The sequence below is a fragment of the Gigantopelta aegis genome, chromosome 6 (genome assembly GCF_016097555.1).
Source record: "Gigantopelta aegis isolate Gae_Host chromosome 6, Gae_host_genome, whole genome shotgun sequence".
NCBI lineage: Eukaryota > Metazoa > Mollusca > Gastropoda > Neomphalida > Peltospiridae > Gigantopelta > Gigantopelta aegis.
The window spans coordinates 51946153-52090331 of record NC_054704.1 but is presented as its reverse complement, the minus strand read 5'-3'; the positions used below and the strand labels follow the sequence as shown (position 1 = coordinate 52090331).

Here is a 144179-nt window from a genome sequence, read left to right as displayed (position 1 = left end):
TCTTCTTTCACTCGTGTGTAACTTTATCCAAATGAGTTACAGGTTTGTAAATTAACTAAACTTAGTGTCCATTTTTTTACGGTTAAAAACTGGGGTCTGCGCCTTTAAACAATAGCGTTCATCGGTGTATGAAAACAAAATACCCCGAAAAACGTCAACGAAATAGCAGTTAATCTTTAAATAAATAAATAAATACATATATACAATACATACATATATACATAGACTACACACACTGTATGACACACGCATGCACACACACACACCGTATATACATAATCAAATATAAAGTCAGTCAATTTGTATACCATTTCTGTTTCAATTGGAATTCAGCAGGTGATGTTTTTATTCTATTTTATTCGTTCATTCAGCTCAATTGAACTTACAAAATGGTTTTGCATCCACCTCAACCTCACAAAGAACTAGGGCATCACACATGTAGTTTCGCCATCGCCAACCTCTGGCTATTGTAGACGTCTTGCTAATTTTAATATACCGACCAACCACATTCAGTGGACAGACAAACTTCAACGATATTCCATCGACAACGGGCGTGCTGCCGATAGTGGCGCATGATGTTGGTACCGCTCCAGGGTTGCTGGGGTTCTCTGTGTATACATCAATCTTGATGTTCTTTAGGCGACCATCTAAATACAACAATGAATATTTAACAACATTAAAGTACCCCATTGTTCCCCCCCAATTTGTTTTTTTTTAATAATAATAATAATAAAAAAAAAAAAAAAAAAAAAAAAAAAAAAAAAAAAAAAAAATAATAATAATAATAATAATAAATCATTTGCTAATGGAAGAATATGATTAAATTGATGATCAATATACAAAATTAGAAATTAATGATAAATAAATAAAAGTTAAATTAAAACACAATGCAAACGACTGTGCTAAAATATAAATATGACAGGTATGTTTATTTAAAAGTTACAATATAATTATGTATCATAAATATATTTTAAACGGACTGCCCTGAGTTGACTACATTATAAAATGTTTCCAACAAATAAATACCCTGTTGTTTTAAAGGAACTGTCATCAAAAGGAATAGAATAGAATAGATGTTTAACGACACCGTTGGCTATTGGGTGTCAAACTATGGTAAATGCAAAAATAATGTGATAATAACCATCAATATAAAAATTCAACAGTTACATTAAAACACAGTGTAAAGAACTGTGCAAAAACAAAATATCACAGATAAGTAATATTAAAATTTGAAAATAAAAGTCAGTATCACGTAAAATTTGTAATAATACTTGTGGATGAAATCGAAAGGATTCCATCACATTTCTTTGACCAAATATATCTTTTCTAGTTTCTTTGAGTTGATCCTCAAACGGAAGTCCTTTTTTTCTGACAACATTATGTGTTAATCAACTCACCAGTAATACCAAACAGCATACAATTTTAACGTCTGTGTAATAAACGCTGAATATAATAGAAATAAGTCTTAGTTTAAAACCACAAGGTAAACAAAAAAGCCGTAACATATATTAGCGATTACGAATCTGCCATGATTTTCAATACCGTATAAAGAATGAATGAATGATGTTTAACGACACCCCAGCACGAAAAATACATCGGATATTGGGTGTCAAACTATGGTAATGGAAATCTAAAGTGATGATCAACATCAATATAAATATTCAACTGATAGCGTTGTGCGGGTATGCAGCCTTGATTCACTACCAGGTACTTTGTCTACAGAGGAAAGCTAATCTTGACCACTATATTATATATATGGTTCCAAGGTCGTCTGTAGTAGAAATGCCAATTTATATCGCGCCAGTATAGGCCCCAAACACCTTCTGCAGCTCCCGTAAACAGTACAAGGTCTGAATACACCCACAGATGTGCACAGAATAATATTTTTGTCAAGGAGCTGTACGTATTGTACAGAAATATTCCACAAATTATTTACAGGATGAAACCTTCGGGCGTGTCTAGCAGGGAGCGGATTCTAGACTTACCGGCTGAGATCCAGGGCGCGAGTCCCTGAGAAGCCACGTTAAAATGACATTGAAAACTAGGTATGATTATATGAGATTAAAAATATAATAGGACATGTTTTATTTAACGACGCACTCAACACCTTTTATTTACGGTTATATGGCGTTAGACATATGGTTAAGGACCACACAGATATTGAGAGAGGAAACCCGCGTCTCGCCACTTCATGGGCTACTCTTTTCGATTAGCAGCAAGGGATCTTTTATATGCACCATCCCACAGACAGGATAGTACATAGCACGGCCTTTGTTACACCAGTTGTGGAGAAATGGCTGGAACGAGAAATAGCCCAATGGGTCCACCGACGGGGATGGATCCTAGACCGACTGCGCATCAAGCGAACGCTTTAGCACTGGGTTACGTTCCGCCCCAAAACAATATAATAATGCTGATTATTTTTCCAGTGTATAATCCCCTTAATGTCTAGTTCACCAAAGTGAGTCATTATTTTTCCAGTGTATAATCCCCTTAATGTCTAGTTCACCAAAGTGAGTCATAGATTGTGACTTCAAAGCCCAGTTTATGAAGGAAAAAAAAAAACCTTTTTCCTGGGTGTTTTGTTTTGTAGTCTAGTTTTGATTTAAAAACAACCAAAGTTCTATTCAGTTACCTGTGTTTTGACCAAGTAAAATTTGACTTACTTGCTTCATTAGGGCTGTGAATAGTTACTGAGTTGACAGTTTGCTTATCTCCCAGACACAGAGTCCAGGATGGGTTGTGGTCATTGCAGTCAGTGTGTGAACACGTGTCCTTGAAAAAACTCTTGCCCATGTTCCCATCCACGGCTCGGTCTGCTGTGTATATTCCTTTCCACGTTGAACTCTGGGAAGCTCTGGAACATTTGGCGACATTTATTCCTTGAAAGAAAACAAATAATTTCTGAAGCATATACAAGTATTTTGTTTGTTTTAAAGGGACATTCCCGAGTTTGCTGCATTGTAAGATGTTTCCGACTAATAAAATATTTCTACGATTAAACTTACATATTAAATATATTTTCTTGTCTAGAAAATCAGTGTCTGTATATTCAATGTGTTTCTGGTCATCTTAATATTTGTAAGAAGCCCAAACTCGATTTTGTCTTCAAATAATTTCGTACGTACGAAAAAATATTTAGAACGATCAGAAACACGTTTGACATACAGCCACTAATATTTTATGCAGAAAATTACAATCGTTAAAAAGTCTCTGTTAGTCGATAACATTTTAAAAATTGCAGCAAACTCAGGAATGTCCCTTTAAATGTTCAATCTCAAAGTTGCATTTTTATAAACTTTTCCTTGAAAATATAAATTCTACCTTCAGGCTTCACCTAGTACAAATTTACAAGTAGAACCAATATGTTTTATATTTAGCAGGAATTGCGTTTAAATGCAAAGTGTCTGGACATGCAGATATTACTCAACATATTTTAGTCACGAAGCTACCAGAGGGTTTCCATAGGTCAACGTATGGGAAAGATAGTAGACTGCCAATTTCGCTTACACTGTTAGAAACAATATTGAGCATTCTCCCAATCATTTGCATGGACACGTATGGAAGAAAAATGTTCGCAGCAGCATACGCATTGAATTTTGTTCTTTTGGCGTTTTGCTAGTTGGCACAATTACAGTTTGTAGTATGGAAAAAATTGGCCACCCACTGTTCAAGGGAGACGTGGAGTTAGTCACAGAAAACAAAACTATCAAGGTTAATATCCGCCTTTGAAAAACTGATCACTTAGGTTGGAGAACCACCATTATTATACCGAACAACAAGGTTTGACTAACCGTGTTTCAGTATGTTTCAGAGTATTTAGCAGTTCCAACGCTCATTTGGCACATTGCCCTACACAATAACAATCGGGAACCTTATGTAGTCGTGTACTACCTGCTGGACCCATATTCACAAAATATCGTAAGCCTAGTTTTACACGTAAGCGTAAATCTACGACTGAAGAGCTATTCACGAAACCACGAAAACGTAAGTTACGTGTAAAGTTGGACGTAAATATAAGAGTGCCTCAGGTTGCAACTAACGCTGCACGTAAGTTGTGTACATATAATAAATCAAGCACGATCGCCGTTATTTACTATTATTTACGGAAACTAGCAGCATTTCCAATAAATGAAGCAGTTTACTATGGCGAACGCCCACGGATTGAACATATTTTAGTTCGTGATCGAACGGATGTTTTCGACTTGGCCAATTTCTCCTGAGTTATCTTTTCCTTTTTAAGAAATGTCCTCAAGTTCGTACCAAAACGCGGATCCCCACCAATACCAAAATGCCATGGTTCACTGTTCGCAATGTTATTGTTAGCAGACGACAAACAAAATTGCGTTTTGCGCATTTGTTATTTACCCAGTAGCCATCGTTTCTAATGTGTTTTTATTAATTACTCCAGTGAGAATGTTAAATCGTAGATTTACGTCCAACTAAGTTACGTTTACATTTACGACCATCTTTGAGAATAAGGTGCTTCTTGCACGTAAACGTAAATCTACGGCACACGTAAGTGCTAGTCGTAGACGTAAATTTACACTTTTTTGTGAATATGGGTCATTTCCATTTGGACCATTGTGCGGTCTGCAAATAACTTTTTAATTTTTGATTTAATATCAAATAAGTAGGGGATATTCAAATATAACACAATTATTTGTAAGAAGCCCAAACTGGATTTTGTCTTCAAATAATTTCGTACGTACGAACAAATCATTTTTAGGAAATAAAATGAAATTTAACATAATACAAATATTAGAACAATCAGAAACACGTTTAATATACAGCCACAAATATTTTATGAAGAAAAATATATTTGATATCTAATTACAGTCGTCAAAACGTCTCTGTTAGTCGATAACATCTTAAAAATTGCAGCAAACTCAGGAATGTCTCTTCAATATGTACAACATTATGGCTAATGCAAACATTAGAAGAACACAAATGCATTAAAAGGACATTCCTGAGTTTGCTGCAATGTAAATTGTTTCCGACTAATAAAATATTTCTACGATTAAACTTACATATTAAATATATTTTCTTGTTTAGAATATCAGTGTCTGTATATTCAATGCATTTCTGGTCTTCTTAATATTTGTAAGACGCCCAAACTGGATTTTGTCTTCAAATAATTTCGTACGTACGACAAAAATCTTTTTTAGGAAATAAAATGAAATATAACCTAGTACAAATATTAGAACAATCAGAAATACGTTTAATATACAGCCACTAATATTTTATCCAGAAAAATATATTTGATATGTAATTACAGTCGTCAAAAAGTCTGTTAGTTAATAACATCTTAAAATTTGCAGCAAACTCAGGAATGTCCCATTAAATATACAAGTATTTATATTGTAAGCAAGAAAAGGAAAGTATACATTGTATTTTACTTTTAAATTGGAATTGTGTTTTTATTGTTAAGATTATAAAAATAATAGGCAAAGGGTGATATATGAGAGATTGAAAGCGTTACATTTGCTATGAACGCAAAAAAAAATAGTTGACAGTTATTGTGTACTGCATGGTGCAAGATATCACTTACCATATGCATTCCGAGTAACAATGACCAACATTAAGCAGAAAGTGAAAAACATCATCTGAAATGAAAAAAAAAAACACACAAAAAAACACTTTCTTATAAATTGCAAAAACAAACACACTTTGATACCTCAGAACTCATTTCAAAATAAACACCCTTATTAGTATTAGTACTGCGAAAATAAGGTTTCACATTGGTTTCAGCACAGCGCATTTCTAATGTCCGCAGAATAAAATAACAAAACTCCTTTATAGAAATCCACTTTGAGAAATATGCCTAATATGCATAAATCCAACATGACCACCAAATATTAATAACATATTAATTTAATATGTTCCATACATTTTCTCTCATACCACACATTTGGTTTTGCAATTTGCAGGCACTCTCCGCCCGCCCGTCTGTCCGTGTTCTAATGTTTCCGGACCACAACTCGAAAACCGTTCAAGATACCTTCATGAAACTTCATATACAAACATCAATGTAGTTAACTAGTAGCATCAATGAATGAATGAATGAATGAATGTTTAACGAAACTCCAGCACAAAAATACATGGGTGTCACAAGTCGTAAATATATGAACAGATTATTTATATAATTATGTAAAACCACAGGAGCTGTGGGGGAAAGTATAATGCAATGCAATACATAAATCAAGGTAAGTATATGCTAAAACTCTGTATAGAAATTGAAATGTTTTAAAACCTGGGTGGAATTTAAAAGATTCTAAATCATTTAACTAGTAGCAACCGGCCTCGGTGGCGTCGTGGTAGGCCATCGGTCTACAGGCTGGTAGGTACTGGGTTCGGATCCCAGTCGAGGCATGGGATTTTTAATCCAGATACCGACTCCAAACCCTGAGTGAGTGCTCTGCAAGGCTCAATGGGTAGGTGTAAACCACTTGCACCGATCAGTGATCCATAACTGGTTCAACAAAGGCCATGGTTTGTGCTATCCTGCCTGTGGGAAGCGCAAATAAAAGATCCCATGCTGCTAATCGGAAGAGTAGCCCATATAGTGGCGACAGCGGGTTTCCTCTCAAAATCTGTGTGGTCCTTAACCATATGTCTGACGCCATATAACCGTAAATAAAATGTGTTGAGTGCGTTGTTAAATAAAACATTTCTTTCTACATTTCTTTAACTAGTAGCAGGGTTGATATGTAACATAAAATCGATGGTCGCCAGCAGGGCAAGTTGAATTAAAAAAAAGTGATCCTTCTAAAATTCATACAGCCCTCCAATTATCACATTTAAATTTAACCGCACAGCCAAAATCAAAACTGGAATGTTGATTGTTGAATAATAACTATGTGCTAACTGCGGTGTACAGAGAGAATGTCAACGAAGAAAATGTCGGTGATCAAAATGTCAACGGACAAAATCTCAATGAACAAAATGTCTACCATTAATGTGGTATCTGCGTCAAAATGTTAACCTGTGTGTATGTGTATGGACGTGTGGATTATCATCGGTAGTACTTTCCAAGTTGGAAATTGTTACGAGATTGAAAGAATCTCAATAGTAGCATACAACAAGCATTTTTTCAAATAATTTTTTTATGACTTTTTTAATGTAAACTGAAGCAAATGGACCTAATTAAAAGAATAACACTAAAAATGTTATAATATTTCATCACAAATCTTGTTCAGCATAGATGTAAACATGACACGTCAGTTCATATTTTCAGAGGCCAATTTCATAAATTTGAAAAAAAGCGTCCCTTCATCACCAAAGCAAGACATAATAAAAAAAAAAAATTAAATAGCACAATTTTCTTTGTTATCATAACTAGCTATCCTCCAAGTTTTAATGTGTTTGGTTAAACCATGTTTTTTTATCATTAAGCAAACATGTTACCCGTCTGCCGAAACTGTCCACAGCCGGGCACAGAAATACAGAAATGTTGGAAAATATTATAATGTTGCCACATACTGACAATTACTTCACAACTAATATGTCCTATCGACGATATCATTATGTAGTCTGTATTTATTAATGTAAAATACATCAGACCCGTAGGAACACACACACTTCACAAATCGTTCCTACAGGCATGTACAAATGTAGATAATATGTAGAGGCTGAGGTTAGGAGCCAGTTCCTTTTATCTTTAGGATTTTGTAATCATGATTTCAAACCAACTATTTCAGGTAGTTTGCTCCACATACTGACATAAAACACATTTGTTATTATATAATGGAATAAAATAAAATAATGACAATATATGCAGTGTTATTTTTGTTTAATCATTCATGGAGGAAGGAGAAAGTCCTGGTCAAATGATAGTACAGGTAAAACAAAACAAAATAATATATGATGCTTATTCCCAGTGGTAACTATTATAACTTTTCCTATAAATTGCTAGATGCCAAAAGTGATTAATTATATTATTTTATGGTGACAGTTGAAAATTAGATTACAATTTTTTTTCAACCCCTGCCAAAGGTAGGGTACGTAATTAACAACTAAATTAATCAAAAGGTGTCCATATTGGGTGGTTATGGGTTTGAAATGGGGGAGGGGTATTGGACATTGCATTTCATGCACTTTTACAAATTTCAAACAGCATTTCTCTTACTATAATCTATCTAAAACAAAATTAAAAAATATATATATATCCATTCCTGAGTTTGCTGCATTGTAAGATGTTTCCGACCAATAAAATATTTCTACGATTAAACTTACATATTAAATATATTTTCTTGTTTAGAATACCAGTGTCTGTATATTCAGTGTGTTTCTGGTCGTCTTAATATGTGTAAGAAGCCCAAACTGGATTCTGTCTTCAAATACTTTCGTACGTACGAAAAAAATCTTTTTTAGGAAATAAAATGAAATTTAACCTAGTATAAAATTTAGAACCATGAGAAACACGTTGAATATACAGCCACTAATATTTTATGCATAAAAATATATTTGATGTGTAATTACAATCGTTAAAAAGTCTCTGTTAGTCGATAACATCTTTAAAATTGCAGCAAACTCAGGAATGTCCCTTTAACGACACACAAGCACGAAAGATACATCGGCTATTGGGTGTCAAACGATTTCATGATGATGCTGTTCAGAAATCAGTTAATAGGAAGGAAGGAAGGAAGGAAATGTTTTATTTAACGACGCACTCAACACATTTTATTTTCGGTTATATGGCGTCAGACATATGGTTAAAGGGACATTCCTGAGTTTGCTGCATTGTAAGATGTTTCCGACTAATAAAATATTTCTACGATTAAACTTTCATATTAAATATATTTTCTTGTTTAGAATATCAGTGTCTGTATATTCAATGTGTTTCTGGTCTTCTTAATATTTGTAAGAAGCCTAAACTGAATTGTGTCTTCAAATAATTTCGTACGTATGAAAAAATATTTTTTAGGAAATAAACTGAAAATTAACCTAGTACAAATATTAGAACGACCAGAAACACGTTTAATATACAGCCACTAATATTCTAAACAAAAAAAAAATATTTAATATATAAGTTTAATCGTAAAAACATTTTATTAGTCAATAACATCTTTAAAAATTGCAGCAAACTCAGGAATGTCCCTTTAAGGACCACACAGATATTGAGAGAGGAAACCCGCTGTCGCCACTTCATGGACTACTCTTTTCGATTGGCAGCAAGGGATCTTTTATATGCACCATCCCACAGACAGGATAGTACATACCACGGCATTTGTTGCACCAGATGTGGAGCACTGGCTGGAGCGAGATATAGCCTAATGGGTCCACCGACGGGGGTCGATCCTAGACCGACCACGCACCAAGCGAACGCTTCACCACTGGGCTACGTCCCGCCCTCTGTTAAAAGGACATTCCTGAGTTTGCTGCAATTTTTAAGATGTTATAGACTAACAGTGACTTTTTATCTAGTGTGATTACATATCAAATATATTTTTCAATTATATTAGTGGCTGTATATTAAACGTGTTTCTGATCGTTCTAATATTTGTACTAGGTTACATTTCATTTTATTTCATAAAATATTGTTTTTTCGTACGTACGAAATTATTTGAAGACAAAATCCAGTTTGGGCTTCTTACAAATATTAAGACGACCAGAAAAACATTGAATATACAGACGCTGATATTCTAAACAAGAAAATATATTTAATATGTAAGTGTAATCGTAGAAATATTTTATTAGTCAAAAACATATTACAATGCAGCAAACTCAGGAATGTCCCTTTAATAGCTGCACATGTTGCTGCTCAGCATAATTGTTTTATTTTGATGATGGTAAAACTGTTATTAATATTATCTTACGATATATGGACTTAGTTGTTATAATTTATATTTTTAATAATTCGTTTTCAAGATAAGTATCGTATAATTCATATCGACGTAATTGTATTGGTATTGTAAAATAGGTACAAATGCAGGAATGTTATGCATGGAAAAAAGTCCCAGCAAATTATCAGTGTGTTGACCAATTGCGTTAGACCTTATATGAAACTTTTGTCAGTGAAAACCGTTCGTTTCAATGTGACTTACGGAAATTTTATTACTGTGATCTCTCTCGCAGGTGGGTGATCAAATGCGAACATGAGATCAGAAAAATATAATGTGTTGTTTATTTTAACACAAATAGTGGGAATTGTATATACCTGTAATTTATCGTGCTGCAAATGTGCTGCACCGGGAATTGACGTAAACGCTACCATGGGGACCAACCAGTTAAAGGGATATTCCTGAGTTTGCTGCAATTTTTAAGATTTTATTGACTAACAGAGACCTTTTAACGATTGTATTTACATATCAATTATATTTTTCTGCAGAAAATATTAGTGGCTGTATATAAAACGTGTTTTGATCGTTCTAACATTTGTACTGGGTTAAATTTCATTTTATTTCTTAAAATATATGAAATATATATATCGAAATAAATATAAATATATATCGAAATTATTTGAAGACAAAATCCAGTTTGGGCTTCTTACAAATATTACGACGACCAGAAACACATTGAATATACAGACACTGATATTCTAAACAAGAAAATATTGATATTGATCATTTCACCATAGTTGATATAGCCAATGTATTTGCCGTGCTATCTTCTACAGTAGAAATGTGGATTTTTCGAATGTGACTTTTTTTAATCCAATACACACATAACTCACGTTTTCTTTACATATTAAGGACAGTATGCTAGCTGCCAAGGAAGGAATTATCAAAGACACGCAAATAGCAGAACAGTCTTAAGTAAAACTATATATGTTGTGCGACTAAAATACATTTTCCATGGCATCATATCTCGATATCGACGTTTTAAATTAAAGGGACATTCCTGAGTTTGCTGCAATTTTTAAGATGTTATCGACTAGCATAGACTTTATGACGATTGTAATTACATATCAAATATATTTTCCTGCATGACATATTAGTGGCTGTGTATTAAACGTGTTTCTGATCGTTCTAATATTTGTACCAGCGTAAATGTCATTTTATTTCCTAAAATACTGTTTTTCGTACGTACGAAATTATTTGAAGACAAAATCCAGTTTGGGCTTCTTACACTATTAAGACGACCAGAAACACATTGAATATACAGACACTGATATCCTAAGCAAGAAAATATTTAACATGTAAGTTTAATCGTAGAAATATTTTATTAGTTGGAAACATCTTACAATGGAGCAAACTCAGGAATGTCCCTTTAAGCTAAATATTTAAATACAATGTTATACACAGTAACTTAAAAATAATACTCATGATATCAGGTATTTGCTATTCTAATTATAAGGAATTATTTTATTGGATTGTACAGTTGTTCAATGTTAGTAATTATTTGATTGGATCCAACAATTTATATATGACTGTGTTGTTTATATATTTAGCGTATACGCATGTATGCAAAAAAAATATGCATTGTATAAAAAAAATACATTTCAAAAGCGTCTGATTTACCAGCATATGCCCTGATGAATTTTATCACCTGTAAAACATTTTCAGAGGAACTTGTTCGGGAAATTAAGTCAGTCTTACCCCTATCACCAATATTTACTTGCTTCCACCGTTACTGTGATATAGAAACTATTCTTATTAAAGGGACAGACCCTAGTTTTTAAACACTAAGGCATCATGTTAACCTAGACTCTAGTTTTAACCCGTACAAATCCACACTAAGTTTGGTTAGTTTACAAACATGTAACAAATTTGGATACGACAGAGTGAAACAAGAGTCTGTGACGTTGAAATACTCTTAAAATAGACTAAAACGCGATTCCATAACAGTTACCTGACAGACGCACGTGCGTTTTTAAAAATATTTTTAAAAAACATTTTGTGGTATTAGGAAAACGAGGATAACCAGAAACACTTCGGTTGAACGGAAATGGATAATCAAAACAATAAAATATAAGTAATGTTTGATTTCAGTGATCATAAACGGCTCTAATAGTCGGAAATGGATAATCAAAACAATAAAATATAAGTAATGTTTGATTTCAGTGATCATAAACGGCTCTAATAGTGAAAAATATGCCTAGTGTTTAAAAACTAGGGTATGTCCCTTTAACGTTATGAAATATTACCTTTTATAGATCAGCTTCTTTCCGAAGTTTGGATCTCTTCAAAACGATGGTCTGAAATTAGGAATAAAACGTGTAGAATTATATAGTGCGGGGTTGTTTGCCTAAAGTAATATGTAGAAAGTCTATCTGTATCTGAATCTGCATAATTAATAGAATAGCTAAAAGTGAAATTTAGATTAAATCAGTTTAGAACGTTCAACTTGTTTTCGCACTTGAGGCGGTTAGGATTCAAGCACGTTATATGTGACCTAACCACGACAATACGCATGCATCAGAGCAGAGGTGAATGATAACTTTTGAATTTGTATATTGATATTGATCATCATTTCACCATAGTTGATATAGCCAATGTATTTGCCGTGCTATCTTCTACAGTAGAAATGTGGCTTTTTCGAACGTGACTTTTTTAATCCAACACCCACATAACTCACGTTTCCTTTACATGGGATGGGACATTCCTGAGTCTGCTGCATTGTAAGATGTTTCCGAAAAATAAAATATTTCTACGATTAAACTTACATATTAAATATATTTTCTTGTTTAGAATATCAATGTCTGTATATTCAATGTGTTTCTGGTCATCTTAATATTTATAAGAAGCCCAAACTGGATTTTGTCTTCAAATAATTTCGTACGTACGGAAAAATATATTTGAGGAAATAAAATGAAATTTAACCTAGTACAAATAGTAGAACGATCACAAACACGTTTAATACACAGCCACTAATATTTTATGCAGAAAAATATATTTGATATGTAATTACAATCGTTAAAAAGTCTCTGTTAGTCGATAACATCTAAAACATTGCAGCAAACTCAAGAATGTCCCTTTAACACCACATGGGAAACATGTTTTAAAAAATATATTTATTGCAAACATAAATAATTTATTTTCGGCCATTCCGAATCCAAACATTAATTTAATACAGGAATTCCAAAAGAAACTTTAAATTGTGTATGCAATGGGATACCGGATAAGGTTAAACGTGTGGAAATTAATTATAACATCAGAGACAGAGGTATAAATTACTGTAGTATTTTAAGTACAGTCAAACGGTATTGTAAAATACATAAAATAAAACAAATGAAAACAAAACTAAAAAATCCCATTCGTCCTTATAATACTTCTCAACTTAGGCAAACAGCAAAGGCAGTAAACATTAATTTATACTTTGCTTGGGTCGACATTTCTATATATAAAAAGATATATATAATTTAAAATGGGTGTGACGGTACATGCTCTTAAATGTCTTTTCGCCTGTGGCGATATTAATTGTTTTAGAGGGCCGTGTGCAGTCTCAATATGCACTTAAGCCCAGGTGGGCACTTTGTTACGTAATACCTCTGCGCGACGGTCGTCGAGCTCTTCTAATACACACCCAGATCAGTTCGGAGGCCATGTGGCCAGTAGTTACGTAATACCTCCGCTAGTTCGGTACGATCGGGGTATTGCTGGCGAACTAGGCGACGACCAGTCTAGGCATCTAAGGAAAATTCCCGTCTTGGTCGCTGTGGAAATATCACTTGTAGGTATTCGGTACCGCGATGTGCCCCCAGGTGATATTCGGGGTTTATGATAAATAGCTAGGGTTTTAGAGATATGAGGGAGATACATATTGGAAGGCTTCCAGGGAGCGCGTCCGTTTGGACTTGGTAATTATATATTTTCTGCTCTGTGTATAACCTTGATGTGATTGATGTGACTTTAAATATTTTAATACTGTATTATACCAATATTATTTAGACGGTGCTGCCGGTAATCTGACGCAGGAAACTGTAGGCTCACTGTTCTAATATATATAAAGCTTAACCAGTCATCCTAGAGGACCTAGGTAAACTGTAGGTTATTGTCTTTATTGTGATAGGTACCAGTATTAATTCTGTATTACAAGGTTACTGAATGAGTAGTTAAGGGTTAATTAAAAATTAACCAGTTAGGAATAGAGTTGTAATTCCTTTATTAATTAAGTTCCCCTGGCAGCGTTTCTCAATTATCACACGTGTGGGTGTTGTGTCACGGTGAAGTGATTAGCATATTGTGTAAACTAGACACCTAGTGATTAACTAATTAAATGATCAGTTCTGGGTGGTTATTATTTGTTGTTGTTAATTAACTACTGCGGCAGTACATTTGTCAGCGTAGTATTAATACAGATTCCAAAGTGTATTGTGTTTTGTTGTGTTTTCTAGTGAACTAAACGTGCTATATTACATATACTTTATATAAGATCTTATCTCTCATCATACCTAGACGAGCCACGCGGGTATAACTGCCCTTTACAGAGAGATCTGATAGATATACAGTTAGGAGAGATATTTGGATCATCGTGTTTCATTCAGTTACGGGTATTATAGGATCCCCGTGACAGGAGTGAAAATTGGGGCGCCCGTTTTAGATCCGGGACATGCATATTTAAAAAAGTATTGTTTGTAAATGGGGGCTTTATAAATTATTTTTACAAATTACCAGAAGTAGCAACGTTGTTCACTAGAAAATTAATTAATAATAAGTGCGTCATACCTAAACATGGATAAGAATTTGCTGGATAGGCCTACGCTCAGTGTAGTGGAGATTAAGCGAGCACGTAAGGCCGAGTTAGTTGAAATCGCAAGTGAGCGGGAAATTGATTTAACATCAGCTAGAACCTTAGGTGATATAAAGACAATTATTATCCAGGAAGTTTTTGGTGATAGGCCTGTTATGGAAGACAGTGAGATTGTTCCAGAGATAGAGATAAATGAGTTAAGTGTGGAACAACAATTAGCTTTTTAAAAACTTGAGTACGAAAGAGAAGAACGTGCATTAGATAGAGATAGAGAAGAGAAAGAGAAGAACGTGCATTAGATAGAGAAGAGAGAGAGGGAGGGATAGAGAAAAAGAAGAGAGAGAGATAGGGATAGAGAATTCCAGTTAGCAAAATTAAAAGTGGAACATGAGATAAAGTTGAATACTGAAGAAGTTAGACGTGAGGCAGGAAATGGGTTTAACATGTCGGAGGCTTATAGATCAGTGCCTGTATTTGATGACCAGGAGGTAGATATGTTCTTCCAACTTTTTGAACGGGCCGCCAAGCAGCTAAATTGGCCGCAGTCTAAGTGGACATTTTTAGCCGTGTCTAAGTTTAAGGGGCAGGCTAGCGTAGCTTATAATTCAATGAGTGATGAGCGAGAAAGTCAGTACGACCTGAGGATTACCGTTTACGGTAAAGCGAGTTGAGAAAAACGCAGGGTCAGTCTTATAGTGAGTTTGTGGCTAAGAAGGCAGGGATGTTTGATAAATGGGTGGTGTCTCATCAGGTAGAGTCATATACCGAGTTACGGGAGTTACAGGACATTAAAAATGGATTACCAGTTAGCTTACGTATTCATTTAGAGGATCGTGATGTCAAAAAGATAGAGGAGGCAGGCATAGTGGCAGATGATTACGTGTTAATACACAAAGCTCATGCAGTACAGGGTAGCTCTTTACAACAGGGTGATAAGAAGAAATTTCAGCCAGGTTTTTCCCGGGAAAGTAACTATCGGGGAGCGTCATCTAGTTGGCCAGCTAGTCAGGCAAGGAATGCACCTGGTGGGCAAAGTAAGGACAGGCCTGCATTATCAGCCAATGCACGAACTTTTCGTCCACATTGCAGTTACTGTAAAAAGGATAACCATCTTGTAGGGGACTGTTTTAAAAGGAAACGCGATAATGCGCAAGTGGTCGGTTTAGTGAGGTCAGCTCCGTTAGCGAGAGAGTTAATGGTTAGTCCCATGGCAGAGAAAGTAAACCCGTATGTGTCCGCTGGTATGGTTTGTGATGTGAAACAAGAATTGAGTCCTAAGGCAATATCAATCTATCGAGATACCGGGTGTAGTCAGTCACTGATCACGTCGGAGTGTTTAGCTGGTATTGAGAATTCAGATACAGGACGTAGTTTGGCTTTAACCTCAGTTACTGGAGAAAATATGGTTGTCCGGTTACATAAGGTTTTCTTGTGTTCGAAGTTTGTGACGGGACCAGTCATTATGGGTGTTGTGAAGGAGTTTTGTTGGGTAATGATTTGACTAGTAAATGTTGTCAGCCGCTATGTGACCATTTGTTAATTGAAGACAACCCTTTACCCACAGAAGAGTGTGAGGTTGATGAGACTAGATATCCTGCGTGTGTAATGACTAGGGCTATGGCCAGAAGGGTAACACGAGACCCAGAGGATATTTGTGATTTGTCTGATACGTGTGTGAGCCATGAAATTGGAGTGGATGAGGTTATCAGTAAAATGGTAGATAAGTCAACTGAGGAATTAAATGTGGTGGAACCTGTTGATCTCCCGCAGAGGGGAAATGAACCAGTTGTGTTTGATAGAGGGGACTTACCTTGTAATAGACAAGAGTTAATCCTAGAGCAGGGGGCTGATCCAAGTTTGTTGGCAGCTCGCACTACATTGTTAACTGAGGGTGAGATGGAGGATCAGATGTGAGATTATTATATGGACAAGGGAGTATTAATGAATAAGAGTGTGGAGAAGGTTGTGCCTGATAGTGAGGAATATGTGACAAGATGTAGAATTGTGGTGCCCTCTAAGTACCGTCCGTCATTGTTATTGTTAGCACATGAGGACGTGTTTGTTGGCCATTTAGGGCGGAATAAAACTCATAGTAAACTTGCCTCAGTTTTATTGGAAGGGAATGTTTGCAGATGTCAGTAAGCATTCTATGTCATGTCATGTGTGTCAGGTTGTGGGCAAACCAAATCAGCTAATTCCTCCCTATCCCCTGCAGAAGGTTCCCATAGTTGGGGAAGCCTTTTCAAAAGTGTTGATAGATGTCGTGGGGCCATTACCGAAAACGCGTTCAGGCAACCAATTCTTGTTAACAATTATGTGCTTAACTACGCGTTTTCCAGAGGCGATTCCCTTAAGGAAGGTTACTGCGTCTGTTGTAGCTAGTGCGCTGCTTAAGTACTTCACGTATACGGGTTTACCAGGTGAAATTCAAAGCGACCGGGGTACGAACTTTATGAGCAAGTTAATCCAGCAAGTAGATATACGACAGATTCGTTCTGCTGCATTCCACCCTGAGAGCCAGGGCGCAATAGAACGTTTCCACCAGAGCATGAAAAGTATGCTCCGCTGCCATTGTTTCGACAATGGTACTGACTGGGACCAGTCAATTCCTTTCGTGTTGTTCGCAGCACGGGATGCTAAGCAAGAATCCTTAGGATTCACCCCATTTGAGTTGGTCTATGGGCATTCAGCCCGAGGTCCTCTCAAATTGGTAAAAGATAGTTGGTTAGACAAGGATAATGCCGAAAACCTGCTGATTTATGTAGGGAGAGTTAGAGATATGTTGTGGCAGTCGACCGAACTGGCTAGACAGCATCTGAGCTATGCTCAGAGCAAAATAAAATCAGTGTTTGATAGGAAGGCTAAGAGTCGGGAATTTAAACCAGGGGATAAAGTGCTGCTGTACCTTCCCATTAAACGGGGTTCATTACAGAACCGGAATTTCGGTCCCTATATTGTGCACAAACGGGTTAAAGAGACAGGGTATGTGATAAACACTCCTGATAGGGTTAGGAAAAGTAGGTATTGTCACATCAATTTGCTCAAAGGTTATTTTGACAGACTGCCGATAGTTCCATTCTAAAAAATAATTCGTGCTGGGGTGTCGTTAAACATTCATTCATTCATTCATTCATTCATAATGGCAAATACTATTGAGCAATTTGTCACTGCTTGATTACAAATCATGATATATATGCTGATTAGAAGTATATGTAGAATTATACTAATGATGCTTTATACTTCTTTACCTTGCGTAGTAGGATATCTGAAGATCATTTGAATAATAAAATAAAGGTATCTGCTAACAGACGTCTCTTAAAAGGACATTCCTGAGTTTGCTGCATTGTAAGATGTTTTCCACTAATAAAATATTTCTACGATTAAACTTACATATTTAATATATTTTCTGGTTTAGAATAACAGTGTCTGTATATTCAATGTGTTTCTGGTCGTCTTAATATTTGTAAGAAGCCCAAACTGGATTTTGTCTTCAAATAATTTCGTACGTACGAAAAAATCCTTTTTAGGAAATAAAATGAAATTTAACTTTGTACAAATATTAGAAGGATCAGAAACACTTTTAATATACATCCACTAATATTTTATCAAGAAAAATATATTTGATATGTAATTATAATCGTTAAAAAGTCTCTGTTAGTCGATAACATCTTAAAAATTGCAGCAAACTCAGGAATGTTCCTTTAATCCAAGTACATGTTTAATACATGTTTATTTAGGGTGTGAGTTTGTACGGTTTTGTTAATCTAAGCTAAATGGTAATTACTGACAATGCAAAATTATCATTGAAACATATTTTATTGGATATAGTATAAGTTTATTTATACAATGTAAAAATTATTTACAGGTTTTCAGTAGTTCAGTATTATTTTGCACTGGAGTATTAGCATTTAATGCTCAATATCCAAACTGTTACTGAGCACGTCTTGACTGCTACCACATGTTGTTTTTTAATCTCGTGTCTTGTTTTGTTACTTTTTTTAAGTTTAACTTTTAAGATGGCAATTACAAAACATATACATTTTTATACCTATGTCCACAACAAGAAATACTATTTTGCATTGGTAGCAATAGATTTAACAAGTTTATATTGGTAACAGTATGGACATTTATTGACCTCATTTGACATCCATCCTTAATTAAAACCAGTCGTAATTAGGATTAAAATAACATTTTTGTAAATTCATAAAATTTAGTGTTTGTACAAACTACACATTAAATAAAACATTATGAATACCCATAAAATAATTTTTGTTTTTCTGACAAACCTGACATACATACAGTATATAGATAAAGTTTGTTTGGTTTAACGACACCACTAAAGCACATTGATTTATTAATCATCGGCTATTGGATGTCAAACATTTGGTAATTTTGACATATAGTCTTAGAGAGGAACAATATATAGATTTCCATACATACTTGCCAGTGACAGATTTGTGCACATATTTGACCACATGGTTTTTAGGTCCCACGTGTATCATCTGTTTAAAGAATGTATCGGTAGCCGAGTAGTTACCGTGGTGGTCTGAAATCTGCGGGCGATTCAATGTTTATTTAGGCTTTAACAACATTTGCGTTTAATATATATGGATTATTAGCTTGATAGCAAATTGTGAAAAAAAACACCTGATTTTGATAATAAATTAAAGTCAGTCATCTTACCTGTTCATCACACTTAATTGGGACAGTATTATACTAGCCAATTTGGTTTTGTATGTTTTGCAAACACATTAGTGTTGCAAATATAAAGTGTAAGTTTTGCAATCATATAGCTATTTTTTAAGAAAAAAAATAATGTGCAAGTTTGGCAACCATATACGAAAGAAAGAAATCTTTTATTTAACGACGCACTCAACACATTTTATTTACGGTTATATGGCGTCAGATATATGGTTACGGTCCACACAAATTTGGAGAGGAAACCCGCTGTCGCCACATCGGCTATTGGACGTCAAACATATGGTCATTCTGACACTGTTTTAGAGGAAACCCGCTGTCGCCACATAGGCTACTCTTTTGCGACAGGCAGCAAGGGATCTTTTATTTGCGCTTCCCACAGGCAGGATAGCACAAACCATGGCCTTTGTTGAACCAGTTATGGATCACTGGTCGGTGCAAGTGGTTTACACCTACCCATTGAGCCTTGCGGAGAACTCACTCAGGGTTTGGAGTCAGTATCTGAATTAAAAATCCCATGCCTCGACTGGGATCCGAACCCAGTACCTACCAGCCTGTAGACCGATGGCCTGCCACGACGCCACCGAGGCCGGTCGCAATCATATACAGTTATTATTGCAAAGATAATGTGAAAGTCTGGCAACCACATACAGTTATTTTTGCATAGATAAAAGGAAGGAAATGTTTTATTTAACGACGCACTCAACACATTTTAATTACGGTTATATGGCATCGGACATATGGTTAAGGACCACAGAGATATAGAGAGAGGAAACCCGCTGTTGCCACTTCATGGGCTACTCTTTTCGATTAGCAGCAAGGGATCTTTTATATGCACCATCCCACAGACAGGATAACACATACCACGGTCTTTGATATACCAGCCGTGGTGCACTAGCTGGACGAGAAATAGCCCAATGGGCCCACTGACGGGGATCGATCCAAAACTAAAAGCGCATCAAGCGAACGCTTTACCACTGGGCTACGTCCCGCCCCTTTTGCACAGATAATGTACGTGATAGATTGATATGCAATTATTTATAACACGTCAGCACATTTTAAACTGCAGCTGTTTGGTGTGTAGCATGGCTATTTCGACTATTCATATATAACGATTAGATTAACGACATTCCTAGAACAGATTTTGATTACTTAATCACCGACGGCTTTCTTCTGCCACGTATCTCGTCTTCCGACTTCGTAAAGCCAATACAATAAAAAAAAAAATGCTCACGGTAAGGTTTAATTAACAAACTAGAAACATGGTATGATAAAAATTGATATTCTCCATCAGATTTGTATAGATAAATGTGTCTATGTCAGTATGTTATGTTTGATATCCACCCTTTTGTAGTCGGGATGTCTTGAAGCAGAGTAAAAGAATTCGTCAAGTCACGAAAATAAAAGTAATGCCCAAGGCACGATTTAATCAACAAAATAAAAACATGGTGTTATTTAGGGTCGAGTCTAGCAAGACCAGAGTCATTTCATTTCAACTTATTTTCGTATTTATATCCAATTAAGGTTCAAGCACACTGTCCTGGGACACACACTTCAGCTATCTGGGCTGTCTGTCCAGGACAGGGGGTTAGTTGTTAGTGGTTAATGAGAGGAAGGAAGGAAATGTTTTATTTAACGACGCACTAAAAAACATTATTTACGGTTATATGGCGTCGGACATATGGTTCAGGACTACACAGATATAGAGAGAGGAAACCCGCTGTCGCCACTTCATGGTGTTAGACCATCAATCCTCCATCGATTTTCACTGCTCTGGGGATGAGTCAGTGGGAGAAACAATACCAAAAAAAAAAAAAAAAAACACGTAATCTACAGCAACGTTTTTTTTTATCTCCCTTGATTTAAAAAAAAAAAAAAAAAAAAAAAAAAAAACCCACACATTCTGAGTTGTTATAAATTTGGCGCTGCTTATGTAGCAGATTGAGAATGGGTATTTAATTTTAATAAACTAATTAAGAAAATGAGGATGTGATTTACACAACATCCCCGGCCAGTGCAAATAAAATTTCAAATTGAAATTTTATTTAACAATAAACATAGAAACTAAATTGAAAAACAAATCAAAGCAAAACCTAGGTATATGTCTGTAACTACAGGTACAGTAATGAGATAAAAGTATAAGCGTGACAATGGACAGGCATAGTATAGACTACAGTTAACTAAAATAGCTTGTAAGAAGTATTGTATATGGTAAACTTTCATTCCTTTCAATAAATCATGAGATACTTGTACATTTTTTTAAACATCCACACATCCATTGCTTATAGGTCATGAGTCTATTTAGCAACAAAAACAATGACATATGAATATCCACACAAGTCTTGGATTCCAAGGAATTCATTAATAATCAATACAAGATAAACACAAGCCTATCAAACATTTGTCTTATAATGTCATCTGTATGTGCACCGCTCTAGCTTTCAAAAATTCTCAAATTACCTATCAAGTAATAGGATATAACTATAAAAGAGTTTACATACACATGTAAAAAAAAATAAAAAAAAAATAAAAAAACAAGACACTGTATGCAACTATTTAAAAATTACAAATAGTAATTTCAGTTAACTGGAACCAATATATATATATATATATATACAGTTGGGTTACTGAGATGATAGAAATACATTTACTTATACTTAATACATATCAAGTACTTTATGCTACTCTAAAATAGGGGGAGACTTTGTCAACAAAGCATTCTTTGCTTTTTGATTCAATGAATTACTTTTCACCCATATTGCATTTTGAGCAGGCTCACCAACTACCTGTACTTCATCACATCACATCAGTTGGACTAAGCACTTTTCTGATCTTGTGATATCCACTATTTTCAGAGTCGCATGAACTAAACAGAATATCAGGGTCCACATAGTCTGGGTCACGGTATCGTGCTGGTTTCTTACTTATTCTTTTAGGACGACTCACTTCTGGTTTCGGTACTACTCTATTACCTACAATACATTGCTCAACAGTATCGGTTTGGGTTTGAACATCACATTTGACTACTTTCTCAGCCTTTTTGGTAATATCACCACTGGTAGTGGTTACTGTATCCAGAAAATAGGGTAACGGATTCGGTGCTCTCACATAGGCCATCTTCAACCTATCTTTATGTACACTTTGATTCAAAGTTCGTCTTGTGCTAGGATCCAATAAATTAACTAGATGGGAACTTTTAATCTCCTGAACCACATATGGTCCCCCATAACGATTTTGCAGTTTCTTTCCAACACCAGTTGGTTCTTCCAACATATAGACATAATCTCCAACATTTATACATAGAGGGTTTACAGACTCATTGGCTCGGTCTACCATTACTTGTTTTGCTTTTGTCACATTTTCCAGCACATGTTTCCTGATACAGTCTAGATTTCGATAATGACTTTTGATATATCCATGTACATTATTAGGCAAGGTTTCAAACTTCACACTTGAATTTACATCTACGAGAGGAAATTGTGGTCTACAACCATAAACAATCTCAAAAGGTGAATAACCAGTACTCTAGTTCAATGAAGAGTTCATCGAGAAAACTACAGCGCCAACCACAGCATCCCAATTTCGCTTATTGTCATCAATATATGGCGTCAGTCTTTCCGTTAATGTTCTATGAGATCTCTCAACAGCACCCAAACAGTGATGAACATAACTAGGTGTGAATTGCTGTGCCACATGTAACAATCTGCACACTTCTCGAGTGATTTTTGCTACAAATTCAGAACCTTGATCGCTGACGAGAGTTTGACAAACTCCAAACATTGTAAACAGTCAAACAAAGCAACTGACACAGTCGGGGCATCTTTGTTTGCCAAAGGTTTAACATACAGATACTTACTAAACACATCAACAGCTGTAAATATATAAGTATTTCCAAGATTACTAGCTGGTAAGGGTCCATAGAAATCAATTTCCCACACTTGAAAAGGAGCGGATGGGGTCGGATATGCCACAATGTTTGATTTGGTATGTAACTTGGTAACTTTACGCTTCTGGCATTGTTCACATGACTTTATGTAGTCACTCACTTTTTGGGATGAATGTTCAAAGTAATACAAATCTCTAATTCTGTCCAAAGTGTCTCTAATGCCGGCATGACCTCCTATTGGTGAATCATGATATAATTGCAAAAGTTCTTTGATTAAAACTTCTGGAATAGCCAATTGATATTGGGATAAACACTTCGTTCTTTTTCGTATCGGCACAAAACTATGGAAAAGGAGTCCTTCAACAACAATAAAGTCGGACGCCTGCAGAATCAACTTTCTGGAAGCCTTTTGTGAATCAGGAAGCCACTTATTTTCTAAATATTGAATATATTTGCTCAAAGTATAATCTTTTCTTTGGAGTTCACGCATTGTGTTCATATCAAAATCACCATTTTTAAATAAATCAATACTCTGCAATTGTGTCCTCTACACTAAGGTAAGTATCCGATTCCTCGACACTTGTATGTACCAAATCCAAATCGACAGCAACATTTCCACCACAAGATAAGTGTTCAGAGTCTTATGGGGTAGTTGTGAATCCTCACCCATACTAGAACTTACAGGTCTTGCCGAGTTATCCCGCCTTTTACGCTTAGTCTTTTTAACACGCTTAGGCGTTTTCTCTGGCACTTCGTCAGTGTCTCCATCATACTCAGGTTGGTTTTCTCTCAGAGAAGTGCCATCATTAAAGTCTTGTTGACAGTCAATATGACAACAATTTACTTCAAGGTCGGTGACAGGGATAAGTTTCGATGAAAACAAAACTTCACCTTCCTCTGTTACTATTTGACACAGTTTCGATGAAAACAGGGAAAGTATGGATCATCTTCATCCGGGACTATCTTCTGATACATATGGGGGTTGACACCGAGAAAAAGCATCGGGCACAATCATTTCTGTACACGCTTTATATTTAATTACAAAATCAAATTGCTGTAGGATTGCCATCCACCTTTCATAGATCGCACCTTTCATTTTCTTCTGAAATAAAGGACGTAACGCTTGATGATCACATTCTACAGTAAAATGTGTTCCACGAAGATATCCTGCACAATCCAAAATACTGTTAACAACACCAAGCAGTTCCAGTTTTGTAGGTCCATAAGACTGCTGATAGCTAGCTAATGATTTGGAACCAAACCGCATAATTTGGTGCGTAACCGTTCTTTAGTTCCAACTGGAAATTCATATTTAGGATACACTTGATACAACACATACCCAATCCCACGGCTGGAAGTGTCTACTGCTAGAGTGAAAGGCAAGTTATACCTCGGAAAAGCCAAAGCTTCACATTCAGACAAATGTCTTTTTAGAGCTTCAAAAGCCTTATCATGTTCCATATTCCAAATAAAAGGTGTGTTCTTTCTTAACAAGGCATTCAACACAGATGCAAATGAACTAAAATTAGGAATGAATTTCTTGAACCAATTCATTAATCCCATAAAGCGCCTCAATTCACCAACATTTCGAGGTACTGGATATGTTCTCACAGCTTGAACTCTATCAGGAGGCGGTCGAATACCATCTCTGGAGATCTCGTGACCTAGAAAAATAAATTTTTGTTGAGCAAAAGAACACGTTTTAGGACCCAACTTCAAATTTGCACTTTTAAACCGATCAAAAACAGTTTGCAAGTCTATGAGGTGCTGTTCAAATGTTTCAGAAAATATCACAACATCATCAATATAACTCAATACTGATCGAAACGGCAAACCTTTAAACACTTTATCCATTAACAATTGAAATGAACTTGGCGATGTCTTCAAACCCATCGGCAACCTCAAAAATTTATATGTCCCAAAACAAGTATTGACGGCAGTATATTTCGACGAATCGTCAGAAATGGACATTTGGAAGAATCCTGAGCTCATGTCGAGAGAGGAAATGTAATTTGGACATGTTTCATTGAAAGAATCTGTTAATTCTTGCAAATCCGGAATGTGGTATTTAAAATCCTGAGTTTGAGAATTTAAAAACCGGAAATCACAACAAAATCGATATCATGCCAAATTGAATTTCTTTTTGTTACGTTTTTCCACAAGAACAATAGGACTACTTATTGGAATGTCTTCTTTCTCGCTAACAGGAACAATAATACCCTGTCTCATAAGTTCTTCCAGCTGATGTCGTAACACTTCACGCTTATGAGGGGGAAGACGGTACGGACGTTGATGCTTTGACTGTGCATCTGGCTTTAAATGAATATGATATTCTACCAAATTAGTGTGACCTAAATTAGGATTCTCCTTGGTCACAAATAATTGTTTATTGGCATACAAACATTGTTTCATACGAAGATTTTGCTCAGGAGATAAATTACACTCATCTCCAGAAAAGTCAAAATTGTCACAAAACGTTTCAAAATCTTTCTGGTTTACGTTGAAACTTTCACTTACAGATACACCCAATTCCTGCACTTTAGTAACTGTTTTCACCTGAACATGAGCACACACATTGGTTTGGTTTACCGGATAAGCATGAACAACATCATTTTCCCCTAGCTTATTAAACTTGGCCAACATCGTACTTCTAGGAAGAGTAATCGGCTCACCAGTGGGATTACATACTTTAACAGGCACTTTGCTATCATGACCAATAGTAACGAGGCTTTTTGCAATTACAATATTACTAATGTTGTGCAGCCTAGTATTTGGCATACAGACGCCCTGCAATCCTGGGTACAGTTTAGAACTAACATTAGCCCATATCACCATTTCTGTATTGGCTGGTATAGTAACCTTCTTACGAATTCGGACCCCTGACTGGTGAACTCGAAACTTACAATCCCGAAAATCTAATGAGATTCCCTTCTTAACTAAAAAGATAGTACCCAAGATTAAAGGATGACTTGTATCCGTCATCACATAAACAGTTATACCATGTTTCCCATTTGGAGTTTGCAATTTAAGCTGAGCCAATCCAATAACAGGGACCTCAACATTATTTGCAACTGTAATTTTACATGAAGTATCTGGTATATATCTACAACAGTCACTGGGTAATGATCTGTAAAAGTGTTCTGAGACCAAATTAATTGCACTATCAGAATCTAATAAAGCTGCTACTTTAACTGATCCAAATGATACTGGCATGTAAATAAACCTATGATTGACAGGTGTAGTCTCATAATCATATTCTGTGTAACTGTCCTCCAAATGAGAAACATCAGCACTATCATCATTAGAACAAACACATTTATGCATAAAACAAAAACATTGTGGACACTTTAGAATATTGTTAAAATTGCAAGCATCACAATCAATGTCCCCAAAAAACTGTGCTTGACTTTTTAATTCTTCCTGAGGGTCTGTCAGTTTTCCGAGTGATCAGTCAGATTTACCGGTTGCAGTAATTTGCAACTATCAGCTGTGTGCCCTTTTTTGATGGCAAATCTGACATCTAATGTCTGGCCTTGCCCTACCTCTTGGTGAAAGATTACAATTTCGGCGCGTATGTCCCGCTCCCCTACAGCCATAACAATTGAAGTCTGAACCTTCAAAATTAGAATCCTGGCGACTCTGTGACGACGACTGCTTCTTTAAGCACAATGCACTAACAGTCTTTTCTAATGAACGTACTTTATCGCAAAGTTCTTCAACTTCTCTATGATTGGCTGATTCCATGTCTCCAGCTTGGCCTGTCTTGGTCTCCTGAATACAGTGTTTTGTCAAATTCACTCTCGGTGTAGGCACGTGAACTCTATAGCCATAAGCTTCCCCCATTTTCGCTGATACCATGGCATCTAAATGGGATTTAGGCGATCCTGCACGAACAAAGAAGGCAAGTTGCTCCGGCAAGCCCTCAATAAATTTGACTAAGATGTCCATCTGCGACTTTCGCAAACGCGTGGCTTTATCAATTAAACTACTGTGGAACTCTTCAGTATAAGTATAACTTGCCCAACACATACCAACACAATTATCTGTTAGACATTATATACTGGTATTTGATTATAAGGCGTAGTAAAAAAAATTGTTTGGTTCCGGTTACCCGACCGTCCCTAAATTTTTGGTGCCGACCCTAAACTTTTTTTAACCTTTTCCCCACCCTTTTTTTCCCACCTGTTTTATTTAATAATCCATTAATATCAATCCTAATTTTCGTCGACTCTAAAAACAACAACTGCAGAGAGATGCCACGAGATCTGTCAGTCTAAGATCTCGTTACCAGAAGACCCGGAACACTTCGCGCAATTTTACTTCCGAAGAGTTCCAAATGAAAAGCTTCCGAGAGCCATTCGGAACTCCTCGTACATTTCCACGAAATATAAGCGTAGCGGAATGTGACGAGGTGTTCCGATTCCTTGAATGTCGTTTCATTTGAAATTGATTTAAATACATGTGTAATATTATTTGATTTGAATGAGCACATTTTTTACATTCTACTCTGTAAATGGAAGACGCCATTGACACCACATGCTCTCGGACGTGTTCTCGTACTCATTCGGAACTACTCGGAACTTGTGAATCCAATCTTCAAAATGTTACGCTAGTTTACTGTTAAAAAGCAGAACGATACAAATGTCCAGTCTGTTTTGGTAGGGGAATTCCCTAAAACGTAATCGAACTTCTAGAAATACCGAGTTATGATTCAATGTTAAACATAAAGAGTAAACATGAAAATAGCCGATTATGCTGAAAAGATTACTTAAATTAAATATTTAGACATCAACTCTATCAATATTTTGCATTTGTTTGACAAATAACCCCTGTATTTATTATTAAATATGATATCCATGGCATTTGAAATGAACTGGTAGTACCCAAAACCTTAAGAAATGACAACTCTTTTCACATTTAATAGCGTCTGCAGTGCTGTAGTTGTGCGGGGGTGTAACCATGTTGTGGATCAGACCTTTAAAAGCAAAAATACAAATCTGTTTTACCTCTTTGTCAACAGTGCAAAGATACTGTGCAGTGTCCTTATGGACGACCAAAAGGGAAACTGTTTTCCTGAAAATAGTTGTTTTCTTTTGATATCTCTGCTATGAGGATAGTTAGTATGGAGATCTTTTTGTTAACTTATTTTGTTAATTTTTATTGACATCTTCGTTGTGTTCATGATGTACATTTTGTTACTGCAATACTGGCAATGAAATAGGCCGGGAAGATCAGTGTTGTTGCTGTAGTTGTGAGGGGGTGTAACCATGTTGTGGATCAGACCTTTGATATTAAAACTTTTTTCCAATGAACAAATTATAGTGTTATTTTAGTGTTATCGTAGTTTATAACCTTACCGTGTAGTATTAGACTTGGGTGGTGTTTACATTAATACCGATTGTGGTTTGACTAGGTTACGACATGGGTTTTTTTTATAGAAAATAATTAATGATTCTCATTAGAGTATGTATTGTCAGTTGCACTGTAACACAAAGAAAGAGCTTTTAATATATTAATCTGCTATACTATTCAGGAAATATTAGCTCGAAAATGGGTGGGGGGGGGGGGAATAAAAAAATTTCCCTACCTACCTACCCTATTTGTTTTTGGCATGTAACAGGAACCAAACAATTTTTTTTACTTGGCCTAATAATAATAATAATAATAATAATTCAACTATAAAAATGTGATATTTGCGTTATATAAATTATCTTATTATATAATTTTTAAGTTTGTGCCTTTTTGTCAATAATGTTGCAGGCGCGTGTACATAGGGTGTGGGTGGGGTGGCGTGGTCTAAACACCCCTATTCAAAACAAATTTCTACCTGCCAGTCTAGGATAAGCCTGGGATAAATTTCCGTTTGATCGACTGTTTTAACATGGCTGCCGTAACGACCTTGCCCTTAGTAAAGTTTATTTTCCTCCAAAACTTGTACGATCGATTAGCTATTCTCTTAATTAAATGTATCCTAATATCATTGGTACACTACGGCAAATCATTTTATTAATTAAGTGAGATAATAACTGTAAAACTGATTACTGAAATATTAGTGTTTTTAGGGAACTATATCCTTGTACGCTGAGAACCTGTTTACGCATACAGGTTGCTAAGGTCTGATATATCGGTACACAATGTTTGTAAACAACAATATAAATAATGTTTTTTTTACAATATTCCCAAAGGCTTTTTCATTAAAACTAGTTTATATTGAAACTAGACCAAAAAAGCAATTGTGTAGTGATAGTCAAATGTTTATGCACATTAGAATTTGTTTGTATTATTAGTTTGAATTCCCAATGTATTTGCTATGGAGAATTAGCGTGTTTTGTACCTGGTTAATAATGTTGTTTTCATAAATATTCTAAAGGCTTTTTCTGTGAAATTATTTTACGCCAATTTTAGATTGAAAAAGCAATTAAGAAATGTTAGTTTCATGTTTATGCACTTTAGAAATTCCCAGAATTAATTATTTCAAGTTGGTAATGCTTTTGCTATGGGCTAAACTGACGTATTTACAAAAGTTGAAGTTTCTTAGGATTTAGAGTGTGCATTTACAAACTGTAAACTGCAACCGGAAGCTATTTATTGAGCAATTGAGTGCATAACGTAATTATTAAATGAAATGATATTTATTTTGTAAAGGTAGATCTCTTCCTAGCGTAACGTAATTTCTGATTGGCTGTAATGACGTCACGTGGTACCTCTCAAAAACTATAAAAGTCCGACGTCAATGGACGTCAGCATTCTTTCTCGGACATCACAAACTGTAAGTTCATGTCTCCATGTCTAATTTTACAACTTTATTACATTACATAACCTTACATACAATTAAACCGACTCTGGAATATTTTAACTTATATTTCTTAAGTAAATATTATCATATTGCCATCTCTAATTAACCTGTTTTATGGAATGATTACACGTAACCGTAAGCTACAGTGAAGTTTACATTTATTGGAGATACAATTCGCACTTGTTTGATATAACTAGAGCTGAAAAAGAAAGAGATCTATTTATATGTTGGAAACTTACCTGTGAACATTGACTCTATTTCTATTTACTCATCACCTTTAAATAAATTCATAATTCTGAAAACTGGAACACTTCATCTTTGTCATCTGTGGATATTTATTTGTATTCTCTGGACTTTGTTAATATTCTTGGGACGCGGCCACAACAATATATATATATATATTTAAAACAATTTTGGGCTACATATTGTTTTTTAAATATATATTTCTACGTGTTGAACACATGAACATATAGCCTACTTTATATCTGTAGTTACATTGTATACTTTTGAAAATAGCAAGATATTCGTCGTACTTTAATATGCTTACAAAAATGTAAGACGACTACAAAAATCCACTCACGTATCTGATCCACAAGTCTATGACGTAAAAAAATAATTAAGTTGATACTCAAACTTAAAAATAATATTTTGACATAAAGATTTAAACCCACAATAATCTTAAGAGACTCGTACATTTATCCATCACACTACGAGGGAAGGCTGCCAAAACCTTTTTTCTCGTGTCTTTCTGGCAGCTCGTGCAAATTGCAGAGTATAACAAACGGACATCTAATTTGCCGGACTAGTATTCCTGTCACTGTAGAAGGAATGTAAGTCTGGTAGGAATACATGTCCTAAGATAAAAACAACTTAAAAATAAATCAGGTATGAAAGTCCGGGTTCCTAAGCTATGGAGGTCCGATAGGACTACTGTTCCTACGGACCTGCGTTCCTTTTACACCGGTACCGGGCTGCGAACTCTGTGCCAACCAGCCTTATGTCCGATGGCTTATATCTATTTAAGGTTCAAACACGCTGTTTTGGGTACACACCTCAGTTATCTGAGCTGTCAGTTCAGGACAGTGGATAGACCAGAGACAGTTCAGAGGATTCGAGAACAAGGAACAACACTCTCTTTTTTTTTCTTCTCTTTTTTTTCACGTCACTTTGCAATATGCTTGCCGCCGGTTACGTTACAGGACTATGAGAAGGAAAACAAAAGTCGAATGAGTTATACCGGCAGTACCACAAGTACAATGCGAAAACATGAATGAATGAATGAATGAATGAATGTTTAACGACACCCCAGCACGAAATACAATGCGAAAACATCAGCTTTCAAAGTACCTTAGATTGACCATAATATTATGCACAGGACAATGTAAGACATTCATTTCTGCAGTAACTAATTATCGATACACGTTACACAATAAATATTATCATGCGCTAGTTTTAATCTGGCCATCCGTCCGTCCGCCCGTCAGTCCGTCCGTCAGTAACAATACTTAACGTATCAACTGGTTTGAAAATGCACCACAGTGGCTGTAACTATGATAAATAATACATACTTTAGTCCTTAGTCTCATTATCGGGTACTCTTGTTTCGAGTTGAATTTCACCCTGGAGTACCCGCTCCAGTAATACTATTAGTTAAATTCTTTACCGTTCACGAGATTTGCCTAGATACATGTATCTATTTCAAGGTGGGGGCGGAACGTATCCCAGTGGTAAAGCGCTTGCTTGATGCGCTGGCGATCTGGGATCGATCCAAGTCAGTGTGCCCATTTGGCTATTTATCGTTCCAGCCAATACTTTTCACCCACAGCTCCTTACACTGTGGTTTTACATAAATATATATAAATAATATTTTCTTATACTTACCATTTATGACACCCGATAGCCGATGTGTATTTTTGTGCTGGGGTGTCGTTAAACGTTCATTCATTCATTCATTCATTCATTCCAATGCACCACGACTGGTATATCAAAGGCCGTGGTATGTGCTATCCTGTTTTGGGGATGGTGCATATAAACGATCCCTTGCTACTAATGAAATCATGTAGCGAATTTCCTCTCTAAGATTAAATGTCAGAATTATCAAATGTTTACATCCAACAGCCATTAATAGATCAGTGGTGAACAAACCAACTATTTCAAGATATTCTCTTTGATGTACCTTGTTTGTCAGATACCGAAATAAAACATAACTTTGAATATATTTTTCTGCATACAATATTAGTGGCTGTATATTAAACGTGTTTATGATCGTTCTAATATTTGTACCGAGTTAAATTTCATCTTATTTCCTAAAATATAGTTTTTTCGTACGTATGAAATCATTTGAAGACATAATCCAGTTTGGGCTTCTTACAAATATTAAGACGACCAGAAACATATTGAATATACTGCCACTGATATTCTAAACAAGAACATATATTTAATATGTAAGTTTAATCGTAGAAATATTTTATTAGTCGGAAACATCTTACAATGCAGCAAACTCAGGAATGTCTCTTTAATAAAGGCTGAAATAACTGGTACTACCATGCGTAAGGAATGGTTCACAAGTAATTAGGCCTTTAAAAAAAATATTGTGTTTGCGGTAAAATGTTTGGGTTTTTTTTCTCAGGAACTCACTCTCACTCTCTCTCTCTCTCTCTCTCTCTCTCTCTCTCTCTCTCTCTCTCTCTCTCTCTCTCTCTCTCTCTCTCTCTCTCTCAATTTATATGCAGCATCCCACAAACATGATAGTGCATGCCATGGCCTTTGTTATACCAGTTGTGGGGTACTGGTTGGTACGAGAAATTGTCCAATGGTTCCACCCACGGGGTTCGATCCTAGACAGACTGTGCATCAGGAAAACGCTTTACCAGTGGGCTAAGTCCCGCCTGCAATTTTCTCGGCGGTGGGGGAGCTCTTATTCTGCAGTCCCTTTCATTAGATGCTGGTATAAATATATTCACAATTATATAATTGCCGTATGCCACAACATTATTAATCAACTATCAGGATAATTATGACACAAAGATTGCTATTGAAATTTGATACATCCACATTATAAGCTACTCGTTTTAAAGGGACATTCCTGAGTTTGCTGCATTGTAAGATGTTTCCGAAAAATAAAAATTTATCTTCGATTAAACTTACATATTAAATATATTTTCTTGTTTAGCATATCAGTGTACGTATATTCAATGTGTTTCTGGTCATCTTAATATTTATAAGAAGCCCAAACTGGATAATAAATAATTTAATAATTAATTAAATAATTTAACCTAGTACAAATAGTAGAACGATCAGAAACACGTTTAATACACAGCCACTAATATTTTATGCAGAAAACTATATTTGATATGTAATTACAATCGTTAAAAAGTCTGTTAGTCGATAACATATAAAACATTGCAGCAAACTCAGGAATGTCCCTTTAATACACAAAACGTTTTTCCCACAAACAAAACTACATACCTAAATTTCTATAGCAGTCGTGTAGCCCTTGATGGTACGGGAAACTTGTTTTAAATTATTTAAAGGGTTAACACCTCTTGCATATTCTAACGTTTTACACATTTATTACATAATGTGTATTTTTTTAAATTACAAAATGGGTCAAACGTTATTACAGAATGGCCACCTAGTTTTATTACAAAATGGGTCGGTTTTTATTACAAAATAGATACTTATTACAAAATGGGCCTTACTAACCGATCATAACCGTCCAAATGTCCCTCTAGTTTGCGAACGGCAGGGGCCAGGATGTAGTCCAGTGGTAAAGAGCTCGATCGATGCGCGGTTGGTCTGGGATCGATACCCGTCGGTGGGCCCATTGAGCTATTTCTCGTTCCAGCCAGTGCACCGCGACTGGTATATCAAATGCCGTGGTATGTACTACCCTGTCTTTAGGATGGTGCATATAAAAGATTCCTTGCTACTAATCGAAAAGAGTAGCCCATGAAGTGGCGACAGCGGGTTTCCTCTCTCAATATCTGTGTGGTCCTTAACCATATCTGACGCCATATAACCGTAAATAAAATGTGTTGAGTGCGTCGTTAAATAAAACATTTCTTTCTTTCTTTCGAACGGCAGAGTACTCGGGCTACCAGACAGTCGAAACTATAGGTGTATATTAAATGGGATATATAACAAACGGGAGGTTAACCGCTGTAAGTGCATTTGCTATTCAACCTCCGCTGATTCTAAAAGCTCTTCATTAATTCCAAAAGTCCCCTGCGCATGCTGTAACCTCACCGTGGTGCAGGAGTGTAACATTCTCTTTGAGAATGGCCAATACAGCACAAATTAAAATTTTGAGTAAAAGTCAGTATCTACCTGTGATATTTGTATTTTTGCACAGTTCTTTACACTGTTTTTATTTAAATCTTGAATTTTTATATTGATGTTGATCATCACCATATTTGTTTTCATTACCATAGTTTGACACCCAATAGCCGATGTATTTTTCGTGCTGGGGTGTCGTTAAACATTAATTCATTCATTCGTTCATTACACTGTTTTATTTGACTTTTGACTTTTTATATTGATGTTGATCATCACTTCATGTTTTGAATTACCATAGTTTGACACCCAATAGCTGATGTATTTTTCGTGCTGGGGTGTTGTTAAATATTCATTCATTCATTCATTCATTCATTCATTCATTCATTCCAAAAGTATTTTAAAAAAAAGCATGCCACGTTCATTTACAAGACAACTGCCCAATTAGTATACATCGCACTGTTTGAGAATATAATATAAGTTTATTTTGTTTAAACAAACAAACAAAAAAACAGAAAAAAAAAAAAAAAAAAAAGATATCATGCACTTTAACATGGACAAAATATAGCGTGGTGCAAGAGATTTATCAAATAAAGAGCCAAATTGAAATAACACCTTCGTTCGCTTTGAAGTTTATTGTCATAATTTTAACTGGGCAGTTACTCAACAATGTAGATTGCAACTGGTATGGGTAATCAATCGTGTTATCTTCAGGGCTTTCCTTTCGCCAATGTCTTTTCATATAGCCGTAGGATTCGTTAACTATATATGTATACAACGAAGTGTTCCAAAGTGCTGCACTTGTAACTTTGTGTACCAGCTGTAAAGGTAAAGTTTGTAAACCTTTTTAACAGATTAAAGAGACATTCCTGAGTTTGCTGCATTGTAAGATGTTTCCGACTAATAACATATTTCTACGATTAAACTTAAATATTAAATATATTTCCTTGTTTAGAATATCAGTGTCTGTGTATTTAATGTATTTCTGGTCGTCTCAATATTTGTAAGAAGCCCAAACTGGATTTTGTCTTCAAATAATTTCGTACGTACAAAAAAACAATTTAGGAAGTAAAATGAAATTTAACCTCGTAAGATAAGGACGATCAGAAACACGTTTAATATACAAACACTAATATTTTATGCAGAAAATTATATTTAATATGTAATTACAACCATGAAAAGTATCTGTCAGTCAGTAACACCTTAAAAATAGCAGCAAACTCAGGAATGTCCCTTTAATAATAATAGTTATTATTATTATTAGGTTCCTGAGTCTTTTCGGCTGGAGAACCTATTGTTTTTGGTGGGATTTTTTTTTTTTTTTTTTTAAGCTGCCTATTTTTCATTTTTTTCAGAAAAGGTCTAGACCGATTTTATGGAAATTTTGTAGGTAATTAGGTTCCTCGGGGGGATTGGTTGTTTTAAAATATTTTGTGTATAGGTTATATGTATTGGTCTCTATCGCGAATTATGTTATTTATCAAAACAATTCTTCAGACGTTTGTTTTGTCATTTTGTGAAAAACGTTCTAGGTCTGTATAGCTGAAATTTGGTACGTATTTAGGCCTACCAGGGGGATTGATCGTATTTAAAAATTGTGTCTATAGATTATGTGTATTGGCCTCTATCGCATATTTCGTATTGCATGTCAGTGCTATAACATTTACAGGTAAAACCTCTTGAAATTCTGGATTTAATTTCCACTGTCTATCTACATAAATGTGTCAAAATATTGAATTAATCCGCTGCTGGCTATAGGGGGGATTGGGATGTCTAATGTTAAGTCTGCCCCCTTCCAGGCAATTTGTTCATTTTTAAAACGCAAAAATCAGTGTATGTCTAGAAGTTTTGAAGTTATGACAATATTGTTTCCACTGTTGTAAACTACTCTTTAGAGCGTAATAAACTGTTGATTTACTCTCTTTTTTTAATTTTTCAGATGGATTTTGTACATGAAAATTGCACATATTTGCGCAGTTTGTATCTTTAAATCTATTAAAGGGACATTCCTGAGTTTACTGCACTTTTTAAGATGTTATTGACTAACAAAGACTTTTTAATGATTGTAATTACATATCAAATATATTTTTCTGCTTAAAATATTAGTGGTTGTATATTAAACGTGTTTCTGATCGTTCTAATATTTGTACTAGGTTAAATTTCATTTTATTTCCAAAAATATACTTTTTTGAATGAATGAATGAATCAATGAATGAATGAATGTTTAACGACACCCCAGCACGAAAAATACATTGGCTATTGGGACGTACGAAATTATTTGAAGACAAAATCCTGTTTGGGCTTCTTACAAATATTAAGACGACCAGAAACACATTTAATATACAGACACAGATATTGTAAACCAGAAAATATATTTAATATGTAACTTTAATCGTAGAAATATTTTATTAGTCGGAAACATCTTACAATGCAGCAAACTCAGGAATGTTCCTTTAAGGTGACAGAATTAGAATTTATATGTTAGGATTAATCATTTACTGCTTTAATAAAGTATAAAATTAAAACAAGTGCAATGTTATTTGTTACTATGGCAAGACATTTAATGAAATAGCCTAACCAAAATACATTCTGCATGCGTGTCTTCAGTTGTATGGCCTTCAGCGGCTGAACAGTGGGCAGTAATAAGAGGTCAGCCACCAAGAGCTGTCAATTGTCCTTCAAGGGACATTCCTGAGTTTGCTGCAATTTTTAAGATGTTATAGACTGACAGAGACATATTAAATGTAATTTTCTGCATAAAATATTAGTGTTTGTATATTAAACGTTTTTCTGATCGTCTTAATTCTTCATCTCACACCATGTTCCAGCGAGATTACAATAATCTTATTTTAGTTAAATATCAATATACCATGTAGCCTGGCAGAGTCAAATAAATACGTTTTAACAACGTCCAAAATGGTTGTACGGATGTTATTAAATGAAATTATTTCAATATGCGATTTAAAGGACTGATCATACTATATACAAGTTATTTTAAAATGTTATTAAAATAGTGCTAACGATTTAAACATTATATCACATATCTCTGCTTTATTTTAAACACACAAACTCGAGTTCTGTAACTTTTATATTAAAAGACGTACAGTGTGATATCCAGCGGCGGACAGGTTCAAATATATAAAGACGTCTTGCTAAATATAGTATGCTAGCTGACAGTAGCTATTGTTTCAACAGTGTTTCCCATTAGCTATGCATTATATTCGACACTTAATAAGACACATTACGCTAACCTTCCTTTCTTTCGTTTCAGATGCTGCTGTTTTTCATCACGTGTTTAGTCTCGGTTGCTTCTGTCCAATGCGGTAATATGGTTCTAAACGCTAGTATTAACACAAAGTAGTTTTTCTTTGTTTTGTTTAAATGAATAACAGAAGTCACAAGTTGGTTTGTAGGTTGTTATTTTCCTTTCCCACATGAAACATGATTAACAAGTTAATAACATGGTGATACAGATAATATTCAAGTCTCAGCTCTTGGGTCAATGACACCCAGGTCTCCCAATAGAGTTGACCTTGCTTATGTCACAAAACTGTCTCTCGGATCTTCCAGTAGAGTGTGTGTCTTGTTGGAGACCTTCAAGGCATGTGAACAGAATCTGTTCTCCCCGAGTCTATTTTCCAGTAGAGTGTGTGTCTTGTTGGAGACCTTCAAGGCATGTGAACAGAATCTGTTCTCCCCGAGTCTATCTTCCAGCAGAGTGTGTGTCTTGTTGGAGACCTTCAGGGTGTATACTACCAAATCAAATCCCATAGACGACAATAGTAACGTATGTGGCTAAAACTCCTACCGGCAGCGTATCAATCGACATAAACGCCACGGATATAAATACTACCACCCCTCACACTTAAAGTGAATCAGAAAAAATTGGGGGTCAAGCTGCTCGTTTCTGAGATAACGGGTAGCGTCTATGACTACCCTAGTTCCGCACAAAATTCGAGTACTTTTTTTTTACAGGTACCCCATACATGTTTCAAGCACAAGGCTACTTGACACATTGGTACTAGATGAAATAAAATTGCTTGGTTTTTTTTACCCAGATGAAACTATTATTTTTTACAACCAACACACTCACATTTATAACCAATCACAGGACTTGTGGTGTTCACTTCTCTATCAAAAGTTCGGTGCACCTCGAACTTTGACCCAGCCGGAAGTTATTTGGTTTAGTACTACCTTCAAGGCATATGAACAGAATCTGTTCTCTCCGAGTTTATCTTTCATTGGTACAATACCCTTATTTATAACGCACATACTAAACACGTATCCATGTAATATCTAGTTGTCCATGATCTTTTCATTTGCCTTTTTTTCATAATTCAAGAGCCCAGTTGCTACACCCATATTATTATACGCGACCAAGTACTTATAAATGTAGAGAACTAATGGAGAATAAACGAATTAGTACCCTAAAGAAATTAGCATGTTTCATAAATATAATAATTAATGCATTCAGACGCCCTTGACTACAAACACTATCAAAACCAAAAATATTAAATATTTCATACATATAACAATTAATGAATTCAAACGCCCTTGACTACAAACACCATCAAAACCAAAAATATTTAATGAAATAGTACCATTATTCACTGCACCATATACACATTTAACAATATATTCGTTTATAAATACTTGGATACCTGTATATCTGTATTAAATATCTGTATTATTACATAATATATTGATATGTATGTTTGTATGTGTATGTGTTTGTGTATGTATTGTAATTAATGTATTTACTGTCAACCATCTTGTCACGTGTATATAACAAACTGTTTATGTATATATTCCTCCTATGCCGTTGTGTAAAAGAAAGAAATGTTTTATTTAACGACGCACTCAACACATTTTATTTACGGTTATATGGCGTCAGACATATGTTTATGGACCACACAGATTTTGAGAGGAAACCCGCTGTCGTCACTACATGGGCTACTCTTTCCGATTAGCAGCAAGGGATCTTTTATTTGCGCTTCCCACAGGCAGGATAGCACAAACCATGGCCTTTGTTGAACCAGTTATGGATCACTGGTCGGTGCAAGTGGTTTACACCTACCCATTGAGCCTTGCGGAGCACTCACTCAGGGTTTGGAGTCGGTATCTGGATTAAAAATCCCATGCCTCGACTGGGATCCGAACCCAGTACCTACCAGCCTGTAGACCGATGGCCTAACCACGACGCCACCGAGGCCGGTATGCTGTTGTGTAACGGCCTGAGTGTAAATAAAGTATTGCTGTGTCCTGGTGTACCCGTTCAGACGCCTGCAATACCCATGACAATAATTAAACTACATTGTGTGTGATTTCTCGATATTTAATTAACGTTCGACACTCACTGGTTTGATTGGCAGGTCGCTAACGAAGCCCTTACCATGGCAGACGCCAGATTACCAATTAACTCATTCTAATTAATGAAATTGTAAAAATAAATATATAAACTTTATTGTTATAAAGTTGAAGTTTTAGCACTGTGACAGTATCTACAGAAAGGGTTGGGTTGTTTTCAAACACTTTACTAAGCTGTTGATCTGCCACTGACCGCAAGGAAATACGGGATCTTAGAACAAACTTTATACTAATATTTGCATGGCATACCAAGAAAATGATACCACTATTTACATAGTATGTAACGATAAGTAAAAACAAAAATATAATATATAAATGTGTATCAATTAATAGTTGCATCTACAGTGGTAGATTCAGACCAAGCCAAGTGGTAGATTCAGACCAAGCCAATGTTCTCTCGTAAACTATGATATTCACATGAAAACTGTTTGACGGCTTAATGTATGTCTAACATAACCTTTACAGAGAACATCGCTGTTAATTCTATGGCCAGACAAAGTTCCACGTTGAAAAGCTTCACCGCAAGCAAAGCTGTAGATGGAAACACAAATAAGAACTTGTTTGCCGGAGGCTGCAGCCACACCCTTTGTACAGACAAACACCCGACCTGGACCACTTGTCTTGGAGCGTCGCAAACTGTCAACAGTGTTACCATCCACAATCCTTACCAAGCAGGTCAGTAAATGGTATTATTATTATTATTATTATTATTATTATTATTATTATTAAAGCGGCATTCCCTGGAATATTTTTATTATTTAAGCATATAGAACAGAAAATCCAGTTACGTTTGGTGCATATATGACGTCGCGCTCCGCATTGGTTTCACTATGCTGGCTTATCTAGGTCAAAAATAAAGGCAGTATTTCGAAAGTGTGACACTTTTGACGGGCTCGTACCGATCTCGGTTTTCATTGGCTTATCACAAGTATAGAATTCCCCAACAAGAGATCACGTGAGATTTCGCAATTTTTGAACAATTTTAACTGTCTTGATTGAAGGGTCGTCTCATATCTCCAAAACATATTTAAATCCATAGAGCTATGGTACAACGCCTTTCCAGGGGTCGGTGGGTGGGGGATTTGCCTTGAAATTTTGACAGTGGCAAGCTGTTGGCATACGCGTTACATGTAAGGGGGTGTTACTTATTACGTAACGCTCTAAGGGTAGAGGAAGAGTGTACTGTGTTCGATTTACGTAACATTTTTCAAAACTATATGTTATTTTTATTCATTACTTAGACCTAAAAATGTGTTTTTTGGAAATGCGCGGTCAGTCTAGGATCGATCCTCATCGGCGGGTATATAAAAGACCATGGTATGTGATATCCTGTCTGTGGGATGGTACATATAAACGATCTCTTGCTAACAATTTTGTTTAAGCTTGGGCAAGTAAGGGTTTCGACCTCCAATACCCTCCCCCTGCACATGCACCCGATTCCTCTCTAAGATTATATGTCAAAATTACCAAATGTTAGACATCCAACAGCAGATGGAAGGAAGGATAGGATATGTTTTATTTAACGACGCACTCAACACATTTTATTTACGGTTGTATGGGGTCGGATGATTATTAAATCAATATGTTTTATCTTTGATGTCGTTAAACACACACACACACACACACACACACACACACACACTTTACCCTTTCCAAACGAAATAATATTTATTTGAATTTGTCGATTTTAACTCGTAAAATTAAGAAGTGAAAACGTTCATTGTCTACTTTAGTATATTTTATTTTAAAAATATATACATGATTAATGTGTTACTAGTATACAAACTAAACTTTGAAATCGATTCTGAAATAGGAAGGTACGGCTGTCGATAATAGGTTGTCAAGATCAAACCGGTTTTAACAAAAGACTTTAGTACCGTATCCTCAACCGAACGTTCTTCGTACAGCGCAAGATTTCTCTTTTAATTTTTTGAGACGAACCCTACAATTTGAAATCGACAAACGCACGTGTTAACTGAAACTGACAATAGGCTGTCGTTTGTGCTTTGCCGAGCTATGGCGGCACAGGCGACGAATCAAGCGTATACGTTTAACGATATCCGTTCATAGTGAACACACACGACTTTTTAAAAAGTGCATTTGAGCTTGTATTTCACATTTGTACACGATGTTATAATATGGTAACCAGAGAATGTAACTTTAAGATTCAGTAATAGACATGAATAACAATGTGATATCACGTAACATGTACTGTTTTATATTGATGTTCTTTTTTAGAAATATATTACTGTAATTTTTGGCTTATGGTTCCTATATTTACAGTTACAAAGTTGATTTTCTTGTTGTTTCTTTGGGTGGTAGTGGTGAGGGGGATGTTGAAGGGATGATTTGGGGGGGGGGGGTGTTTTTTGTTGTTGTTTTGGGGTTTTTTTTTAGGGGTGTCATGTGGGTGTTCGATGGCTGAGTTTCTTTTATTATTACTAAAAAAGAAAAAAAGAAAATGCTTAAAATTCAATACTTATTAGTCACTGTAAATAGTACTGTAATTTTAATTAGTTATGATTCTAATAGAGTTAACTTGAATATGTCTATAGAGTTATGCATGTGATGCAGATTTAATAATAATAATAATAATAATAATAATAATAATAATAATTGGGGGGGGGGGGGGGGGGGGGGGTAATCAACTCTTAACAGACCAGGGTCGGCCTAGTAGCATTCCCCGTCGGTGGTCCATTGGGTTATTTTTAGTTCCAACCAGTGCACCACAACTGGTATATCAAATGTCGTGGTAACAGCTATCCTGCCTGTGGGATGGTGCATGTAAAAGATCTCTTACTACTAATGGAAACATGTCATAAGACCACATGTCAGTGGTACCAAATGTGTGACATCTAATATCCGATGATTAATAAATCAATGTGCTCTAGTGGTGTCGTTAAACAAAACAAACTAAACAGGATGTCTTATGATTTCAGCCGGCCGACTGAAGAATATCAAAATCGAAGTGTTTGCCACTGACCCTTCAAAGCCTGGTGCAATTGGACAACTCTGCGGTGTTGTAGGTCACTACGCCGTTAGTAATGGTGCATCAAGAAAGTTTAAGTGTGCAGCTAATACTGTTGGTAAATATATAAGAATTTCTAAAATGGGGCAAGTAAAACAGAAGAGAAAATGGCATCCACGATTTTACAAGCCAACCTGTGACGCCTTGGTCTTGTGCGAGGTTGAAGTAGATGTGACGTGTAAGTATTCTTCGTAATATATTTCATCTCATTTATTGGCAGATAAAAACATCTGTTGTTCAAAGCATCATAATATTGACTCTTTAATTCCTGTAAGCAATTACTTGATATTCAAATAAAGTAAGAATATATCACGTTGTGCGTTTTTAATGGAAATGACGTTAAAGTCCAGTGACATTACTTTGATTATCCTTACATAATAATAACTATTGCTTTACGTTTTTTATGTTTTCTGAACGCAGTGTGCTATTGAAATGTGGTTTTTTATGACTATGAATACATAGGTCAATTATGGAGTGTCAGCGTAGTACGTTTGCTTTTTCGATATTGGATTGGATAACATATTAACGTGCCTCTATCCAATTAAGGTTAAAGCACGTCCTCTTTTCGATAAATCAGTTGAAATGAGAAAAGTGAGCTTAAAGTTGAGGTGTTGTATTGAATATTATGCAAATCAAAATTTTAAAGCACCAGTTTGGCTATTTCAGTGTGTTGTTTGTGTTTATAAGTAATCCTACATACAAGTTATCGCTATGAAGATAATATTTTTGTTCAAATTTATACCCCTTGACCTTTAATAACCTCTCGTGACCCCATACACACTTTTCAAAGTTGACTTCCACTGGAATATAATGCAGCACATCATCCATGGAATATCCATAGTGGTCGATTTGACTCTCGGGTAGAATGAAATCCTATAAATGTGGACTCCAGATGTTAGATACCCAGATATGCCGGGAATTAAATATGTAGGCGTATTCTCCAAAAACTTCTTTTTTCAAATCCGATAAAGCTCGACGTGTTGTCGTCTGCTGGTCATTCATATGCAAGGCTTTTCATCACGATTTATAAGCATTGTCATCCATAATGTAGTTTAAGTATGTAAGTATCTTAATAGAACACTTTACAATCCTTTAAAACAATTAATTTTATATTTGATGTCACGTACCGTAACTGCAATATAAAAGGTAATCATTACCCATATCAGGACCGTACCCTCCGGGGTGCAGGGGGGCAGTTGCTCCCCTGAGAATCTAACTATTTTTTATTTATTTTTTACACCAGAAAATAGCATACACATCTCAGGGTTTAATTTGTACAGTGTTTCATTTAGTAAGTGCCCTCCCCCCTAGGATTTTGATCAGGGTACGGCCCTGTATATCGGCAGAGAGAAGTGGGGAAAGAAAAATTATCTTTCCCTAGGGAAAGAAAAAAACCCATATCTTCCCCTAAATAGTTGTGACGTCATAATCAGTGCTTCATTATAGGCTTTGGTGTGACAACTATTAGGCAACAACAAACAACAACCGTAACTATTTTTTAATCCATTCAGTCGTGTTGTCCATGGTAACAGTCATGTTAACAACTAGCTTACGTCACCAATGATACATACGTCACAGATATGGCGCAACGTTGTCTCTTGTTCTCAACTTGCAAACTTGTTTTCAATAACAGTATCGTTTGAAAAATCTTCCATAAAATGATAGAGATTGAGAATGGGTAATACATAGAATACCCAACTCTGTACTCTGCAATACCATTTATCTTGCACGAGTGAATTGATGTTGTCAATATCAGTTCACTTGTGCAAGATAAACGGTATTGCACCGTAGCTCGTTGAGTATTCTCCAAGCAGGGCCGTACCCTCCTGGGGGCAGTTGCCCCCCCCCCCCCCCCCCACGAGAATCTCACTTTTTTAATTCCAGAAAATAGGATACACATCTCAAGGTTTAATATGTATAGTGTTTCATTCATTGTTTATATAAAAAAAAGTAGTGCGCCCCCCCCCCCCCCCCCCCCCCCCCCAGGATTTTGATCAGGGTACGGCCCTGCTGAGGATACGGAGGGTTCATTTAAAACATTTAATTTTAGGTATTATTTTGTTTTCTTGTACTTGCAGTTGAATGTGGTCTTGGATTCAAAGCGTTTCGAAACACATGTTTTTACTTTTCAACTAGACGTGCTCCAAGTTGGTTTGATGCTCAGGTGCGTGATTAGAAATATATGACAAATAGTGATAAGTCGATGATGCAGCTTTCTTGTTCTTTCCGGATCTGTTTGTAACAACAGCTGAGACATTAGTACCAATAGATAAAGAAGTTAAACAGCTGTACCATAAATACACCGATATGTATGTATGTATATATATATATATATATATATATATATATATATATATATATATATATATATGCATGCATGCACGCACGCAAGCACGCACGCACACGCACGCACGCACGCAAGCACACACACACACATACATACATACATGCCAGGTCTGACCACTGTTTCAAGCGGGATCGACCGCGTAGATTGTGGTTGAGTTAAAGAGCATCCTTTTAATGGAAGACTCGATAGCTCAGAGCGCATCGTGGTTAGTCCACCAATCTGCGAGCGATTCGGTGCCATAGGTTCGAGTCCCAGCAAAGACATGGGAAAATTTGTGTGGCCAGAAAGGATTTAATAACCCCTGCGCCAGTGCGTTAAAATCTATGTATGTAACAGTCAACCTCGACATACATACAATATATATAGATATTCATACATCAATACATACTAGCCAGTGCCAGGTCTGCCCACTGTTTCATACACGTAAGCGAGATCGACCGCGTAGATTGTAGGCCCCATGCATATGGTTGAGTTAAAGAGCATCCTTTTTTTGTGGATGATTCGATAGCTCAGAGCGCATCGTGGTTAGTCCACCAATCTGCGGGCGATTCGGTGCCATAGGTTCGAGTCCCAGCAACGACATGGGAAAATGTGTGTGGCCAGAAAGGATTTAATTATCCCCTGCGCCAGTGCGTTAATATCTATGTATGTAACAGTTAACCTCGACATACATACAAAATATATAGATATTCATACATCAATACATACATACATATATGCGATGGTTTGAAAATGAACATGAAATCCATAATATATCTATGTCTGTCTATATATTTAGATAGATAAACAATCTGATTAAAATTAGCTGTACTGGTCTACCAGTAAATCTAATAGCATTGCGTGGACTCCCATGTCCAGGCGACATTTCATTTATAAATAACAATTTAAATATCGACTAATTACACTTCGCCTTTTATAACGTTATTTGGGAGCATACACATTCTAAAAATATCGGGCGAGACTATGCAACAGACGAAGTTGTTGGTCTATTTCAACATTAAAAAACAGCGAGAAAAGTGCAGTAATAAACTCTGGATTGTATACTAGTATAAACAGATTTTATGGCTTTTTGTTTTTCGTCTTGAAACGAATTTTATATTAAAATTAGTTTCCGGCATACTTCGTAATTCACCCGAATCATTTCGTATACCCTGGCATAATTCCGAATGTTTTCAAATTCTATTCAAATCACTGGTATGATTTTGCAAGTAAGGTTTTGATTGGTCGAATGAAAGGTCAACTGGACATAAGCTCCAATTGGGTGCTGTTAGATCCATAGGTATTTAGTTTAGTGTTATTGTAGGGAGATGTCAAGTGACGTCATTGCAATACTGACGTCATTCAAATTCAAAATTAGTTGTATTATTACAATGCTTCGCCACATTAAAATGCTCGCTTTTCATCAATTTCATTTTCCGAGTGGTTGGCAAACCTTTTAGACTGCTCCATTTTAAAGGAAAACGGATCTGTACAGTACAGTAGTGATTTGGTAATAACGTGGTATATATGCCTAAAGTCAAGTATCCATACGCCATGAACCAGTTAGGCTACATTCTGTAACAAAATAATTTAGTTCATTATATTGTTTACATTTTTATTCTTTCGAGGTATGTAAGAAATAGAATACTGCATTCGTGTCCGTTTGATACCATTTATCTTACAACTCGTTGTTTAAAACGTATCCAACGAGCGAAAGCGTAAGCGTAAGATAAATGGTATCAAACGGAAACTCATGTATTATATATATATATATATATATATATATATATATATATATATATATATATATATATATATATATATATATTGTTATACATGTAAGGGAATCTTTCTGAGTTTATGAATACCCGTATTTGATTTTGGCTCAAATTTATAATTTCCTAGTTTATTTTTTTAATATATCTTGATATGTATTTTATGCCAATCCCCACTGTAGATAGATAGATAGATAGATAGATAGATAGATAACTAGTTTAACGTGCTCATATACCACTAGAGTTTCGAACACGCCCATCGGTGGCCTGACTCGGGATGGGGAGGGGGGTAGAGTTGAAAATGGGCAGAATTTTGAAAATAGCAATTAGTAAAAAAATTAGTCAAAAATAAAAATAAATGACTGCTCGGCCGAATATTTATATAATTTGGAGCATTTTAGAAGGACAGTTCAAAAATAAATAAGAGAAAGAAGAGAGGATCGGACTATTTAATAATATTTTTTAAAAAGAAGAAGTAATTTCGACATGCAAATAAATATAAATATGTGTTATCAAAAGTTTTGTTGTGTTATATATCTGGATATATAAAAATATTAATAATTATATATAATTAGTCATTATTAATTAAATGTTTAGTTGTTTTCATCGAGTTAGAAGTAGTAAAGTCATTTCTGATATAGATAGATAGATGTGTGTGTGTGTGTGTGTGTGTATGTGTATATATATATATATAGATTTTAAGTTTCAGCGAGACGGTAGGACGTGTTTTGTCGGAGCTCCGCCAATCTTAATATCTTCAATATCCTGTTTCTTTTGTTTTAATTTTTAATCAGTTATAATATGTAAATTTCTGTATTAATTCATATATATGTACATGTGAAGAATGCGAGAATACCGTTGCAGTGAAACATCGGTGAAAAAGAAGAGAACTGTTGTTAATGACGAGAATACAGGTGGTTCCAACATGGCGGCAAGCCGTTTCTATAGAAGTACACCACAGAAAACGCCAGTCAGTTCTGATTTACATGGAAGTGGACTGCCGACATCTCCAAAACATTGTACTACTGGAAACAATGTTATTATCAGCGAGCTGCTTTGTTTTGTAATAAACAAAATGGATGTATTACCGCATGATACCATTGTAAAATTGTGTTCTGCTGTTTTTTACAGATCACGAAGTTGAGGATGCTAAAACAATCTTATTTGACCTTTGCTATAATACGGAAAGTTGTGGACGTATGATAAACGAAAGGGTGTTGAAAAGAAAAAGAATAACATTCATGATATTTTGAATTTGCTGCATAACACTGAACCAGATGATGTACCATGCTTCGCTGCGAAAGATCTGAATAAACTGCCGCCAATTCTTTACAATCATATGGACATGGCCATTATTTTGAAGGAACTTGAAATAATGAAAGGCAGTATTGCTTCTTTGCAAACAGCCCAGATGGCCACTGCTGAGATATGTCGAAGTACATTCCAGAATAAAAAAGATTGTGCATGTTCAGTGGGGTTGGCTGTCGATGTAAGCCAGGAAAATGATGAAGATACTGATATTGTGAGTTCTTCACCCGTGAACGATTGTGTACACGACAGTGGTTTAGAGGCGGAAACAGTCACACCTAGCGACATTAATATCTTGAAACAAAGCCAAAATGTAATAACTGAAAAGGAAGATGGTGAACTAGATGACAGCATAACACATGCAAAACAGCTGATACGAAATTGCAAAACCCCTAATAGGCAATCGAGCCCAGTACGACCAGATGAGCCTTTATCTCATGTTACTAGGGAGATGTCTCAACACACAGGGACTGCACGCAGTTTTGCTGATATGGCTGCTGGATTGGCATCTAATGGCATGGAGCTGAATAGAGAAAAGAAAACAAGAAAAGCTGTTCCGCACAGAAGTGGTGTTGATTCAGAGGGATTTAAGTTTGTTGGTCCGAAGCGAAAAAAGCCGGTAGTAATAGGAACCGCACAGTCATCGGCACTGCGAGGAGTCAAATCTACACCGGTACCCGTTTTCGTAACCAGATTAGCGCCGGGAACTAAGGAGTCGGACATACTTGATTACGTAAGGTCAGTGCTGGGGATTGATGTCTGGTGTGAAAAACTCAGAACACGATATGACACCTATTCGTCGTTTAAAATCCTTGTTGACTCCAAAAACATCGATAAACTAATGAGTCCTAACGTGTGGCCAGAAGAAGTTTTAGTTCGAAAGTTTTATGTGATACGACATTAGCAAATATCATGAAAGAAGAAATTAAGATATGCTCATACAACTGTCGGTCTCTTAAAACATCGGCGCCAGATATTCATGAATTATGTGATGCTAATGATATATGTTTGTTGTTGCAGGAGCACTGGTTAGCAGACTATGATTTGTCAAAACTCTCTTACATACACGATGATTTTTATGCTCGAGGGGTATCTGCTATGGATACTAGCAGTAATCTACTAGCCGGACGTCCATATGGTGGAGTGGCTATTCTATGGAGGAAGACACTCGGCAGTTTAGTTAATGTGTGTACATATGACGATAGTAGAATAATAGGATTAGAATTAAATTGTGAATCATCGAAAGTACTTATCTTGTGTGTTTACTTACCGACTGATTCGCCTGAAAATTGGGAGGATTACGTCTCGTACCTTGGAAAATTGCATGCCATATCAGAGGAATCCAACACTCCAAATGTGTACATAGTCGGTGATTGGAATGCCAATATTAAGCGGCAGTCAAGGTTTGGTGCTGAATTATATAATATGTGTTCAGAACATGGTTATATATTATCGGATGCTGTTCTTTTAGGTACAGATACGTACACATATATTAGTGAGGCGCATGCGACAACGTCATGGCTAGACCACTGTTTGGCTACTACAGCTGCACACAATGCAATAACTAATATGAATATACTACATGACATTGCGCCATGGGATCATCTGCCATTACAATTCACCATCAGTGTGAACGGTTTGACCAAATGCAATTTAGCCAAAAATCACATACTGCCAAGAACGTCTGTAAACTGGTCAAAAGTTACTGCTAATGATATAAATACGTATAGAGCTGAGTCAGATATTTCCTTGTCTCAAATCGTTTTTCCTAATGATGCAATTTCTTGTAAAACTCCAAACTGCAATATATCTGGTCATCTACATGGTATTGATAGTTTATATAATGAAATTGTTAATGCATTAAAATTGGTATCTCAACATTTGATTAAAGGTAATAGTGACAATCACAAAAATGTGCCTGGGTGGAATAACTACGTAAAAGATCTACATCTCATTGCTCGAGAGGCCTACTTGTTATGGCGAGACAATGGTAAACCTAGAACAGGACTTATATGTGAAAATATGAACAAAACACGTAGGCAGTTTAAATACGCTCTTAGAATGTGTCAAAATGAGAACGATAGAATGAAGGCAGATGCTATAGCACAAAATTTGACCGACATGAACTTTCGTGAATTTTGGAAAAATATTTCTAAAGAAAATAATAAACGAACTCTATTGGCAACAACTGTGGATGGTGTGACCGGGGAAGAGAATATTGCAGGTTTGTTTAAAGAACATTATAAAGAACTTCTAAATTCTGTGACAGGTCAGCATCATCGAGCATATGTTGAAGAGTATATTGCTAATGATTCAAGTTATGTTGCTGAAATGAACGTAAATCCCAATGAGGTAATGGAGTTTGTTTTTAAACTTAGCAGTGGGAAATCAGCAGGGAATGACGGTCTCTCAGCGGAACACCTCCAATATGCGCCCAAGAGATTATTCGTTCTATTAGCAGTTTTGTTTCAGTGCCATGCTTGTACACGGGCATGTATCTAGTAGTATGACAGATGTTATTCTTGTTCCTATTGTGAAAAACAAAACCGGAGACATAACAGATAAAGGCAATTACCGTCCAATTGCATTAGCAACTGTGATATCAAAAGTTATGGAACATGTACTGTTATCACGAATAGACCTGAGTACATCAGATTATCAGTTTGGTTTTAAAAGTGGGACATCCACCGATATGTGTTTATTTGCTTTTAAGGAAGTTATTAACTTTTACATTTCACAAGGTAGTCCTGTGTATGTTTGCTTTTTGGATGCGAAAAAAGCCTTTGACCGAGTAAATCACTGGACATTATATATGACACTTTTGAAAAAAGGCGTGCCTACTTTTGTAGTTCGCTTTCTCAAAGCATGGTATTTAACCCAATTGTTTAGTGTAAAATGGGGTGCATATATTTCCTGTAATTTTATGTAACAAATGGCGTCCGTCAAGGTGGGGTAATGTCACCCTTATTATTTAATATATATATTGATGACCTTAACCTACAGTTGTCAAAATGTGCAGTTGGGTGTAATGTTGGTGGGGTGTTTCTAAATAACTTCAGTTTTGCTGATGATATGTCACTTCTTTGCCCATCTATTTCTGCATTAAGAAAAATGTTAACGATTTGCGAGAAATTTGCAGAAGATTATGATATTATATATAATACAATGAAAACTGTTTGTATGTGTATTGAGCCAGAAACTCTGAAGTTGATCAATGTGCCTTCGATATATTTGTGTGGTGATGTACTGAAATTTGTTGACAACTATAAATATCTAGGTCATATCATATGCAAAAACATGAAAGACGATAAAGACATTAAACGACAGTATAGAGCCCTTTGTGTACGTGCAAACATGTTGTTGCGGCGATTTGCAAAATGTTCAGAATCTGTTAAAACACAATTATTTGTGAGTTATTGTAGTAATTTGTACGCGGGTGCATTATGGGTGAAATTTAAGCAGGATACCATGAAAGATCTTAACATATGTTATAATAATGCATACCGATGGATGATCGGACAACGACGACCATACAGTGCCAGCAAGATGTTTGTCAGTCATCGAGTAAAAAGCTTTGGCGCTTTACTTCGCTCAACAGCATATTCGCTGAAGAGCAGAATCGAAACAACTTCAAACGACCTACTTGCCCACCTGCGGTGTACAACTGTGTACGTCAAATCTGTATGTGTAAATCGCTGGCACAAGCTGCTGTATATTATGTAATCAGTTTTGTATGTGATGTTTATATATGTTCTATGGATCTCTGATCTGAAATAAAAATCTATTATTATTATTATTATTATATATATATATATATGAAGAGTTTAGGCGCAAAACGCGATATATCAAAAAATTTCCATTTTCAGTAAACGTGATTTATTTTAATTGGCGTATGTCGCGTTTTGATCAAAAAAGGGATTTACCCAATTGAATTTTATAAGGATCAATCGCGTTTTGCGGCAAATCAGCGGGCCTACGATTAACCTTACTGACATACAATAATGGAAAGAAAATGGTTATATCGCGTTTTTGCGCCTGAATTCTTCATATGTATACAGTGTTCTCGCTGGGTGAAAATTAAAGAAGGGCGGCCGCGCGGCACCACCCTTCAAAAAAAACTTTGTTGAAAGACATACTCTTTATTTTGCCTACAAAAAAACAGTGAAAAAAAGCTTATACAAAATACAAGCAGGCTCGTCTTTTAATTGAACCGAAGATGTTATCGGTCTGATATCCACGAACAGTTCCGGTTTTGCTGAACCGATTAGAGTTTTAATATTATTATTTTAATAAAGATTTCAAGATATACGCAAAACAATAAAGATGTTTGTAAAGTGATCCCCTAATGTCGCATACATTTTTTGTTATTTCCATCTTCATCGAATGAATCGATCGCTGTGATAAAATATTATCGCCAGCCGATAGAAAGTAGTTTCGTTTTTGTAAAGGTGGTGTATATATTATTTGGCACCCAAGATAAATGATTTTAATGATAATCACTACCACTTCCGTTGTTTTTGTAAGCGGTGATATCCCCCCAAAATGAGAAGTTTACAATATTTTATAAACAACTGCTGAATAAACAGAATGACAGAAATGATAGAAAGTAAAAAGCATCAGTTACAATCAATTATATCTGCAATTGAGGACAAAATATCAGACAATAGTTAGTGAAAACAAAAGACAGAATGACTTCTGATTACGTGACAAATTTGGCGCCAAATAAATGGATTTTTTATCAGCCGGAGATTGCCGAATTCGTAAAAAAATAATAATGTTTTCATTGCTCGAATAAAATATAACTTTTATTGTGTGTATTAAACATACAAATGGATACAGCTATGGGACGAAATAGAGTGTTAAAAATATTGTTAAAATTACGTTACGGTAACTGTCGGTACGTTACGGTAAATGTTTCGTCAATTGCTTTTTCGTACACAACGCGGCTTGTATCCTTTGATGTCCAGTGTGCAGACTGATCGTTGTGTTTTGTTATGTGTGGAAAAAAAGTGTGCATTTGGAAATAGCGGAGATAGGTGCTGTAAAATATAGTAGGGTGCCGGAAAATAAAGAGGGGCGCAGAAAAATAAAGGAGGGCGGAGAACGTGAAAGCAGGGCGGCAAAATGCAATAGCGTGCGGGCCGCTCGCTTAAGTGGAGCAGCGAGAACACTGTGTGTGTGTATATATATGTATATGTATATGTAAATATGCAGCGATGGTTTGAAAATTAACATAAAAACCATGGTCGTCAGTAGGGCCAGTTGAAGAAAAATCTTACTGGCTCTTCTCAAAGTTAACTAGCCCTCCAATTATCACATTATCAAAAGAAGATTGGTTAAGCCATGAAGTCGATTTTCTAGTTCTTAATTGTAGGTCACATTGTATATCCATAACCTGCTCTAATATCTGTCACTGACATTGAAAACCGATTTATCGATCTAAAGACTACGTGTCGACAGTATTTTGTCTAAAATTGACAATATCGTGCAAAACTAAATTTTAGGAAATGTAGGGTCCTCAATAATTTAAAATACTTACCACTTTCTTAAATCTTGGATGAATCACCAAATCTTCCACTTGATGTGTAAAATCATTGTTAATAATAATAATGACGGTACGCGTTGACGTGCGATCTGGGTTGAGCTGTAGATTCACAACATGACGTAGTTACGTCCCTTTGTTGTTGAAAATGATACAAAACCGATCGTTTTATTTTGTTCTCATTATGAGCGCATTCGTGTTCAATCTTTATTTTTACACATTTGTTATGTTATCGTAATAATTGTGTTATCTTTAAAAAATGAAGACTGAACACGACTGCGTTGATATATTTGTAACGCTTTGAAAGTGGCAAAAAATGGCTAAAACACGAATTGAGCCTAAAATCGAACACTTTGATAATACTTTCGACACATAACACACACAAATATCTGTAACACCAAAAAAATTAGAACCTTTATTTATTTTCAATACCTACTTTTAAAGCCAAATTGTGAATTTTGTTTCCTCGATTTACTGGGGGCCGCAAACACATTGTTATCGTACATACTCCTTTAACTGCACAGGCACAGTCAAAACTAAAATGTTTTTTGTTGAATAATAGCCATGTGCTCACCGTACATAGGCCGTTTGCGTCAAAAGAAAAACGATGACTTGGCGTTTAACTTCATAATGAATAAAGTTAAAATTCATATAAAAACATGTTATTCAGTTTTAAGCCATTACCAACTCAAATGAAAAAATTTAAAAAGAAATCCAGTATAAATAAAAATGTTACTTTACAAAGTACCATTAAATTATACACATTAAATATCATTTTTAATACGGGGTGAAGGCAAAATGCTAAACAGGCAAGGTATGCTGCTTGACTAAGTTGACTTGCATTTTCTCTGAAGTAAAATATAATGCCGTACACGGAGACCAAAGGTAGAAATGCGCGTGCTTTACTATTTTGCCAAATGCCCATTCGACTCTGCTTTGTGCAGAGATACGGCCCTGATCATGTATTACGGTTTTGTCATTCAGATTACCTTGGATGTTCCATCAGTTGCCTATAAACCTGTATCAGAAAAAGAGTTATTTTATTTTAATTTACACTGAACTTTTACCCTCAATAAAATGTTATTTGAGATGGTATGGGTTTAACACTTAACAAATTAATGTTTTTATATGAAGGAAATATTTTATTTAACGAAGCAATCAACACATTTTATTTACGGTTATATGGCGTCGGAGTTATCTTGATTAGTTATTTTGGCGCTGTCAAAATATAGAATATGTTCTATATGTCTTCTTCTGCCAGATATGTAGTGTGTTTTGTCACATTCGATTCAGTATCAATGTGACATTATATATATATATATATATATATATATATATACACATGCATACACACACACACACACACACACACACACACACACACACTTTTTTCTTGGCACCTTCCTACGCCACTGATGAAGGTTCCATCTAAAATATGAAAATATATTTAAACCATATTGTTGTGTTCGACTATTTATATTACGTTTACTTTTTAAAACACTAATTTACAATACCTTTATAATAATATGAACATGGAATTGTCCCGACTCAACACCAGTTTGCCATACTAAGAGGTGGGACAGCCCAGTGGTAAGATACTCGTCTGATGCGCTGTCAGTCTAGGATCGATTCCCATCGGTGGGTCCATTGAGCTATTTCTCGTTCAAGCCAGTGCACCACGACTAGTATATCAATAGTAGTGGTATGTGCTATCCTGTCTGTGGGATGGTACATATAAAAGATCCCTTGCTACTAATGGAAACATGTAGTGGATTTCCACTCTTAAAGACCATATATGCTTAACATCCAATGCCGATGGTTAATAAATCAACATGTCCTATTGATGTCATTAAACAAAACAAACTTTCACCTTCCTATTTATCGATATCTTACAGATAGCATGTAACGTTCTGGGAGCGGATCTCGCAATTCTCGACAACATGGCAGAAAATGAATTTGTGAAGACAATGATACCTAATCAAGGTAAATTTATATTTTATGTGTTCAAATGTCATAAAACTAGCGTTTCATATTATTCTAATATTCGTGTTAAATGCTGGCCTGCAAATATAATGCTTGTGAAATCAGTGTTTCATATTATTTTAATGTTCGTGATATATGCTCATCTGGAAATAGAATAATTGTGAAATCAGTGTTTCATATTATTCTAATATTCGTGTTAAATGCTGCCCTGGAAATATAACCATTCTGAAATCAGTGTTTGTTATTTTTGATAGCACATAGTTGTTTACACACGTACGTGTGTTAAAGGGACATTCCTGAGTTTGCTGCATTGTAATATGTTTCCGAGTAATAAAATATTTCTACGATTAAACTTACAAATTACATATATTTTCTAGTTTAGAATATCAGTGTCTGTATATTCAATGTGTTTCTGGTCATCTTAATGTTTGCAAGAAGCCCAAATTGGATTTTGTCTCCTGGTACGTACGTACGAAAAAAAAATATTTTAGAAAATAAAATCAAATTTAAGGTAGTACAAATATTAGAACGATCAGAAACACGTTTAATATACAGCCACTAATATTTTATGCCGAAAAATGTATTTGATATGCAATTACAATCGTTAAAAAGTCTCTGTTAGTCGATAACATCTTTAAAATTGCAGCAAACTCAGGAATGTCCCTTTAATTTCGTATTTATTTTGTTATAGTTCACAACTATATTGGAGCAACTAAGCTTGCTGATCCCACGACACCGACCTGGCAGTGGCTGGATCCGTCTGCTAACCCGATACCACCTGCACCAGGAGCCCCTGGTCCTGGGTTCGAGGATTGGAGAGCAGGCCAACCCGGCGGGCCTGCAGCGCAGTACTGCATGACTATAAATTTCAACAACGGCATATATAAGTGGAACGATTTACGATGCTCAAGGTCGCAAAATTACATATGCGAGAAAAACGCAAAGTGGCCTAAGAACATGTCCACTGAACAGTGTTAAATGCTTGTATCTAAAATGTATACTTAAAGCTGCAGTCACGGGTATATTTTCGTGTTTAAATATTCGGAATAGAGCGAGATGTAGCTTAGTAGTAGAGCGCTCACCGCTGAATTGATCTCCACGACTGGTGCATCATCAGCCGTGTTATGTGCTGCCCTGTCTAAAATATATCTCGCTGCAATATCGGTATAGCCTATATGGCGGCAGTACGGGGTTTTTCTCTTTCGTTATCGACCAAATGTCTAAATAACCATATGTTGGGCAATAAATATCTATAGTTTAGAATGAGCTAAGATTCATTAAAGAAATATTTCTTCCCTCCTTTTAGAATAAATCATTCATATTAATGTCCTTTCGCTGCACCCCGATTCTTCGATGTCCATTGCAGGCACGGGTGCAGAATTTTTAGCTGGGGGGAAGGGGGTCTAGACTGTGGCAAGCTAAATTTACAGTGCTGTCGAAACATGTATTGAAATCAAATATGTTTGAGTGACCCCAAACACACATACGCACGCACGCACGCACACACGTTCAAGTACTTTATTTCCCTTGAGTTTTACAACTCATCACTTCAATACAGATCATAAATAATACAACATAGTTATACAAATTACACACGTGCAATACAATGGTTGGTATGGTTTATATATTATAATCATGGACAAATAAAGTTAGTATTAAAGTTACATTTACAACATTAAAGGGACATTCCCGAGTTTCCTGCAATTTGTAAGATGTTATCAACTAACCGAGACTTGTTAACGATTGTAATTACATGTCAAATATATTTTTCTGCATAAAATATTAGTGGCTGTATATTAAACGTGTTTCTGACCGTTATAATATTTGTACAAAGTTAAATTTCATTTTATTTCCTAAAAACTATTTTTTCGTATGTACGAAATTATTTGAAGACAAAATCCAGTTTGGGCTTCTTACAAATATTGAGATGACCAGAAACACATTGAATATACAGACACTGATATTCTAAACAAGAAAATATATTTAATATGTAAGTTTAATCGTAGAAATATTTTATTAGCCTTACAATGCAGCAAACTCAGGAATGTCCCTTTAAGATGTTATCGACTAATAAAATATTTCTACGATTAAACTTACATATTAAAAATATTTTCTTGTTTAGAATATTAGTGGCTGTATATTAAACGTGTTTCTTATCGTTCTAATATTTATACTAAGTTAATTTTCATTTTATTTCCTAAAAGTTTGGGCTTCTTACAAATATTAAGACGACTAGAAACACATTGAATATACAGACAATGATATTCTAAATAAGAAAATATATTTAATATGTAAGTTTAATCGTAGAAATATTTTATTAGTCGGGAATATCTTACAATGCAGCAAACTCGGGAATGTCCCTTTAATGTCCTTTCGCTGCACCCCGATTCTTCAAAATCCATTTCAGGCACGGGTGCAGAATTTTTAGCTGGTGGGGAGAAGGTCTAGATTGTGGCAAGCTAAATTTACAGTGGGGTCAAAACATGTATTTAAATCAAACATGTTTGAGTGACCCCAAACACACACACGCACGCATGCACGCACGTTCAAGTACTTTGTTTTCCTTGAGTTTTACAACTTATCACCTGAATACAGATCATAAATACTACAACATAGTTATACAAATTACACACGTGCAAAACAATGGTTGGTATGGTTTATATATTATAATCATGGACAAATAAAGTTACGTATTAAAGTTACATTTACAACATTAACTATCATCCTGTATTAAGCTATCTCTAATTGTATTTGCTTGCACTAAATGTTTTCCTAGGTTATGTAAGTCCTTATTGTTACCGGTTGGTAATAACTGTATAAAACTTGGCCGCTTATAATAATATATTTTTATATATTTACAAAGCAAATCTTTGTATTGTAGACAATCTATTATAAAGTGATAATCATCTTCTATAACATTAGCATTGCATGGGCGTAGGCGTAGGCTGGGGGAGGGGTTCGGACGAAACACCCCCGCTGAAGCAAATGGTCCGCTTTCAGAACTAAAACATACAGGTTTATACATATGCAGTTTCTGGTGGTGCAAAAACAAAATAGAAAAGGTCCACTTGGTTCATATTCGACTACGAGTCAGAATTATCAAATGTTTTACATCCATTCACCGGTGAGTAATTAATCATTGTGTTCCAATGGTGTCGTTAAACAAAAGCAAACTTTTTTTCATTATTATGGACAGTTTATGTAAAAACAGTTATCTCCTTGAAATAGTGCCGTTTCATTTATCATTGCCACTTGGTATTCATTATTAAATCGTTACCGAAACATCCTACACATAATGCGGTGTTTGATAACAAATATATGAAGTTGTTCGGTGCTCGGCCGAATGCTATCCTTACATTTGGTGTTCGCATTAAACGGGCATTCCTGAGTTTGCTGCATTGTAAGATGTTTCCGACTAATAAAATAGTTCTACGATTAAACTTACATATTAAATATATTTTCTGGTTTAGAATATCGGTGTCTGTATATTCAATGTGTTTCTGGTCGCCTTAATATTTGTAAGAAGCTCAAACTGGATTTTGTCTTCAAATAATTTCGTACACACGAAAAAATTATATTTTTGGAAATAAAATGAAATTTAACCTAGTACAAATATTAGAACGATCAGAAACGCGTTTAATATACAGCCACTAAACGTTTATGCAGAAAAAATATATTTGATATGTAATTACAATCGTTAAAAAGTCTTTGTTAGTCGATATCAACTTAAAAAGTGCAGCAAACTCAGGAATGTCCCTTTAAGCGTTTGCTTTTTTGTCGATTTCCAATATTAATTTAACAGACACTTTGGAAACTCTTTCATATTTTGTTTTACCACCTTGGTGTATTACACCACACAAAATTGTGTTTGGTCTTGCGCATATGACCAATATATCGTACAGAAGCTATTGTATATAAACAATAATGGTACCGTAAAAACATTCCTGTTTTCACAGACGGGTCACGGTATAAGCATTATGTGACTTGTGCTATAGCTTTTCAATCAGATACAATAATTTCCGTGAGATTGCCCGATTCAAAATCAATCTTTAGTGCTGACGTTTTGGCAGTCATTAAAGCCTTAGAAGAAAAATAGATTCTATTGCATCAAAATTTATTATCTTCACAGATTCACTTTCGTATCTTAAAGCTTTACCATATATGAAACTGTAAAATCCCTCAAAGGGACAGACCCTACTTAAAAATTAACACTAAGTTTAGTTAATCTACAAACCTGTAACATATTTGGAAAAGTTACAACTGAATGAAACATGAGTCTGTGACTTTGAAATGGTGAAATACCCTCTAAAAAAGAGACTAAAACACGACTCCATAACTGTTACTTCTCAGACGCACGTGCGTTTTTAAAAATATGAGAAATGCATTTTTTGATATTAAAAACACTTGGATGACCAAAAACGCTTCGAATGTACGGAAATTGATAATCCAAACTATAAAATATCAGTAAAGTTCGATTTTAGTTATCAAAAACAGGTATAAGAGTCAAAAATATGCCTTAGTGTTAAAACACTAGGGTATGTCCCTTTAACTGGGATGGTGATACGAGAGTGCGTCTTTTTCATCCATTGCTAATAAAGACATTGTATTTTGTCGGGTGCCTAGTCATGTTGGCATCAGGGGTAATGAAAAGGCAGATTTAGCTGACCAAGTCTGCTTTTTGGATTTGCCTCATGCCAGGGTTGGTGTACCTTATTCTGATTTTTAAATATATTATTAACCAGTTCATCTTTTCGAATCGGCTAGATGGCTGGTTGCGAACAAGCTTTATGCTGCCAAGCCAGTCCTGGGAGTGGCAGTCCTCTTATAGGCAGTGCATAAAGGATGAAATAGTCTTGTGTCGTGCTCGCATATATACTTGATCTATTAATTTATTTTGAACAAGGATCCTCCACCTCAGGGTTGTCACGGTCAGTGTACTCTGACGGTACACCAGTTTTCTGAGGGGAACTAGAAAAGATATATTTGGACGAAGAAATGTGATGGAATCATTTTGATTCCATCCTGAGCTTTTGTTGCAATTTCTTCGTGATACTGAATTTTATTCTAAATTGTAATTTTATCTATCCGTGATATTTGTATTATGGCAGAAGAGAATACGATTTTTTAAAATTGGCTAGTTTTTTCCCCTGGGAGGTCAGAATGATAAAATTCATAATTTTGTTTCTCCATGGGTCAAGGAAGCTTCTCACCAAATTTAGTTAAAAATACTCTAGTACTTTTGTGAAAATTTGATTCCCGCCCATCAGGCACCTCGGGGGGGGGGGGGGGGGGGGGGGGTGACTAAATTCTCCATCAGCCAAGGAAGTTTCCAACACTGTTTGGAATTGGTGAAATATACTAAGTCAAATTAAAAACTTCACAATCTAAAATTTTAATAAAGTCAATGAGTCTTGAAAGCAGGTATTCTTCAGGAATAAATATTGTAAGGGCAATGTCTGCACTCCATTTGAAGCCCATCACAGCCCACGTGACCTGATCCATAGCACGTGCACAGCACCAATGAGGCAAAATTGGTTTTGCACGTGCCGCTGGTCACGTGACTACAATATAACACGTTTTCATCATTACTTGCTCACATTAGTCTGACAATGAAAAAACACATTAAAACGATATTTGTTACGACCTGTTTTGATGCCACGCCTCACAAATGTGCAGCGTGAACATGGCGTCGGCATTTTGCACACGGGAACGTCAGTAGCTGACGTTGCAAGGGCGATGGATTGCAGTCGACGGGCAATTTTATAATCTGCGGACACGAGTACAACAAACGGGCACCACAGCTGTTCGCCCTCGACCGGATAGACCACGTATGACGTCATAGGCAAATGACCGTCATATTGTGTTACGACACCTCCGCAACCGTTTCATGACAGCTACAGCAACCAAGTAATGAACTTTTCAGACGTCGGGTGTCCGCGCAAATGATCCTAAATAGGCTGCGAACCGCTCACCTCCACGCACGGCTCTCATATGTTGGGACCCATTTTGACCCAATTTAATCGACGTCGACGACAATTGTGGTCACAACGCCACAATGCGATGGACTCAAGGGAATAGAGTCGTGTTTAGCGATGAATCAAGATTCACACTGCGATTTTCCGATGTCAGGCAGGGGTTTTGGAGACGACGTGGTGAATATCATGCTGAGCGGTGTGTCATTGAAGATGACAGATTCGGAGGCGGAAGTGTAATGGTTTGGGATGCTTTCTGTGCAAATGGACGTTCTCGACTTTTTGTCATCCATGGCAACCTCAACGCTGCTGCATACCGCTACCAGGTGCTGGCCTAGGAACTTGTGCCCTTCATGGCAGCTCATGGTCCAGGCCTGATCTTTCAGCATGACAACGCCACTCCACACGGCCATCTTGACAAGGGATTACCTGAGGAACGCGGTCGTCCGACCTGAATACCATCGAGCACGTCTGAGATATGCTGGGAAAACGCCTGCGCACTCTCAGGAACCCTCCATAGACTTTGCTGGAACTTGGTGCCTCATTAGTGGAACAATGGCGCCGTATCCCAAATGCAGTCCTTACACGCATCAGACAGTCAATGAGGAGGCGTTGCCTTGCAGTTGTGGGTACACATGGAGGGCATACGCGCTACTGAACCTGTGATTTCATCAGACGACTCAGCTTGTGAATTACCATGTTGACTGTGGTTTTGACGAATGCTGTGGGCGCAGCGAACAGATTTTTGACTCAACATTTATTCCTATTCTTTCTTTGGACGTCATACAATAAAAAAAATACCTTATTTAACACTTTCTTCTGTCATATTTGCTAATTAGCCAAGATAAAACGGTTGTGAAGTTTTTAACTGACTCAGTATAGTTTTGAACAAGTTGAACGAATTGCAGTTTAAATGCATTTCACTGTATAGTCAGGTATACTTGGCTTAATTTTCCACATGCGGTCGGTCTAAGATCGATTCCCGTCGGTGGGTCCTTTTGGGCTATATCCCGCTCTAACCAGTGCACAACTATTAAAGGCCATGGTATGTGCTATCTTGTTTGTAGGATAGTGCATATAAAAGACCCCTGGCTACTAATGGAAATATGTAGCGGGTTTTCTCTCTAAGACTTGTCAAAATTACCAAATGTTTAACATCCAATAGCCGATGATTAATAAATCAATGTGTAATAGTGGTGTCGATAAAAAAAAAAAAAAAACTTTTAATTTTTCCCATTAGCTCACACCCCACAGCCCGCCTGATAGTCAAGATTACCAAATAATGAAATTCACAAACGTGTTTCCACCATGTGCCAAAGAATTATGTTTGGAGAGACACTGACAGACAGAGAAACAGAGACATGCACACACAGAGAAATACACACAACTCCGCGAGAGATGTACATCTGCCAGTACACATAGATCATAATCCCCCCCTTCTCAAAATCCTAGATCTGCCCTTGTAGTAGTAGTACTAATTATAACAAGTAACTTCAAACCAATGGGTTATATAAATACTACAGAGGTCAACTATAGTAATCATCAAAGAAAGACTTCAAAAAGCATTTCAGAATTTTGTATTATTTTTTTAAAGATGAACTATTTCCTAAATGAGAAAGTGGCTACAACAAGTAACTACACTACAAATGGTGGTGTGGTGCCTGTAGGGATATGTTGAATATTTGAGGTATAAAATTGCTACATCCATGAAATGCTAAAGTTTGTGTTCAGTGACAAAGAAAGATTCTTCAAAAGCAGAACCTGAAAATGAAACAAAGAAAATATCAAAAAGAGGTAATTAGAAATAAAACTACATTATAATTATGCAAAACTGGCATACTATGTAATTTTAATCATTTTTTGTATTGTTTTCTATACTCTTCAAAACAAAGTAGAGGTACTCTATTAACAATTTACATTTGCCAAAATTTGAAGGTATATTAGCTGTGGTGAATGGTTATATGATAATAGTGAATTAATTGGGCAAACATTACAACTGGTAGTTCAGTATTACAGCAGGTTTTATGACTACCAAAGATCTTGAAGGATGATTGGAGTTAGAAGTGAAATTTGAAAGTTGACGGTTTTTTTATCAGTAAATCGCAAATTCAAACAATAAAAATTACTAAAAACAAAACAATAACAACTGTATGATCAACATAATGATAAAGATTGACAGAAATAATGTTCCACAGTGATTAATGGACCTTCCTGGAAATTGTCAAAATCGAGAATGACACCCCACACATGTGTACGGGGCAACTGTGTGATGCATGTGCAAACTATGGAATGTGTTTCGGTGTGTTGATAAACAGACCTGAACGTTCTTTACTAGGATGTCTGTGGTCAAAACATATGTTCGGACTAATAGTTGATATTAACATTAATATTTCAGATTCTCCTACCTTTTTGGAAGAGTATACTATTATTTCACATAAAATAGCCATTTATTTAACATAAACAATTTACTAAAATAAAAACTACCAAAAATAAAATGGATCTGTCAATATTGATAACTTATAGGGGTGTATACCATCATAGATCAGGGCCATAGCTAGCAAAACAATCCAGAAAATATTATAAAAACTAAAGAAAATTCTCGTCTTAACTGTTTAAGGAGTTTTAGATTATTAACTACTCAATTGCTCCCCCCCACCCCCCAACAAAAACTTCTAGCTACTGTCTTGAAAATAACTGTAAACTGCTATATGTCGTGATTTAATCAACATATACAACATGAATATAAAAACTAGAACCCCTCATCCTCAAAATAAATCAGTGGGTTAAGCTGCTAGATTTAGATACAACAGGAAGCATCTGACAATACACTAGTTCCAAAAACTAATTGTCATCACACGTTTGAAGCACAGTAGCATGTATTGTATTAGTAGCAGGGGCCACAGAATGGGGGGGGGGGGACTGGAGTGTGTTGGCCATACCTCCCCCCACTCACACATACACATTTTCCTGTTAGTGTGCTTGGGACAGCAGAAATCTCGTATCTTGATACCTGAAATTCAAACAGGTTCAGGGGCCTAATTCACTAAACTCTCCCAACTTTGCGATATCGCAGTGCAATGCTAAAAGACTTGCAAAGAGGATACTTTGTTGTCTAGCAGAGCCCAAGAGACCTTTGTAAATTAGGCCCCAGGTCCTCAAATACAAGTATTTTCATTCCCCAGACCACAGAACTGAGAGTGGCTCCCACCACTTTCAAATACACTTCATAGGCTCGGACTAGTTCAAATTAAAATTACAGGAATTTACTGGCCAGATATCTCAACAAAAAGCAAACTTGGTCTTGTATAATGCGACATTATATGTTAGATACACTTTGAACTTTTACCCCATGACATGCTATTTGGTTTACTGCATCTTAAGCAAAACGTTATAAGTCTGGGTAATTTAACAGTGAAAACACCTGTAATTGATGAAAATATTTCCCACTGCCTATAACTAGTGTCAGATCATTTAAATACATGTACTATATATAGTGTATAGGATAGGAAATGTTTTATTTAACAACGTACTCAACATATTTTATTTACGCTTATATGGCGTCGGACATATGGTTAAGGACCACACAGATATTGAAAGAGGAAACCTGCTGTCGCCATTTCGTGGGCTACTCTTTTCGATTAGCAGCAAATGATCTTTTATATGCACCATCCCACAGACAGGATAACACATACCACGGTCTTTAATATACCAGTCGTGGTGCACTGGCTGGAGCGAGATATAGCCCAATGGGCCAACCGATGGGGATCGATCCCAAACGAAATAATATTTATTTGAATTTGTCAATTTTAACACGTAAAATTAAGCAGTGAAAACGTTCATTGTCTACTTTAGTATATTTTATTTTAAAAATATATACATGATTAATATGTTACTAGTATACAAACTAAACTTTGAAAGTTCTACTAACACTTTATAAAATATCAATTCTGAAATAGGAAGGTACGACTGTTGATAATACGTTGTCAAGACTCTAGTACCATATCCTCAACCGAACGTTCTTCGTACAGAGCAAGATTTCTCTTTTAATTTTTTGAGACAACCCTACAATTTGAAATCGGCAAACGCATGTGTTAACTGAAACTGACAACAGGCTGTCGTTTGTGCTTTGCCGAGCTATGGTGGCACAGGCGACGAATCAAGCGTATACATTTGACGATATCCGTTCATAGCGAACACACACAACTTTTTTAGAAGTGCATTTGAGCTTGTATTTCACATTTGTACATGATGTTATAATATGGTAACCAGAGAATGTAACTTTAAGACTGAATGCAAGTATGAACATTTTGTTAAAAGGACAGACCCTAGTTTCAATCCTGAAAATTAACACTATGTTTAGTTAATTTACAAACCTGTAACACATTTGGATAAAGTGAGTGAAACATGAGTCTGTGACTTTAAAATGGTCAGGTCATGTCAGGTCATAGGGCTTTACGTGCACATTCAGAGCAAGCTGTTGTAGCGCAATGCTTTGAAATGGTGAATTACCCTCTAAAAATAGATAAAACTCGACTCTCTAACTGTTACTTCTCAGACGCATGTGCGTTTTTAAAAATATGAGAAATGCATTTTGTGGTATTAAAAACACCTGGATGACCAAAAATACTTCGAATGTACGGAAATAGATAATCTAAACAATAAAATCTAAATAATGTCTGATTTCAGTTATCAAACAACGGCTCTAATAGTAAAAAATATGCCTTAGTGTTTAAAAACTGGGGCATGTCCCTTTAAGACAGTCATTGTAGAAAACATATGGGGGAAGGGGTATAAATTATAAAAGCTTAAAGGAGTTTCCTGATACCTCTTTCAGTTTTCTAAACAAGTGATAACATACTGCATAAGACAAACCTCAGGATGGCTGTTGTTGAAATTGTTTGGAGCGCCATTTACGGTGACATTGTTGATTGGGCCCTTCAGTCCCCAAATCTCAACAGTTTCCATGTGCAGTGATCCCATTCCAGTCACGTTATCATGCTTAACAGTCATATTTAGTGTATTCTGAAACAAAAAAATTAAAAAATGTATTTAACATCATTGGAGCAATTCAATTATATAATCCACAATAATATGAGTTTTTCCCATTTTTCTTATCACAAATAATTGATAAGTGACTAAGAGATATGCCTAAGTTTACAGAATATAAATAATGTTTCAAACAATTGCATCACTATTCGGTCATAATTAAAACATCTAGCGTACACTAAATCAGCAATTATGTGATCAACACTAAAATCAAATGATATTGTATACTCTATCTTTATTTTAAGGTATATAATATTGTAAAAGTTGTTTTCCTAACTGGAACACTTTGATATAATTCTGTTGTGATCCTTATCTATGGCAACTACAGTGTGCTAACTGTAAAATAATGCACAAAATCTTTATTTTATTTTATATTTCTGGATTCCATCTATTAATATCATATTTACAATTATAGCACCAACCTGTTTACACTCAAAGAGGGAAAAGTAATAATTTCCAACTTGGTAGGTGTCTGAAATATAAACCAGACAGATTATATTGAAATATAGCAACACCTGAAGGGCTATTTCCAAAACGCGATATATACACCAATTTACAAGTTTCAGAGTTGGGAGTTTTTTTCACTACCTGGAACTTACAAATTTCAGAGTTGAAGTTTTTCACTGCCTGGAAAAGTGCAATTGTCCAGAAGAAAAGTTCTCAGGCAGGCGATTTGATAAAATACTGTATATCATAAAACAAATTAGCAATCTGGAAATGTAGCAAAATCCAAATAAGAGTAACACATTAGTGACATATACAGGCATGGCTAAAGCAATACATTTCCCCAACTGGGCCCAAATAAGATTTCATATGTTCTAAGTTTAAGGGCCAAAGCTCTGTCAAAAAAAAAAAAAATTCTCCTACTAACTTGCCATGAGACAAGACGTGTCGACTTGTGCTCTCGAGCTGCCCCCCCTCCCCCCCCCACCTGGGGGGAATGATTGCCTCTTTTGGGGCTCTGGTGGAGTACCGAGTCGCATACACGGGGTCACGGGCAACCGTGACCTTAGTGTATGGTGACTCGGGAAAAGAAGACCAGAAGAGGAGGGAAGAGAGGAAGAGGAAACATGCACCAGGGGCGGCTCAGGCGGAAACAAAGCTGGCGGCCCCATCTGCGTCGCCGCCCCTACCACGACCAAACCGGAAGGATCGACCGGAGGCGACTCGCCGTCCAACCGAACCAACTGAACAGACGCGGCAGGTGGAGCAGCCAACAAATGCACCGCGGCCAGCATCAACCGTTCCTGCCCGTCGTCCATCTGCGTCGAGCAGTCAAATATATTTTTGGTTTTAATTTCTTAGTCCGGACATGATTGGGATGCAGATTATTCCCCGTAGACTTAGGCTTTTTAGACTTTACTAAAAAAAATTATTCCAAATTCCACCCACTTCAAACTTACACACACACACCCCCCCCCCCCCCCCCCCCCCCCCCCCCCCCCCCCGGACTTAGTCACTGGTGAAAGTCAGAGATTAAGCCCGGATAGGCATGCATGAAGCTCTCGTGGCACATATGCGCGTTAAAACTTTACCCGACCTGATCTGTCAAATATGGGTCAATCGCCATGAAAGTCAACTTGATGATCTGTAACCTGTACATGATAAAGCTTTACACAGAATTTCATTTCAATATCTTGAGGCACTGCAATATAACAAAGTCTGGAAAACTATATGTGGGACAGACAGACAGACAGACAGAAGGATGGAGACCAAACCTATAGTCCCCTCTGGTTGGACTGGCATAGGTAATAACATTTTGCCCAGAACAATCATGTTTTAGTACAGAAATGTAGACACATGTAAAACGATAATTTATTTGTGAAAGATACTAAGTAACCACTTTTACAAAGATCTTGTACACAGAACATTTTTCACATAAAAATTGTATTGTAGGAAAAAACTTAAAAATTGAAAATATGTCGATCAAATTGAGCCCTTAACTAAATTTACTAATTCAAGTATCTATTGAATTCAAAGGCTGATTAATTGAATGTCATTAACAGGAATCAGAGTGTACCTGTTGATACTCCATCATCCCAGAAGAGGGAGCCACTAGCTTGGTATTCATGAGTTGTCTCATTCTCCAGGGCAACAACCAACCTAAATGGGTTCTGACGACTGAAAGTCAACAGGATACATAAATGATAAGACTTTTTTAACCAGCTCTGGTTGATTGAATTTTTCTAATGCTTGAAAAATTGCAATTGTCTAGAAGAAAAATTCTCTCCAGCATGAGATTTGATCAAATATCAAGATACTTCTCCCGAATCCATGAGGATTTTGTAAGTCTGTATTCAATACATGTAGGGGCATACATCATTTTCTAGGATACATGTACTAATATAAGACAAGAAAACCCTAAAAGGGTTTACTAAAGGAATTGAACAATACCTACTGGTAATGATAGCATGTACATGCATGTATATTGATAATTAGATTTAGATCTATGGGTTATACTGTAAAACATGAAATTAATGCACGAGAGAAACTAATGTGAAAAATGTGTGAAGGCATCTGACGCATTAATTTTACAATGCATTTATGTTTGTAAAATACTGGTAACGTAAGCAAAGTAAATAAAACAAAGAACCTGAAAACGCTGAACAAATGGGTGTTTTATTTCATTTAAAATGTCAAACACAACAGAAAAACACCTTCAATTAAACAGAAATCACACATACCAATTAGAAAGTCTTCCTGTTGCAACCGAGTGAGCATATCTCAGAAAGGAACATGAACATATTTCATTCAGTCATTGTCTTATAACACGTCAAACAGACCTGATTTTATCCAACTACGCTTGATAGTCTGCGTCTTTCTTAATGGAGTCAAAACAATTCACAATCCAGTGAGAATGAATTGGTTTTAGGACACTAATCCTCAAGTCAATGGGCAAGTCTTTGTTGCTTTTCAAATTACTTGCCATTTGTTTTAATGCAACTTTGCAATCACCATTGACCAAAAGATCCATCTACTGAAGTTCTCCTGTGCGCCTGACTGGAACAAACTGCACCTCAAAACCACAGTTGTAAAAAAACCTGTCACACCTTTGATAGATAGATAGATAACAATTTAACGTGCCCATATACCACTAGGGTTTCGAACACGTCCATCCAGAGTCTGACCTCCGATAAGATTGGTGGCCTCTACTCGGGATGGGGGTAGGGATAGAGTTGAAAATTGGCAGAAATTTGAAAATAGCAATTAGTAAAAAAAAGTTAATAGAGCTGCAAACACATCAAAGATGACAATTGACTTTTGCCGCGCTGGAAGAGTTGTCAACGCTAGAACAAATAAACTATTTTGATTTGATTTGAAAAGGAAATGAACTGTATGATATCTCTACTACTGAATTAAAGACTCCACCATTCGTCCCACAAATACCATAATACATCTGCAACTGCTCCCATACTAACTGTAGCTGACTATCAAGAAAACGTAATGGGAATAGAAATGGAGAACTTATTAACATGCCCCTATCATCAAAAGTTTGTTTTTGTTTTTGTTTAACGATACCACTAGAGCACATTGATTTATTAATCATCGGCTATTGGATGTCAAACATATGGTCATTTTGAGTCATAGAGATGAAAGCCGCTACATTTTTCCATTTATATGCACCATCCCAAAGACAGGATAGCACATACCACGGCCTTTGATATACCAGTCATGGTGCACTGGCTGGAGCGAGAAATAGCCCAATAGGCCCACCGATGGGGATCGATCCTAGACTGACCACGCATTAAGCGAGCATTTTCCCACTGGGCTACGTCCCGCCCTCTATCATCAAAAGTCGGTGGTGTCGTGGTTAGGCCATCGGTCTACAGGCTGGAAGGTACTGGGTTCGGATCCCAGTCGAGACATGGGATTTTTAATCCAGATACCGACTCCAAACCCAGAGTGAGTGCTCCGCAAGGCTCAATGGGTAGGTGTAAACCACTTGCACCGACCAGTGATCCATAACTGGTTCAACAAAGGCCATGGTTTGTGCTATCCTGCCTGTGGGAAGCCCAAATAAAAGATCCCTTGCTGCTAATCGGAAGAATAGCCCATATAGTGGTGACAGCCGGTTTCCTCTCAAAATCTGTGTGGTCCTTAACCATATGTTTGACGCCATATAACCATAAATAAAATGTGTTGAGTGCGTCGTTAAATAAAACATTTCTTTCTTTCTTTCTATCATCAAAAGGTTCAGGTACATATCTCTCCTGTGCTCAAGCTCTGGAAAACTATTGACCAAGTCCAATGGAATTGAGGGAATGTATAGAAAATGATACCTGAAAAAGGTGGTATTTGCTGGTTCTTGCATAGGAATTATATGACCTCCTCGGATATGCAGTGGTATTGGAGAGTCATCGTTTACAGACTGGGTTATCATTTCTTGGCCAGTCTGTGTCACTATTTTACCCTGGAAAAAGAAACAAAAATGATGGTGATAACTTTAACAAAGTATAGACATATATTTAGGTATCAAAACTGGCCTCGGTGGTGTTGTGGTTAAGTCATCGGACATAAGGCTGGTAGGTACTGGGTTCATAGCCCCGTACTGGCTCCCACTCACAGCGAGTTTTAACGACTCAGTGGGTAGGTGTAAGACCACTACACCCTTTTCTCCCACACTAACCACTAACAACTAACCCACTGTACTAGACAGACAACCCAGATAGCTGATGTGTGTGCCCAGGACAGCGTGCTTGAACCTTAATTGGATATAAGCACGAAAATATGTTGAAGAAAAAAAAGTCTTTAAAACGGTAAGAAACAATATTTTAATATTCATGAAAGGGTAGCCATACTTTGTGGTGGGAGCAAGAAAAATGTCAACAACAACAACAAAAAAGTCTCCTTTTAGTATAAAAGTAACCTTTTTATCTAGCTGATACATATAACTCTGAGCTGATTTTTTTTTACCCACTGATTTTAATCATGCTAAGTACATGTACATGCCCTTAGAAAGGATAATGATAAAGTTTGTTTTGTTTAACGCCACCACTAGACACATCGATTTATTAATCATCGGCTATTGGATGTCAAACATTTGGTAATTTTTAACATATATTTGTACAGTATTAGAGAGGAAACTCCTTAGATTTGTTCCATTAGCAGAAAGAATAAAACTCACAGTATAGTAATTATACCATCGTCCTTTAGGCAGATACAGGTGCAGAATTCGTTGCTTCTGAAATGTGTACAGTAAGTATTAATCACATGAAAAGTTACTTAGAGCATTAAAAATTATTATCAATATTTTTACAAGTGGACAACAAAACTGCACACACACATGTGCACACACACACATGCACACACACACAAACAAATTAACATCTATATACATGTATACATACACATATGAATGCAATTAAACATATCTTCAATCATGCAGTATCTTAGTTTTCATTGAATATGTACATAACACGTAGCATATAGAATTATTAAAGGCATAGTCACACATGGTCCAGTTTTGCCAGGATTCCGATTAGTTCAGGGTCCAGTTTACACAGGTTTCACTGTATATAGAGAATAACAAGTTAATGGCATAGTTATATCAGCTTTATCCTGTGAAGATATGAATGTGTAACTCAATAAGGCTTGCTGAGCAGAAGTCTCCATTCATCCTGAACAAGATAAAGCCAAAACTCTATGTCATTAATCTGTTGTTGTTTTTAATCCTGCAACTGTGAATAAGAAGAATGGGGAATTAAATGAACTTTATTCCAAACTTTTGATATGCTTATAGGCTTCACAAGCAAATATGTTTCTGCAGTATGACATAAAAAAATTTTATTGACTACATTCTTGTAATATGTTATATATATTTTTATTTTTTATTTTATTTTTTTATTATTCACCTTGCCCTGTTATTAAAAAGCCTACCCTCTATCCAGGGTAGAAACAGAGGACAGGTGGTCAACAGGAAGTTATATCAGCAAAACTTAATATTATAGAATGGTGAATACATTTTTTTTTTTAAACATTCATTCACACCTAATTTACTTGATACACACACAGTAATATGTTATATTTGTCTCCTCCCAAAATACTTTTTTAAACTTTTAATTCCTAAATATGCAATTCTCGTAATATTTATCACAGCACAAAACTTAATTTTTTGATTGAAATTAATGATGTAAAGAACATAATATCACGCAATTGATCTGAAAATCTAGTCAAAGCAAACGAGTCGAATCAGACAGTTCACAAGATAGGGATTTATTTATCCAGGATGTTTCAGTATGAACCCATGTTTGATGAGGTTTGGGAAATTAGCACAATTTAGTCATAAATTTGATGGAGGGGGAGGTATTCTTAGACCATCAAATGATGCAATTGATCACTGTTAACTCAATTTATCACAACAGACATAGGAATGTTCACATAGTGTATATTTCAGGTCATGTGAACAGTGTGACTGTTGATCAGCTGCAAAGTGACTCTGCTGTGTATTCATACTTCCTGTAAAATAGGAGATATCAACAAAGCTGGACCCCAGAGAAACTGCTCATCAATACTGTATGTCATTTTGTCTTTACTGAATCTGAAAAAAACATTAAAATCTCATTATTGCATTCTACATTTCTTATGTGTGTTTTGTTTAACGACACCACTAGAGCATATTAATTTATTAAACATCAGCTATTCAATGTCAAACATTTGTTAATTTTGATATATAGTTTTAGAGAGGAAACTCGCTACATTTTTCACATTGGTCAGGGGTGGGAATTGGTGAACTGTAAAAAAGAGGAAATCTAGAGGGGTCCCGGAAATTTTTGAAATCCTAGGTTAAAATCTGTGCTGTCTGACACATTTTGGAGGAAAGGATGATTAAAATGCGAGGAAATGCAATGTTCCATGAGAGAAAAATAGCTGATACAAGGAGAATTCCCAACCCCGATTCGTAGCAAGGGATGTTTTATCTCCACCATCCCACTAGAGCACTTTATCAATGGGCTATGTCCCGCCCTTTGACTCTTAATGTCATGGCAACACCATACAAATTGTACGAGCTGTAACATTAGAGATTAGAGTCTAGACTAAAACATTTTATAAACATTGAGCTTTGGGGTGCCATGCATTGCAGGAGTTATCTCCCTTGATGGACTTGAGGGTTTTTACCATCTCAATCAGTGCTGTCCTGTTAGTAAAAGATACTACGCTGTTTTTTAGTAGATGAGCTACTATTCGGCAAACTAAAATAAAAATTAAGAATTAGCTCCCCTTTTCACTTTTGATGAACCATTCCAAAATGTAAAATTACTTAAGAAATTTGCGCAATTTTTACTTTTTACTTAATGCTACAAGACATTCAAAACTCAATACTCACTTATAATAACACTAAAAGTTTATTCTTTATTTTGAATTATTTTTGGTCCATAAACAATAACACTTAATAAGACAACTTGCCCATATAAAATGAGACAGTTTAAAGTTAATTTTGTTTAAAGACACCACCAGAGCACATTAAATTAATCATCGGCTAATGGATGTCCAATGAGCCCACTGGCGGGGATCAATCCCATACCGACCACACATCAAGGGAGTGCTTTACCACTGGGCTACCTGACGCCCCCATGTAAAATGACGTCATCAGATAAAATGACATCATCACATATGACGCTCCCTGACAACATAATTTTTACGTTGCTACATTTGGACCAATGGGATGACGCTATATTTGTAATGAATGTAACGTAAATTTAATTATACAATACTCACTCATGATGTAGAGGTCGAATAACAGTTTGACCTTCCACGTGGGCGTAATGGAACAGTGTGTACAGGTAGGGAAGAAGCCAGTAACGTGTACGGATTGCATCCCTAGCAAGGGAGGTAACTACCCCTCCAAACAATCCAGGATCTTGGTCCTAATGGTGAATAAATATATTTTTTTAAATGTTTATACTTTTTAACCTACAAGCTTAAGAAATATCTACATAACTCTTCTTGGTAAAGTGGGTTGCAATAGCTAAATTAACTTTCAGAAGGCTTAATTCTTGCCAGAATCATTTCAATTTGAAATACTACAACAATTTGCTCTTTTAAATTCAGCTGGATCGAGCAACAATACAACATATATTCAACATATATTATTACTAACAAACTGACTATGACTTTACCAATGGATAATATTTATAACTAACTGATATACACTGTTCAACAATAGAATTAAATAATATTTTTGTGATTTTTAAAGTTTTATTTGCTAGCAGAAGTTCAACATAAAATCAACACACAGATTCTATGGCAGTAAATGTCTCACCTTCTATAAACGGATTCATTTGACACTTGGTGTTTTTAAATATTTAGTTAATATAGGAATAATTTGTTATTTGTTACTCTAGTTCTTTGAAAAATAATTACACCATTTCTCTTTTTTTAATTTAATTTCATGTAATAATTTGTTTCACATGCTTTGAGATAAACATTCATAGATGCAACTGTTTTATTGATCTAGGAGTTAAAGTTTGTGAGAAATGGTGCTAAACTGAAAAAATATTAACATTGAGTTAAAAACAAAAGTTGATGGTGCATGTCGCCCTCAGAAAAGCAATACCTATATCCTGCCTTTTGACTTTGTCAAGCCAACACAACAAAACTACTGTGTTAATTATTTATCATAATTTCAATATTACGACTAGCTGTGAGGTTTTTTCTTTACATAACTTAATTGCTATCAAAATATCACAAGAAATATCATATTTGCTTGTAACACTTTCCCTGGTCTTGGTTAACTGAAAACTGCATGTGTCATCAATTGTCTTCCCATAAAATTAGTATGATTGACTTACTATGTAATTAATCCCATTGTGGTTCCTGCTGAACGTGTAGAATGCTCCAAGCTGCATCCATCGCTTACAGAGTTCTGGGTTCGTATCGTCAAAAAACCCACATATGTCAGCTCCAATCTATAAAACAGTTTTTAAACTATAGTAATAATAAGGCTTAATAATCATAATACATGTAAATCTACCTTTAGCCACACCATATGTATGCCGTTTAAAGGACCAAACTAATATTATCTTAATAAGGCCTCAATTATATCTCTCTATGAAATAAAAAAGTGAACAAGGTACATAATTGCTTGTTTGATCTTACCTGATTGCCTTCTCTGCTTGTTTCACTGAATGCAAAAGACATTTCAGAGTGCACTTCCTCCATTTTGGTTGGTCGGGGAAAGGCTTTCACATTAACATATGTGATGTCAATAGCGTCTAAAAATAGTACTGTTTAGCTTCTGCAGCATTACATAATGGCGATGAATCTTTCGAACTGTGTAGTAGACATCTGACAATATGCATTAATGGAGAAGACTCGTGAGTGAATTAAAACTGCAGTTATGCTTGTATATGAACTTGGGATTTGATTTCATAACATTGAAACCAGGGACTGTAGCTTTAAATTAGATACAAAGACAAGGAGGAATTTGTTTTTAAATTTTATATAGTTGGACTACATGAACAGATTAACTAGATTAATGGCGATACTTACATAAGGTATTCCAAAAAGGTTGAATTCAAGAATCCCTGAAAATACAATATACAAACAATGAAATGTTTGTTTTGTGACAAGTCAGAACATTAATCGTTTCCTTCAATGATAGTTTATTTAAATGTGTCAAAAAAATGTCTACCTTGTTCTGAACACAGATATGCAACATTTAAAGAATATCACTTGGTGAAAACATATACGAAATATTAAGAAGAAGGAAATATTTTATTTATATTATATTGTGTCAGACATATGGTTAAGGACCACACAGATACTGAGAGTGGAAACCTGCTGTCGCCACTTCATGGGCTACTCCTTTCGATCAGCAGCAAGGGATCTTTTATATACACCATCCCACAGTCAGGATAGCACATACCACAGCCTTTTATATGCCAGTTGTGGTGCACTGGCTGGAACAAGAAATAGCCCAATGGGCCCACTGATAGGGATTGAAAGAAATGTTTTATTTAACGACACACTCAACACATTTTATTTACGGTTATATGGCATCAGACATATGGTTAAGGACCACACAGATTTTGAGAGGAAACCCGCTGTCGCCACTACATGGGCTACTCTTTCCGATTAGCAGCAAGGGATCTTTTATTTGCACTTCCCACAGGCAGGATAGCACAAACCATAGCCTTTGTTGAACCAGTTATGGATTACTGGTCGGTGCAAGTGGTTTACACCTACCCATTGAGCCTTGTGGAGCACTCACTCAGGGTTTGGAGTCGGTATCTGGATTAAAAATCCCATGCCTCGACTGGGATTCAAACCCAGTACCTACCAGCCTGTAGACCAATGGCCTACCACGACGCCACCAAGGCCGGTTGATGGGGATTGATGCCAGACCGACCGTGCATTGAGCAAGCACTTTACCACTGGGCTACATCCCGCCTCTATACCAAATATTAAAGCAATCCGTGAAAAGATTCAAAAGTTATAAGCAATTATAAACCTAACAAAGTTTGTAATGACCTTGACCTTACAATGAAATCAGATGCACGTGTCGGACAGGTGTGTGGTTGAAAGATTATTCCACTGAACACTCATACCAAATAGGAAAGCCATTCTTGAAAAGAATTACAAGTTAAATAGCAACTTGAGAACTTTTAACAAAGTTCCAAAAGACCTTGACTTTGTCTTCATATCTGTTATGGTACTGAAGGTGAGCTGCTGAAAAATTCATGTAGTTAACAAATATACCAAATTAAAATCTTTTTTGAGTGAAAGCAATTTTACAAAGTTTTAACCATCCCAAATGACCTTGATCTTATGGGCTGGATGGTGCAGATGAGAAACACACCTGCTGAATACGCACACCAAATATGAAAGTCATCCATTAAAAGATTCAAGAGCTAAAGGCAATTAGAAAAACCTGAACCAAACGTTAACCAAGTTGTAAAGGATGTTGACCTTCCACTTGGATCATATACTGCACTACCACCTTGGTGAACACCTATACCAAATATTAAAGCCATCCATTAAAAAACTTAGGTGTTAAAGACAATTAAAGAAACTTTAACCAAACTGTATATTAACTGTAAATGACCTTGACCTTCACATGGGGTCACATACATGGAGATGGGCACTATGACTTGCCGTATACATATATATATTTCTTGTAAGAAAAAAGTGAAACTGGTGATGCTATATAAAAGATAAAGGTATCTTTAAGAGCAATCAATCAACCAATCATATGTGCTGGCATCTAGTGAAAGCTCAAGCACATCTGTCTTGAGACACATCCTCAACATGTCCTGGGAAATGTGTCCTAAACAGGTCTATGACAGAGTATTTAGTGAATACTACATGAGCAGCTGTTAGATACCATTTATCTTACGAGTTGTTTAAAAACATATCCAACCAGCAAATGCACGTTGGATACATTTTTAAACAACAAGTTGAAAGATAAATGATATCTAACGGACACAACTATAGTATTCTATTTCTTACATATCTTTATAAAAGAGTTTTAAAATAAATTAAAATGCCTTTTCCAACTAAAGCCTATGTACGGCCCTAACTTGACAAGTCAATTTCAGGTTAACTTGTATGTCACATCTAGTTATCGATGTCTACCGTGCTTTTCCATTGGATGGTATGGCATTGGTGACCTGGGCCCCGTTCCACGAAGCGATCTTAGTGCTAAGATCACCTTAAGTGTATAATTACCTTATGCGCCTACGGTGATCTTAGTGCTAAGATTGCTTCATGGAACAGGACCTGGTCATCACCTAGGTACACCCAGTCGTATGTCTGTAAAATGTTATCGCACATATTTGTGTTAACAAGTATGTGTTACCAAAATTAACTAATAATGTTCTCAACTAACGGGTGTGTAAGAAATACCTATAATAGACAGCTTCATGTCTCTCCATGTGCTGCGGTTATCACCGAGCCAGTGGCCGGTGTATTTACCACTTCCTGGAAATGTAGATCGGGATATCACCAGCCCTCTGTTCCCAGTAGCATCACGAAGTGCGCTGAAGGTAACAACACACTTTATGGATTCCAGTTTGGTCTTACAAACAGGGGAGCTTGAGGCCAGAAAAGATAAATCTGTGTTCAGGTTGAAAGTACTTTGTGATTTTACATTTCACATTTGGGGGTTTTTTTTCTCTTTTAATTTTTTTATATAATTTCATTATTAAAGGGTCTGAGACATACCCCGGTACCATATTTCAAAGTGCTTAGTATATAGGTACATTTATTTTAAAATATGAAATTCCAAAGGTAATTGGGGGTTTTAAGTCAGTTATTGTTTTCAAATGATCAAGCCAATGGGTTTTTTCATGTACATGTAGGTCAGTTACCAAATATATTCTTTCAATATAAGATGCACTTACAAATTAGTATAATGAAAAAAGATCCATTAGTCCAGGGAGTTATATTCATTCTTTTAAGGTTGCTTTTTTTTTGGACTCAAATGTCAGATATCTTGAAATTCAAAATGGCCATCATTTTCATATATTATCTTTATATATCTCCACTCCCATTTAACATAGAAACACATTTTTAGGGTCTATTAACATATTTTAGGTCAATGAATTCAAAGATAATGGATGAATAACAAAATACTAGTGTCTCGGTGAAAAGTTTCAATAATAATGATAAGGGAAATAGTACATAGGATTTTAATAACAATGACAATGGAAATAGTACATTTGTTGAAATTTGCATAATACAAAGGATACCAGGTTTCCATTTTACAGTGTTCTGTGGGTAATCAGACACTATGCTTAGTTTGATGCCTGACTATATTATATAAAATAAAATAAAAACCTACTCCAATGTTGGCCGTGTCTGACTCCAGCCATACAGACTATGAACATCATAGTGTTTGTATTCGTCATGCTGGCCCTGTCGAGACACCATGCACAAAGTCTTATCTGACAGACGTCCCTTCCTGTCACTGTTATCATAGTTGTAAGCTGCCTCTGCAAATTAACAGATTAGAATATATCTGATTTAGAATATATCTGATTAAATAAACCATTGACTTAACTGAGTAAACTCTCGCACTTTTGCAATCTCGCAGTTCAATAAAAAAAAGACTTGTAAGCATAAGTGTATCAGACAGGGGGGTGGGGGGCAACTGTACCTAGCCAAAAATTATTGGGGGTAGGGGTAGTGACAAAATCAAACTCAAGCATAGTAATAAAGGATCATCACCAGCTAAACAAATGGGATATTTCTTAAATTAAAAAGGCCACTGAAATCTTGTGGAGTGGCAGACTGGAAAAGATTTGCAATTACCAGTATACAGTATCTATATTGTTGGTAGATATCTCTGTTTGCGGACACCAGATTGTTTGGTATTATGCAATAACTTGAACTGAATTCAATGCATATTATTCATAGTAATATCTTTCTTTCCATGAACAGTGTGACAAAAAATACTGTTTTGAAAATCATATAAATTATTATATAAATTTGGTGGGAACTATAAATGTATTTTGAATATATTTATATTAAATATTTTATAGACAATACTTTTTGTCTGTTGATTTTGTCAATTTTTGCACTTTTTAGTAACCAATTTTGTTTCTACAGCAACAATATAACTAATAAGTGTAACATATGTAAATATTTCTTACAATCTAAGTCTAAACCAAAGAAACGTGAATTATGTTTAAAATAGAAATTTTTGCACTTACTGGTTCTGTAGGGTGGGTCATCATACTGGTTATAGGGACACTTCAGACTCCAGTAGGGCTTGTCCTTCTCAGGCCAGTTAAACGGCTTCTCTTCATTGGTTCCAAAATTAGCAGGTTCATTCATGTCCTGATCAAAACAAACAGTTAGTATATAAAAGTATACAGTGGTATCTGATGACTTCAGATCAATACCTAGACCATTCATACCTAGAACGTCCATTACCATGACCTGCACAAAACATCATGCCAGAGAATAAACTCTGATCAGGTTTATAAAGCTTAAAAAAGGTTTAATTCAATTACATTTGTTTTCAAAATTGAATTTTCTTTCTTTTTAAAAAAAATAACAAAAATATCTGCTTTGTTCCTAAATATTTGTTTTAGTTAACACCCATTTGTGGTCTCGACATTGATAATGTTTTGTCACGGTGTATGGCCGTCCCTCACCCAACCTTACTCACAAGGTCAATTATAGGGCTTTGCTGGATCATCATTTTGGCTTTGTACACAATAAATACAACATGTACCCAACGATAATATTTTCATATATTATATTTGACAAATGGTATAATTTCTTTTCTTTGAACTTTTTAAACTTCAAACTTAATATTTTTCTAAACTGATGAGTAACAAATGGAAAATAAAAACATATGACATTGCCTGTTCAATGTGGAACTGGCAATTATTTTATTGGATGCGAAGATAACACATACATGTAAGAACATCTCCCTACATTAACAATAAATTGGGTGCATGATGCTTCTAATTTCAAAATACTGGTAAACTTTGAATGTAAAACTGCTATTGGAAATGTTTTATTTGTAGACTACTAATATAATGTACCAAGCTGTGTTTGAAGAAAATACTGTATTTTTTGTTTTTTAAAGGCACCGTTTACAAAATATATATATGAAGTAAAATTACATGAAAATATGTTATATGTATTGTTTACATAGCCAAAAGGGATGTGTATGAAAGATTTATCATCAATCTTTAATAGTATATTAGATTTTATTGTACTTTTTACTTTTACTTTAATTGCAAATAATTTAAACATTTCGGCAAATCTTTAAAAGCTTTCAATAGAATAGGACACCAAATACAACATATCAAAACATTATGGTTTCTGAATTGAATAACATGTAACCAAACCACAATAAACTCCTACTGTCAACTACTTTGATCTAGCACACAAGTATCATTGCCATTTCCTTACAAACACTGTCCATCGAAACACACATGAAAGCAGTGTCAGATTTATAAGGGGGTAAAGCAGGCAATTGTCCCAGGCCCCCCCTGCCAGAGCCCCCCACCCCCTCCCGACTAAGGACTTCCTTTATAAAAAAAAAATGTAATAATCATAAAATTAGTTTAAAAAAAATATTTGTAATATAATTTAATTTCTTTGTTGAGGGGCCCCCGAACCTGAAGTGCCCCAGGCCCCCCCAAGGTGTAAATCTGGCCCTGCCTGAAAGCATACTATACTTAATGCTTCTCAGTGTTTAAATATAAAAACATATGTGATTACACCTTTAATAACATACATTGTTACATTTTAAAATATATTACTTACAATCCATAACCCATCAACAGGCAGCCTATGTATGCTTTCGTTGATTAAACTTTTCCAAACTTCAATAGTCTTGTTCTTGAAAAAGTCTGGAAACACAACTTTTCCTTTTGGCCAGACCTGTAAACACAATTACATCAATAGTTGTTTTAACAGAACATTTTTTTTATCCCTAAAATAATAGCTTAATTTATTGAGTACCATATATACCATATTTTTGTTTTGCGCCAGTGTATAAAGTGCAACCACACTATACTCTTTCTCTCTTTATTTTTCTTTAAAGAAACATCTGACGCCATATAACAATAAATAAAATGTGTTGAGTGCATCGTTAAATAAAACTTTTTTTTCCTTTTTTTCTAAAGAAACATTATGTGCCACCAGGCCCAAAGAAAACCCAAAATTATTGTGAGATAATTATCCACACCCATAACTGTTTTCATAGATATTTTTTTGCTGCATTTTGGAGCATGAAGCAGACATTTATACACTTCAAAGACATTTACAATAACATTCAGTATGCTTTAAAAACACATTAAAAATAGGTCAAATATTGTTCCAGGTGAAGCCTGGCTGACTTTGCTGCTTCCTATGGCTTTGACCATTCTAAAAAAAAATCCCAGTTCAATTATGCTTGAATAAAACTGGCAGTAAAAGAAAGATGTACCATGTCCTTCACCAAATCACAAATCAACAAATGGTCTTATTTACATCTGGATGGTCGTATCAGTGACCATGAAACTTTCTGCACATGACAGTTGAATAATATCTATTTTTTACTTTTGATAATGTATTCAGATGTTTCAATTTTATCAAGAATAATTTTGTGGAAAAATATTTTTATTTACTTTGCCTTAACATTCAGGTTAAATATATATATATATATTTATTTAAATGAAATCTGTAATAAAATAATCTTTTAATAATTATGGCTGTGGTACTAGAGGTGCAGAAAAAAAAACTATGGGTTGGTAACAGAACTTTATAGATGCTCTACTCCATCAGATGAAATAGGAAATGAAAATGGTTATATTTTAGCGGCAAATATTTTGTGATTTGATAGTAAAAACATACAAATGATCAATCATTTGTCTAATTTTAATTCAGATACCAAATAAATAAACACATCAGGAGTTTTCAGCTACTATAGTCTTGTTATAGGAACTTGTTTTTCCAGTTGGTATGGGTTTTTTAAAGTTAATAAATATGTCTTGATATCAATTTTAATGTCATTCATTATAGGAAATGTTTTATTTAACGATGCACTCAACACATTTATTTTCAGTTATATGGCATCAGACATATGATTAAGGACCACACAGATATTGAGTGAGGAAACCCACTGTCAACACTTTATGAGTTACTCTTTTCGATTAGCAGCAAGGGATCTTTTATATGCACCATCCCATAGACAGGATAGCACATACCACGGCCTTTGATGTACCAGTCATGGTGCACTGGCTGGAGCGAGAAATAGCCTAATGGGCCCACTGACGGGGATCAATCCCAAACCGACCACACATCAAACGAGTGCTTTACCAATGGGCCCCTCATTCAGTATAGAGTACATGTCAATTCATCGGTTCCATTTTAACACAAACTGACTAAATTCATGTCACTAAGTTACAGTTTAAGTCAGCCAACTTTCCTTTATATATTATACTGCTGTAACAAACCAGTAGTCCATTCAACTGAGCTGGATGAGAAAAACATATATGAACTCAAAATATAAACTTTTTATTATTAAAATGTTGCATAAGCAATTTAAAGAAAATCTGAAGAACGATGACAACAATGAAGTAACACAAAAATATTTATTAATACATGCTTATACATTTATTATAATCAAATAGATGGGGAAAATGAAACAAATATTTGCTTACATATCCCAGAATAGCCCGATCTGAATCAAAGCTTCCTTCAGGTTTGGTGACGTTTTCCGGCCACTTTATGTTTGCTCCAACAGCTTTCATTTTCTCATAGGGTTCGTAATTTGTCTCATTGCTGATCAGAGTAGGATCCTAAATTACAATCACAAACATTCAAGATGTATCCAATCAATTCAGATGTATAGATAAGAAAAACAGTTAATGGGAACAGAAAATTTAATGAGGCTGTTTTTCAAACTGACAAAGTTTTATATTTGTCACTCAGTTTAACTGAGTTAATAATTTAAAGATACAGGCTTATGTTTAGGATTAGGTAAAAAAATATATATATATTTATGAACATCTTAAACATGTTTAATAGTACACTTGACTGTGCCAATGGAAATCCCTCCTTCTGTATAAGACCCTCATTGTGATCAAATTAAGGTGGGTGTTTAACCACTGATAAAATGTACTAATTTAGGGGGAGGGGGGTCTGGAAAAGTAGTACTCTTTGTACTACTGTGATAATGTTGAAAACTTTGGATGACACCTTAATGATCTCTTAACTATGACATTTCTCATTCTATAAATGATGACTGGTTATTGAACAAATAAGGTAGAAAATATGATATACAATTCAAAATAATATTTATTTAGTTTGTTAATTTATTCCCTGAGGAAGTTTGAAGTTTATAAATGAAATGTTGTGATTTTAAGATACTTTTTAACACAATTGTAATATAATTTATAAAATAATATTTATGTAAATATGTGCTAAAATGAGAGAGAACAAAAATTAACTAAACTTTGACAAGACCGTGAATTCATTTCAAACATTTGACCATGAATTGTATAAACAATTTAAAAAATAAATAATTAAAATAAAATAAAGAAATAGATATACTAACTAGTAGGATGATGGTCTTCATTCCTAAGTTACGTAGTTCTCTGAAGTAATCGGGCAGACCCTTGAAATTAACCATATCTATTGTGAAGTCCTTCCTTTCATCCATGTGGTCAATATCGGCATACTGCACATCCTGTGGAATTCATAGTTTTGTTATTGTAAATAATTTAATATTTTACTAAAAATGTTTGAAGAGTTTATTTCTAAAATGCTATACAGTCAGACCTCGTTACAACGACCATGTTCGTCCTTGGGTCACTTTGTCATTATATCGAAATTGCCGGTGTATCGAACTGTCATGAGTTATCTCCATTGCCAAAATAACATAACAAAAAATAATAATAAATGATGACTGAATAGCATTTAAATAATTAATGCATTGCAATTATTATTAAAAACAACAAATACATGTACATACATTAAATATGTTTTTAAAAAACATCATTACCGTATTTGACCGGAAATTAGCCCATGTCTTTGAATAAGCCCCCCTCCATTTTGATAGCATTTAAGAAATTAGGCCCTCATTCGTAAATAAGCCCACCCCCAACTTCGTCACCTTATAAATAATACAAAACTGCAAGTTTGCTCAAAGTTCATTTAAAAGGTCATACCTCCTGCAAATAATTAAACACACAAATGTAACACAATATTTTACCACCAGTGAGATTTAGTAGTCTAACAGTAACAGTGTGTAACATTGTTTTCAATTTCATGCCTGCAGTATTTCTTTGAAGTATCCAAGCCCAAGTATGAACTAAAACCAATGTCTATTTTTACCACCACACTGTGTCCGCAGTTAATGCTAATTAGGCAAATACCTTATTCTGATTGGCTAAGAACAATGGCCTAGATTGACAATTCTTTGTAGTGTAAGCTGGCTGCCTGTCAGAAATGTGTGTATACACTATTGAGTTTGTTGTTTTAAGTCTTCTCAGCATTAAATTTTGAATGTAAATAAACAGCACTGGTAAGTAATTGTAACATAGAAGGTGCGTTTCTGATAATTAGATACTAGTAAAAAAAATTTTTTAATTAATAAACTATTATTTATTAATAACAAATGGAACACTAATTAATAGATGTGCTACTGGACGTTTTTCATTTTCTTCCTAGTTCATTTAATTATTATTTATTTTAATTATTAGTTTTTTTTTGTTTTTTTTCAACAAAACTGGCCCCTTGTCTGGGAATAAGCCCACCCCATGCTAAGCTTACAATGAGTTGTCTTGGCCCCCTGGGCTAATTTCCGGTCAAATACGGTAAATATATTAAACAAGGCACATTCACAGTCAGTCTAATCAAGACATCTACAATTGGTACCTGTTTCATTTACAAAATATGAAAATAGAAGATTTTATTGTTCGAAGTGAATCATTTAATCCTTTAAATGGCTTATTTGCAAATGCAATACATATGTCTACAGATTTCTCAGACATTGGTAGCTCGGACAGCAAGTGGCACGGTCGGCTCACTACGAGATCTAGGATTCTAAGTGGCTGTGTGTGTACTGCCAATGTGCTACAGTATCTGTGATTATGTAATGTTGTTGTAAAGAGGTGTTTTCAGACGTCAGATGCACGTTTGTTCCTAATTTGCTCTGTCAGTGTCGGAAGGTGTGAATTCCAGTGTACTGAACAGAATAACATTGATGTGCATTTGTTCCTGACAATTTGTGGTCCGAGGGTGTAAATGTCATAGTAACGATGGTCGTTGTAACGAGGTCTGACTGTATATCCATTTACATAATTTTGAGGAAAACATGGTTTTGCTTAAACATAACATAGTGTTTATCACACAAAGCAGTTTTAATGGGCATACATGTAGATGGTGTGTGTTTTTTTATGGAAATTGGAGGAAACTGGAGAAAACATGAGATGTTTTCTCTTTTATGAATACTTTACCTGTCCTCAAACAAATGTACATTCCCCTAAGGATAGTAGTCTGGTTCGAACATCCCAACAGCCAATAAGATGTCCTAAAGAAATTTATTACTCAATTGCCGAGTTGGCCTCAGACCACAATTAATTTCGCTATATGTTTCTATATAGCCTTAGTGGCTATAACATTTTTATTAATATCAGCAGGCCCGTGAAGTTTTGTATGTACCTTTGCCTGCATGGGGGACACATACCCTGAAAAGGACAACCCCTGTTGTCCAGCTCTTTCTCCCAGCATATTGGTTTAAACAGACACACCCTCTAAACCAGGCCGGAGTACACTCATTTTACACAAAAAGCACTACTTTTGCATGGGCCGGAATTACCACAAACAAGTCTTCAATGTCAACAAGTTACACATGTTTACAAACTACATGCTATCCCCTGTCACTTCAGTCAAACAGTTGCCACTTCATAGCTGTCTGCCATGAAATAATCACAGTCAAACAGCAGACTACTTGCGCGGTGAAACTTCCGGATTTTGGACAACCAAATGGGAAGATAACTGTAATCTGAGGCCTAACATGCTATCCCCTGTCACTTCAGTCGAACAGTTGCCACTTCATAGCTGTCTGCCATGAAATAATCACAGTCAAACAGCAGACTACTTGTGCGGTCAAATTTCCGGATTTTGGACAACCAAATGGGAAGATAACTGTAATCTGAGGCCAGTTGTACTAACATGCAATATACTACTAACCTCACAGCTAATTGTAAAATATGGATATTGGTTTATATATATATCATGGGAAGATAACTGTAATCTGAGGCCAGTTGTACTAACATCCAATATACTACTAACCTCACAGCTAATTGTAAAATATGGATATTGGTTTATATATATATCATGGGAAAATAACTGTAATCTGAGGCCAGTTGTACTAACATCCAATATACTACTAACCTCACAGCTAATTGTAAAATATGGATATTGGTTTATATATATATCATGCAGGGCTTCTAGAATTGCTTTAAAAATCCACTAGCCATGAGATCAGTGATAACAAAAAAGTACTAGCCATGATTAAAAATTTATTAGCCCTACTTTAAGTAAATACCATTTTACTAACAGGAATAATAAGATAGTTGACCTAAAGAAGGAGACAGAGCTTAAAACCCCTTATATTTGAGAGGGGGGAGATAGGATATTCATACTTGCAAAATAGACTTAATTTAAATGCAGCATTTGATAACTTTTTCTTCACTAGCCATTGGGCATGGTGATAGTAGTTATTTACTAGCCCAACATTGAATATCACTAGCCATGGGAGTGGGGCTACCACAATCCAGAAGCCCTGTATCACGTTTTGGAAATGAACTCTTTTAAGTTTTATTAAACACTTTGACACATTTTAAACTAACTTCACTGTCGACACACAGGCTACTTCGACAAAAAAAAACCCAGATCTTAAATTTTATAAGCCCTTAATACAATGTTTTGGTTAATCTTAGTTATAATATAGAATCAGTGTTTCTCTCTTGTACAAACATTGCCAACACATGGCTACTAAATGATTTGAGTGCCCTAAGCAAGCCTTCAACTGTGTGCCCAAGATAATATAAGGGATATTCCAGATCACATGCTGGTGGGAGGTGATGAGGCACCAAAATGATTTTATGACTTGTGATACTGCATACAGGTGATGCCACACGATATGAGTGCCTCACACAAGAGTAGCCATGAGAATAGCAGACTGATATAACAACTTCCACTCGTTACTATGCAATCAGCTATTCTGGTACGAGACACTCCTATCATGTGGCAAAATCTTTATCTCTTTCCCCATACATACCTGGTTTAAATAAAATTCATTGTGTAGATGGTGGGTATATTAAAAAATATGACCTTCATCCACAATGTGATTAATTCTGAAACAGCTCCAAAGCTGATTATCAGTATTAAAAAGTGGTCCTTTAGGCAAATGTTAGAAAGTGGTTCGAGCCTCGAGTACAACTTAAGAAAATTACTTCATACCAGTGGAATATCAGCCGATCTGGTCCTGTTAACTGCAGCTTTCAGTTTGTCCAGACTGTTGTAACCATAGCGACACTGTTGGAAACCCAGACCCCAATATGGTGGCATGTATGGTAAACCAATCATCTGTTGATCAAGTAAATAGAAATTAAATAAACTATTAGCATCCATTGCTGCAAATCAGACACAATAACAATATAATTATATATATATATATATCAAGTCAACTTTATTTAATTTGTAACATTTATTTTTGTGCCAAAACCCTTTGAAGTTCAAGTTTGTTTAGCAACACCACTAGAGCACATTGATTAATTTAATCATTGGCTATTGGGTGTTAAACATAGTCATAGAGAAAACCAAATACATTTCTCCATTAGTAGCAAAATATCTTTTACAATATGTCCTTTTCATGGCAGGACAGCACATACCTTGAGCCTTTGATACACCAATAATGGGGTACTGGTTGGAATTGGGGTGGGGGGGGGAAAGAGAATAGGTCCAAAGGACATTCACTGAAAGTTGTCCTCTTCAGTTATTTAAAGCTTATCGTTCTTGCTAATACCTTATAACATTTAATTCCTATATTCAGTACTGTGCTAATATAACATATAATTCCTATTCTGTATTGTTTTTCGTTACATACAAAAACAATCCCAAATCCCAACACATTTCATATATAATCATCCATTAAAGTTTAATTATTTCAATGTAAAACAAATCTCTGTATGTTTTGAATGAAAGTTCTTCAGTGTTCTGGTGGGAGGGGTGTGCACCACCCCCAGAACCACCATCCTGAATTCAAGATGGATAAAGCTACTTTACAATTTTATGACAGTATATGAATGATTTTGACCTTTGTGTATTGTTGAACAACAAGCTCTGGGCTGGATCCTAGAAACATGTAGAAATCCAAGATGCCACCAGTTGTACGGTATGTCAGCATCGGCAAAGGTGAAAATGAGAAATCTGAAAGCATGTATTTACTGTAACAATGAATTAATAAACATCAGATTTTCTAACACAGGTATTTTGAAATGTAACTTAATCAATTTGACATCTAAAATTATATTATTCTATACATTCACGATTTCACACCTTAATTTAAAATTATATCATTATTACTGTTACTGTTACTTTGTTAACATGCCTATATCCAACAGATATTCAGACACGTCTTATATATCATTATTACATTTACGTTAAGCTCACTATACATGCATTTAACCATTCATATGACATTCACATAAGTCAAAGAAAATGCCTTTTTTTTGTTACAGATATCCTTACAATCTAGATCCCTCTGTTTAATTTTATCTGCAAGGACTCAAGTTAAATAATTATTATTTAATTTATTACTGGAGGTAGAGTATATAATTACTCTTTAATTTAGCTGTCCCATGAGACAAAAACTGTTTATAGTGTTTTAAAAATAAATAATACCAGTTTTCACAAATTCCTTTTTTACCTGTTAATTTTAATAATATATACCGGTGGTCTTCATCCTAGCATGTAATTACTATTATGTAATACATTTTTAAAGTGACATATCCTAGTTTTTAAATACTAAGGCATATTTTTTACTATTAGAGCTGTTTTTCACAAATGAAATCATCCTTTACTTAGATTTTATGGTTTAGATTCAATTTCCGTACATTCGAAGTGTTTTTGGTCATCCTGTTGTTTTTAATATCACAAAATGCATTACTCATATTTTAAAAACACACTTGCATCTGAGAGGTAACAGTTGTAGTCTATTTTAAAGGGTATTTCACCATTTCAAAGTCACAGACTCCTATTTCACTTAATTGTAACTTTATACAAATGTGTTACAGGTTTGTAGATTAACTAAACTTGGTGTTAATTTTCACGGGTTGAAACTAGGGTCTGTCCCTTTAAGATTGAATCGCTACTCAAATCTGACGTAGTAAAACCAGTGTTTTACCAGTTATAAATTTGTTAAGTTGAAAAATGTCATTTTTTAGGCAAACAACAATGCTTGTTTTGTAATGATTTTATAAAGTAAACAAAAATCCACCTATTCTTGCTATCTGAGCATACAAACACTCAAATGTTGTTATTATGTTACATTAGCTGGCAACATTTGTAATGGGTATTCTTATTAACTATTGGATACTGCCTAAAATAAATGACATTTATTATGACAATAAATATATTTATGCAAGTTAACCCAATAAGTTTATATTAAATTTAATAATGCTTTCTCTTGCTTCACCGCTATCATGCATAAGTCTAGACAGCTGGGTTGAGTTGAAAGTCTTGGCAATTTGGTTGGACAGATGCGTCCCTGAATATTAACGGACCAATGAAAAGAGTTTGTGCGAGCAGTGCATTCATTGAGTCACGTGTTCCATTCGTTTCACACAACGCAGAACATGGCAGTCACCGTGAATAATCAATTTTAGCCCACCCTGTTCCAAACCTGTTTACAGAGGGATCATGAATATGGTATCTATTTGTATATAGCTCACTAGAAGGTTTATTAAAATCGCCAGTATTTGTTACCCATCTTTGCTGCAATACAATGTATAGTCTTTATGTATGCAAACTTTATACTTGACAGTAGTATCAAACATACAGACGAACTGTTTGTCATTAATAAATGACATTTACAACAATCATGTTGTTATGTATTTATTTTAACTTGTATGATTAGCAGCAAACAAGCTGCAGTCTCTGATCATCGGTTGGGCTTGCAATAAAAATACTATATAAAAATCCCCACCTAGGAAAACTTACAAACTTTATTGCTTTTGTACCCAATATTTCTGCAGCACCCCACTGCCTTCATTGGGGGATTATAATTCTCGGTTATCTACACAGCATCCATTTTTAATCAGGAACAGACACTTAATATAATTTCTCCATATATTAAATATAATAAAAAGAAAAGAGAAAGAAAAACGGTTAAAATTGGTACATAGACATACAGGCTTCCATTTTTGTAGGGAGGGCAGGCTAGTGGCTTTTGCCCGAATTAAACAAAAATGCCAAAATCTGGATAACAACATTTATTCATATTAGTATTACTACTGAACAACTATATAGGGTTGCAAATGAATCACTACACATTTTTACACAAATTACCACTAATTTTGAGGCAAAAAGGTCTCAGGCTAGCATATTTTGCCCGAATATCTCTATGATTTTTGCCCGAATATCTCTATGATTTTTGCCCGAACATCTTTATGATTTTTGCCCATATTTGAGGTTTTGCACACCCTGTCCACCTCCCTGTCTTGTTTTATTGGCTCTACTTTCACATTGCCAACATAATTAAACTGGAGTCGGTAAAATCATAGATCTACAATGTAGGTCAGTAAATTATAAACCAAAGTAAGCCTATCCTCTAATTACCCTAATACGTTGTGTACCTTGTGCATTACTGTTGAGGAGGAGAACTCCATGTGCCTTGCCATCTTCTTCCATACACATGTAGAATGGATGCACTCCATAGTGGTTGTTGTTATCCTGGACAATAAAAACACATCTTATTTAGAATCTAGCATATCTTACATATACCAGTGAGATGTTCACTTTAGTCTCATAGGGGCATTCCTGAGTTTGCAGCAATTTTTAAGATGTTATCGACTGACAGAGACTTTTCAACAATTGTAATTACATATCAAATATATTTTTCTGCATAAAATATTAGTGGCTGTATATTAAACGTATTTCTGATCATTCTAACATTTGTACTAGGTTAATAAGTTTCATTTTAGTTCCTAAACTATATGTGGGACAGAGCCAGCCTCGGTGTCACAGTGGCTATGCTATCGGACCACAGGCTGGTAGGTACAGGATTCGCAGCCCAGTACCGGCTCAAATCCAAATCGACTTAAGGGCTCAATGGGTAGGTGTACGGCCACTACAACCTCTTCTCTTTCACTAACCACTAACCAACTAACAGCTAACACACTGTCCTGGACAGACAGCCCAGATAGATGAGGTGTGTGCCCGGGACAGCATGCTTGAACCTTAACTGGATATAAGCATGAAAATAAGTTGAAATGAAATGTGGGACAGATGGACAGACAGAGAGACAGACAGAAGGATGGAGACGAAACCTATAGTCACCACCGGTTGGACCCGTAGGGGTCTAAAAATATAACAAACATACGCCCCACGCATCCACAACAGGTTGGTCTCTGGAGAAGGCTGGCCACGTCTGGTACCACAAGTTATGTCTCAGTGACTTGTGCAGGTTCTCGCCCAGCCCATACACGTACTGAGATGGCAGGCGAGTGGCAATCTGTAGAAACTGATCAGCAAAGTTAAGACCGCCAACACTCGTATCCCACCTGAAAAAAAAACATAAATGTGATTATAATACTGTTATTTAAATTAGCAAAACTTTGTTTAAAAATTAGTTAAATTTATTAAAGGAATATACAGTACTAAAAATTATTCAAATATAAAATCTGGTTGCAGAGAGCTAATAATTAGGTCATCCTACTGGCTAGTTGTAGCTAGCTTTGTAATTTTAGCATAGGTTGGTTGATAGGTTTTTTTGGGTGGGTAGATTTTTTATTTTGTTTTATAGTAATAGTAATAGTATAGAAAAAAAGAAGGAAAACAATCAGGTGGTCAAGTTAAGCACACAAAATCTTAAAAGAATTATTTTTATTGTTTTAACTGCCTCACAATTAAAACTGTTGTGTTTTAAGCATTATTACATATTAAACTGTAAAAAAAAAAAAAAGACTGTAAATAATATTAAGAAGGCAATCTTTACCCACTTTGTTACCATTTTTGAACTACTGACAAACCTTCGGTTTTGGTAACAGATTTTTATTTTTATTTTTATTTTTATTTTATTTTTTTATTTGGCACTTACATGTATCATGTTTTGTAAAGTTTTAAGTTTTTATTTTGTTTAATGACACCACTAGAGCACATTGATTTATTAATCATCGGCTATTGGAGGTCAAACAATTGGTAATTTTGACATATAGTTTTAGAGAGGAAACTTGCTACATTTTTCCATTAGTAGCAAGGGATGCACAATCCCAAACAGGATAGCACATACCACGGCAACTGGATGTAGCGAGAAATAGCCCAATGGGACCACTGACTGGGATCGATCCCAGACGGACTGTGCATCAAGCGAGCACTTTACCACTGGGCTACATCCCACCCAGTGTTTTGTAAAAGAGCTCTTTATAGATTTATTTGTGTTTATTTTCAATATATCTATCACATTCTCACAAGACTACATCTGTGGAAGTTCTGATGATCTGAAAACTGAAGGTTTCATTGTTGGTAATGTTCAGTCTCATCTGCGAGTTGTTTCCTTTCTGCAGTTCTAAATTTAATTCAATAGGAACTTCGTATCTTCTAATGTTTGGATCATAAAACTGAAAGAAAAAAACTAAAATATGTCAGGATAATAACAATAAAAAAGCAAGATACTAACATTTGTTCAGCTGTTACTATGGTTTAATAAAAATGTAAATAAAAATCACTGGTGTGGACAGGATTTTGGATTGTTCGGGAGGCAACTCCCCTCAGTCCTCTTCTGGTTATGTCAGCGCTACAAAAATGAATAAATTAAAGGGACAAACCCCAGTTTTTAAACACTAAGGCATAATTTTCACCTAGACTCTAGTTTCAACCCGTAACAATGGACACTAATTTACAAACCTGTAACAAATTTGGATACAACAAAGTAAAACAAGAGTCTGACGTTGAAATACCCTTAAATATAGAATAAAACGCGACTCCATAACAGTTACTTCTGATTCATATAAGTAATGTCTGATTTCAGTGATCACCGGGACTGTCCCGTCTATGGGTAAATGTAAATAAAAGAGTCCTTGCTGTTTTTCTGGAGTAGTCTATCAGAAAACATTTGTTCATTATTCCGTCTTGATTATTTTTCAAGTAACTGAAAATGACGCAAATTAAAATTTTGCAAACAAAATGTTCCCGGTCTTTGCGACAGCAGATACGTCTCTGTCTTTGTCTCCTTTTCATCTATATTAAAGAGGATATATATTTTTTTATTTTTTTTAAAATTAAAATGTCTCCTTGCCTTGAAGTGAATCATATCATCTCCTCTGAACTCCACCTCAAACGTAACATGTTCAATATTCTGTTGGTACATTCCAGATCCACGTCTTACGAGGGGAACACGAAGGCCCAGTGTTGTATTCTCGACTGTGCCATTTATAGAGTAGCCCTGGTTCTCCTCGCTGGTGAAGCAAGCTGGGATAGCAGAATGATCAGCAGGTTTATATGTGCATCCTCGCTGTTTGCAGTTTTCTTTGGTAACTCTCTCCTGCCGTCCTTGGATTTCAGGATAACAGTCAATTCTACTGAAGTCAGACTCGTCAAAATGTCTGAAAAATCAAATAGTGTTGATCAAATATAAAAGTCTGTATATCAAGAAATATTGTGTCATCTTACTGCATGTAGAATATGACCAATTAGAAGAAGTTTGTTTTGTTTAATGACACCACTAGTGCACACATTGATTTATAAATCATCGGCTACTGGATGTCAAACGTATGGTCATTTTGACACAGTCATAGAGAGGAAACCCACTACATTTTTCCATTAGTAACAAGATCTCTTTTATATGCACCATCCCACAAACAGGATAGATATACCAGTCATGGTGCACTAGCTGGAACGAGAAATAGCCCAAAGGGCCCACCAACGGGGATCGATCCTAGACTGACCATGCATCAGGCATGCTCTTTACCACTGGGCTATGTCCCACCTCTATGACCAGTTAGCTGCAGAAACAGAAAACCGCACGGACAGGAAAAGTGCTGGCCTGGCTACAAATTTTCAAAGCTATCTTGGTGCTACGATATTGTAAAACCGTCGCAAGCTATGACGTCACAACATCGCTTGCCTTACCCTATGATGGTTTTATGATATCGTAGCGCTAAGATATTTACTGCCCCAGATATTTATATATTGATAATGTCAGGGTTGGGACCCTGAAATCATTATCTTACAATAGATACATAAATATAAAGTGCATTCAATAAAATTACTAGTTAATTGAAACAGTCAAATTTGGAGCACAAAATTAATAACAGAATAAATATATAATAACAGAGAATTTAAACAGCTAGACAGAGAGAAAAGAAGAAAAGAAAAATTCATATTTCAAAATATAGAAAACAAATGTTATTCAATACAAGAAATTAGTTTTACTTTTAGAAATGAAACATTATTGATAATATTAATGTAATTTAAAAACAAATAAATTTAAATAAAATACTTAACATACCAATAACATTAAACAGATAGTCAGAAATCAAACCATCATATTTCATCTTTCAATAAACTGAACCAGTAAAATCTTACCCCCAGTGCAGACTAAAAGAACTTTGAAGTGGAAAGTTTGCATCATGAATTAGTAGTATCTGTGAGAAGAAAAAAAAGTAAATGATTATCTGTCGGTAACAAAAATTAAAGCTTGTTTTTGTTTAACGACGCCACTAGAGCACATTGATTTATTAATCACCGGCTATTGGATGTCAAACATTTGGTAACTGTGAAAGAGGAAACCTGCTACATTTTTTCATTAGTAGCAAGGGATCTTTTATATTCACCATTCCAGACAGGATAGCACATACCACAACCTTTGATATACCAGTCGTGGTGCATTGACTGGAATGTAAAATAGCCCAATGGGCCCACCGACGGGGACTGGAGGGCATTTTTCCTCATATACAAGTTGTGGTTCAATAGTCCATGTATGTAGCCTAGCTTAGCAAATTCTGTGTTGGAGTCAATATTGGGATATGATTTGAATTTAGTAAGAACAGTGAGTTCTATACAATATTTTATTGAATATGTTTAATAACATATTTTGAATAAGAACTTCTTAAACATAACTGCTAAACGTTCTGCTCTTATACTCTTTAGATTCTAAGTGGATGAGTTCATTAACAAAACTTAATTTTATCCATTGATAAAATACAGAAAAGTATGCTATAACAGAAAATGGATCATAATAATAGCAAAATTGTTTTTTAATTATGACTGTATTTTTTTAAATAAAAATTGTTTTCCATCTTCAGGTATAAAATCATTTCATTATGCAATATATATATATATATATATATAATACTAAACGAGCTTGCCTGTCATACCATTTTTATGAAATGAGTGAACAGTTTTGGTATTTGACGAGCAAGTTTCATAAAAAAGGTATTACAGGCAAGCTAGTTTAGTATTTCATTTATTACAAACCAACTGCAAAAAGCAGATGTTGAGACCTACTACATGTTATTTTTCTACTAATTGGGTCAGCAAGTGATCACACTCACGTCACGCCAACATTACACTAGTTTGTTAGATATTGAGTGATTGTTATGACATGAGCAATATCTTACACTAGTGTGTAATAATACATTCTACAATCTGTTACTGTTATTAGATTATTGATCTCAAACTTAACCTATAATCCATCTCACAGGGAATTGCTTTTTCATGCTATAGAATTTACTACAAGTTATTTATTTCTTAACTGACTGTTTTCTAAATTGAACACAAAAATAGTTTATGTTTATGTTAAACAAAACTGAAATTATTTACAAAACATTTTTGTAGGATATAGATATATATCTATATAGGACTATAGATATATATCCTTCTTTAAAAGTTGTTTATCAAATTTGCATAGCAATGTACATGTGTGTGGGGGTTTTGTTTGACTTTTATGGGGTTTTGTTTGGAGTTTTGTGGTGTTGGTATAACTTGTGGTTTTTTAGGTTCCTTTTTTGTTTTGTTTTTTAGTCTTTTTGGGTGGGTGACTATACCATTGCTAAAATATCTAACCAAAATGAAGTAACCTTAATAAAAAAAAAAATTTAAAAAGCTTACCTGTTCTGCTTTGTTGTATGTAAAGTTGTACACCCAATCTCCAGACGCTGTCTTCTGAAGAAATACCTTTGTGACGTCGGACAGGACTCCCAGAATTTCTATTGTATCGTAATACAGATCCTTGATCTCAGAAACACTGTTGCGCTCCACAGTTACGTGTAAACTTTGCTAAAAACATGAAACCGTTAATGTGGATTGTTAGACTATATTTGAAAACCTCTGTGCTGATTGGCCTGAAAATTTAACTAACAGTGGCTACTAGAAATCAATGTTTAATTAACCTACATATTTTAAAGAAACCTATTCAGGATTCTAAACACAAGTGTTCGGTTATGTCCATTCACTTTTGGCTGAAGAATTACAAGTGATACAGGTCAGGTCAGGTAAGGTCAAAGGGCTTAACGTGCATATTCAGAGCAAGCCGTTGTAGTGCATGCCTGTCATGGGCGCAGGTGTCAATTTATGCCGGCTCCTTCGCCCAGTACAAGACCAAGTGATAAATGCCAGGTCTATTCAAGTTATAGGGTTTTTTGTGTACATTCAGAGCAAGCTGTTGTAGCACATGCCTGTCATGGGCACAGGTGCCGGTCTTAGCTGGTTCTTCTGTCCAAGACAGGAAAAGGGTTGAGATGGGTGGGAGAGGGAACCACCCGCACTGGCAGGTGCAAGGGACCACTAGCAGCACGACCGTGGTCAGTAGCGGGTGGGGGGCAACTGATACAATATCTATTTAACTTAAATAGTGCAAACAAAAAAACTCTCCACCTTTCTCATTTGGAACGACCATCAAAATTGCACCAAATTTTCCTCACTAAAATGCGCACCCTTTCTCTTTGGCTTAATCCTACGGGACTTTCCAAATTACATAGCACCATACCACTCTCCCCCTGTTACCAACCTTGATTGGACTGCCAGTGCAGGCAGTCCCTCCTTCACCCCCATGCTTTCCTGTCCTGGAAGGAGGAGCCGGCTGAGGCTGGCTCTTGTGCCCAAGATAGGCATGCGCTACAACAGCTTGCTCTGAACATGCATGTTAACTCTTATTCCATTCCATCAAAAAAAGTAGACTCAGGCTATGTAGATCTTCAAGACTCAGACTGTGTAACTTTTTGTTTTTGGTTCTGATCACATTGATTGTTCATCTGTTATTTTGTACAGAGGTAATTTACATCACTAATCAGTTTTTAAGCAACTGACCAATTTAACCCTCTCCACCCCCCCACCCCCGCAAAAAAAAAAACACAAAAATTGTTTGAAAGAAATATTTTATTATTTTAATAATTAAGTTTGAGTAAAAAAATTAACTCCAATAAGTTGCACATTTTACTAGTAAATTAGACTATAATTTACCTTAGAGGCACTGTATCTTGTGATGTAGTAATTTCCATTTTCAAACGTGTCTGTAACAAAACATGTTAAAACACTTGAGTTAAGCAAGGATATTGTACAATATCTGTTTTAATAACAGGACATGAAGTTAAAAACAACTGAACTTCTAAATCAATCCCTCATTTTTTTTGTCAAGTCCAGTATTAAACTTTAAAAATTATATCAATATTCATAAAGAGTTAAACCTACATTAATTATATCGATATTTATAAAGAGTTAAACCTACATTAATTATATCAATATTCATAAAGAGTTAAACCTACATTAATTATATCGATATTTATAAAGAGTTAAACTAGGGGTGTAACGATATACTCGAATTATTCAGTGCACCAAACAGTGATCAGTATCGTAGTTGCATTCGTATTTGTCACTAGCTGATCCGAATACACGAATACATACATGTATATGTTATGATAACTGCACTATTTATGTTTCTAATTCGCGCTAACCAAAAATAACACCGAATCGATGGATTTGACAATGTGCAGACTTGTTTTGTAATAGATCAAGCAGATAGACAGATCTTTTTTCTTTTTTCTTTTGTTCCAAGCATTGGACTAGTACCCTACGTGTAGGCCTACATGTACCTTGATTTCACTTGTCAAAAAAGTGTATGACGCCACATAAGTCTTGTTCAACCAGCCTTACCAGTTATGTTCTTAAGATGAGAGTCATGGGCGAGCATATGCAATGTAACTTCAATATGCAAGCATTTAAATAGATGATGAAAGCAAAATAAATTTTTATAATTCTTAACGAGAACTCTGGCAATACAAATATGGTTTTAACTCGATTAATAAATAATTGTTTTTTTGGTTTTTTTAAATGGCTGCATTTTCCTGTGAAACTGTTGACATGCTAGTGCTCCTTAAAAACAAAGTGATTCTGGACTAGATAGTAGACACACCCATCATTAATCAGTCTTAGCCAGAGTACTCTGATCGTAAGAGAGCAAGACGGACATTTGGACAGTTATGACAATTTCATTATGGCCAGAGCAAACTGTAGATCAAAACTGCACAATCTGTGCCTACCAAATGGTAGTCAAAGATTTCCGCTCTCATACAACAACCCTCCTATGTTTCACATTAAATATCTTTACATCGATCATTTTCAAGTTTACTGATTACAAATATTTTACATATTAATCACTGTATTAGTAAAACTGTGAAACACACTACAGAAAGAAACCCAACAGCACATAATTCAATAATGTTTCGGTTAAATACGTAGGTGCTGACGGGTTTCTTTATGTAGTGTGTCCAAATGTCCATCTTGCTCTCTTAAGAGCCTGCTACACGATACAATAGAATCGGACCGAGTTACTCGTACGAGTCACTGGCAGGATTGAATCGGACGTGTTGCCACACGGTACTTGTCAATCGTATGAAACGTGATGTCATTGAAAAAATATCCTTCCTGTAACCATGGTAAACAATGTTGTGTATTGATAAGAAGGCGGCTGTCGTAATGTCTCTGTATTTATATAAATGACTGGACACACCCAACAAAGAGTTGTGCCACTGATACAATTCTATGAGCTGTTGGGTCTGTACCGATGACAAGCGAACAGAGTTTTCCGCCATTACACTCAGAACGTCAACGTTATCTGCGCCACGATATGATTGGTCAACGTTCCCAAACGTCCGATTCAATCGTATGAAAATAGAACAAGTTCTAAACTTCGACTCGTACGAGTGACTCGGGCCGATTCAATCGTATGACATGCCACATGTTACGATATGCTTGTTGGTGTTGCAATCCGAGTGACTCGTACGAGTCACTCGTATCGTGTAGCAGGGCCTTTATGGTCAGAGTACTTGGGCTAAATCAGTTTTTACTTTAAATAAATAAATAAATAAATAAATAAATAATGTTTTTCCTTTCTGCAAGACCTTTTCACTTTTGTATTCATGGACGTGAATACATTTTCGTATTCATCACCTCTGCGATATATGTATCGTATTCGCCACAGTGTGTATTCGGTTACACCCCTAAGTTAAACCTACATATACCTGACATGAAAATATGCAACGGTCTAACAATATTTTAACACTGGAAGATAAAATATCACAGGTCATATTTGGTTTTTTGTGAGAGCAATTATGGTAAATTTTCACTGGCTCTTCTGCTTGTATCAGAATACATATAACAGTCGAGCAGTTTTATCAAAATATATTTTTTAAATAACAAAAAATTAACACAACAACCACCCCCACCCACCCCACCTCAAGGAAGGAAGGAAATGTTTTATTTAACGACGCACTCAACACATTTTATTTACGGTTATATGGCGTCGGACATATGGTTAAGGACCACACAGATATTGAGGGAGGAAACCCACTGTCGCCACTTCATGAGCAAGGGATCTTTTATATGCCCCTGCGCGTGCTGTGGTGCAGGGGTGTAACATTCTCTTTGAGAATGGCCAATACAGCACAAATTGGACATAAAATGGATATTTGTTAAGGACCACACACTTTGATTGTTGCAGGGCCAGGACACCCACTGTCGCCACTTCATGAGCAAGGGATCTTTTATATGCATCATCCCAAAGACAGAATAACACATACCACGGCCTTTGGTGACAAATTGGAGAAGCAAACAATGCTATACCAAACCTAAAACTCTCAGCATGGTAGTAAAACAAAGAATCATGAATTATGACACAAATAAATAGAGTCTTCACCAGCTAGATTAAAAGTGGGGCTGTTTGTGTTTTTATCAGAGGGTCGACTGCACCTCCTTAATACCACCCCACCTGGCTGAAACAACAAATCAAACAGTAAATATCACAGTTACCTATAGAAACACCATCATCCCAGAAGAGACTTCCTTGAGCTTTTCCTCCCGAGACATCCTCCATGTCTAATGCAACCAACAGTTTGAATGGATTTCTGCGGCTGAAAACAGTTTTAAAAATACGTCTTTAATTCAAGCATTTTTTTATAGCAATATGCTGGGGTAGCATTACACAATCATTCCTTTCCATAATTCGTTATTCCCAGGCAGCCAAACTTGATCAAGCAGTCACCTCTTTGAAGCAAATGTCACCCAGCTTGGTGATATGGTGCATAAGTTATCGGCTTCAAAGCAGGTATCTGCTTGGTGGCAAAGTGGTTACACCATCACTCTTTAATGATGGTAGGTGCTTGGTGGCAAAGTGACCCTCAGAAACCACGAACAAGCGTGACAATGCCCAGTGTAACATGGCCGTGGTGAATTGAACCATGGATGGTCCCGTCAGCTCCCAGTGAAGTCCGAGTCTCAAGACTGATAAAGCAATACCTCCTCTGGAAGCAGCACATGGAAAGCAGTGAACAGGCATGCCGATCAGTTGTGCTGGAAGGTCGTGATGATCCGGAATGCATACAGTCCCGACAGGACCCGTCGGCTACCCGTGAAGCTTGATCTAGACTGCAGATCTGGTGTCTCTACTGCGAATAACTCATGGAAGACCGCAGAAAACCGCTGCAGTCACTGCTCCATTGAATAGTGGACGGTTGCCACTTCTCTTGAGATGAGGGAGATGATCGTCTCCATGCAGTCGCACGAGTCCCATGAGCCACAGGTGCCGTATTGCCCGTAGGCACAGTTGCAGCAAGTGCTGTGATGGAAGCTGTGGGTGGTTGCTGGTCTGTGGAATTAATAGTAGCAGCTGATCATGGGAGTTGGTGAAGCCTCATGGACCAGCGCAAGAGGTGTCTTGCCTCAGGACGTTCAGACCATAAGAGCAAAGGAAAAAGAAGGAAGTTACAGTCACATGACCAGGACAGGAAGGTGTGTGCAGTAGAAGAGTCTTAGGCCATCCCTTTGGCTGTTAGGATGTTCAAACCAGACTACTATCCTTTGGGGGATATGCATAAGTTTTGAGGACAGGTGATGTTGAAAAGAAATGGAAGCTACTTTCAACTGACATGGTTTACCTATTTAACTAAAATCGTTTACCTGTAATGTGTGTTATTTGCTGGTGCCTGCATTGGCAGTATGTGTCCTCCTCTCACTTGTACGAGAGGTTTAGAGTCCAGTGTCACTGCAATCTCCTTATGACTAGGACCATGCTCTGCTGCTTTCTGAAACAGGATGATTAAACAGTAAATATTTTAACTCTGGTAACAACATAGACTATGTCTTTATAAAGACCTCATCATTTAAGGGAGCTTAATTCCTGCCCCGGAATTGGTCACTGGCGGAGTAAGAGGCTAAATCCGAGGTGGGCGTGCCTGAACCTCTGTGGATATGGGCACGTAAATAGAGTTCCCATCCCATCCCTGAGACTTAATGTTTAACTCCCCTTAGTGAATTTAATAAATTCACATGGTATTAAAGGGACAGACCCTAGTTTTTAAACACTAAGGCATATTTTTCACTGTTAGAGCCATTTATGATAACTGAAATCAAACATTACTTATATTTTATTGCTTAGATTATCCATTTCTCAACAACCAAAGTGTTTCTGGTCACCCTGGTGTTTCTAATACCACACAATGCATTTTTCATATTTTTAAAAACGCATGTGCGTCTGAGAAGTAATGGTCATGAAGTCACATTTTAGTCTATTTTTAAGGGTATTTCAATATCACAGACTCTCTGTTTCTCTCTGTTGTATCCAAGTTTGTTACAGGTTTGTAAATTAACCAAACTTAGTGTCCATTTTTACGGGCTGAAACTACAGTCTAGGTGAAAATATGCCTTAGTGTTTAAAAACTAGGGTCTGTCCCTTTAATACTGTCATATTTCAAATGGCACCCTGTAATTAAGTCGGGGAACCAAATAATCACTCCCATTAATTTTTTTCAGATCAAGGTCTGTTTTTCGACATTTATTGTAACTCGGGATGTCATGCAATATCAGGATGTCATGCAATATTGGGATGTCATGCAATATCGGGATGTCATGCAGTATTGGGATGTCATGCACTATGGGGATGTCATGCAGTATTGGGATGTCACGCAGTATCGGGATGTCATGCAGTATGGGGATGTCATGCAGTATGGGGGATGTCACGCAGTATGGGGGATGTCACGCAGTATTGGGATTTCATGCAATATTGGGATGTCATGCAGTATCGGGATGTCATGCAATATCGGGATGTCACGCAGTATCGGGATGCAAACCCAGTACCTACCAGCTTTAAAGGCGATGGCTTACCCACAACATCAAAAAAGATGTAGCCTTTTATATACTCTTTTCTCAAGGACCGGACGGAGCCCATACCACAGCATTTGAAACATCTATCAAGCAGCATTAGTTGGAATGGGACCAAAGTAATGGATCTACTGATGGCATATATAGAGGATTTTTCACGAGTATTTTTTAATATGGAAAATATCAACCAAGTTAATCGGTATTTGTTGATGCTCTGCCGAGACAAATACTGATTAACTAGACACGGTTGATATTTTACATATTAAGAAACACGAGTAGTGAATTCTATTTATCCTATAACACTTCTAAAATAACATTTTAATTAAATTTTTAGTAAATCACAGCGCCCCCATCAGTAATATGATGTCATCACAATTAGCATAAATTAGTTTGACGTGCATATTTTAACTAAATATTTGAAAACGTTACACTCAGGTATACAGGTCTTGTTGGCTTGTAAGCAAATGACCCATCTACAGCAACACATTACCAAGAGAATTTGCAATTTGCATACCATTATTAACCTGGTTAATATACTAAATTATCACATGGGTTTATGGCATGGATATCGTGGGTAAGTTATAGGATATATATTCTGCAACATTTAACATCTCTATCACTGTGCTAAATCCTGTTATGACTCTAGTATTAATTTAAGGCAACTAGTGTTTACAGTTAGCGACACCCCAGCATTTGACAAATACGAAACTTACTGTGAACAGATTGTACCACCGGCCAACTGGTAGATAATAGCTCAGCTTCGTTTGACCCTGAAAGAAAGCAGTCTTATTTTTTTTAATGACACCACTAGAGCACATTGTTTAATTCATCATTGGCTATTGGATGTCAAACATTTGTTCATTCTGACAGTTTTTAGAGGAAGAAGAAGTTTGTTTTGTTTAACGACACCACTAGAGCACATTGATTTATTAATCAGCGGCTATTGGATGTCAAACATATCGACATTTTGACAGTCAGAGAGGAAACTTGCTACATTTTTTCATTAGTAGTAAGGGATTTGTTATATGCATCATCCCACAGACAGGATAGCACATACCGTGACCTTTGATATACCAATCGTGGTGAACTGGCTGGAACAAGAAATAGATCAATGGGCCCACTGATGGGGATCAATCCTAGATTGACCGTGCATCAGGCGTGCGCTTTACCACTGGTCTACGTCCTAACCTTTTTTTAGAGGAAACCTACTACATTTTTCCATTAGACATTTTATGTTCACTTTCCCACAGAGAGGGCAGCATATACCACATCCTTTGATATACCAGTCATGAGCCAGTGGTTGGGTTTGTAAAAAAAAAAAAAACAGTCAGAGGATGGGTTCACCAAGGACTCTGATAGAAGGAAATAAAAAAAATTAACGACGCACTCAACACATTTTATTTACAGTTATATGGCATCAGGCATATGGTTAAAGACCACACAGATATTGAGAGGGGAAACTCGCTGTTGCCACTTCATGGGCTACTCTTTTCGATTAGCAGCAAGGGATCTTTTTATATGCACCATCCCACAGACAGGATAGTACATACCACGGCCTTTGTTACACCAGTTGTGGAGCACTGGCTGGAACGAGAAATAGCTGACTCTGAAAGAAGACAATGAATTAAACACTGATTGTCTTAAAAATATTTTCTGCTTTAAGTTTGACCTCTGTGATAAAATATAGCCAGGAAAATCACTAGAAGACAAAACTCCAAACAGTTATTCAAGTAACATAATTAAATATTCATACATTTTATCAAAAGAAAGATACAAAATTCTTCTCTTAATTACACGTACCATTTCAAGAATAGGGGACACCATCAAAGCTGAACCCCAAAGGAACTGTCGATCAATGCTGTATGTTCGCCCATCTGTTGAAAATCTGAAACATGCAGAACATAAAGTGTAAAATAAATGTCATAGTATACTCATAAATCATATGGTCAATAATGCTGGCAAATATAGATTTGTTGTTCAGGTCCTAGACATAAGGCAGGATAAGGTAGATAAATATTTAAAAGTTGGGATGAAAATCTTTGTTTCTTTCAGGGGTGATAAATAAAATAAACATATTTACATATTACTGTACTCAGAAGTTATAGTGATTATAGAAATGGAATGTTATGTATACACCTGCATTGTGTTAAAAAAAATCATATTTTCAAAAGTGGGTGCATATTTATTTCTATAGAAGTCACAAATGAGATACTTTTTTTTTCTTCAAAAAGCTGAAATTATCTTTTTAAAATCCTCTATACTAAACCTAAAATGTCATTTGTAACCATTTCAAATAAAATAAAGAAGTGTTTTATTTAACGACGCACTCAACACATTTTATTTATGGTTATATGGCGTCAGACATATGGTTAAGGACCACACAGATTTTGAGAGGAAACCCGCTGTTGCCACTACATGGGCTACTCTTCTGATTAGCAGCAAGGGATCTTTTATTTGCGCTTCCCACAGGCAGAATAGCACAAACCATGGCCTTTGTTGAACCAGTTATGGATCACTGGTCGGTGCAAGTGGTTTACACCTACCCATTGAGCCTTGCGGAGCACTCACTCAGGGTTTGGAGTCTGTATCTGGATTAAAAATCCCATGCCTCGACTGGGATCCGAAACCAGTACCTACCAGCCTGTAGACCGATGGCCTGCCACGACGCCACTGAGGCCGGTTTCAAATAAAATCTACTCTCTGATAACGGAATTTAAAGGAGCTATGCAGAAACAAACTAAGAAGGAAGGAAATGTTTTATCAACACATTTTATTTACGGTTATATGGCATCGGACATATGGTTAAGGACCACACAGATATTGAGAGAAGAAACCCGCTGTCGCCACTTCATAGACTACTCTTTTCGATTAGCAGCAAGGGATCTTTTATATGCACAATCCCATACACAGGAAAGCACATACCACGGCCTTTGATGTACCAGTCATGGTGCATTGGCTGGAGCGAGAAATAGCCCAATGGGACCACCAACGGAGATCAATCCCAAACCGACCGCGCATCAAGTGAGCACTTTACCACTGGGCTACGTCTCACCCCCAAAAACAAACTAAGAAGACAGTAGTGAACATACTCATGGTGTAGAGGTCGAACCACTGTGTCCCCCTGTGTGTGAGCGTAATGGAACAGTGTGTAGAGGTACGGCAGCAGCCAGTAGCGGGTTTCCATCATTTCCCTTGAAGAGTTCCCCACAAAATCACCAAGGGCACCTGGATCTTGAGGCTGCAATGAAAACAGCTGATAATTAAAATACAACATTTAAATTAATTTATCTAACAAAACAGTTTTATATTTATTTTAAAAAATAATTAAATCATATATTCCACAGGTTGTTAAAAATTGTTAATTTTATTCAAACCATGTATGTATTGAGAATAAATTTCAACAGACCTGACCACCAGGCATAAAGTAACAAGCATTTTGAGAGTACTGCTAAAGCAATACATGTCCCTTACCCGGCCCCAATTTTTTTTCATATCTCCTAAGTTCAAGGGCCATAACTCCATCACAAATGGGTAAATCATCATGACAGTCATACTTGATCTGTAACAGTACGTGATAAACCTATACACAAAATGTCAGCTCAGTATCTAAAGGTCTTCTAAAAACAATGTCTGGAAAACAAATTTTCACATCTCCTAAGTTCAAGCTCCATATAAATGGGTAAATCGTCATGTAAGTCAAACTTAATCTGTAACATTACATGGTGAAGCTATACACAAAACTTCATCTCAAAATCTCAAAGCCTTCTAAAAACATCCAGAAAACATATGTGGGACAGACAGACATGGACAGGATGGACAGAGATAAAGTCCGGTTGGACCTGTAGGGGACTAATAATTATGGTGCATCTCACATTTCACTAGCACCACCACCTCATTGGACCAGTTCTAAAAGTTTGTTTTGTTTAACGACACCACTAGAGCACATTGATTTATTAATCATTGGCTATTGGATGTCAAACATATGGTCATTTTGACAGTCATAGAGAGGAACCCTGCTAAATTTTTTCAATTAGTAGCAAGGGCTCTTTTATATGTACCATAACACACAGGATAGCACATACCACAGCCTTTGATATATCAGTCGTGGTGCACTGGCTGTGGCAAGAAATAGCCCTATGAGCCCACCGACAGGGATCGAACAGACCGACCGCACATCAAGCGAGCGCCTTACCACTGGGCTACGTGGGATTAGTTCTTGAACAGCCCTTACCATATTTTTTATTCCATTATGGTTTCTACTAAATGGGTAGAATGCTCCAAGTTGCATCCACCGGTGACACATTTCTTCAGTTGTGTTGTCCATGAATCCACAAATGTCTGCTCCAATCTTAGAAAATAAAAAAGAAATTCATATAAAGTTCTATGACACGGCATGCAGCATCAAGAAATCATCCACAAACTGGGTATTGACAGATAGTTACACAATGCACAATAGTAGACAAGTCACTTATAGCAATCGAAGAGGTTTGGAGTCGGTATCTGGATTAAAAATCTCATGCCTCGACTGGGATCTGAACCCAGTACCTACCAGCCTGTAGACTGATGGCCCAACTACGACGCCACCGAGGCCGGTCGAAGACCTCTCAAATGCTTTAATGTAAATACTGTTAACAAAACTGCTGCATCATCTTGGATACACACTAACAAAGCAGGACATAGATGGAATATAACACTGCATTTTTTTCATTTGAGGGTCCCATGCCACAGGGCATAATATTACAACCATAAAATAACGAGGGTGGAAGTAATACAATAATCAGGGCACATGCAGTAATATAGGGTCTTCTCCAGCCAGAGAAAAGGACCTTTTTTTATAAAATTTTTAAGGTGCAATTGAGCCCCCTCCCCCACCATTGCATGCCCATTAGGTACAGCTCTGCTTGAAGACTTTTAATAAAAGTGCTGTACTCAGTTATGCAGGAATCAAGGATCCATCACTGACAAATAAAGCTGGGCGGTATTAAAATTTGAGGTTCGGTATCGATATCGGTATTTCTGGGATAATTTACCTCAGTACCGGTACCGATACTGATATTAAGTGATATTTTTGGTATACTCTGCTTTAAATGCATGGCAGAGTTAAGGCTCACCCACTAATTTCGTCTCAATAAAACTAAATTCCATACACAAGACTCTCGTCTGATTTATACCCAACCCATTTTGTTAGTGTTCTACTGACGGGAAACATTTTTCAATACTGATATTTTGGTATTTTGAAATGCACTCGGTACGGTAAATTGGTATTGACATGATACCGATACCGAACAGTATATAAGGTATACCGCCCAGCTCTACTGACAAATATGAGCTTCTTTTCTTTTTGTTTAATAACACCACTAGAGCACATTGATTTATTAATCATCGGCTATTGGATGTCAAATATTTATTAATTTTGATACATTGTCTTAGAGAGGAAACCCACTACATTTTTCCCATTTGTAGCAAGGGATCTTTTATATGCAAAATCCCACAAACATGATACCATGACTTTTGATATATCAGTCGTGGTGCACTGGCTGGGACGAGAAATAGCCCAATGGGCCCACCGACAGGGATCGTTCTTAAACCTACCGCGCATCAGGCGAGCGCTTTACACTGACAAATATGAAATAAATAAATATTAGCCTTACAACATCCCAATGGTATAATTTTGGAATAATAAGCAATTAAGTAATAAAAGCTCAAACAAAAAAATTTGCAAACTGCAAAATGCTTAAAACTTACATATGGAATTCCAAAGAGATTAAATTCAAGCATGCCTGAAAAAAAAATTCTAATTTTAATGTCATTATGTAAAATCAAATTATCGCATAAAATTGTTTTACCTAATATTTTAACAAGTGGTTTGTCTTCATTCTATTTATATAAATATGTTATGCTAAATATTACTATTTTTACACAATAATTATTAATCCATAAAATATATCAACTTTTTTTTATATACGCAGGTACGCAGCTGCGTACTACCCGAGATTACAAATATTTTTTATTATTATTAAAATATATGATGTAAATGCGTGTATGCATGTATGTGTATGTGTTTTATTCCATCGCTGAAAAAGTCTGCGTACCACCTGAAAATCCCAAGCTAGGCCCCTGTAATATCTGCCTTCTGTGCCATAAAATTCTATTTTATGCTACCCATTTTAGTACCGATAACACCGACAAATGATTCCATATTCATATAAAATGGAGCAGAAGGAATAATGGGCAACAGAAAGAAAATATGTCCTATAGTTCTGAGCAAAGTTAAAGTTTGTTTTGTTTAACGACACCACTAGAGCACATTGATTTATTAATCATCGGCTATTGGATGTCAAACATTTGGTCATTTTGACATAGTCTTAGAGAAGAAAAAACCTTCTACATTCATGCAATTAGTAGTAAGGGATCTTTTAAATGCACCATCCCAGACAGGATAGCACATACCACAGCCTTTGATATACCAGTCACAGTGCACTGGCTGGAACGAGGTAGTTCTGGGAAAAGATGTTCAGTAGTACATGTACTCTTCTCCAGATAAAGAAGGAAATGTTTTATTTAACGACACACTCAACACATTTTATTTACGGTTATATGGTGTCGGACATATGGTTAAGGACCACACAGATATTGAGAGAGGAAACCCGCTGTCGCCACTTCATTGTCTACTCGTTTCGATTAGCAGCAAGGGATCTTTTATATGCACCATCCTACAGACAGGATAGTACATACCACGGCCTTTGTTACACCAGTTGTGGAGCATTGGCTGGAACGAGAAATAGCCCAGTGGGCCCACCAACAGGGATCGATCCAAGACTGACCACGCATCAAGCAAGCGTTTTACCACTGGGTTACGTCTCGCCCCAAGTCTTAGAGAAGAAGAAATTTTCTACATTTTTGCAATTAGTAGTAAGATGTCTTTTAAATGCACCATCCCAGACAGGATAGCACATACCACAGCCTTTGATATACCAGTCGTGGTGCACTGGCTGGAACGAGATAGTTCTGAGAAAAGATGTTCAGTAGTACATGTACTATTCTCCAGATAAAAAAAAAGTTTGTTTTGTTTAACGACACCACTAGAGCACATTGATATATTAATTATTGGCTATTGGATGTCAAACATTTGGTAATTCTGACTCGTAGTCAATAGAGGAAACCCGCTACATTTTCTAAATGCAGCAAGGGATCTTTTATATGCACATTCCCACAGACAGGAAAGCACATACCATGGCTTTTCACCAGTTGTCGTGCACTGGTTGGAACAAGAAAAAACCAAATCAGTTGAATGGATCCACTGAGGTGGTTTGATCCTGCGATGCAAGCACCTCAAGCAAGTTCTCAACCATACTGAGCTAAATGCCGCCCCCATTCTCCAGATAATTTGCATGACAAACAGTTCGTACCAATGATGGATTCTGCCAAGTGTGACCACTTGCTGATGTTATCTCCTAGCCAGTGTCCAGCATACTGTCCACTGCCGGTAAACGTTGACCGTGATATGATTACACTGCGCTCTCCAGTAGCTTTTCTTGCACCTCTAATGACAATGAGTATTAAAAACAAGTTTAAAAAAAAAAAAAGTAAAAACAACTCAAAAACAAGTTTATAAAATATACACTTTTTTCTTTTCTTTTTTCAAAGAGACATAATTAGCCTAAATTAAGTGAATTTACACTTGCCCCGTACAGTAAATTATTTTAGAGATTTTTCATTAAACTATGCTTTTTTTTATTTGCCAATTAAAATGACAAAGCCAATAAGGTTATCTCAAACCGCAACTCTGCACTAGTCAGAGACTTGTGAAATGTAAACCTCTGGTAAACTTTACAGTCGGAATAAGAACCAGATGAAGAAATAGCTTAAAAGCTATAGTCCATCCCACAGGGAACACCTTTTTTAATACTATGGAATTTACTACAAGTTATTTATTTCTGAGCCGATTGTTTTGTAACTTGCACACAAAAATAGTTGGGTTTTTTGTTATTTTCAAAACACTTTTACTTTTCTTCTTTTGTCAAAGCAAACTGAAATGATTAACAAAAAACCCTTTTATAGAAGGATGGGACGGACCATAGGGTTATCGACTTTAAATAATACATGTACTTACATTAATGTAGGCTTGGTCTGACTCCAGCCATACAGACTGTGGACATCATAGTGGCTGTATTCTCCAGTGTCTCCCTGTCTGGCTATCATGCAAATGGTTTTTTCCGACAGTCTGGCTTTCATCTTGCCATCATACAAATAGGATGCCTCTGTATGAAACAAAGTACACAATACAAATATTTATGTTACGGTAACTGGCTCTGTCATTTATTTACCGTAGATGTCAACAAACAAAAATATTTAATTTATAAATGTTAAGAAATAAAATAATGAAAATATTTTTTTTAATGGATTTAGCAAACCTCATTTAATTGAGAACTTTAACTGGATTTAACAAGCGATAGGTCAAATCTCTAGATTTTAATTAAAGGGGCATACCCTAGTTTCACCCCGTGAAAATTAACACGAAGTTTATTTAATCTACAAACACATTTGCATAAAGTTACAATTGAGTTAAACGTGAGTCTGTAACTTTGAAATGGTGAAATACCCTCTAAAAATAGATTAAAACTGGACTCCATTGCGGTTACTTCTCAGACACATGCGTATTTTTAAAAATATGAGAAATGCATTTTGTAATACTTAAAACACTAGGATGACCAAAAACACTTCGAATTTGCGGAAATGGACAACCTAGACAATAAAATCTACTTAAAGTATGATTTCAGTTATCAAAAACGGCTTTAATAGTAAAATATATGCCTTAGTGTTTAAAAACTAGGGTATGTCCCTTTGAAATGCATGTAGCCTATAATCTTATGAATAATAATCACTATAAAATATTACTGTAATTGACCACTGAAGGTCCATCACATTGGTAAGTTTACAAATTAATAATTACAATATATTTATTTATTACCCTTACCAAATTATAACATGTTACAGCCCACTTAAGATCTTGAAGATATTCTCCCAAAAAACAGATCTCAGAGAACTGAACATTTGTGTAACCCATTTACAGTTTATGCTATTTATTAGAAACATTTCATTTTGCCATAACTCAGTATGTCTATGTAAATGATGCTCTACATTGAATGTGCTAACCAAAAATCGGTTACGCAAAAATGCAAAAAAATTTGCATGAGCAATTCCTAAATGAAATGATCATACTCGCAATTTTTATAGGCCTGAAAACAAATTATTAAATCATCGATGAAATGAATATATTGCTATGAACTTGTTCTATATGGTGGGTCATCCAGCGTGCTGGTGGGACACTTCAGACTCCAGTATGGTTTAGCACTCTCAGGCCAGTTCCACGGCCGTTCTTCATTGGTTCCAAAATTAGCAGGCTCATTCATGTCCTGAGAAAAAAGGGTAAGGATTTAAGTGTTAACAAACATCTTTGTAAGCTTGAAATATTCAAAATTCTGTCAATAATACAAGTTTGCAATGTACAGTTGAATCCCGTTGGCTCGAACTCCATCGGTGCTGGATAAAGTGTTCGAACCATCAAATAGTTCGACCTAACCATGCGGTCAACAACATTTAAGTGTAACTCAGGACTTCGTTTTTGGTTCAACCGTTGTGGTGTATTCGATCTTTCTAAGTCCGACCCAATGACATTCTACTGTATATTGAAATGAGACATGCTATGATGTGCATTCACAGTATTTTGTTGACACATTATGTAGCAGGGATGGTGCATATAAAAGATCCCTTGCTGCTAATTGAAAAGAGTAGCCCATGAAGTGGTGACAGCGGGTTTCCTCTCTCAATATCTGTGTGGTCCTTAACCATACATCTGACGCCATATAACCTTAAATACAATGTGTTGAGTGCATCGTTAAATAAAACATTTCTTTCTTTTTTTTTCTTTCATTATGTAGAATTAACTAAAAATAAGTGATGTAAAACACCATTAATTAGTAACAGTAAGTTGCTTTAAATAACTGTTGAAACAGACATTAAACTCCTGTCCCACACTCGGCCACTGGCCATGCCAGAGATTGGGTGTGGGAAAGAAGTGCCTGAACCTTAATTGGATAGAGGCACGTTAATAGAGTTCAGGATCAGGATTAAACTGACTAACTGATGCATGGTCAGGCACATAGCTTCTAGCTATAAGCAGAGCCCAATAAATAAATGATTTACAATTTTTTTTTTTTATTCAGGCTAATAACAAAAGCGAAAAAGGTGTCATGATTCATCAACAAACTCACAATCCAAAGCCCATCAAAGACTAGAGTTGAATGTTGCTTGACAATCAGATCTTGCCAGACTTGTCTGGTGCTATTCTTGAAAAAATCTGGAAACACGACCTTTCCATTTGGCCAAACCTAAAACAAGAACTTGAAGTCATATAAAAGAAATATATGAGTAAATATGAAACTAGGAAACTAGCAGCAGTTGCTGCCATTCTGTCTGAAAATTATGATATATCATAAAATTAAAAATTGTTTATACTTAGTTACTTAGGGGACCGCTCTATAGTCCGAAGGTTCAATGGTCTGAAAGGTTCAATAGTCCAGGGTTAGGTCTATAAACCAGACTACTGAACTTAGGGTTAGGGTCAGTGTTGAACCTTCAGACCACTGAACCTTCAGAGTATAGAGCTGTAACCAGTTACTTATACCATTTTTTAAATTTACATTCAATATTCACATTAATTATTATATGTACATATTGGCAAAGGGAGTACCAATTTCATTGGACTTAGTTCCATGGGGTTCACCATTTATATCACATTTTTCAGTCCCTCGTATCATCATCCAAACACAAATCAAAGTCACTGTCATTTTGATTGTCAACAGCTAAATCATCATTTTAATTTGTCCGGTAATAAAATGTCTTGGACAACGTGAAATTTCACCACTATTTTTACTTCTGCGTTCATAAAAAGTGCAAGACTGACTGTTTTGTAACCAATATGAACCTGGAACCAGTATATTAAATTAAATTAAAGCTGAAATTAAAACTATACTTTCAGAAACTTGGGGTCAATATAATTAATAAGAGGTATTTAACCCCATATACTGAAGTGATATGTGTTGTTCTGTATCAAATGGCTGGCAACACACTTTATTTAAACACCAAGAGTTTGCTGCATTGTAAGATGTTTCAAAGTAATAAAATATTTCTACGATTAAACTTGCATATTAAATATATTTTCTTGGTTAGAATATCAGTGTCTGTATATTTAATGTGTTTCTGGTCGTTTTAATATTTGTAAGAAGCCCAAACTGGATATTTTAGGAAATTAAATTAAATTTAACCTCGTACAAATACTGTATTATAACAATCAAAAACACGTTTTATATACAGCCACTAATATCTTATGTAGAAAAATATATTTGATATGTAATTACAATCTTTAAAAAGTCTCTGTTAGTCGATAACATCTTAAAAATTGCAGCAAACTCAGGAATGCCCCATTTAAGAAGCAATCTGTTTTCAAACAGGTCCTTTATAAGCAACTTGGAGCAAGACGATGTTTGTGGTGTGATAAAGCACTGGACTGATACCCACACAGGGAAAAACCAAGGGATTTTGCCAGTTCCAATCCAACTAGTGCTCCATAACTGGTATATCAAAGGCTATGGGTTTTTTAAAACTCTATCACCCCTTGGTTTCGTTACTGAACAGACTGTTTGACAGAATGAGTGTATCTGTTTAAATTGGTATATAAGGTAGAAACAGTATGCTTATATAGGTATTCACACACATTACATTCCTTTTCTTTTTTCTCTTATTCTAATTTTCACTGACAGAAGCCAGGAGTTTGGTCGTTTTGTTACAACAACTTACATAACCAAGCAGAGAATTATCATCATCTTTGCTGTCACTGGGAATACTGGAACTATTTTCTGGCCACTGAATGTTGCCGTGAACGGTCTTCATCTGGTTGTATGGCTCGTACCCAGACACGTTCGTGATTAAAGCCGGGTCCTGAATAACAAGAAAAAAAAGATAATTTATTCTTAAACAGGAAGAAGAATCAGACCAATAAAATTAAATCACAGAGATTTGGACTACTGACATTACAGCTATTTTAGGACGGTTGGTCTAAACAAGGGCGGCACAATATTAAAAAAATAGTGTTACGGCTTGAGGTTGCCAGACTCGATCATCCTTTCAAATTCACCTGTGAAGGCCATTTTCACAGATACAAGAAATATAACCAACCAACAAACAAAAAGTGGTACGGTCATGGCGATACTGGCCGCACCGTCTCTGCTAAAGATCATAAAAGATGCTATATAAAGAAAATAACCAACTCCTTAGTTTGCAAAAGATTTGTTGTTCATTTATTTTTATTATACTGCTACTGTAAGCATTGTAATGTTGTGTTTGTATAGATATAATGTATTCATAAACCTAATATCCAACATGTTAAAATTACCACTCTAATGTCCTACTTGACTTAAATCAGAAACTGAAATCTGGACTCGCAAGTGACTAAAATTATTCCAATTTTAATATCACTCTAGAATCTACATTTTTAAAATTAATTTGTTACAACACAACAATCTGCATCCTATATCTTTTACTAATGCAATACCAAGAACAATTTTTTCAAGGTAAATAAATATGCTCATACCAGTATAATGATAGTTCGCATGCCACCATCTCGTAGACTTTGGAAGTAGTCATTGAGACCAGCAAAACTGACATTATCGACCGTGAAGTCCTTCCATTTATCCATGTAGTCAATATCGGCATACTGCACATCCTGCATTACAAAGACATATTATTGTGCTTTTGATTTCATTTCTTCACAATATTTGAAATAGATATGTAGTGGACAAAACAAAATAAAACACTGTCAGTGATGATGGTGGATGAATGTCTGTTCTATAACTTGTTTCTATTTTTTTTTGTTATTATCACTGCTACTTACAAGCAATGAGTTTAATTTAAGCACTTTAATAAATTCTCAATGCCTAGATCTCTTCTTGTAGAGGGGAGGTAACTGCTAAATTCATCACCATATAACAAAGAGAGAAATGTTTCATTTAACGACGCACTGAACACATTTTATTTACGGTTATATGGCGTAAGACATATGGTGACAGACCACACAGATTTTGAGAGGAAACCCGCTGTCACCACTACATGGGCTTCTTTTTCCGATTAGCAGCAAGGGATCTTTTATTTGCGCTTCCCACAGGCAGGATAGCACATACCATGGCCTTTGTTGAACCAGTTATGGATCACTGGTCGGTGCAAGTGGTTTGCACCTACCCACTGAGCCTTGCGGAGCACTGACTCAGGGTTTGGAGTCGGTATCTGGATTAAAAATCCCATGCCTCGACTGGGATTTGAACCCAGTACCTACCAGCCTGTAGACCGATGCCCTAACCACGACGCCACCGAGGCCGGTCATATAACAAAGAGTTTTCCATGTATTAATAATTATGATTTCAAATTTTAAGAAGAGCACAACTGATAATGAATGAACTTTACAGAAAAAGCAGTGGCGGATCCAGAAAATCCATTTAGTAGAGCCCCAGTGACATGCGGTGGAATGCCAAGGGAACTTTGGGGAGGTTTGGAGGGGGGGTCGCAAAAAAAATGAAAATTAATATATAATAAAATTATAACTATCACAAAATTTAGGGGGGACCTGGCACCTGGGCCGCACCCCCCACCCTAGATCCACCTCTGAAAAGTGTCAACTTCTAATATAATATGTATACACACTTAAGACAAAAAAACAAACAAAATGCACATGTTTCTGTGTAAACTTTCAACTAGCATTTATCTAAGGTATCAGTTGTGACCGTGTTCAATACATTTAACTTGGTACACGATTACTTCTTTCACTTACATGAGGAATGGCATACTTCTTAGTCCGGTTCACGGCAGCTTTAAGATCGTCTGTGTTGTTGTATCCAAAGCGACATAACTGGAAGCCCAGTGCCCAATACGGAGGCATGTATGGTCTACCAATAACCTACAAGACAAGCTGATATTTAACTGGAATCCAGTACATGATAAATAAACTATGACGGCTTGGATGTTTGTTCAAAGAATTATTTTGCCTTCGCATAAGTTGGGAAGGAAGGAAGGAAATGTTTTACTTAACGACTCACTCAACACATTTTATTTATGGTTATATAGCATCGGACATATGGTGAAGGACCACAGAGATATTGAGAGGAAACTCGCTGTCGCCACTTCATAGGCTACTCTTATCGATTAGCAGCAAGGGATCTTTTATATGCACCATCCCAAAGACAGGATAGTACATACCATGGCCTTTGTTACACCAGTTGTGGAGCACTGGCTAGAACAAGAAATAGCCCAATGGGCCCACTGACGGGAATCGATCCTAGATCGACCAAGAATCAGGCAAGGTCTGTACCACTGGGCTATGTCCTGCCCCCTTGCATAAGGTGGGAGTCTTGTTTATCATTTCATTAATGCTATGCCCCTTCCACCTCCACTAATTACAATATCCAAGCTCTGCTCAGCTACCTATTTTTATATTAGAAAAATAGACAACTACTAAAATAGTGAGTTGTTAGTGTACAGAGTAAACCAATACTTTGTCAGTACACAACAATCATTGTAAAACATTGCATTATTTAAAACGAAACTACATATTTCAATAAGAAACAAAATCTTTTGATGTTCCTTGACCCATATTTTAGCCAGAGATATATACATTGAATTAATACTTCTGTGTACTGCTGAATAACTGCTTCAGGAGTTGGGCCCATGAACACGTAGAAGTCAAGAATGCCTCCAATTGTTCTGTATGTAAGAGATGGTGCAGTTGTAAAGCTGTACTCTGCAAAAAAAGACAGTTAGACAAGCTTACAAATACAATACACAACAAAATTTACGCAAGTTTAATAATAAATGCATTTCATTTTGTCTCCTGTTATTTATACTGACAAATGATGCATCAATTTGTGGAACACAACAGTGACTGACATTATTAAAAAAAATATTGGTTAAAAAAAATCATTTCTTTTTATATTATTTTTCTACATTTTTTTTTTTTTTTTTTTTTAGTTAGTTATTTAGTTACCTACTTACATACAGTAAAAAAAACAGTTCATCAGTGTAATTGTTACCAGTTGTCTTTAGGATTTTTTTTTTCATTTACAAAAACAAAAATAAAACCATAACTCAAATGTTTGACTTCGAACAGCTGTAGTAAACTTTATGGCATCATTTTTTCTGTTTCCTTTCTTCTTTCTTTTTTTCAATATTTATTTCTGTTCATATTTAAATTGCAAAAATATATTACTGTCGTAATGTGTATGTATTATGGAGAAGATCTAGTAAGTTGTATAACTTGTGCTTAATCCATTTGTTCTTTAAAAAGCAATAAAATATGTTTCAATCAATTAATTAACAGCTGGTGTTGTTAAACAAATTTAACTGTAAATTTGTCAACCAAATACAGTCAAATCCACTTAATTGGATGTCGGATTATTGTATATTTCGGATATTTGAATATGTTTGTCCTGCACGGAACCATTTGCCATTATGGCAATACAAAATCCAACAGTTAATTGGATGTGTTTTTTAACGTGTTTTCGGATATTTGAATATAAAATTATCTTTGCCGAATGGCAATTGCACGTAAAACATAGGAAAGTTTGTGTTACTTGATGTGTTTTTGTAAAATTTATGATCGTACGTGCAGAAATGAATACTTTTAATTTTATTTAATTTCATTGTTAAAAAAAGAGAAAAGACTTACAACAAACTTGTTTTCTTGTTTCTTAAATTATTTCGGATGACTCGTTATTAATCAATACATTTCCTAATTACATCGTAATTAATCCATGAACTCTGAGATTCATCTCAAATGTGACCCAATGGCCGAGACAATGCAGGACAATCAAGGATCAAAGTCGGTCATTCCCACCTTGTTGGCGGCCATGTGCGTTCCATAAGCAGGCATCCCTTAATCTCATGTCGGCCACTTTTGAAGCAGTGTATGTTTAATCCATAAATAAACACTTGTCAGATATTTTTCTCTATGAATTGTCGGTGACAGTAACAAACAAAAGCCGTTTGCTACTAGTGTTATTTTTAGCGGGATCTTTTGATCACGTGATTTTTCCTCTGCAGCTCACAATGTGAGGCCCCATCTGGGGTGACCGATTATGGTGATTACTGTTTAAATTGTTAAATGCCGACAAAAGGTAAGTTGTAGGAGATTTTCTAAGCAAGTTGGATTAATCATCTTTTGACTATAAATACTGACAAGAACTTTTTTTTTTCACAATGTCAACATGGCAAATAAACGGAAACAAAACGATTTATCTTTGGCTCAGAAATACGACGAGATATGTGCCCAGTATCTCGCCAATGCTAACCCAGAACGAAAAAGACAGAGAACGGGAAAAGCAGCCAATGTGGAGAAGGCCTTATCAGAATGGTTTTCCGTCGCCAGACAAAAAGACATTCCAATATCGGGCCCAATATTAGCGTTTGTGTTTGTATTTTTCCTTGTTACATTGAATAACGGCCTTTCACTTATTTGACTTTGGCCAGTCTAGTTTACCTGTCAAATCAGTTACAAATGCACACAGATAATAGTCAGATAGACGTCCTGGTAAAATACAGAACATGGAAATGACTTATTCAAGATTGTATTGGGTGGTGGGGGTGGGGTCTTGTTGCATTTGATTTACAAATGTACAAAGAAGTTAATAACGGCCGTTTAATTATCAAGAAGTTAATAACGGCCTTTTAATTATTTGACTGTGGCCAGTCTAATTGAGCTTCCGGTGGTTTTATCTGGGTCATTAGATGTTTAGTCACTTCTACTTCTAGGCGTACAAACGGCATTAACTGTTGCCTCTTGTATTTATCAAGTTTATAGACAAACTTGATAATGATAACAGTCACAATATGGAACTTGGAATCAGTATTTTATTAACACAAAATACTTACCGGTTTCTGACGAAAATTCCACATGTCATGAGGCCCAAATTGGGAGAATCGTAATTAGGGTTTGCATAAATCAACAAGAGGTCTTAATTGGGTATATCGTATGTCGAAATTGTACCTTTGGTTTATTGAATATGCCGCTTATTTGAATATAATTTAGTTGCACGAGGCACATCCAAATAAGCGGATTTGACTGTATAATAGGATCATGAAATTTTAGTTCTTACATTATATAATATAGGTGAATGTCATAGCATAATTAAAACAGATTAAAATTCAGTAAGACAGATATTGTTATCGACTAAAGAAGATAAAGAAAAAAAAACTGAGCTGTTAAGTGGAGATGGATTCCCTCACCTTGAGCATTACTGTTAAGTAACAGAACTCCATGACTGTTGCCTTTGGGATCCTCAATACAGGTGTAGAATGGATGGACACCATACAGGTTTGCCTCATCCTGTAAACAGATCATAAACATTATGAGCAAGATCTAGTGGCTCAATGGATATAGGTGTAAGAAAAAATTTAGAAAAAAAAGTTTTATTTAACGACGCACTCAACATTTTATTTACAGTTATATGTTGTCAGACATATGGTTAAGGACCACAAAGATTTTGAGAGGAAACCCGCTGTCGCCACTACATGGGCTACTCTTTCCAATTAGCAGCAAGGGATCTTTTATTTGCGCTTCCCACAGGCAGGATAGCACAAACCATGGCCTTTGTTGAACCAGTTATGGATCACTGGTCGGTATAAGTGGTTTACACCTACCCACTGAGCCTTTGCGGAGCACTCACTCAGGGTTTGGAGTCGGTATCTGGATTAAAAATCCCATGCCTAGACTGGGATCCGAACCCAGTACCTACCAGCCTGTAGACCGATGGCCTAACCACGACACCACCGAGGCCGGTAGGTATAGGTGTAAGATACCCACACCCAATTCTCTCATATTAACTATACCAGGGCGCGAAATAAGTTATAAAAATTGTATAGTGCTAAGCAAAATGCAAAACAAAAACATGGATAATGCCGAATAGTATTAACGAATATGATTTTCCAATCGCATAAATTATTTTTATCAGCCAAAATGTCCAAAGTCGGGCATTCAGAACTCTTCGGTATGCCCAATATTTATGGGATATGGGAACCTCCAACCTGGCGTGCCTCTTTTAAAATTTGATTACATTTTAAACACGGGGACTGACTTTAGTCCATGCTTGAATGCCATGTACATTTTCATCATGATATATATTTTTAATTACAATAAAAAATTGCACTACACAAAAATGCATTTGACTAGCAAACCATGATATTTGTGTCACATTTTGCGATACAATATCGCTTATTTCGCGCCCTGTATACTAACAACTAACCACTAATCATCTGTTGTGGACAGATAGCAGAGATAGCTGAGGTGTTTGCCCAGGACAGTGTGCATGAACCTTAATTGTACATACACATAGAAATAAATTAAAATGAAATGTATGTGAAGTGAGTACCACAAAGCCAGGTCCTTGGTCTCTGGAGAACATAGGCCACGTCTTCTTGAGATCATGTCGGAATGATTTGTGTCGATTTTCACCAAATCCATAAATATTCGATGAAGGGAGCCTTGTGGCGATCTGCAAAAACTGGTCAGTAAACGTCAATCCCCCAATGCCAGTGTCCCATCTGTGAACAAGAAAAAATTAAATTAAAGAACAATATTTACATTAATATTTGTGTATATTTCATCAATGGCTGCAATGTACCCAGTGGGCACAAAATTTCAAGATTTTAGTGGTCGATTTTCCATCGAGAGGTCATCCACTCAAAATGACATCTATAAACACTGTATATTACAAGGCAATAAACATGTATTTGGCAATATTTATACATTTCCATTAGGCACTGGCATGCTTGAAGAATGTAAATGCTCTTCACAAACTGAGGCAACAAATATTGTCCGACGGTATCTCAAGTTTGAATCCAGGGGCCTAATTCACTAAACTCTTGCAACTTTGCGATCTTGCTGTACAATGCTAAAAGACTTGCAAAGAGGATGCTTTGTTGTCTGACAGAGCCTAAGAGACCTTTGTTAATTAGGTCCATGATTTGTCTGTGGGAACACAAATATAAAAGATCTCTTGCTTCTATAAGTATACCCTTTGTGGTGGCAGAGGGTTACTCTTCTTATAAATCTTGACCAAGTGTTAAAGGTGCAGACCGTAGTTTTAGCCCGTGAAAATAAACACTATAGTTTAGTTACTCTACAAACCTGCAACACACATTTGGATAAGGCTTTAACAGAGAGAAAAGGTAAAGTGTGTGATGTTTAAACAGGGAAATATCATCCAAAAATAAAGTTTGTCTCCATAACCACTTTTTCTCAGAGGAACGTGCGTTTTCTGAATTTTGAAAAATTAATTTGGGGATATTGAAAAACCCTGGATGTCCAGAAACATTTCAGATGTATGAAAATGAATATTCTAAATAATAAAATCTAAGTACTTCTGACTTAAGTTATCAAAAATGGCTTTAATAGTGAAAAATGTGTTGTAGTGTTTAAAACCTAGGGTCTGTCACTTTAAAATAACCATACGTTAGACATTGGGTATGGGAATGGAACATCTGTGGTATGCTTCCATCAGAAATTGTTCAAGCACGTCTGCCGTGGGCACAGCTTTTGATTTTGCAAGAGAATTCTGCCTAAGACAGGATTAGACACTAAGTCGTATAATTTGAAATGCACTGAGATATCATCAAACAAACCTTTCTTTCCTTTCATTTTCTATACTATTGCCCAGGCTACCATTATTAGCTATAGGTCTGTCCGTCAGTATTTTATATCATTTACATTATTTTTTAAACATATAAGGTCAAATTTATATTCAGCACATAATGTCCTGCATGAAAACAATAATAAAAAGAGGAAGAAAACAACTCAAAAAAATGGTTGAGGTGTTTTTTTAGAAATAAAAGGTCAGGTACATGTGCAGGTGTGACACACACACACACACACACACACACACACACACACACACACACACACACACACACACACACACACACAGACGGATGGACAGACATACATACATGGATGGACACACACACACACAGACAGACACACACAATTCAAACAAATTGTTTTTTGTTTTTTTCACTATGTACATTTTCGCTCCCCAGTCTAGGTAGTTGTACTAAACCAAATAACTTCTGGCTGGGTCAAAGTTCGAGGTGAAAGCTGCATGATAATTCCAGATATTAGTAGGCTATAAATAAAATATAGTCAGGAATATTGGTGGCTGCCAATGGTTTTGATGGTTCATTATGAAAATCAGCATGGCTGATAGATTTGAAATTCCCACACCCAGCATACAGGATTTCCTCCCAACACCAATGTTCAAAACATTAAGTCATTACTTCATACAGGTACAGTCATGTTGGTGTTTCCTTCCTCAGATATAAGGAATATGTATATATATATATATGCCTTATGAACTGTACATTATATTAGGTTGCACTGTAGAAACAACAGTTTCAGTGAGGTTGTCAGTTTATATTAAAATACACCAGATCCTGGTTGTCATAAAAACACATAGCTGGACAGTTTGTGATAAATGTATGTTATCAGTATAGGTAGTACTAAACTTCCGGCTGGGTCAAAGTTAAGAGGTGCACCAAACTTTTGATAGAGAAGTGAACACAAGAAGTCCTGTGATTGGTGATAAATGTGAGTGTGGTGGTTGTAAAACAAAATAGTTTCATCTGGTCAAAAAATGTATGCAATTTTATTTCATTTAGTACCACTGTGTCAAGTAGCCTTGTGCTTGAAACATGTATGGGGTACCTGTAAAAAAAGTACTCAAATTTTGTGCGGAACTAGGTTAGTCATAGACACAACCTGTTATCTCAGAAATGAGCAGCTTAATTGACCCCCAATTTCTTTCTTTTTTCACTTTAAGGGTGATGGGTGGTAGTATTATTATTTAACGACACTACTAGTGAACATTCATATCTTTTATCGGCTATTGGATGTCTAACAGTTGGTAATTTTGACATATAGTCTTAGAGAGGAAACCCATTACATTTTTCCTTTAGTAGCAAGGGATCTTTTATATGCACTATCCAACAGACATGATAGCACATACCACGACTGTTGATATACCAGCTGTGGTGCACTGGCTGGAACAAGAAATGGCCCAATTGGCCCACCGACGGGGATCGATCTCAAACCAATGGTATCAAGCAAAATTCTTGCAACTAAGATAATACACTTTTGTGGTTTGCATGGCAGGAGCCAGTTCACTCAGCAGAGCGTTTGCATGTGGTGCTTTGAACATAGGATCAAACCCATTCTCAGATTGTTTTTTCTCAACCCCAACCAGTGTTCTACGAATGTTACATCAAAGGCCATGGTATGTGTTGTGCTGTCTGTGGGAGAAAGTGCTTATAAACAATCCATTGTTGCTAATGGAAAAATGCACTGGGTTTGCTTTAAAACTATATGTCAGAATTATCAAATAGCTGATTATTAATTAATCAAGGTGCTTTAATCATGTCATTATTACACAAAATGAAAACAATTTTATGAATATAAAATACTGAAAACTTACATAACAGTGCCAGTTTGTATTCTGATAATACGGAAAGCAAACAGATCTGTTCCCGTCTGGTTGAAGATTTCTACTTTATATTTTGGGTTTTTGGCTTTCTTTCGTGGTAAATTTAAAACCACTGGTACCTTGTATCTGCTGCGATTGGGATCATCAAACTGAAAGCAGAAAACAAACAAATGGGAATAAAACAATTAAAGGGACACACCCTAGTTTTTAAACACTATGACATATTTTTTATTATTAGAGCAGCCATTTTTGATAACTGAAATTAGACATTATTTAAATCTTATTGATTAGATTATCCATTTCCGTACATTTGAAGTGTTTTTGGTCATCCTGGTGTTTTTAATATCACAAAATGCATTTCTCATATTTTTAAAAATGCACGTGTGTCTGAGAAGTAATAGTTATGGAGTCGTGTTTTAGTCCATTTTCAGAGGGTATTTCACCATTTCAAAGTCACTGACTTAGGTTTCACTCAATTGTAACTTTATCCAAATGTGTTTCAGGTTTGTAGATTAACTAAACCTAGTGTTAATTTTCATGGGTTGAAACTAGAGTATGACCCTTTAAAGACTAACACTTGACAACTACACTGTTTATTTCCTTGCAGGTTTCATCTGATGTCATGAGTCTGACATGAGTCTGACAAAATTACCAAATGTTTGACATTAAATCAGGGACAGCAGGACGGGGGAGGGCCAATGCTCCCCATTCACTTTTCTTTGTTATTGTGCTCAGAAAACTGAAAATGCTATTATTAGGACACCTAAAATTCTAAACTTTATGAGAGGAGCAATGACCCCAAACCCCCATAACAGATTCAGGCCATTTGGGTTCTCAAATTTCTATCAACTAACAGTAACATTGTCAGGTCAGGTCAGGTCAGGTCAGGTCAGGTCAGGTCATAGCATTTAAATAGCTCGAGTGACCTCCAGCCCTCTCCTTAATGATTTTGATATGTAGGGTAAGACTAGAGGAAACTATGTAATGCTTTGGCAATCGTCGACAACCAAATCATCGCAAGCTATTGTGTCTAAAATACACTTTTTTTTTATTAAATCTTGCGACCATTTGGTTGTCAACAATTGCAAGCAGAGGCAACTCAACAAGGTGTGGCAAGGCATTTGGTGTCTCCAGACAGACCATCTTTGCTTTATGGGCACGGTACAACACCACTCAAAGTGTTAATGACAGGCCAAGGTCAAGTTGTCCCAGAGTAATCACCGCCGCTCAAGATCGATACATACGGGTGTGTCAGTTTTCGAAATCGAACCACAACAGCAACAACCACAGCGACACAAATCACTGGACTACGCAGAATTTCTGACCAGACAGTTTGTAATCGGCTGAGGGAGATAGGAATTTTCCCTAGAAGACCAGTGCAACGGAATGTTTTGACCCCACATCACTTAGTGGAGCATCTGCAGTGGTGCCAGCAGAGGCTGGGATGGACACATGCCAGGTGGAGGATCGTTTTGTTCTCAGATAAGTCTCGTTTTCTCCTGTCACGTGCTGATGGACTTACACGTGTCTATAGACGTCAAGGGGACCGTTATACTCCAAACTGCGTTCAACAAGTGGACCATTTTGGTGGTGGCAGTGTCATGGTGTGGGCAGGATCCATCATGGTGGTAGGACAGCTCTTGTGTATGTGGCAGGTGCACTGACGGGCATCAGATATTGAGACGAGATCCTGCAGCATCACGTCATTCCGCACATGAACGTCTACGGTGGAATGTTTCAGCATGACAATGCCAGACCACATGTTGCATGTGTTAGTCAGGAGTTTCTGCAGCGCAACAACATCCAGACATTACCCTGGCCTGCCTGTTTGCCGGATTTAAACCCAATAGAACATCTATGGGATGCACTGGATCAGTGTTTGCGATGGGGAATCCACCACCCCAGACACTTCCGCAACTTCTTACAGCACTGCAGCGTAGTGACATAACATTCCATATGGTGGTGTGCAACGTTTGACTGCATCCATGCATCGCTGTTGTCAAGCTGTCATCAGGGCTCGTGGTGGTCATAACAGATACTGACATTTTGCCTACGGAAACTTTCGCCTATGTTCCAGCATTTTGTAATCAAGAAAAGGAAAGGCTTGTATAAACAATGTGAAATTGTCATAGTTGTTGATTTATGTTACATGACGCACCCATCTTTCTCTACATTTCTTTTTTGTGGTTTTGTAATAATAATCAGCCAAAATTATTTCATCTTCATCAGAGATGTTTGCTTTGATGATAACGCATAACTGATACAGACCCAGACGTCAAAACACACCAGACTTAGTCTGTTTACCTTACTCGCCAGTCCCAGACATAGACCCGGTGTGTTTTGGACCTAACGTAATATGGGCGATCGTACCAGTCAAATTGTTCGCGAGCATTGAGCATCTTAAACGCGTCACTTATTTAGACGGTGCCCGTGCAATCCGAGACGGTGTTGAAACTAGTGCACACCTTTTTTTTTAAATCTCTTCTAATTTTACAGTGAATACTACTTACCTATTGCACACCGTCCTGTAGGCCTATATTATAGTATATATAGTATACATGTTGTAGCCTCTATGTTAGCCCGAGTACTCTGACTGTAAGAGAGCTAGACGGACATTTGGACATAAACACGCTCTCATTACAGTCAGAGACCAACCTATGTCTTTTTTTGGCAATTCCTGACTACCAAACGGTAGGCAACGAGTCCCGCTCTAATACCACAACAATCCTATGTTTGACGTCAAATACCTTTACATCAATCATTTTCGAGTTAAGAGATACCAAAAAATCCACATATTAATCACTAATACACTTACTACAGAAAGAAACCCGACAGCACCCACATTCAGCTATGCTTCGTGACACTCCGTCGCAACAATTGCAAAGCTCGGCCATCTATTTCGAGACGTAGACCACGTGATCGCGCACTGGGCGATTCCGCCTTGTGCAGCAGTTACAGGGGCCGTCTCATATCAAGCGAAGTTACAACATGGAAGAGTTGGCTAATGCCGTTTAGGATGAATTTGGATTTCATTACGTCATTAAACCAAAACAATTACACATTATTGATTCCATTTTGAATTTGAAGGATACATTTGGGGTGTTGTCGACAGGATACGGCAAAAGTATGTGCTACGTACTGCCTCCTCTTATGAGACGACCCCTGTAACTGCTGCACAAGGCGGAATCGCCCAGTCTCGAAATAGATCGCCGAGCTTTGTAATTGTTGCGACGGAGTGTCACGAAGCGTAGCTGAATGTGGGTGCTGTCGGGTTTCTTTCTGTAGTATGTGTATTAGTGATTAATATGTGGATTTTTTGGTATCACTTAACTCGAAAATGATTGATGTAAAGGTATTTGAAGTCAAACATAGGATTGTTGTGGTATTAGAGCGGGACTCGTTGCCTACCGTTTGGTAGTCAGGAATTGCCAAAAAAAGACATAGGTTGGTCTCTGACTGTAATGAGAGCGTGTTTATGTCCAAATGTCCGTCTAGCTCTCTTACAGTCAGAGTACTCGGGCTACCTCTATGTTAGCCCGAGTACTCAAGACTGTAAGAGAGCTAGACGGACATTTGAACAGTTATACGCTCTCATTACAGCCAGGGACCAAGCTATGTAATTTTCTGGCAATCGCTGCCCACCAAAGAGTAGTCAAAGATTTCCGCTCTAATACCACAACAATCCTATGTTTGACGTCAAATACATTTACATCGATCATTTTCGAGTTCCAGATATTAATGACTAATACACACACTACAGAAATAAACCCGACAGCAGCTACCTTCGACAGCCGAATTCTAAGTTCGCCGACCTATATCGTGACGCAGCGTCACATGATCGCCCACTCATCGATTCCGTATTCCAGGTCCCGTTCTACAAAGCGATCTTAGCCCTGAGATCACCTTAAGTGCATAGCTACCTTATGCACTAAGGAGATCTTAGTGCTAAGATCGCTTCGTGGAACGGGCCCAGGGCCGTCTCATACGATAATACGACAAGTGCCCGACAATCACCTAAAAAAGTGTTTTGTTTAACGATGCCACTAGAGCACATTGATTCATCGGCTATTGGATGTCAAATATTCGGTAATTTTATCATAGTGTTAGAGAGGAAACCCGCTACATTTTACCATAATAATGTTATGTATAACTGTCCAAATGTCCTCCGTCTAGCTCTTGCAGTCAGGAAGGAAATGTTTTATTTAACGATGCACTCAACACATTTTATTTACGGTTATATGGCGTCAGACATAAGGTTAAGGACCGCACAGATATTGAGGGAGGAAACCCGCTGTCGCCACTTCATGGGCTACTGTTTTCGATTTTATATGCACCATCCCATAGACAGGATAGCACATACCACGGCCTTTGATGTACCGAGCGCTTTACCACTGGGCTACGTCCCGCCCACTTCTCACAGTCATAGTACTCGGGCTACCTCTATGTATCATGTATGCTGATGAGTTGTAAACTTGAAAAATAAATGTTTCGCAACCGTTATTGTTACGGATAGTGATACTGTCAACACTTCGACAATCTTCTATGGGAAGTCGAATGAGTCACCACTGCATATGTTACATGCACTGCATACGATTACACTGCCCTAGCATAAACCTAGCATAAACCTAGCATAAAAGTGTATATTTAATTTTAATAATACGAAATGCGTTACAGTTACGGATAGTGATAGGTAACCAATTCGAGAGGTGTAGTGGGTGACGCTCTTTACGATTAAAAGGCCTGCTGCGTGTAATAATCGTCGTCGCTAATATATACTTTTAAGATAATAACAAATATATAACACTTATGTATAATACAGTACCGATAGGCCTACCGATATCGATATCGATCGGTAAATTCGGCTTTAATTGCATGCCCGATTCACTCGCTAATTTCATCTAAATTAAATTAAATTCCATACACAAGGCCCTTATATCTCTTTTCTTTTCAGCTATTTTGTGTTCGTCTGAGATATATTGTTAGTGCTTTACTAAATGGCGTAAAAGATTTTTCAATACCGAAATTTCGGTGTTTACTGATTTGCTCGGTAGGCCTACGGTGAATCGGTATTGACATGATACCATTACTATCGAATGGTGTGTCACAAAGAAAAAAGTTAAGCACCCCTAGATGTAATTAGTACTGAAATAGCCCCATTTGTAAAAACTGCAAATTACGTGACAAATATGTCAAGAATGGTGTTCCATCGAAATAATAGGAGAGTACAGTGACAACTGTGACGTCCCACAACAGAACGACATGCACGTCCATCATGCCACCCATGCTTTGCTCAAAATGCAGTATCAATACACTGCAATTGTTGTCATTTAACGTCACTGTCTTGCATTGTTGAAGTGAATATGGCATGTCGACGGTTATCAGAGGCCCAAAGATGGCGTATTATTGGTATGCATGCGACCGGCATGACCTTCAAAAGTATAGGACGTCAACTAGGGTATCATTACACCGTAATCAGCAGATTGATATGAAAACACGGGCATACCAATGCTGTAAAGGATCTCCCTCGGTCAGGGAGACCGTGCATGACGTCACAGTGCGAGGACAGGGCCCTGCTTCGGCTTGTACATCGTCAACCCTTTACTACGTCTCCTGTTCTGAAGAGCCAATGGTTACCCAATAGATGGATGTCAGCCAGAACAGTGAGGAATCGTCTGAAATTTATGGGATTGAAGGCCAGAAGGGTCATCAAGCGTCCCTGTCTTGCTGATCATCACAAGATCCGCCATTTAGCGTGGTGTTTGGTCCAGAGAGGTTGGAATCTGAGGTCCTGGCGAAGAGTCCATTGGTTTGACGAAAGCCGGTTCCTGCTCCATGTCAGAGATGGCCGACTGAGTTTGGAGACATAAAAATGCTGCCTACACACCCAGGAACATACGATCTACAACCTCGTATGGTGGAGGTTCAGTAATGGTTTGGGGTTGTCTATCACATGATTGTAAGCTGGATCTTGTCACCATCCAAGGCAACCTCAATGGTGATCGGTACATTCGTAACATCCTGCAACCAGTTGTTGTGCCGCATTTTGACAACCATCCACTCACCACCAGACCTCTGTACATGGATGACAAAGCTAGGCCACATCGTTCCTGTTCAGTAAGAGCTTTACTCCAAACTGAAGCTGTGACAATCCTGCCCTGGCCGGCCATGAGTCCTGACCTAAACCCGCTAGAGCATGTTTGGGACATCTTGGGGTGTTGAGAACAGGCACTGATACCACCTATACAGACTCTGGCACAATTAGAGGCAGCTCTTCATCGAGAATGGCAGCAGTTGCCCATGCAGCAGATTAGACGACTTACTGGAGGGATGAGACGAAGGGTGGAAGATGTCATCCGGGCACGTGGCGGGTTTACCCGCTATTGATGATTTGTGTCATGAATGTCATCTGTGGACTTCAAATGACATTTTTCATCATCAATCATAATGTTGACTTGTGTTTCTGACTCTGCACCTCCATACTTATTATGCCTCAGTTTTTGGCTCAAATACAGCATATTGGAATTCTTCTCAGAATCATGATTAAAATTTTAAAACTGGATACACTTGTTATATTTTCTTACTGTCAAAGATGTATTCTTGCAAAACACATTTGTTTTTCCGAGGTTATGTTATCAGGCTTTCAACGCCAAACCTTGTAAGACAAGTCATTGTGAAAAATCCAGGGGGTGCTTAACTTGTTTCTTTGTGTATGTATATATATATATATATATATATATATATATATATATATATATATATATATATATATATATATATATATATATGGTATACCGCTCTACTGTTAAAGCCGGCGCACACGAGCAATAAAAAAAGCAGCGACGTGCGTTAAAAATCGCGGTCGGGCGAGTCTATTTTAGTGGCCGCAGTACAGCGAACCATACCAATACGAACGGGGTGGGTTTTTAGTCTTCAATTTTACATTAAAAATTATTTATTTATTTATGAAAAAAAACCCCACCTAAATCAGTCTTCAGTTTTACATTACAAATTATTTATTTTATAAAATAAAACATGTTTTAAGGCATTCGTAATTCACACGAAACATGTCGTATACTCTCAGGATAATTCGGAATGTTTTCAAATTATTTTTAAATCACTGGCAGGATTCTGCAAGTAAGGTTTTGATTGGTGGAAATGAGCTACAACTGGCTACTGTTAGATCCACATATAATAGTGGAGCTAATTTTAATTAGATTGACCGTGTGCGCCAATCTACGTTGCGTTAAGATGTGTTAGATGAACCAATCGTCAGTCGAAGCGTTTCAGAATGGCGTCATCCACCGACACCATGTCGACTCAAGAAAACGAAGACATGTTAATAGAGCTCTGCATAAACAATACGTGTGTGTGGGGGGGAGGGGGGGCTTAAACAATACCGTGTACACATGTACAAACCTGACAGCCCTGGTAGTATTTTCAAGTTACTCTGTAGGACTTTTGTATTTAAAAAAAATAATAAGCTGAGAATGTTTCGCTAACGTTCGTGACCTATTTGATTGGTTTCTGACGTGGCCATTTGGTTTAACGTGAAGCGCATAAACCAGTCTAGCAGACGTTTTTCTTCTTTGTCTGGCTGAACGCAGCCCAGGTGCCGTCGTAACGTTCGAACCCTAAGGTATATAGTACTGTACCTTGAATCTAAGTAAGTGATCACTTCTTATCTCCACTTGAAACACTAGTTCCTGGACTGCCGCGCCGAAAGGGAATTTTCCTCGTTGAGAAAGCGCAACTTTGAACCCGAGATCCGTGTCTTCGGCTCCAGTCACCGCGTATCCGTGTCCACCGACAGGAAAATAACACAGCGGCCCCCCTTCCCCTGGGTCGGGCTTGTAAACACAGTTCCGCAACTCGCACTTTTCTCTTGTAACACTTTCCAGATTACTCTCGTCCTCGGGGTAACAGTTCAGTCTCTCTGCAGCCGTGTGATCAGGTTTCTGGGTAGGGTAGGTGGGTAACGGCGAAGCTGAATCGTCCGGACGTGTGAGAAAGTAAGCCACGGGTGTTATTATCGCTACCAATATAACAGCGACGGCGACGGCAGCTATCAGGCCTATCTTGGTCCTCCCAGACATGCCTGAAGTATATTTATGTCCGTCTTGCTCAAAATCCAGCTTTTGCATTTTGACTTATTTAACGTTCAAATATGTATATGAATGTGCCCACAAACTTGATTTATGAATCTCAGTTTTAGTAAGACAAATAACAATAGGAAGCTCACGCCGGTGGTTTGTGTCCTGTTAGGCTGTTACAAGGTCAGATATGCTACGTGTGTGTGTGTGTGTGTGTGTATATATATATATATATATATATATATATACATTAGCGGGGTACAGAGAAAAAGACACGCTAACATATTAGTACAGGCCTACGCGCACATACCATTGCTTATCAAGCAGTGCACAGTAACACTGAAATGTTAGCCAGGCACGGCGGGGCAGAGGGATGGACGGAGGAGGAAGCGTGCGTATAACTGACTTATACCCTACTTTAGGTCGAGTTAAAATTTTATTTTATATCAGTTCTATGGCAAATATGATCAACAACTAGAAAGTAAAAAAAAAATTAAATTAAAAACTGAAACGAAAATAACGTGGACCAGACCCTCGCATTATGTTGTCGAGTATTAAAACTGTTACACAGTTGTCCTTGTCGCACGTGCAAATGCAATTTGACGCAGCTTTAGCCTTGGGCGTTATGACTGTATTTTTATCGGAATGTATTAAAACTCATGGACGTAGTTATATTTTCTAGGAAGGGGCGGATTATGGGGGGTTTCCCAGGTGCACGGACCCCCCCCCCCCCCCCCCTAAAAATTAATGCAAGTAACTGTCTTAAGTAGCGCTCATATATTAGTTTTAAACAGTTCACAATAAAGTCTCTCTCTCTCTCTCTCTCTCTCTCTCTCTCTCTCTCTCTCTCTCTCTCTCTCTCTCTCTGAGGTATCCTGTAAAATTTATAATTTCAAATTATAAACATTTACATATTGTTTCGGAAACCCCCCTTATCTAAAGCATAATCCGCCCCTGAGAGGGAAGGAAATGTTTTATTTAACGACGCACTCAACACATTTTATTTACGGTTATATGGCGTCAAACATATGGTTAAATACCACACAGATATGGAGGGAGGAAACCCGCTGTCGCCACTTCATTGGCTACTCTATTCGATTAGCAGCAAGGGATCTTTTATATGCACCATCCCATAGACAGGATAGCACATACCACGAACCGGCTTCGGTGGCGCAGTGGTTAAGCCATCGGACTACAGGCTGGTAGGTACAGGGTTCGCAGCCCGGTACCGGCTCCGACCCAGAGCGAGTTCATAAGGGCTCAATGGGTAGGTGTAAGGCCACTACACCCTCTTCTCTCTCACTAACCACTAACAAACTAACAACTAACCCATTGTCCTGGACAGGCAGCCCAGATAGCTGAGGTGTGTGCCCAGGACAGCGTGCTTGAACCTTAATTGGATATAAGCACGACAATAAGTTGAAATCAAATCAAATCGAAATCAAATCATACCACGACCTTTGATATACTGTACGTGGTGCACTGGCTAGAGCGAGAAGTAGCCCAATGGGCCCACTGACGGGGATCGATCCCAAACCGACCGCGCATCAAGAGACTGCTTTACCACTGGGCTACATCTCTCCCCACTCTATTGATGGAGATATTACGAAAATAAGATTTTACTGTCATATATGCAAACATGTCACGACGCAAACCAATTTTTTGTAGATGGCTCGTTCTATTGGTTGAAATATTACGAACACATAATTATACGCTCGTCTATGATGAGTCGTATTATGGTATGGCGTTGTATGTCCATCCGTCCGTCCGTACGTCCGTATGTACGTCCGTTAACTTTTTCTTGTACGGACCATATCTTGCATACAGATGCATACATGACTATCAAATCTCACATGTAGGAAAAACTTGGGATGGCGATGTGTCGTGTACTCAGTGACCTGCTTTTTACGGTGTACTGCACATAACAGTAAATACTTGTCCAGAGCATGTTTTGTATACAGATGCATACATGACTGTCACGGGGATCCTATAATACCCGTAACTGAATAAAACACAATTATCCAAATATCTCTCCTAACTGTATATCTATTAGATCTCGCTGTATCGGGCAGTCTAATACCCGAGTGGCTCGGCTCTAGGTATAATCAGAGATAAGATCTTATATAAATATATATATATATATATATATATATATATATATATATATATATATATATATATATATATATATATATATATAGCACGTTTAGTTCACTAGAAAACACAATACACTTTGGAATCTGTATTAACACTACGCTGACAAATGTACTTGCCGCAGTAGTTAATTAACAACAACAATATAATAACAACCCAGAGCTAATCACTTAATTAGTTAATCACTAGGTGTCTAGTTTACACAATATTCTAATCACTTCACCGTGATACAACACCCACACGTGTGATAATTGAGAAACGCTGCCAGGGGAACTTAATTAAAAAAGGAATTACAACTCTATTCCTAACTAGTTAATTTTTAATTAACCCTTAACTACTCATTCAGTAACCTTGTAATACAGAATTAATACTGGTACATATCACAATAAAGACAATAACCTACAGTTTACCTAGGTCCTCTAGGATGACCGGCTAAGCTTTATCTTACCAAATACTCGTATAAAAATATTAGAACAGTGAAGCCTACAATTTACTTCGTCAGATTACCGGAGACACTGTCTAAAGAATATTGGTATAATACAGTATTAAAATATTTAAAGTCACATCAATCACATCAAGGTTATACAACAGAGCAGAAAAATATATTTACCAGTCCAGTCGGACTACGTTCCCCGGGAGCCTTCCAATGTTTCTCCCCGATATATCTAAAATCCTATCTATTTATTCAAAAATTTCAGAGACGGCGAATATCGCCTGGGGGCACAACGCGGTACCTCACCTATCATGTGATATTTCCACAACTCCCAGGGACGGTATATTTTCTTAGATGGCCAGACTTACTGTCGCCAATTCTCTAGAAATATCCCGGTCATAAACCGCACTACCGGAGTTATTACATAACTACTGGCCACATGGCCTCCACACCTGGTCTAAGTGCATATTGGGACGCAGCTCTACCACCGTCGCGCGGGGGTATTACGTAACCAAGCTGCACACGGCCCTCTAAAACAATTAACATCGCCACAGGCGAAAAGATAAGAGCATGTTCCGTCACAATGACTATCTAACCTTACATGTAGGAACAAATTAACTCGGGATGGTGGTGTGTCACATACAATTACTAGGTCACTGCGATACAGATAAATCAAATAATTTGTCAATATTCTGAACATCATAGGAAAATCTTGCTTAGCCTTTGAAGAAGTCGGGACCGTTTACCACTGCAAAAATTTTACATAATTAGAACTGAATCATACCCGTAATATATTCATTAATATCTATGGTTTTCCATCAAACTCCTGACGGGCGTATGATGTACCTCACCGGTACTCTTGTTTGAACTTTGACATATGCAAATGTTAAGTGTCACCAATCAAAGCCATTTTGTCTTATTTTGTAACGGCGAACGGCATATTTTCTGTGAATTTTAATTTGGACAATCAAGATGATTTTAACTGCAGGAGGAAAAATGTTTTTGGAGAGACAGTTACGTTACTGATTCCCGCTGACACGGTTTAGAACACGTGGTGTTGAATACTACAGGTATATAACAACTGGACATGTGTACCACAACGGGAAAAATTCGTCTACGTTACCCCAATATGTTGAAGGATTTAAAAGACAATGCATTGCAACCGAACATAGCAAAAGAAAGAGTTGTTTTGTTTAACGACACCACTAGAACACATTGATTTATTAATCATCGGCTATAGAGAGGAAACCCGCTACGTTTTTCCATCCCACAGACAGGATAGCACATACCACGGCCTTTGATATATCAGTCGTGGTGCACTGGCTTGAGTGATAAATAGTAGGGGTGCAACGATACGGTCAAAACCGTATTGCGATATATTGCGATATAAGAAACCGTATTGCAATATGTATTGCAATATAGTTGATATTATTTAAATTTAATATTTATGGGGTTTTTTTTTAATGAAAGCAGAATGCATAAACTTATTAATGATCTTTATTAGTTTCAGCTGTCGGGCTAAACCCATCATCACAAACATCAAACACGTCGGCGTTTCGTTGATGGTCAGTTGCTAAATAATTGTTGCACGCGTTTTTCGTGAATAAAACTTAACATAACTAGTTTAAGTTAAATAAGTAATACTAAGTATATAAATCGAAATATTTGTAATATTGATTCCATCATAGAACCTAAATGATTATATAAACCACGACATATAATTATTAGTAGCATAATGTTCTTCATGGTCATTTTTATTTTTAACAAAATACTAGTCTACAAGAACACCGGTGTGACGATGTCAAACTGTTTTTAAATTGTCACATTTGGAAATCCTTGCTATCGCGCTTTTCCGTTGCTGCTCGCTTGACAAAGAAATGTACATATTGAATCGCAATATTTCGGCAGATCGACCGAACCAGAGATAATATTGGCCGAGGTGTTTTGAACGATCGGCCGAAGTATTCCGAGTTCAGGGAAAAACAGCTAAGTGCGATTCTCACTTATTTGTTTATTTCTTTTAATATGATAGCTGTAGCCGTATTCCATTGTGAATGAACAATGAATAATAATGTGTAAGTAACAAAACATTTATTTGTAATTATCGTTAACTGGTTATTTTTATTGGACCTTTAACACGTTTTGTTTAGAAGTTAGAACCAAGTATAATCGACCTATAACTTCGTATGCCACCAAGAAAGCCGACGACGCTTGACGTGGTTGTTACATTTTCTGTCATCACCAATTAATAAAATGATGGGTGTTTTCGTTTGTTTGTTTGTTTGCCTATTTCAAGTCAAATAAAATACACGGAAAAAGATAGCGTGTAAAAATCGCGATACGCAAAACTGTACCGCGGTTCGTATCGAGCTGATCAATTATCACGGTATACCGGTATACCGGTTTATCGTTGCAGCACTAATAAATAGCCCAATGGGTCCACCGACGGGGATCGATCCCAGACCGACCGCGCATCAAGCGAGCGTTTTCCCACTGGGCTACGTCCCGCCCTCCCGAACATAGCAGGGCGGGATGTAGCCCAGTGGTAAAGCGCTCGCTCTATGCGCGGTCGGTCTGGGATCGATCCCCGTCGGTGGGCCAATTAGGCTATTTCTCGTTCCAGCCAGTGCATCACGACTGACATATCAAAGGCCGTGGTATGTAATACCCTGTCTGTGGGATGGTGCATATAAAAGATCCCTTGCTGCTATCAGAAAGAGTAGCCTATGAGTAACAATTACTTATTAGTAAAGGGCACCTGCCATACATACTTAAGTCTGAGTAACAATTACTTATTAGTAAAGGGTACCTGCTATACATACTTAAGTTTCTGATACATGTATGTAATGTGTCCTTTGTTATTCCCCTTTCCCTTAAAAATTCCTGGATCCGCGTTTGAAATAGGACATTAAAAGAAAGGGATGTTTAACGATACATCAGCTCCTAGTTTAATCAATGGCAATTATTAGGTATCATACCTAATATGGCAATGGAAGTATGTTTTGTTTAACGACACCACTAGAGCACATTCATTTATGAATCATCGGCTATTGGATGTCAAACATTTGGTGATTATGACTTATATTCTTAGAGAGGAAACACGCTACATTTTTCTGTTAGCAGCAAGGGATCTTTTATATGCACCATCCTACAGACAGGATAGCACATACCACGGTCTTTGATATTCCAGTAGTGGTGCACTGGCTGGAACGAGTAATATGACAATGGTGACAAGCAGGACGAAGCCCAGTGATAAAGCGGCAGTGGGCCCAGTGGGCTATTTCTCGTTCCAGCCAGTGCACCACGACTAACATATCAAAGTCCGTGCATATAAAAGATCCCTTGCTACTAATGGAAAACTATAGCGGGTATCCTCTCAAAGAATGTGTTAAAATCACAAAATGTTTGACATCTAGTAGCCGGTGTCGTTAAACAAAACAAACTTCCATTACCATATTAAACTAGGAGCTGCATAACATCCAGTGTTTCAGTGAGAGCGTCTATACTGGATGCGGATCTAAATTTTGCGATAGTTGTAATTTTATTATATATTAATTTTCTTCTTTTTTTACGACCCCTCTCCCCCCCCCCCCCCTCCAAACCTCCTCCAAAGTTCTCTTGGCATTCCACCTCATGTCACTGCCCCACCCCACCCCATCCCTAAATGGATTTTCTGGATCTGCCACTGCGTACGATGCGTGCGTCTGAAAATGCGTGCAGCCATGGACAATGAAATAATCGTATATGATGTATAATATAAATATGAATTATGCCCAAAACACAAGCGTCAGACGCAGCGTGGCCTTGTTATGAGATCCAATTTACAATTAAATTTATGCCTCGAGTGAAATTATTTTAATACGTATAATACAACGAGCTTTAATGATCAACAAACGGTAAACAATATATAGGCCTAGGCTATATTTCCCGACGTTTGCCTAAACGTAGCGCCAGACGTATCCTGTTGTCAACTAAGTAAACAATGGCACGATTTAAAGTGTGTGTAAATATGCAGTGTGTAATGTTTCACCAAGTCCTATAATATTAGACCTTTTGATAAAACGTCACGAAATTGAGTTTGTAGTGTCCCGATAACACTGACTGACCTTGACGATGACATGAATGTTTAACGATACCCCAGCACGAAAAATACATCGGCTATTGGGTGTCAAAATATGGTAAATGCAAAAACGAAGTGATGAACATCATCAATATAAAAATTCAAGAGGTACATTAAAACACAGTGTAAAGAAATGTGGAAAAAAAATACAAATATCACAGATAAGTAAAATTAAAAGTTAGAATAAATTCAGTATCACGAAGAAATTACAATAAAAATTCAGGATGGAATCTAAAGGTTTCCATCTCATTTTTTCTTCTAGATATATTTTTTTTCTAGTTTCCTTCAGATGATTGCACTCCACCAAAATGCGGCGTAGGCCTACCGTCAACAAGTTGAAAAGATAAATTGGTTAATACTATGTTTAAAATCAGTATAAGGCACACCAACTTTGGCACGAGGCAAATCCAAAGCAGACTTGGCAGCTGAATCTGCCTTTGCATTACCCCTGATGCCAACGTGGCTGGGTAACCAACAAAATAAAATGTCTTTTCTGGCAATGGATAAAAAGACGCACTTTCGTATCAACATCCCAATTAAGGGATGTTCCAGCTTCATATTTCGTAATGCATGGAGATACGAAAGTGAATCTGTAAAAATATTAAATTTGCATGCAATAGAATTCGTTATTTATTCCAAGGCTTTGATGACTGCCCAAACGTCAGCACTAAAGACTGAAGCTGAATCGGGCAGTCTCATGAACATTATTGTGTCTGATGGAAAAACTCTAGCACAAGTCACATAATTCCCATCCCGTGATCCGTCTGTATAAACAAAAGAGTAAGTACCTGTCTTGAATTTCCATGAAATATTGTTTATATATACAACAGCATCTGTACGATCTTTCTTCAGATGCGCAAGATCAAACACCGTTGTAGGTGGTGTGATACACCAAGGTGGTACAACAAAATATGAAGGAGCCGATAACGAAAAGACACAGAAATGCATACACCGGCTCCTAGCTTGTATCTCTTGATTCCTTCTAATGGATGTTCAGTTTTATGTAACTAATTTAAAGCCGTTGACGCTAGTTTCCGAAGATGGAAGATCTTATAAGAGCCTGATCTATTTAGATCTTCCAGTAGGGGGCACAAGCCATCTTTATAACGGGTAGGACAGAAAAACAAAAACTGTATATTTTCGTGTTAGAGGGGGGGGTGGGGGGCGGGGGCACGGTTTCTATTGGCCTGATATGACATGGCTAATATATTACATGAATGTGATCAAAATGTTTCACGTTTTACTCTGTAGGGTCAATCCTATAGCTGCACTTTGTTTTATGATTCGAAGTGTAATTTAAGTGTAAAACATGTAACTTTTAGGTTTCCTATTTAGTGCTTTACATTCTAGTAGACTGAAAACATTAAAATGAAGAACAGTGCTGTCATTAAATCACGCCTTCAGAGATTCGTGCTCGCATGATCAATCTGTACCAGGACCAGTCTCCTTCATGTTCCATAGTCAAGAGTTTGACTGCAGAATTCCATTATGGCAGGAACTCTGTCGAAGACGACCCTAAGCCTGCAAGGCCTTGGACATCGAACACCAGGAAAACGTTAATACTGTGAAACGAATTGTAAGGCGGATCGAAGAGTGACAGTGTGACATATTACAGACTACAGAGATTCTGTGGCTTAGTTATGGCTATGTGAAATCTATTCTCCATGAACATTTGGGTATGAGCAAAATATGCGCTAACTGGTTGCCTATAATGTCGACTTCTGAAATGAAGCAAAAGCATATTCCATGTTCGGTGGAGAATCTCGAGCTGATAAATCTCGACTGTGAACGTTTTATGCACCATTTAGTTACCAAGGGCCCAATTCACTAAACTCTCTCAACTTTGCGATCTCGCAGTGCAATGTTACAAGACTTACAAAAAGGATGTTTTGTTGTCTAGCAGAACCTAAAAGAACTTTGTGTATTAGGCCCCTAGTATCAAACATGGATTCATTACTATGACCCTGAGTCAAAGCAACATTTGAAACAGAATGAAAAAAAACCGTCAATTATCCAGCACCAAAGAAATCCATTGTCCATCCCAGTGCTAGCAAGACCATGTGCAGCATTCTCTACGATGCCAAGGGACTAATCCATATCAACTGTATGCCTCAAATTATGTCCACACTAAGGGTCAATATTACGCTGATTTGCTTAGACGTTTGCGTCAGTCAATCCGTCGAAAACAGCGCTGATTTCAAGCTGTCGACCACCTTCTGCTGATTCACGAATATGTACCAGTTCACACGGTATGGGTTGTAAAGGGGTTATGCGAAATTAGATTCGAGTTGTTGCACCCACCTTACTCCGGCTATGTTCTGCCAATACTACCCGGGTTTGGACAGTCTGATCCATATCTAACCCACGGAGACATGGTATGATATTAAAAGGGGCACGTCTTGTAAGTCTTAATCATACTGGCAGAGGACATAGTTACTCTGAATACATACCCCCACTGACTGAAGAATTGATATAATGAGGTTCATTAATTACAGGAAATACTAAAATTGAAATTAGGTGTCAGGAATATATCAGAAATTATGAGAGAAGTCTCAGAAAACATAATGACTGAATTTAGTTCGTATAATATACCAGATTACGATCACTGGGTTTGAACCCTACCAGATCATTCTGAAACACGAGAGTTTCAAATAAACCCGTTGTTTTCAAGTTATATTGCAGAATTGTTTAATTTTCTAAATGGCAAATTTGAATGGAATCAATCATAATGTCATGTTCCAGGGAAATCTGTATATAGCATTGTAAGTATGGTATTAGTATGTCATGAATACAATAATAAGTGCTTTATTTTTGTGAAATCATCTTGAAAAGTGGTTCAGAATACATCTAATTGGTCTGGAAGCATGTTTTGCATATTCCTCAACCCCAAAACATATGTTTTGATACCAAAATCAATATGTGAAAATGTGGCAGATATATGGCTTTCTTTAATATGGCGGCAGCCATCTTACAAAATAGCTGTCATGCGAAACGTACGCATCAGGTACTATGATCTCCACACAATAATGAATAAGTCTAGGCATGTGAACTAATGCTACCCTGCCTGTACCGGTACCCCCCTCTATTTAGGTGGCCCTGTTTGCAGGACTATTACTACAATATATTTATTATGCTTAAACACCTGTATTTAAACAGGGTTCGTAAATTCGGCCCATATTGTTTGTTGGTGGTGGTGGGGTTTTCGTATTAGTGTGTGTGTGTGTGTGTGTGTGTGTGTGTGCGTGCGTGTGTGTGTGTGTGTATGTGTGTGTGTCTGTCTGTCTGTCTGTCTGTCTCGGTGTACAGCCTCGTTTACTTACCCACTACTAAAATATGTCGGGTTAAAGCAAACAAAAATATTTGATAACAATATGGTCTAGTCGTACGTGCGAGTGTTATCTTATTGGTGTCAAATTGTAATTGGAAATGTTGCTGGTGATAACAAATAATCAATGTTCTAATCAACTCTAAAAAATAAAAAAATAAAAATGATTGTCACGGGGATCCTATAATACCCGTAACTGAATAAAACACGATTATCCAAATATCTCTCCTAACTGTATATCTATTAGATCTCTCTGTATCGGGCAGGCTACTACCCGAGTGGCCCGGCTCTAGGAGTAATCAGAGATAAGATCTTATATAAATATATGTATGTAGCACGTTTAGTTCACTAGAAAACACAACAAAACACAATACACTTTGGAATCTGTATTAACTCTAACGCTGACAAATGTACTTGCCGCAGTAGTTAATTAACAACAACAATGTAATAACAACCCAGAGCTAATCACTTAATTAGTTAATCACTAGGTGTCTAGTTTACCCAATATTCTAATCACTTCACC

The 144179-nt window shown here is 36.5% G+C and overlaps 2 protein-coding genes across 2 annotated transcripts; one reads left to right on the top strand and one right to left on the bottom strand.

Moving 5' to 3' along the window:
• Positions 1 to 55479: 55479 nt before the first annotated feature.
• LOC121374280 (collectin-12-like) lies at positions 55480 to 56895 on the top strand. The gene is made up of 2 exons (XM_041501317.1): positions 55480 to 55618; positions 56310 to 56895. Exons 1-2 carry the CDS (start codon positions 55576 to 55578, stop codon positions 56594 to 56596), a joined length of 330 nt encoding a protein of 109 aa, XP_041357251.1. The 5' UTR covers positions 55480 to 55575; the 3' UTR covers positions 56597 to 56895.
• Positions 56896 to 63153: 6258 nt separating this feature from the next.
• LOC121375777 (maltase-glucoamylase, intestinal-like) lies at positions 63154 to 133768 on the bottom strand. The gene is made up of 44 exons (XM_041503406.1): positions 133187 to 133768; positions 125526 to 125683; positions 122430 to 122601; positions 121288 to 121387; positions 118695 to 118807; positions 117842 to 117967; positions 116612 to 116743; positions 115819 to 115959; positions 114234 to 114350; positions 113249 to 113375; positions 112073 to 112220; positions 111369 to 111502; positions 109705 to 109739; positions 108191 to 108307; positions 107049 to 107197; positions 105760 to 105844; positions 104673 to 104729; positions 102760 to 102884; positions 101614 to 101714; positions 98770 to 98819; positions 97420 to 97587; positions 95896 to 95954; positions 94607 to 94913; positions 93781 to 93929; positions 92693 to 92873; positions 91947 to 92043; positions 89408 to 89520; positions 88552 to 88677; positions 84638 to 84769; positions 83742 to 83879; positions 81862 to 81978; positions 80289 to 80415; positions 79418 to 79568; positions 78481 to 78614; positions 76126 to 76160; positions 75426 to 75542; positions 74353 to 74501; positions 73090 to 73174; positions 71762 to 71818; positions 70917 to 71047; positions 68657 to 68757; positions 67059 to 67108; positions 66463 to 66612; positions 63154 to 63351 (listed from the first exon to the last, which is right to left on the bottom strand). The coding sequence occupies exons 1-44, from the start codon at positions 133673 to 133675 to the stop codon at positions 63289 to 63291; spliced, it is 5613 nt and encodes a 1870-aa protein (XP_041359340.1). The 5' UTR covers positions 133676 to 133768; the 3' UTR covers positions 63154 to 63288.
• Between the last annotated feature and the right edge of the window lie 10411 nt (positions 133769 to 144179).

Coding starts and splice junctions, on each gene's coding strand:
- LOC121374280 (XM_041501317.1), top strand. CDS start 55,576: ATGGCAGAAAATGAATTTGTGAAGACAATGATACCTAATCAAG. Junction 55,619..56,309: donor GACAATGATACCTAATCAAG/GTAAATTTATAT, acceptor ATTTTGTTATAG/TTCACAACTATATTGGAGCA.
- LOC121375777 (XM_041503406.1), bottom strand. CDS start 133,675: ATGCAAAAGCTGGATTTTGAGCAAGACGGACATAAATATACTTCAGGC. Junction 95,955..97,419: donor CATACAACAAAGCAGAACAG/GTAAGCTTTTTA, acceptor TTCTTCTCACAG/ATACTACTAATTCATGATGC. Junction 71,048..71,761: donor GATGGTATAATTACTATACT/GTGAGTTTTATT, acceptor TTCTTTTTCCAG/GGTAAAATAGTGACACAGAC.